Source organism: Stomoxys calcitrans, chromosome 1 (genome assembly GCF_963082655.1).
Source record: "Stomoxys calcitrans chromosome 1, idStoCalc2.1, whole genome shotgun sequence".
NCBI lineage: Eukaryota > Metazoa > Arthropoda > Insecta > Diptera > Muscidae > Stomoxys > Stomoxys calcitrans.
Genome location: NC_081552.1, coordinates 256,909,121 through 257,053,299, shown reverse-complemented (window position 1 = coordinate 257,053,299; position 144,179 = coordinate 256,909,121). Strand labels below are relative to the sequence as shown.

The following is a 144,179-nucleotide window of genomic DNA, read 5'->3' as shown; positions in this document are numbered from 1 at the left end:
ACCCCAAAAACGCCAATCATATTCGAAAGTGGACCGATAGGCACAATATGGATATGAAATGAAAGGTAGTGGAGACTATAAAACCAATATCGTATTAAAATTTGGTCCAAGTACCCAGCGGGCCCCCTCCAACCACAAAACTCCTCTAAACAGATATATTCGAAGTTCATGTCAATATGGGACTCAAATGAAAAGTATTAACCAGTAGATTGCAAATATGGCATACAAAATTAAGTCCAAGTAATGGGAGGTCGCTCACCCCCAAATACCCCCAAATGGGGATATTAGCCGACCATGGTTATATGGGACTCAAATGAAAGGTATTAGGGAGTAGATTTTGAATATGACATACAAATGTGCGTTCAAATCTAGGTGGCGCTTTTCCTCCTAAAGTTACGTCAAATGGGTTATTTTAGCCATTATGGGACTCAAATGAAAGGTATTTGAGAGTAGAAAACGAATTTGATATCCAATTTTGGAGCCAAGTGTTTTGGGGTACGCCCTAAAGCACCCCCTAAACTGAACTTCATTACCGTTGGGAATAAAAAACGAATTTCATATCTATTTTCAGTGCAAAGTGCCGGTGGCCGCCCCAGCCCCAAAACACCCTCCAAATGGTTCATATTTTCCGGTCATGGCAATATGGGGCTCAAATTAAAGGGATTTGGAAGTACAGCACGAATTTGATATCAATATTTGAGTCGAAATTTCTGAGGTGCCATCCCTTCCCTAAAGTCTTCATCGAATTCACTGCTATTTCCATGAAATTTCACAATAGCGGCGTTAAATTATAAAATTTTACAATGCAAATTCGTTTCGGGAAAAATCCAGCCTAACATAGACTAAGAGTATGGTTGAGATTGCTCATAGGAGAGATTCATTTCGTTCGTATACGGGCACTGGTGGTGCTGCACGTAGCCGGTCATTAATCACGTAGTCACAATCACACACGACATGTGGCCGTTGCATTCGCGGACATGCGATATAATTTTAAATTATTAATTTAAAAATACCAAACTGCCAACTAATCGACCAACAGATAAACAATGGAAGAACATGTGTAGACATAAGCGCTGCTGTCCATCCGTCCCGTCCACTATTCCAAAACATACCATAGAATTCTAGTGTGTTTGTCCATATGCAAATATTAATTAAATATATTTACACAACAACAACAAAAACAAGAACAAATCAAAATTTTAGTGATTACTTTGTTGAACTTTGGAATATTCATGCATTTTTCACACCACAACGATCAGGCGGGCTCATATCATGGACTGAGTGATGATGGTGATGACCAAACCCCAACTACACTCATTCACGCTCACTATCGCTGGTGAAGAAACGCCACCACAAGTGGAACAACAATAATCGCACGCCATGTATAATGAATGATAAGAATAGCCTATAGCTAATGGGTACAAGTGAACTCTATAATGTCATTGATGGGCCCCAGAGCACAGTGAACTTTGGCAGAATGGTATTTAAAATTAAAGAAAATATTGTGAAATAAAAAAAAGTTCAGAGAAAATTGTTAGTCTTCATAACACATCCGGGATTTATTCTTTAAAGTCGTTTGCCAAAATAGACAGTTAAACAAATCTGGAGTTTCGAGGTGTCTAGGACCCACCCCGGATCCAATAGTTCAGATATCAAATAGTTAAACCTACATTCTAATAAATTTTTATACCCTCCACCATAGGATGGGGGTATACAAATTTCGTCATTCTGTTTGTAACACCTCGAAATATGCGTCTGAGACCCCATAAAGTATTCTTGATCGTTATGTCATTTTAAATCGATCTAGCCAGGTCCGTCCGTCTGTCCGTCCGTCCTTCCGCCGTCCATCCGTCTGTCTGTCGAAAGCATGATAACTTTCGAAGAAGTAAAGCTAGCCGCTTGAAATTTTGCACAAATACTTTTTATTTGTGTAGGTCGGTTGGTATTGTAAATAGGCTAAATCGGTCCATGTTTTGATGTAGCTGCCATATAAACCGATCTTGGGTCTTGACTTCTTGAGCCTCTAGAGGGAGCAATTCTCGTCCGATTTTATTGAAATTTCGCACGCAGTGTTTTGGTAGCACTTCCAACAACTACACTAAGTATGGTTTAAATCGGAACATGTTTTGATAAAGCTGCCATATAAACCGATCTTGGGTCTTGACTTCTTGAGCCTTTAGAGGGCGCATTTCTTATCCGATTTGACTGAAATTTTGCATGAGGTGTTTTGTTATGACTTACAATAACTGTGCTAAGTATGGCGGAAATCGGAATATAAACTGATATAGCTGCCATATAAACCGATCGTGGGTCTTGACTTCTTGAGCCTCTAGAGGGCGCAATTCTCGTCCGATTTAACTGAAATTTTGTACGTAGTGTTTTAGTATCACTTCCAACCACTACGCTAAGTATGGTTTACGTCGGTCCATGTTTTAGTATAGCTGCCATATAAACCGATCTTGGGTCTTGATTTCTTGGGCCTCTAGAGGGCACAATTCTCGTCCGATTTGACTGAAATTTTGCATGTTGTAATTTGGCATCACTTCCAACAACTGTGCCAAGTATGGTTCAAATCGGTTCACAATCTGGTATAGCTGCCATATAAACCGATCTTGGGTCTTGACTTCTTGAGCCTCTAGAGGGCGCAATTCTCGTCCGATGTAACTGAAATTTTTTACGTAGTGATTTTGTGGCACTTCCAACAACTACGCCAAGTATGGTTTAAAGCAGTCCATGTTTTGAAATAGCTGCCATATAAACCGATCGTGGGTCTTGACTTCTTGAGCCTCTAGAGGGCGCAATTCTCGTCCGATTTAACTAAAATTTTGCACGTAGTGTTTTAGTATCACTTCCAACCACTACGCTAAGTATGGTTTAAGTCGGTCCATGTTTTGATATAGCTGCCATATAAACCGATCTTGGGTCTTGTCTTCTTGAGCCTCTAGAGGGCGCAATTCTCGTCCGATTTGACTGAAATTTTGCACGTGGTAATTTGGCATCACTTCCAACAACTGTGCCAAGTATGATTTAAATCGGTTCACAATCTGGTATAGCTGCCATATAAACCGATCTTGGGTCTTGACTTCTTGAGCCTCTAGAGGGCGCAATTCTCGTCCGATGTAACTGAAATTTTTTACGTAGTGATTTTGTGGCACTTCCAACAACTACGCCAAGTATGGTTTAAAGCAGTCCATGTTTTGAAATAGCTGCCATATAAACCGATCGTGGGTCTTGACTTCTTGAGCCTCTAGAGGGCGCAATTCTCGTCCGATTTAACTAAAATTTTGCACGTAGTGTTTTAGTATCACTTCCAACCACTACGCTAAGTATGGTTTAAGTCGGTCCATGTTTTGATATAGCTGCCATATAAACCGATCTTGGGTCTTGTCTTCTTGAGCCTCTAGAGGGCGCAATTCTCGTCCGATTTGACTGAAATTTTGCACGTGGTAATTTGGCATCACTTCCAACAACTGTGCCAAGTATGATTTAAATCGGTTCACAATCTGGTATAGCTGCCATATAAACCGATCTTGGGTCTTGACTTCTTGAGCCTCTAGAGGGCGCAATTCTCGTCCGATGTAACTGAAATTTTTTACGTAGTGATTTTGTGGCACTTCCAACAACTGCGCTAAGTATGGTTTACGTCGGTACATGTTTTGATATAGCTGCCATATAAACCGATCTTGGGTCTTGACTTCTTGAGCCTTTAGAGGGCGCAATTCTCGTCCGATTTGACTGAAATTTTGCACATAGTGTTTTGGTAGCACTTTCAACATCTTTGGTAAGTATGATCCAAATCGGTTCATAAACTGGTATAGCTGTCATATTAACCGATCTTGGAACTTGACTTCTTGAGAACGGCTTCTCTCATGACCTTCAATATACGTTCCTAATATGGTCTGAGTCGATCAATATCTTGATACAGCTCCTATATAAACCGATCTCCCAATTTAGCTTCTTGAGCCCCTACAGGGTGAATTTCCTATCCGAATGAACTGAAATATTACACAATGACTTGTACAATGTTCAGCATTCATTTATGGTCCGAATCGGACTATAACTTGATATAGCTTCAATAGGATTAGGGTTCTTATTCTATATTCTTTATTTGCTTAAAAAGAGATACCGCACATAGAACTCGACAAATGCGATCCATGGTGGAGGGTATATAAGATTCGGCCTGGCCAAACTTAGCACGTTCTTACTGGTAATGCTCTGGGGTTTTGCGGTAAAAGGTGCAAATGTGCAACCCATAGGTTCTGACCAGTTTCATACATTGATATATTTGATCTAGTCGTAAATCCGACCTTGTCCATACAAAACAGAATCCTCCATTTTAATACCCCTCACCATAGGAAGGGGGTACACAACTTTCGTCATTCCGTTTGTAACACATCGAAATATTGATCTTAGACCCAGCAAAGTAATTATATTCTTGATCGTCTTGATTTTCTTAGACGATTTAGCCATGTCCGTCTGTCTGTTGAAAGCACGCTAACTTTCGCATATGTAAAGCTTCCCCCACTCAGGACATTTTGTTGTACCCCAGACACCACTGTTAATTGAACACCGAACAATGGCATTCAGCTATAAGTTCGTTGGAACGTGTTCGTTCGCCGCCACGGTCCCTTATTTGGCGGCGACGGAGTGTATGAGCAATTCATGCCATCAATTAAAGCAAAGAGAACGTTTTTTTCTTTATCATATCTGACCCTCTTCAGTAATGCATTTGCGATTGCAGTCCCCCACACTCGTACACACTCACAATCAGCAATGGTAATGCTACAAGCGACACTTGTAATCACAGTGTAGCGGCGACAATTGCTCCACGGGACCACTGGGGCACCATTTAGATAAGAACGTCGAACGACTTAAGTGCCCCGTTGATGTTGGGCCGGTTATCGCTACGCAATGGAGCGTACGTTATGTATGGCACGCCACCACCTCAGAGTCACACGGCCGGACAAACAACAAAGAGGAGCGCGTGCAGTCAATTCCCAATTGACAACGCATAAACCGGGAGCCATATTTGTGTGGGGGCCGTAAAGCTCACGAGATACGGCGCACAGTGTTGTCCCGGTGGACAAAAATGCAAAAATCAAAAATTGTAATAAAATTTTTTACTAGTCTTTTTAAAAACCATTTAAATATGAAGATTAAAACAAGTAAAAGCGTGCTAAGTTCGGCCGGGCCGAAACTTATATACTCTCCACCATGGATCGTATTTGTCGAGTTCTTTTCCCGGTGTCTCTTTTTAGGCAAACACAGTAAAGGAAAGGATAAAAGAAAATAATTGCTATGCTATTGGAGCTATATCAAGTTATGATCTGATTCGGACCATATATCGTTTTATAGGGGAGCTGTGTATTAGGCTATAAACCGATTCAGACCATATTTGACAGGTATGTTGAAGGACATATTGTACAAAATTTCACCCAAATCAGAAAATAATTGCGCCCTAGGCTCAAGAAATCAAGATCCCAGATCGGTTAATATGGCAGCTATATCAGGTCATGAACCGATTTGGACCATTTTTTGCATAGTTGTTGAAAGTCATAATAAAACACGTCCTGCAAAATTTCAGCGAAATCGGATAGGATTTACACCCTCCAAAGGCTTAAGAAGTCAAGACCGCAGATTATACTCCGATTTTAACTATACTTGGCACAGTTGTTGAAATGCAAAATTTCAGCCAAATCGGATTGGAATTGGCTCCTCTAGTTGCTCAAGAAATCAAGATTCAAGATCGGTTTATATGGCAGCTATATCAGGTTATGGACCGATTAACACCATACTTGGCACACTTGTTGGAACTTGTGACGAAACACGTCATGCAAATTTTCCGATCTCTCGATTTAAGATTTTGGGGCCATAAAAGGCGCATTTATTGTCCGATATTGCCGAAATTTGAGAGAGTGAGTTGCGTTAGACTCTTCGAAAACTCTTTGCAATTTGGCCCGGATCGGTCCAGATTTGGATATAGCTGCCATATAGACCGATCTCTCGATTTAAAGTCTTGGGCACATAAAAAGCGCATTTATTGACCGATTTTGCCAAAATTTGGGACAGTGAGTTGTGTTAGGCCAGTCGACGTCCTTCCTTCACATAGCCCAGATCGATCCAGGTTTGGATATGGCTGCCATATAGACCGAATTTTCGATTTAGGGTCTTAGGCCCACAAAAGGCGCATTTATTGTCTGAATTCGGTTTATATGGGAGTTCTTTCAGCTTATGGACCGATTCGGACCATACTCCACCTTTTTCTATATTACACTCAAATTCGCTGTTCCTCAATGTTGCATGCGCATTCGTCGCTCACTCCCTTAACTCGGACTGCGTCGACCCGAAAGGCTTCGGGTTAACCAAGTTTATTGACGGCAGTCCTCTGGCCTTCACCGCCAAACCGTCTGCCCTTTTTATGGCCCGGCACCCAAACGATGCGGATTTTGCCATCCTTACAATGAAGGACGATTCGTGACCTTACCGTTCTCATTGTTATTGCCCTTATGGCAATTTTACTGTCCGTAAAGATCTTCACACTCAACGTCCTCGCGTTAGCACCACACCACTTCACGCATTTCGTGATCGCCCGGATCTCCGCCTGTAGGACCGTATTATGGTCAGGCAGTCTAAAACAGATCTCAGTCCCTGGGTTCTCAATGTAGACCCCAGGCCAACTCTGTCCTCTAGCTTTGATCCATTCGTGCAACATGATCTTCCAGATGGCAATACTAGGGTTCCGTCAATCCAAGACTATGCCGCTGGTAGCAATGCCGCTGGCAGCAACGCTGCTGGCAGCAATGCCGCTGGCAGCAATGCCGCTGGCAGCAATGCCGCTGGCAGCAATGCCGCTGGCAGCAGTGCCTGATGAACTTCAGGGTTCATCTCAGGTATCCGAGCGGAAACCTCTACCCTTCCTTCCAGGTTTCCTATCGCCGCCTCGATTATACCGCGATGGTATGAGCTGCTACCATTCTCAATCCATTCTCCCATCGCCTTTAGTCTCATAGCCACAGTGGCTGCCTCACACTTAATCTGCATGTCAAAGGGTGGGATATCTATAATAGTCTCCAGTTTCCTAGTGGGAGGGAGGCCACCGTAGCGCAGAAGTTAGGATGTCCGCCTATGGTCCTGGCGGGACCATCAGAAAAAATTTTCAGCGGTGGTTTTCCCCTCAAAATGTTGGCAATATTTGTGAGGTACTATGCCATGTAAAACTTCTCTCAAAAGAGGTACCCACTACGGCACGCCGTTCGGACTCGGCCATAAAAAGGAGGCCCCTTATCATTGAGCTTAAACTTGAATCGGACTGCACTCATTGATATGTGAGAAGTTTGCCCCTGTTCCTTAGTGAATGTACATGGGCAAAACTTGCATTTACCCTAGTGGGCGTGGTCCTCATCACTCCGCCTATGTCTGAACCATTTGTATGGTCTTTATGTAGAACTTTTTCTCCATAGCAGTCCACCAAACTACTGAGGCGTAAGTAAATATTGGTCTTATCACGCTCCTGTATAGCCAGTGGACTATCCTCGGATTCAGGTCCCATGTCTAGCCTACGGCCCGTCTATATAGCGCCCAACATCTGTAAGACTTCTCAGTACGCTCCTGAATTCAGTTCCCTGTCCAAGATCACTCTTAAGTATTTTGAGCGAAATCGTCTTATTGAGGAAACGTGGTGCGTTAAATTGGCCCACCCTCATCTTTCTCGTGAAGAGGCAGAATTCTGTCTTCTCAAGTTTAGCATTGAGACACCTAGGTCTAGCCCAGTCATAAGCCATATGCAAGATTCTACGACCCTTCTGCATAGCTCGTTCGGATGCTTAACCCTTAGAAGTACTATAACATCGTCTGCGTAGCAGACGGGTTCAAATCCCTTCTCAGTCAGCATCCGTTATAGGTCATTTATGGTGGTCACCCATAGGAGTGGCGATAAAATGCCCCCCTGTGGCGTGCCTTGTGCCACTTTCTCCTCATATTTATGTCATGGGACACATAATTTATCAACCTGTTCCTTAGCATGTGATTTACCCAGTCTCTAAGGACCGGGTACACCCGATACTGGTCTAAGGATTGGATCAGTGTGTCGGTCCGCACATTGTTAAAAGCCCCCTCGATGTCAATGCATACCGCCAGGGTGTACGTTTTGGCATCGAAGGATTCTTCTATTTTATGCGCAACCTCGTGCAGGACAGTCTCCACCGACCTATGTCAATTGAAGGTCGGTGCAGACTGCCCTTTAGAGCTCTATGCTCAACACTAACTTCTATCGGTTGGTCAGGCACACACACAAGAAAGGGCGGTGTGCAGTCAGCACATAACCGCCATGTTTGAGATGATATCATTCGTCATAGGGGCAGCAAACAAATGTGGAAAAATAGGTTGGAAGCACTTCGATTGGCTGGCATGCTAGTTCAACGAGCTGATAAGTTTGTAGCGTGATCATACTCGGGTAGAGTAGGACTAACTACCCTCCAGCCAACTCTTCGCTCTTGTTTTGTCGGAGTGTGCTGCATTTCCCATTAAACTCAAGCACTCGAATTTCAAAAGTGGGCCTTGGCAATTTAGCAGCATTTGAAGCTGATAAGGAAGGCGTCAATGTCTTCGTCGAAAACATTGAATAGGCCGTTGATTACTACCAGCCATCACAATATCCACAACGGCGCAAATTGTTGTCGTTTTTTTTTTTTTTTGTTTTTTTGTAATCTGCTCGAGTGGTTAATTGGCGTGTATTAACGTATCGTCTGTTGTGTTAGGCCCATAAAAAAGTTATTTTTCGATTAATCGGCTTTAGGTTAAAACTAAGCAGTAAAACCTCCACTTCCTTGTATCATTTAATGCCTTGGTAAGCAAAATTTTTGAAAATGCGGAATTTAGAAATTTTAAAATTTTCCATGAAATCAAACATAAGATTACTATTTATGGACAAGTAGCTGGACAGGGCCCGCTCCGCTGCACCTTCTTTAACTCTCTAATATCTTTTTAGGGTGGGGACACTTCGCCCTGAATGTGGATATCGTGCTACTGTAGCCTATGTCCGCCTATGATTTCAACTTGAATCGAAAAGCACTCATTGATGTATGAAAAGTTTGCCCCTGCTCGGTTCCTGGGCAAATTTTTACTCTACTCCCAAATGCCTTTCCTTTGAGCCTCATATTGGTAAATATTTCGGGTTTAGGGGGTATTTCGGGGGTGGTCACTGGGCCATCAAAGTAAATATAATATTCGTGCTCTACTTTCAGAAACATTTCGTAAGAGTCCCATAATGGCACGATCGGTAAATAATTTGTGTTTGAAGGTGGGATGGACCCCAGGGTATTTGTCCCGAAAATGAATATAAATTTCCCGAAAATCAATAAATATCCACCCCAAATAGCTTTTATATGTTAGGGACGTATTTTGGGGTGGGGCAGCTCCCCAAACACAAGGCTCTATATTGCCGTAATTGGTCTATATATCCATTTGGCGGGTTTTGGGCTGTCCCCGCGGCACCCGTCCCCAATAATAGAAACCATGTTTTTTTTTGGTGATTGTTAGAGGGCAAAAAATTTCGAACTAATCGCATTAGCAATCTCCGAGATCTGGTATTTTTCAAATTAGGGTAATAAGAAGTGCTTTTTAGGGGAGACATTTCGATCCAAATATGGATATCAAATTCGGTCCACTACCAAATCCCTTTACTTTGAACCCCATTTTGTCATGGTCGGTAAGTATGAACCGTTTGGAGGGTGTTTTGAGGGGCTAGGGAGGCCACCGGCACTATGCCCTAAAAATAGATTTCATTTTCGTTCTATACTCCCTAATACCGTTTGTTTAAGCTCCATATAATGATTTAGGCCGTACCCCCAAAATTGGATATCAAATTCGTTTTCTATTCTCAAATACCTTTCATTTGAGCCCCATATTGTCATAATGGGTCAATTAATCAATTCGACGTATTTTTAGGAGGAAAAGCGCCACCTGGACTTGAACGCAAATTTTAATGTCATATCGAAATCTACTCCCAAATACCTTTCATTTGAGTCTCATATAGCCATGGTCGGCTAATATGCCCATTTTGGGGTATTTGGGAGTGGGGCGTCCTCCCATTACTTGGACCTAATTTTGTATGCCATATTTGTAATCTACTGCCGGATACTTTTCATTTGAGTCCCATATTGATAGGAACATCGAATATTTCTGTTTAGAGGAGTTTTTGGGTTGGGACCCACGGCCCGCTAGGTACTGGGACCCAAAATTTAATATGATTTTCTTTTTCCAGTCTCCAATACCTTTCATTGGATACCCCATGTGCCCATCAGTCCTCTTTTGGATTTCGGTGGCGTTTTTGGTGTAAGGGGGAGCACCATCCGATATCTAACAAGTAAGAGCGTGCTAAGTTCGGCCGGGCCGAATCGTATATACCCTCCACCATGGATCGCATTTGTCGAGTTCTTTTCCCGGCATCTCTTCTTAGGCAAAAAAGGATATAAGAAAAGTCTTGCTCTGCTGTTAGAGCGATATCAATATATGGTCCGGTTTGGACCACAATTAAATTATATGTTGGAGGCCTGTGTAAAATGTCAGCCAATTCGAATAAGAATTACGCCCTTTGGGGGCTCAAGAAGTAAAATAGAGAGATCGATTTATATGGGAGCTGAATCGGGCTATAGACCGATTCAGACCATAATAAATACGTTTGTTGATGGTCATGAGAGGATCCGTCGTACAAAACTTCAGGCAAATCGGATAATAATTGTGAGCTCTAGAGGCTCAAGAAGTCAAGACCCAAGATCGGTTTATATGACAGCTATATCAGGTTATGAACCGATATGAACCATACTTGGCACTGTTGTTGGATGTCATAACAAAACACGACGTGCAAAATTTCATTCCAATCGGATAAGAATTGCGCACTCTAGAGGCTCAAGAAGTCAAGACCCAAGATCGGTTTATATGACAGCTATATCAGGTTATGAACCGATATGAACCTTACATGGCACAGTTGTTGCATATCATAGGAAAACACGTCGTGCGAAACTTCATTCCAATCGGATAAGAATTTCGCACTCTAGAGGCTCAAGAAGTCAAGACCCAAGATCGGTTTATATGGCAGCTATATCAAAACGTGGACCGATGTGGCCCATTTACTATCCCAACTGACCTACACTAATAAGAAGTATTTGTGCAAAATTTCAAGCGGCTAGCTTTACTCCTTCGGAAGTTAGCGTGCTTTCAACAGACAGACAGACGGACGGACGGACAGAAGGACGGACGGACATGGCTAGATCGACATAAAATGTCGCGACGATCAAGAATATATATACTTTATGGGGTCTCAGACGAATATTTCGAGTAGTTACAAACAGAATAACGAAATTATTATACCCCCCATACTATGGTGGAGGGTATAAAAATTATATAACCTATGTTTCCTTTTTATACCCACCACCGAAGGATGGGGGTATAATCATTTTGTCATTCCGTTTGCAACACATCGAAATATCCATTTCCGACCCTATAAAGCATATATATTCTTGATCAGCGTAAAAATCTAAGACGATCTAGACATGTCCGTCCGTCTGTCTGTTGAAATCACGCTACAGTCTTTAAAAATAGAGATATTGAGCTGAAATTTTGCACAGATTCTTTTTTTGTCCATAAGCAGGTTAAATTCGAAGATGGGCTATATCGGACTATATCTTGATATAGCCCCCATATAGACCGATCCGCCGATTTAGGGTCTTAGGCCCATAAAAGCCACATTTATTATCCGATTTTATTGAAACTTGGGGCAGTGAGTTGTGTAAGGCCCTTCGATATCGATCGTCAATTTGGCTCGATCGGTCCAGATTTGGATATAGCTGCCATATAGACCGATCCTCCGATTTAGGGTCTAAGGCCCATAAAAGCTACATTTATTATCCGATTTTGTTGAAATTTAGGACAGTGAGTTGTCTTAGGCCCTTCGATATCCTTCGTTAAATTGGCCCAGATCGGTTCGGATTTGGATATAGCTGCCATATAGACCCATCCTCCGGTTAAGGGTCTTAGGCCCACAAAAGCCACATTTATTATCCGATTTTGATTAAATTCGGAACAGTGAATTGTGTAAGGCCCATCGACATCCTTCGTTAATTTGCTTCAGATCGGTCCAGATTTGGGTATAGCTGCCATATAGATCGATCCTCCGATTTATGGTGAAAGGCCCGTAAAAGGCACATTCATTATCCGACTTTGCTGAAATTTGGGACAGTAAGTTGTGTTAGGCCTTTCGACATATTTCTTCAATTTGGTCCAGATCGGTTCAGATTTGGATATAGCTGCCATATAGACCGATTTCTTGATTTATGGTTTTGGGCCCATAAAATGCTCATTTATTGTCCGATGTCGAAGAAATTTGGAACAGTGAGTTAAGTTAAGCCCCTTGACATACTTCTGCAATATCGCACAGATCGGTCCAGATTTGAATATAGCTGTCATATAGACCGATCTCTGGATTTAAGGTTTAGGGCCCATAAAAGAGGCATTTATTGTCCGATTTCGCCAAAATTTGGGACAGTGCTTTGTGTTAGGCTCTTCGACATGTTTATGCAGCTTGGCCCAAATCGGTCCAGATTTGGATATAGCTGCCATGTAGACCGATATTTGATTTAAAGTCTTGGCCCCATAAAAGGCGCATTTATAATCCGATTTCACTGAAATTTAACACAGTGACTTATGTTCGGCTTTTCGACATCCGTGTCGTATATAGTTCAGATCTGTTTGAGGTATAGCAGTATAAGGTATGAAATTTTCACCGAATTTTGATGAAAAGTGGTTTACATATATACCCGAGGTGGTGGGTATCCAAAGTTCGGCCCGGCCGATCTTAACGCCTTTTTACTTGTTTTGATTCGACGGAACAAACAAAAAAACATTTTGGGAGTTTTTGGGGGTGGGGTGACCCCCTACACTTCGATCTGATTTTGTATGCCAAATTGTAATCTACTCCCGAATACCATTCATACCCCATATTGATATGGAAGACCAATTTGTCTGTTTTTAGAAATTTTGGAGTTAGGGCGACTTTCTGGGTACTTGGACCCAATTTTTAATACCATATTCGTATTCTACTCTTCAATACCTTTCATTTGATATCCATATTGTCTTTATCGGTCCACTTGCGATTTTGGGTGGTATATTTTGGGGTAACGGGAAGGGTCCGCTCCCTTCCGATATCAACAAATTATAATGCATATTTCTTCTTCCTGACCATATTCGAAATCTATTCCCGAATACCTTTCATTTGGGTCCCATATTGTCATGATCGTCAAATAAACCTGTTTGAAGGGGTTTTTGGGGCTGGGGCGGCCCCCAGGTACTTTGACCCTACTTTTATTACGAAATTCGTACTCTACTCTTGAATACCTTTCATTTGAATCCCATATTGTCCCGATCAATCCACTTTTATTTTTGGGTAGTACTTGTGGGGTAAGGGGGAGGGTCCGCCCCCCTTGTGATATCAAAAAATTATATAGCCTATGTTTCCTTCCAGACCAACCTACACAATCTGTGAACATTTCAAGGTAATCGGTTCAGCCATTTTTGAGTCTATACGGAACAAACAAACAAACCGACAAACAAACACAAATTCATTTTTTATATGAGAGAAGATTGTGTAAAAATTTCTATTTATTGAAGATTTTGAAGAAAATTTTTTCTTTTAACATAAAATTTGTATAAAGAAGATGCAATACAGAGATGTTTTAATAACATCACCATACTCTGCCTCCTTTTGTTCACCATTTTATTCACTCATCCAATGCTATCGTATGTGATCACACGTCTTGGTGGGTAGAGGATGTGCGTTCAACTGTTTTAGCCACAACGAACAACTTTGTGATTGGTCAATTGAAAGTTGAATTGTGTCCATAACTTGGCATGGAAAAATGTAAATTTTGCACGGCAGACCAGCTGGCAATGTGTTGCCCAGCAGAAGGAAGGTTGCTTGTCAAAACTTTCGACATTTTACATAATAATCGAACATTTAGACGTTGATTGCACACCACCACCATCACCAGCCTCAGCCAGCAGAAGAATCGCGAATTATTGCGAAATGTTTGCTACGCCTCCTTGCCGTGATAGCATAATTGCAAACAGGTGATATTTTTTGGACATGGCATCTTGTGTCCAGCCATTTTGAAAATGAAGTTGTCTTCAACGATGCCATTGAAGATTGTTGCGACGATCAAGAGATATCTGGGCAAAATTTACATATGCAGCAAAGGGGATCAATTAAATATTTTAGTTCAAGGATATGAATAAATCAATTGTGCATCCTCTCATGAGTAATTATGCCATGGGATACATTTTTAATTAACAACAGTTATTAAATATGCAATAACTATTGAAAGTTTTTAATTTAAAATTAAACTTAAATTGAACAAAATAAAATTTTTTAATCGTCGAAGTTCTTTGATTTGATTTGATTATGACATTAATACTACGTTTACACTAGAGCCCAAATCCACTTGCGAAAAGAGTGCTGCCCAAAACTACCGATAATAACCGGTATTCAATACAAGCGCAGTGTTGTATTTGAATTTCGGAGGAGATTTGATGCAATTCTCCTCAAATAAGTAGATTTGCTCGCATTGAAAATGTATGGGAAACCTAGTTGAAAAACACGAAATTTCCGAAATCTCGTCACAAATCTAGATTTCCTCCAGGTGTAGACATGGTATAAAGGCCGAAACAGTATTAGCATGTTGAGCTTTGTTGTTGAGCGTCGTATTGAAAAAATGCAATTCTGCAAACAAATTCCACAAAAGCATCGCTACCTTAACAACTGAAATCGAGCCTGCTTATGCAAATCACGATTCAAGATATAATTGAAATCGGATTACAAATACACTCTCCGTGCCGCAAAAAGTAAAAGATATACAGTGAGAAGCAAAACCAAGTGTATGGTTGCCACTTTTTATAACCAACACCGAAGGATCCATTTCCGACCCTTACCTACCTTAATTGGCTATGACAGAACATTTGTCGAAATTCTTGAGAAAAGTCGTTTAGGATTTGATTATGACATTAATACCACGTTTACACTAGAGTCCAAATCCACTTGATTTGAGATCCGTTTACACTACGATTCAAGTGATTTGTATTTATTTGTCAACAGGGACGTGTTTGACATCGTTTTTATTGTGTTCAGCTCTCATGTGGTCACTAATATAAATGGAAAAGTAATTTTTTTAAATTGATTAACAAAGTTTTATAATTTCAATAAGTAATTGTCAGATGTTGAGAAAAAGTGCTGCCCAAAACTACCGATAATAACCGGTATTCAATACAAGCACAGCGTTGCATTTGAATTTCGGAGGAGATTTGCTGCAAGTCTCCTCAAATAAGTAGATTTGCTCGCATCGAAAATGTATGGAAAACCTCGCTGCAAAACACGAAATTTCCGAAATCTCGTCGCAAATCTAGATTTGCTCCAAGTGTAAACATGGTATAAAGGCCGAAACAGTATTAGCATGTTGAGCTTTGTTGTTGAGCGTCGTATTGAAAAAATGCAATTCTGCAAACAAATCCCACAAAAGCATCGCTACCTTAACAACTGAAATCGAGCCTGCTTATGCAAATCACGATTTAAAATATAATTGAAATCGGATTACAAATACACTCTCCGTGCCGCAAAAAGTAAAAGATATACAGTGAGAAGCAAAACCAAGTGTATGGTTGCCACTTTTTATATCCAACACCGTAGGATGGGATTACTTGCATTTTTGTCATTGCGTTTGCAACACATCGGAAAATCCATTTCCGACCCCTTACTTACTTTAATTGGCTATGACCGAATATTTGTTCCACTAGCTGAATGTAGAATAGCGTTCCAAGCGCCTCGATCTTCTGCGCTCATTCCCAAATCTCTGACACCAAGTTTTGAGGTGTCTCCCACAACTTGATCTTTCCATCGGGCTTTTTGTCTTCCCGGTTTGTGTGTACCACCATGTTTGCCTTCAAAAGACTTCTTTGCTTCTTCATCCATTCTGACAACATGACCTAGCCAACGCAGCCGTTGTATTTTGATGCGTGTAACTATGCTATAGTCGTCTTGCAGCTTATACAGCTCGTGGTTCATACTACGAATATATTCTCCATTAACGCAAAATGGTCCATATATTTTACGAAACACCTTCCTCTCAAATACTTCAAATACTCCAAGCACTGCCTCTCTGCTTTCACAAGTACCCATGGTTCAGAACCATATAACAACACGGTCCATATATTTTACGAAGAATCTTTCTCTCAAATACTTCAAATACTCCAAGCGCTGACTCATCTGCTTTCACAAGTACCCATGGTTCAGAACCATATAACAACACGGGTAGTATCAGTGACTTGTATAGTGTAATCTTCGTCTGTCGAGAGGTGGTCTTGTTTCTAAATTGCTTACCTACAAAGTAACATCTGTTTGCCAGTATTATTCTTCGCTTTATCTCAAAACTGGTGTCATTCGTTTCGGTTACGGCGGTGCCGAGGTAGATAAAGTTACTGACTGTCTCAAAGTTGTGGTTCCCAATTTTCTCCATTTGTTTTATCTGCTCGGTTGTGCAAGGCTTTTTGGGAGTTGAAACCATCCATTTCGTCTTATCTCCATTAAGTGCCAGACCCATTTTCACTGACTGTCTTTCGATTTTTTTAAAGGCTGCAGTTACTACTTCCGGTGACTGACCTATGATATCGATGTCGTCGGCATAGGCGAGAAGAATGTGTTCCCTTGTGAGTAGTGTACCACATCTATTCACATCTGCATCTCGTATAATCTGCTCCAGCAGGATATTAAAGAGATCATACGATAGGCTGTATCCTTGTCTGAAATCTCGTTTGGTATTAAATGGTTCGGAGAGATTCTTTCCCATTCTTGGAACTGAGGAACGCGTATCAGCAAGTGTCATCCTGCAGAGTCTTATTAATTTTGCAGGGATACCAAACTCAGACATGGCTTGGAATACCTTTGAACGTAAGGGAGTATCGAGGCGGCTTTGTAGTCAACAAAGAGATGGTAGGTGTTAATTTGTCCTTCTCGGGTCTTTTCCAGGGTTTGGCGTAGTGTGAATATCTGATCCAGGGTGGATTAACCAGGTCTACAGCCGCATTGATAGGGTCCAATTATCTCAATGACTGTAGGTTTTAATCTTTCACACAGCACGCTCGAGAGTATCTTGTATGCGATGGGGAGGAGACTTATTCCTCTGTGGTTGGCACATTCCGTCTTGTCTCCTTTCTTGTGTACGGGACATAGTATGCAGAGGTTCCAATCATCGGGTATGCGTTCTTCTAGTCAGATTACGCATATAAGCTGATGCATCAGCTTGTCGCCTCCGGTCTTAAATAGTTCAGCGGGTAACCGGTCGGCTCCTGCTGCCTTGTTGTTCTTTAGTCGGGTCACTGCTATTTGGACCTCATTCTGACTAGGAGGTAAACATTCTCATTGATTGGTTCTGCGGTATCCTCTTCGGCGCCAACATCGGACCCTAGCAGTTGTTCTTTCCATATCCTCAGCATGTTATTTGTGTCAGTTACCAGATTTCCTTCTTTGTCTCTGCAGAAGGATGTGCCTGCACCAAAGCCATCGGTTTGGTGTTTAATTCTTTGGTAGAGTTTTCGGACTTCTTTCTGACTCCTGTACATTTCAATTCGCTCACATTCACGTCTTTCCATTGCCTTTTTCTTTCTGCGGAATAGACGTTTCACCTCTCTCCTTTTCTCCCGATACCTCTCCTCCATCTGGCCCGTTGCTACTAATTGCAGGGTAACTCTATATGCCACATTCTTGGCTTCGATGGCATCTCGACACTCTTGGTCGTACCATGGGTTTCTTGGAGGAGGCTTCCGGTACCCAAGTACGGATTTCGCGACATTTTCCATGGAGTGGGCAATAGTTTGCCACTGCGCCATTATATCATCGTAACAAGGAGTGCTTTCATCAAGCAGTTGGGTCAATCGATGCCGCTACCATCTGTTGTGTTTGCAGCTTTTCAATGTTGAGTGTCAGATCGTACTTTCCTCGCCATGTTCAAACGGGTGCGAACCCTTGCTGCAACAAGGTAATGATCCGAATCTATATTCGCTCCACGGATCGATCGTACATCTAACAAGCTGGATGAATGCCTTCCATCTATCACAACGTGATCAATTTGGTTTCTCGTGTTTTGTTCGGGTGACAGCCATATTTTTATGTTGAAATCTAGTGCTACTAACTACCACGTTTTTTGCCGCGGCGAAATCTAGAAGCCTCAACCCATTACCGGACTTTATCTCGTGGAGGCTAAACTTTCCGACTGTATGGCCAAAACTGTCTTTCTTCCCTATTTTCGCATTAAAATCTCCCAGAACGATTTTAATATCATGGGCAGGGCAGCGGTCATATTCTCTCTCTAGGCGCTCGCAGAAGATATCCTTGGTCTGCTCGTCTTTGTCTCCTGTCGGGGCAGGGGCACAAATAAGGCTGATGTTGGAGAATTTGGCTGTTATGCGGATTGTGGCTATAGAGTATTGAGCCCATAAAAAGAGCATTTTTCATCCGATTTTGATGAAATTCGAAACCATGAGTTTTAATAGACCTCTACACTTTAGTTCGAGTATCGGTCTATACGGTAGCTATATCCAAATATGGTCCGATCTGGACGATACTCAACAAACAAGTGTGGAGGTCTATCAAATCAAACTGTTTCAAATTTCATCCAAATCGGATGAAAAATGCTCCTTTTATGGGCTCAATACTCTATATCGGAGGCCACCGTAGCGCAGAGGTTAGCATGTCCGCCTATGACGCTGAACGCCTGGGGAGACCATCAAAAAAAAGTTCTATGGTTTTCCCCTCCTAATTTTGGCAACATTGTGAGGTACTATGCCATGTAAAACTTCTCTCCAAAGAGGTGTCGCACTGCGGCACGCCGTCCGATTTACAGTAATACAGCAATAAAATGGTCATTTGTTAACCGATTCTCTCGAAATTCGACAGGATGGATTTTCTTATGTCTTTCGGTATTACTGGTGAATTTCATAGAAATCGGTTCAGATTTAGATGTAGCTCCCATATATATGTTCGTCCGATTTGCAGTAATACAGCAATAAAATGGTCATTTGTTAACTGATTCTCTTGAAATTTAGCACGAGGGATTTTCTTATGACTTTCGTTGTTGCTAGTCAATTTCATAGAAATCGGTTCAGATTTGGATATAGCTCCCATATATTTATTCGTCCGATTTGCAGCAATACAGCAATAAAATGCTCATTTGTTAACCGATTCTCTCGAAATTTGACAGGAGGAATTTTCTTATGACTTTCATTGTTACTAGTCAATTTCATAGAAATCGGTTTAGATTTGGATATAGCTCCCATATATATATTCGCCCGATTTGCAGTAATACAGCAATAAAATGCTCATTTGTTAACCGATTCTCTTGAAATTTGACAGGAGGGATTTTCTTATGACTCTCGATATTAATGGTGAATTTCATAGAAATCGGTTCAGATTTAGATATAGCTCTCATATATATGTTCGTCCGATTTGCAGTAATACAGCAATAAAATGGTCATTTGTCAACCGATTCTCTTGAAATTTGACAGGAGGGATTTTCTTATGACTTTCGTTATTACTGGTGAATTTCATAGAAATCGGTTCAGATTTAGATATAGCTCTCATATATATGTTCGTCCGATTTTAAGTAATTTTGCAATGAAATGCTCATTTGTTAACCGATTCTCTCGAAATTCGACAGGAGGGATTTTCTTATGACTTTCGGTATTACTGGTGAATTTCATAGAAATCGGTTCAGATTTAGATGTAGCTCCCATATATATATTCGTCCGATTTGCAATAATACAGCAATAAAATGGTCATTTGTTAACTGATGCTCTTGAAATTTAGCACGAGGGATTTTCTTATGACTTTCGTTGTTGCTAGTCAATTTCATAGAAATCGGTTCAGATTTGGCTATAGCTCCCATATATATATTCGTCCGATTTGCAGCAATACAGCAATAAAATGCTCATTTGTTAACCGATTCTCTCGAAATTTGACAGGAGGAATTTTCTTATGACTTTCATTGTTACTAGTCAATTTCATAGAAATCGGTTCAGATTTGGATATAGCTCCCATATATATATTCGTCCGATTTGCAGCAATACAGCAATAAAATGCTCATTTGTTAACCGATTCTCTTGAAATTTGACAGGAGGGATTTTCTTATGACTCTCGATATTAATGGTGAATTTCATAGAAATCGGTTCAGATTTAGATATAGCTCTCATATATATGTTCGTCCGATTTGCAGTAATACAGCAATAAAATGGTCATTTGTCAACCGATTCTCTTGAAATTTGACAGGAGGGATTTTCTTATGACTTTCATTATTACTGGAGAATTTCATAGAAATCGGTTCAGATTTAGATATAGCTCTCATATATATGTTCGTCCGATTTTAAGTAATTTTGCAATGAAATGCTCATTTGTTAACCGATTCTCTCGAAATTTGGCACGAGGGATTTTCTTGTGACTTTCGTTGTTAGTAGTCAATTTCATAGAAATCGGTTCAGATTTGGGTATAGCTCTCATATATATGTTCGTCCGATTTTAAGTAATTTTGCAATGAAATGCTCATTTGTTAACCGATTCTCTCGAAATTTGGCACGAGGGATTTTCTTGTGACTTTCGTTGTTAGTAGTCAATTTCATAGAAATCGGTTCAGATTTGGGTATAGCTCCCATATATATATTCGTCCGATTTGCAGCAATACAGCAATAAAATGCTCATTTGTTAACCGATTCTCTCGAAATTTGGCACGAGGGATTTTCTTGTGACTTTTGTTGTTACTAGTCAATTTCATAGAAATAGGTTCAGATTTGGATATAGCTCCCATATATATATTCGTCCGATTTGCAGCAATACAGCAATAAAATGCTCATTTGTTAACCGATTCTCTCGAAATTTGACAGGAGGGATTTTCTTATGACTCTCGATATTAATGGTGAATTTCACAGAAATCGGTTCAGATTTGGATATAGCTCCCATATATATGTTCGTCCGATTTGCAGTAATACAGCAATAAAATGGTCATTTGTTAACCGATTCTCTCGAAATTTGGCAGGGGGGATTTTCTCATGACTTTCGGTATTATTGGTGAATTTCATAGAAATCGGTTCAGATTTAGATATAGCTCTCATATATATAAGTTGCCCGATTTTCACTCCTAGGCCCACAGCAAGCGCATTTCCTCGATGACTTCCAGAATATCCATAAAGTTTGGTCGAAATCGGTTCAAATTTGGATAAAAAAACCTAAAATTTTCGATTTTATTTCATAATCTCAGTAGTTTATTGTTTAAATTTAAAAATATAAAAAATACAAAAATTATAAATAGGCATTAAAATATCAAATTCATATGCTCACGCACATATTATATGGCTACTTTTTTATGTGCGGTACCCACATTAATTATGATGGAAATCTTTCGAGGAATCGTCGACTATAATAACATCATAAAGCGATTTCTTAAATACACATCACAAAATATAAAACACACACATTAAGATTTAGTAGCTCAAGATTTTGATATGCTCAAATGAAAATACGTCAAACGAGACGCCGGTTATTTTCCATTCTGAAAGGGAGTCTTTTTTTTTAAAGAGAATTCGGCTTATCAGCTCCAAAGAAGAGGGACAAGCGGAGAGGTAACGCTTAACAATAGCAGCAGTCGACAACAAAACTGAGCCAATTTCAAAGACCCTGCCTCCACCGCCAGCTTCACCCTTGCCCAGTGGATCCACGAGGCAGACAGGCGTACGTATGCATGTACATGGGCAAAACAGAGAGAGGAGATGGAAACAATAGATTTGCGTTAGATATTTTCCTAGCACACACATTCTAGTAGCTTTCCATGCTATGCCTCGTCGAGGGACTAACGAAGAGGGGGAATGTGTATGAGTATCACTTAAATACCAACAAAACAAACAAACAAACACCACAAACACATGATTTTCAAATTCTGGTAATGCTCCAGATTCAGTCAAAGCACGCGACCTTCAGTGGAGGCAAGAATTGTTTGCGTTCACGTGCGCCTTCACAAACGCGACACATGCCGCGATAACAACATTCGAGACAAAACAAAACATAATTAATTTGGTGGAGCCATCGCCGATCTAACCCAGAGAGGGAGACAGAGAGTATCAGTGAGAGCAGCAACATTAGATTTAGGGGGCCTTAAATTACTCAAACAGTATTAGCAGCGGGAGGTTTGCAGTGTGATGGCAATTCTAAGCGATAATGAGCAAGTCTACTTACCTCATAGTTGCCAAGCAAACACTGTCTGCTGAGGCCAAAGCGTGCAATCTTTGCTGGGCTGTGCTGTACGGTATGCTGTCGTCAATGTGGAAATATGAACGAACGCATATTATGATCTCTCTTCAACTCTTTTTCTTGTTTTTTTTTTTTTGCTTGAGGAGCTATTGTTTGCTTGGCGTTACTTCCAAGTGTGCCATTTGTTGTTTTTTTAGCTCGTAATATTTGTTTCGCACATGAACATGACTTATTATTTTGAAGCCGTTTGTTGTTTGATTTTTGCTGGATGACAAATCGTTCAAAGACTCATGTGAGACTAATTAGATTAACGTAACGTACTAACGTAATGCGATTCGATAGAGCAATACCGATGATTCATAAATGGATGTTGTTACAAAAGCATTTCCGGAATGTCATGTTAGACATATATGAATAGTAACTGTACAAACGAATAGTAACTCGACAAACTTCAAGTCGCCATCTGAGAAAGATCAATTTGGCAATACCAATGCCATATAGTCGCCCACGAAGCCATCGGCCTACCGCAAGACAAATGAATGCCCGAAATCCGAAGAGCGCGAGTTCCTCACTCTCTCGGTCAGAAGACTGTATTCAACGCTACGCCCTCCACATACAAGTGCAAAGGTCTCAGATGAAGTATCGCATTCAGTGCTGCTCTTGCTGCACTCCTCGTCGCCGCCTATGGTACTCAACGCAACGCCCTCCACGCACATATGCAAAGGTCTCAGATCAAGTATCGCATTCAGTGCTGCTCTTGGTGCCCCCTATATCAGCACCTCCACAACACCCTGTACTTTTTCATCATAAACGCTATCGTAAGAAAGTTTATTAATAATATATATACTCCAAAATCCTGGCAGGAGGCAAGGGTGGTATTTATACCCAAGCCCGGCAAGGCAAGATATGCGACCCCAAGGGAAGGTCGGTGGAGACTGCCCTGCACGAGATTGTGCATAAAATAGAAGAATCCTTCGATGCCAAAACGGATAATAAATGTGGCTTTTATGGGCCTAAGACCCTAAATCGGAGGATCGGTCTATAAGACAGCTATATCCAAATCTGAACCGATCTGGGCCAAACTGAAGAAGGATGTCGACTGGCCTAACACAAATCACTGTCCCAAATTTCAGCAAATTCGGACACTAAATGTGGCTTTTATGGGCCTAAGACCCTAAATTGGCGGATCGGTCTATAAGACAGCTACATCCAAATCTGGACCGATCTGGGCCAAACTGAAGAAGGATGTCGAAGGGTCTAACACAACTCATTGTCCCAAATTTCGGCAAAATCGGATTGGTCTAAATCGTTGGATTGGTCTATATGATAGCTATATCCAAATCTGAACCGATCTGGGCCAAACTGAAGAAGAATATCGAAGGGTCTAACACAACTCATTGTCCCAAATTTCAGCAAAATCGGATAATAAATGTAGATTTTATGGGCCTAAGACCCTAAATCGGTGGATTGGTCTATATGACTGCTATATCCAAATCTGAACCGATCTGGGCCAAATTGAAGAAGGATGTCGACTGGCCTAACACAAATCACTCTCCCAAATTTCAGCAAATTCGGACAATACATGTAACTTTTATGGGCCTAAGACCCTTATTCGGAGGATCCGTCTATATGGCAGCTATATTCAAATTTGAACCGATCTGAGCCAAATTGACGATGGATATCGAAGCGTCTAACACAACTCATTGTCCCAAATTTCAGCAAAATCGGATAATAAATGTGGCTTTTATGGGCCTAAGACCCTAAATCGGTGGATTGGTCTATATGATAGCTATATCCAAATCTGAACCGATCTGGGCCAAACTGAAGAAGGATGTCGAAGGGTCTAACACAACTCACTGTCCCAAATTTCAGCAAATTCGGACAATAAATGTGACTTTTATGGGTCTGAGACCCTAAATCGGTGGATTGGTCTATATGGGGGCTATATCAAGATATAGTCCGATATAGCCCATTTTCGAATTGAACCTGTTTATGGACAAGAAAAGAATCTCTGCAAAATTTCAGTTCAATATCTCTATTTTTAAAGACTGTAGCGTGATTTCAACAGACAGACGGACATGTCTAGATCGTCTTAGATTTTTACGCTGATCAAGGATATATATGCTTTATAGGGTCGCAAATGGATATTTCGATTTGTTGCAAACGGAATGACAAAATGAATATACCCCCATACTTCAGTGGTGGGTATAAAAAACAATGAGTTACAAACGGAATGGCCCTCCGTCTTTTGGTGGAGGGTACAAAAAACAAGTAAAAACGTGCTATGTTCGGCCAGGCCGAATCTTGGGACCCTCATCATGGATTTTTCTATAAATTTTCAAAAATGTACTTGGTGGAAAGGCACCAATGTGATCACATACAAAATATCTGTCAAATCTGCCAAAAAGTTAAGTTTGTTGGGGCCGCAGAAGACTAATCAGGAGATCGTGTTATATGGAAGCTATATCACGTTATACACCTTTTAGGACCATACCACGCTTGTTGCAAGTCGTCGCAAAAAACTTCGTGCAAAATTTCAGCCAAATCGGATTACAATTGCAGCTTCCAGGGGCTCAAGATAAAAATCGGGAGATCGGTATATTTGAGATACTGCCAATTTGCAATACCCAATGACCTACATCAATTAGAAGTATATATGCAAAATTTCAAAAGGATATGTTCGACCTTTATCGTTATTTCGATAGACCCAGTGACGGACATGGCTAGATCGGCTTAGAATGTCAAGACAATCAAGAAAATGTTTACTTTATAGAGGAGTAGATCAATATATCGAGGAAATGACTAGATTGGTACACCCCCATCCTAAGATGGCGGATAAAAAAAAAACTTCCCATACTACAGAAACAAACACCAGTTACAGTAACAGTTTTTAGATACTAGACGTCAAAGACTAATTTGCCTCAATATATTTTAAGTGACGTCAGTTGTACGTAACGTCATGTCCATTTCTAGCGTCATTTCGGTTAAATTTGACAAAATACTGCTGAATCAACATCTTTTGACAGCATATTGCGTCATAAATGTTAATTGCGTCATTTGCTTTGGCTATGACAAAGAATCGTACCTCATTCATTATCCTAAACTAGAGAACATGGACGTACTCATATTCTTATTGAGTTTATATTCTCAATAAAAGAAAATTCGACGACAAAGAAATGTCATTGTTGACTAGGTCTGCGTCGGTTTTAATAATGTTGTTTGAACAAGTTCTTTTCATATGAAGGTTTAATTTTTTCCCAACGCATAAACGGTTCATTTCTCAACATTGTTCGTTTGTGTTCTATGGCATGAACTACGCACATCGGATGTTTTAGGTTGTCACAAAATTTTAATTTATAATTTTGTATGCGTCCCCCGTACTTAGATTTTTTCCAAATATTAAAAAAAAATATTGGGTTGCCCAAAAAGTTCTTGCGGATTTTTCATATAGTCGGCGTTGACAAATTTTTTCACAGCTTGTGACTCTGTAATTGCATTCTTTCTTCTGTCAGTTATCAGCTGTTACTTTTAGTTTGCTTTAGAAAAAAGTGTAAAAAAAGTATATTTGATTAAAGTTCATTCTAAGTTTTATTAAAAATGCATCTACTTTCTTTTAAAAAATCCGCAATTACTTTTTGGGCAACCCAATACTATAACCACTACCCTAGGATGGGGCGTTCCATTTGTTATATCTCGAAATATTGATCTGCGACCCAAAAGAGTATTTACGTACATTCTGGACCGTCTTGACATTCTTAGTCGATCTATCCATGTCCGTCCATCCGTTTGTGGAAATCAGGACAGCGGTCGAACGCGTAAAGCTAGCCGCTTGAAATTTTGCACAGATACCTTTTATTGGTATAGGTCTTTGCAAATGAGCCATATGAACCTATCTCCTGATGTTACATCTGAACCTATCTCCTAATGTTACACCTTGAACCGCTGAAGGCCTAAGTTTTTATACGATTTGGCTGAAATTTTGCATGGAATGTTTTGCTAAGACCTCCAACAACCGCGCCGAATACGGTCTAAATCAGGCTATAACTTCAGATAGGTCCCATTGAACAGATTTTTCGATTTGACTTCTTGAGACCCTAAAAGTCGCAATTATTGCACGATTGAGCTGAAATTTTGCACATTACGTTCTGTTACGAATTCCAACAACCGTTTCAAGTGTGGTGCGTATCGGTCCATAACCTGACGTATCTCCCGTTTACCCGTCTATGGCCCCTAGAAACTTAAATTTTTACCCGTACATACGCACTTACGATCTGGGCCATATTGAACTGGAATGTCAAGCAGCCTTACACGACCAGCTATCCCGAATTTCCGCGAAATCGGACATTAAATATACCTGCTATGGGTTCAAGATCCTAAATTGAGAGATGGGTATATATGACAGTTATGTCGAAATAAAGACCGTTCTTAACCATACTCGGTACGAATGTCGAGGGGCTTAACGCAACTCATTTCACTCATTCCTCTACTTTCAACAAAATCAGTTTATAAATTCACCTTTTATAGAACCTAGAACTCTAAATCAGGAGATCTATATATATGGCAGCTATATCCAAATCTGGACCGATCTGGGCCGTATTGAAGAGGGATGTCGAGAAGCCTAACATAACTCTAGCTATACCAAATTAAATCGAGAGATCGATCTATATGACAGATATATCCAAATCTGAACCGATCTGGGCCAAATTTTACAAGGATGTTGAGAGGCCTAACATAACTTTCTGTCCCAATAAATGCGCCTTTTATGGTCCCTAAATCGGAAGATCAGTCTATATGGCAGCTATATCTAAAGCTGGACCGATCTGGGCCTTATTGAACAAACATGTCGTTAGGCGTAACACAATTCACTGTCCCAAATTTAGCGAAATCGGAAAATAAATATAGCTGTAGTGGGCTATATCTGGACATTGTCCGATATAGCCCATTTTCAAACTTAAACTGCCTATGGACAAAAAAACGAATCCTTGAAAAGTTTCGGCTCAATATCTCTACTTTTAAGGACGGTAGCGTGATTTTAACAGACAGATGGTCGAGCGGACCAACCGACTGACATGGCTAGATCGTCTTAGATTTTTACGCTGATCAAGAATATATAAACTTTACTAGCGAAGCCCGGCCCGCTCCGCTGTGCCCGATAATGCTATGCTGGAGAGGAGTACTGTAGGTTGGGGCCCCATATTTCGATGGTCAGTAAATAATTGCTGTTCGTGGGGTGTTTTGGGCAAGGGGTAGAACCCCTGAGAATTTGTTCCAAAAGTAGGTATCATTTGGTATGGGTATCCCCTCCCCAATACCTTTCATTTGAGCGCCACATTGACATGGGAGGTAAATAGGTCCGATTAAGGGGTATTTTAGGGGACCGCCTCCAAACACTTAGTCCTAAAAATATATCAGCATCATTTATGTGAGCTCTATATTGCCAGTGGCCTCATAATTGGATATCAAATTCGTTTCATAATCTCAAATACCTTTCATTATATGTATGAGTGGGCCCTAAAAACAATCAATATTAAGCTCCACTCTCTTTAAGACTCAAATTGTCTTGGTGAGCAAATACTTCCTATATGGGGGTTGTTATGGAGGTGGAACGTCCCCTAGACAGTTGGTGCCGAATGTTAATATCAGACTCCCAAATACCTTTCATTTGAGCCCCATATTTCCGGCATACATGTTCGCTTTGGAGGGACGTTTTGGGGGATGTGGCGGCCACTCAGTGGCTTCGCCTTGAAAATATATTGCGTTGCCCAAAAAGTAATTGCGGATTTTTTAAAAGAAAGTAAATGCATTTGTAATATAAGTTAGAATGAACTTTACTTTTTTTACACTTTTTTCTAAAGCAAGCTAAAGTAACAGCTGATAACTGACAGAAGAAAGAATGCAATTACAGAGTCACAAGCTGTGAAAAAATTTGTCAACGCCGACTATATGAAAAATCCGCAATTACTTTTTGAGCAACCCAATATATCAGATTCGTGTTGTACTATAAAATACCTCTTATTTAAGCCCCATAATGCAATGGTCAGCAAATACGTCCTATATGGGTAGTAGTGGGGTGGCGCCTTGGACACTTTTTCCCGAATATTGATATCAGATTCGTGATTTACTACCAAAGACCTTTCATTTGAGACCTATATTAGTATGGTAGTAAATTTCTCCTCTTTGGGGGGGTTTTAGGAGGGGAGGACCCCCAAACACTTGGTCCCACATTTGGATATCAGATTCGTATTCTGCAACCCAAATACCTTTTATTTAAGCCCCATATAGCCAATGGTCATAAATAAGCCCTATTTGGGGGTGCTTTGGGGAAGGGATGGACCCCCAAAAACTTGGTCCCACATTTGGATATCAGATTCGTATTCTACTCGAAAATCCCTTTCATTTGAGTCCCATATTGCCGTGGTCGGTAAATATGTCCGATTTAGGGGTGTTTTGGGGCTTGGGGTGGTCCCCCTAGTACTTGGTCCGACAATTGGATATCAGATACGTTTTCTAATCCTAAACACCTTTTATTTGAGTCCCATATTGTCGTGATTTGTCTATATATAGATTTGGTAAGTTTTGGGGGTGGGGCGGCCCCCCTAGGTACCCCATCCGAAATTTGGATACCAATTTTTTTGTTTTTGGGTTACTATGAGAGAGCACACACAATTTGGCTTAAATTGCACCACCCATCTCCGAGATCTGGCGTTTCTGAAAATTAGGGTAAGGGGGAGGGTCCGCCCCCACTTCAGATATCAAAAAAGGCTTTAAGGCTTCTAGAAGTCAAATCCGGAGATCCATTTATTTGGGGTCCATATATATTTATAAACCATTCTGGTTGAGATTTGGCGTAAGCTTTGTAGAGCATTAGTGTACTTCATGTACCAAAATTCAGCGAAATCGCATAAAAACCGAGGCTTCTATAGCTTCAAGAAGCCAATTTCGGGGATCGGTACATATGGAGGCTACACCCGTTTATATACCGATTCGAATCACACTTGGCACGGATGTTGGAACTCGAAACAGAAGCCATTGTGCCCAATTTGAGCCAAATCACTTGACAATTTTAGTTTCTAGGGGCTCAAGAAGTCAAATTCGCGGATCGGTTTATATGGGGGCTATATCAGTCCATAGACCGATTCGAATCATACTTGGTACAGATATTTAAAGTCAAAACAGATGTTCTGGTGCCAAATTTCAGCCAACTTAGATGAAAATTGTTGTTGTTGTAGCAGTGTGTTATACACTGAGGCTGCAGCCCTTGCCGATGAAGAACTCCATCGGGTCAAACCGGTATATACAACCGGCTGCCATGGGATTTTAGATGAAAATTGTGACTCCTAGTTGCTCAAGAAGTCAAACCGGGGATCGGTTTATATAGGGGGGTAATACCAGTTTACAGACAGTTTCCAATTATACTTGGCACAGATGTTGAAAATATAATTCCTTGTGCCAAATTTTAGCCAACTCGAATGGAAATTGTGGCTGCTAGTTGTTCAAGAAGTCAAACCGGGTATCGGTTTATATGGGGGCTATACCAGTTTTCAGACTGATTTCAATTAAATTTGGTTTAAATGTTGAAAATCAAATCGGATGAAAACTAAAGCTTCTAGAGGCTCAAGAAGTCAAATCCGGGGATCGGTTTATATGGGGGCTTTATGCAATTTTGAACCGATATGGCCTATTTGCAATCCCCAACGACCTACATCAATGAGAAGTATCTGTGCAAAGTTTCAAGCGGCTAGCTTTACGCATTCGATCTCTATTGTGAGTTCGACAGACGGACATGGCTAGATCGACTCCGAATGTCGAGACGATCAAGAGTATATATGGGGACGAAAATTTTGAGCCCTTCATTTGTAATTCCCAACGACCTACATCAATGAGAAGTATCTGTGCAAAGTTTCAAGCGGATAGCTTTGTCGAGACGATCAGGAATATATATGGGGTCTTAGACGAAAATTTCGAGCCCTTCATTTCTAATCCCCAACGAACTACATCAATGAGAAGTATCTGTGCCAAATGTTAAGCCTCTACCCATACGCATTCGACCGCTAACGTGAATTCGATAGTCTGAGGGACGGACGGACATGGCTAGATCGATGCATATGGTGTCGCAGACGAATATCGAGTTGTTACAAACAGAATGATTCGGTTTGTATACCTCCCCTCCGATGGTGGTTGGTATAAAAACATTTATAGTAACAGCCTTTAGACGTCACTAGACTAATTTGCCTCAATCTCTTATAACTGACGTCAGATGTGCAAAACGTCATGGCCATTTCTACCGTCATTGTAGTTAAATTTGACAAAATGCAGCTAAATCAACAGCTTCCCGCAGCAAATTGCGTCATAACTGTGAAAGGTGTCAGAGTCTCTGACTTAGACCAAGAATCAAAACTCATGTTATACGCTAAAATAGAGCAAGAGAATATGAATTTTAATGCCGTTGAAATGTTAAAGAAAAGAAAATTCGATGACAAACATCTTTATTTGATTGTTGCCTAGATCTGCGTCTGTTTTAATAATGACGTATTTTTTATATGCAAGGCCCCCCCCCCCCCACTTCTTAGAAGACAAATTCATCAACATTTACTCCTTTGGGTTTTATGATTGAACTACGCACATCGAATGCGGCATGTTGTCAAAAATTTCTATTATACCCACCATCATAGGATGAGGGTATACTAACCTAGTCATTCCGTTTGTAACACCTCGAAATATTGATCTAGGACCCCATAAAGTATATGTATTCTTGATCGTCTCGACATTCTGAGTCGATGTCCGTCCGTCCGTCTGTCGAACTCACGATAGCGGTCGAACGTGTAGAGCTAGCCGCTTGAAACTTTGCACAGATACTTAATATTGATGTAGATCTTCAGGGGATTGGAAATGGGCCATATTGGTTCAGATTTGGATATAGCTTCCATATAAACCGATATCTCGATTTGACTTTTTGAGCCTTTGGAAGCCGCAATTTTGGCCCGATTTGGCTGAAATTTTCCACATAGGGTTCTGTTATGACTTTCAACCATTGCACTGAATACGGTTCAAATCGGTGTATTACCTGATATAGGTCTCATATAAACCGATCTCCCGATTTGATTTCTTGAGCCCCTGGAAGACGCAAATTTCATCCGATTTGGCACATGTTGTTTTGGTATGACTTCCAACTACTGTGCTAAGTATGATCTAAATCAGTCTATAACCTGATATAGCCGCCATGTAACCCGATCTCCCGATTTTCTGAGCCTCTGGAGGGCGCAGTGAATACTGGATTTCTCTGAAATTTTGGAGGTGGTATTTTTCTATGACTTCTAGCAGCCATGATAAGTTCGGTTCATATCGGTCACATGATATGGCTCATATATTTTTGGAAAAGTCATTCAAAGAACATGACAAATGCGATCCATGGTGGAGGGTATATAAGATTCGAACTTATCACGCTTTTATCTGTTAGGATAGGGGATATATTCATTTAATCATTCCGTTTGCAATACATCGAAATATCAATTTCCGACCCAACAAAGTATATATATTTCGGATCGTCGTAAAATTCTAAGACGATTTAACGATGTCCGTGTGTCTGTCCGTCCGCCTGTTGTAATCACTCTAGAGCCTTCAAAAATTGAGATATCAGGCTGAAATTTGGCATAGATACCTCTTTTTGATGCGGGCTGGTCACGTTCGGACCATATTTGGATATAGCTGCTATATAGACCGATTCTTCGATAAAGGGTCAAATGCCCATAAAAACTTTATTCTTCATACGATTTTGCTGAAATTTGGCTTCCCGACAACTGACCTAAATATGGATCAAATCGGATCAGATATTTAGGTATAGCTACCATATAGACCGATCTCCTGATAAAGGGTCTGAAGCCCATAAAAGATTTATTTGTTACGATTAATGGATTTCGCTGAAATTTAAAACAGTTGGTTATTTTAAGCCTCCCGACATCTGACGTAAATATGGTTCATATCGAACTATACTTAGATATAGCTGTCATATATACCGATCACCCGATAAAGGGTCTAAAGGCCATAAATGCTTTATTTATTATCCGATTTCGCTGAAATTCAAAACAGTGGGTTATTTTAAGCCTCCCAATATCCGACCAAAATATGGTACAGATCGGACTATATTTAGATATGGCTGTCATATAGACCGATCTGCCGATAAAGGGTCTAAAGCCCATAGAAGCTTCATTTTTTAACCGATTTCGCTAAAATTTAGAATAGAGCGCAGTTTTAAGCCTCCCAATAACCGACCCAAATATGGTAAAGATCGGACTAAATTTAGATATGGCTGTCATATAGACCGATCTGCCGATAAAGGGTCTGAAGCCCATAGAAGCTTTATTTGTTAACCGATTTCGCTAAAATTTGAAACAGTGAATTATTTTTAGCCTCCTGACACCCGACCTAAATATAGTTCAGATCGGACTACATTGAGATATAGCTGTCATTTAGGCCGATCTGCTGATATGGGGGACTGAAGCCCGTAAAAGCTTTATTTATTACCCGATTTCGCTGAAATTTGAATCAATGAGTTTTTCTGAGCCTTACGATATCCGACCTTAATATGGTTCAAATCGGTTTATAATTGGATATATCTGCCAAAAAGACCAATATTTTGTTCTACAAAATTGAATAGAGACATATATTGGCTTGCCCAAAAAGTAATTGCGGATTTTTCATATAGTCGGCGTTGACAAATTTTTTCACAGCTTGTGACTCTGTAATTGCATTCTTTCTTCTGTCAGTTATCAGCTGTTACTTTTAGCTTGCTTTAGAAAAAAAGTGTAAAAAAAGTATATTCGATTAAAGTTCATTCTAAGCATTATTAAAAATGCATTTACTTTCTTTTAAAAAATCCGCAATTACTTTTTGGGCAACTCATACATTAGATCACTCTATGTCCGTGCAGAATTTGGGTGCCTAAGTTATCCAATTTTCACCGGATTGTGACGAAATGGGGTTTACATATATAGGTGGTGGAGGTGGATATCCAAGGTGGTGGATATCCAAAGTTCGGTCCGGCCGAACTTAATGCCGTTTTACTTGTATTTAGTTAAAATATGAGAGTTCAGGCTGAAAGACATTTATTGGCTATATAGCGACAGACCGAAACCCCTGGTGGGAATCGCATCCCCGTACAAGTAAGTCGCCAATTCGCTACTAGCCGTATTTGCTACCAGCCCAGCTATCGGAGTGCATAAAAAATGGAATAAAAATGATGTCTAGTAAAACTGGACATAATTAATATGGCCAATATGTGCATAAAAAATGGAATAAAAATCGTGTCCAGTAAAACATCATGGCTGGATGTAAAACTGGATATAATTTAGCGTCAGTAACTACTTTCTATGCTTTAGTTAATACAAGTCATATTTTGAGTACACGTTCATATATGAGAATGAACTAAAATCTAGTTCAGACAATAAATAGGCTAAATTATGTGAACTCAAAGGAAGTAAAAAGTACATTCAATTCCAACGTGAAGTTAAACAAGTAAGAGCGTGCTAAGTTCAGCCGGGCCGAATCTCATATACCCTCCACCATGGATCGCATTTGTCGAGTTCTACGCGCGGTATCTCTCTTTTTAGGCAAACAAAGAATATTGAATAAGAACTGTTATGCCATTGGAGCTATATCAAGTTATAGTCCGATTCGGGTCATAAATGAATGCAGAACATTGTAAAAGTCATTGTGTAATATTTCAGTTCATTCGGATAAGAATTGCGCCTTGTAGGGGCTCAAGAATCAAAATCGGGATATAGGTATATATGGGAGCTGTATCAAGCTATTGATCGATTTGGACCATATTAGACACATATGTTGAAGGTCATGAGAGAAGGTGTTGTACAAAATTTCTGCCAAATCGGAAGAGAATTGCGCCCTCTAGAGGCCCAAGAAGTCAAGATCCCAGATCGGTTTATATGGCAGCTATATCAGGTTATGAACCGATTTGAATCATACTTAGCACAGATGTTGACCAAAACACTACGTGCAAGATTTCAGTTAAATCGGACGAGAATTGCGCCCTCTAGAGGCTCAAGAAATCAAGACCCAAGATCGGTTTATATGGCGGCTATATCAAAACACTAGCACAGATGTTGGAAGTGATACCAAAACACTCCGATTCAAACAGCATTAAAAATCCATTAAAACACTATGGTATGTCGGCTGACCCTACTCAAAAAAAGAACTTCTCCTTAGGCCAATAAGCCTATAATCGTTGACTAGTTTCCGATTATTAAAACATCATCTCCCTTGTTGGATGATGATGATGGCCTAGTAATTAAATAACCATAACATGTGCTCATTTGACTTGTTTGGAATACTTTGGCTATATCCTTAAAATCTACTTCATTTAATTACTGTTTTGCTTTTCTTCAAGCAGAAGATTAACGCAAACAATGCGCTTAGTACTTGCAGATGATAGGGATAAGGATAACATGATCCAGCTCATCGGAAATGTGCACTTGCCATTGGAAATGTGCACACTAATGATGCTGTAGTGATTTGCAGCAATACCATGGCATGTCCCATTGTGGCTGAGAAACAAAAGATCAACTGACTGACTGACTCAACACCATTATGTCGTAAATATCCGCACTAATTTCACATAATTGTGATAATTTATTGTAAATTTCTTGTAAGTCCTTCATGAAATCGTATGATTATGACTTAATCACAGACATTTAACTTTCTCAGATCCGTTGTGGTCTGCAGGACGAGTGCTTGCACGGACTGAGCTAGCAGCATTTATTTGTTCTTCACATTGTCACTGGTAAATGATCTCCAGCTGCTTGTGTTGGAGCCAATGTGGCCGTCGCCGCCGCCGCCGTCGCCGCCGCCGCCGTCGTCGTCGTCGCCACCATCAGATTTACTCTGAGGAAATTAGTTGTTGGCACAGCACAATAATGGACTGACTATGTGTGGTCGCCAAATCGCCACACAGTGGTTATAAATGTCTAGAGAAGGGAAAAAGCCGACCAGTGCCAGCTTTATCCTACACCTAACCTATAAATGTGAATTGAGCGACCAACTTATATTCAGGCTATTTCTAATTTTCAACCGATTTTGATGGTATGTTCACCTGGGTAATAAACTATTCGGACCGAATTTCGGGCAAATCTGGACAAAATCTATATCTGCAAGGATTTCTATAAAAGTAATATGAAAAGTCAGAAGAGAAGCCTCCGTCCCAAACTTTGATTGAATAACGTAACAAGTAAAAGCGTGCTAAATTCGGCCGGGTCGAATCTTCTATACCCTCCACCATGGATCGCATTTCTCGAGTTCTTTCCCGGTATCTCTTTTTAGACAAACAAAGGACAAAAGAAAAGGTTTGCTATGCTCATTGAATATTGGAGACCACTGTAGGAGTGTATGAGTAAAATTTCAGCCAAATCAAGGAATTGAGCCTTTTGGGGGCTCAAGAAGTAAAATAGGGAGATCGGTTTATAGGGGAGCTGTTTCAGGCTACAGACCGATTCAGACCATAATTGACACGTAAGTTGAAGGTCATGAGGGAAGTATTTGTACAAAATTTCAGCCAAATCGGATAATAATTACACCCTCTAGAGGCTCAAGAAGTCAAGACCCCAGATCGGTTTATATGGCAGCTATATCAGGTTAGAGAGCGATTTAAACCATACTTGGCACAGTTATTGGAAGTCATATCAAAACACCTCATGCAAAATTTCAGCCAAATCGGATAGAAATTGCGCCCTCTAGAGGATCAAGAAGTCAAGACCCCAGATCGTATTATATGGCAGCTACATCAGGTTACGGAACGATTAAAAACATACTTGGAACAGTTGTTGGAAGTCATGGTGAAACACGTCGTGCAGAATTTCAGCCAAAACGGATGGAAATTGCGCCCTCTAGAGGCTCAAGAAGTCAAGACCTCAGATCGGTTTATATGGCAGCTATATCAGGTTATAGACGGATTTAACCCTACTTGGCACAGTTGTTGGAAGTCGTATCAAAACACCTGATGCAAAAATTTCAGCCAAATCGCATAATAATTGCGGCCTTTAGAGGCTCAAGAAGTCAAGATCCCAGATCGGTTTATATGGCAGCTATATCATACTATGGACCAATATAAACCATACTTAATACAGTTGTTGGAAGTCATATCGAAACACGTCGTGCAGCATAGCATTGATATAGCCCCTATATAGACCGATCCGCCGATTTAGGGACTTAGGCCCATAGAAGCCACATTTATTATCCGATTTTGCTGAAATTTGGGACAGTGAGTTGTGTTAGGGCTTCGACATCCTTCTTCAATTTGGCCCAGATCGGACCAGATTTCAATATAGCTGCCGTATAGACCGATCCGCCGATTTAGGGTCTTAGGCCCATAGAAGCCTCATTTATTATCCGATTTTGCTGAAATTTGGGACAGTAGGTTGTGTTAGGCCTTCGACATCCTTCTTCAATTTGGCCCAGATCGGTCCAGATTTGAATATAGCTGCCATATAGACCGATATCTCGATTTAGCGTTTGGCCCCATGAAGGCGCATTTATTGTATGATGTCGCCGAAATTTGGGACAGAGAGTTAAGTTAAGCCCCCCGACATACTTCTTCAATATGGCTCAGATCGGTTCAGATTTGGATATAGCTGCCATATAGACCGATCTCTCGATTTAAGGTCTTGGGCCCATAAAAGGCGCACTTATTGTCCGATGTAGCCGAAATTTGTGACAGTGAGTTGTGTTGGGCTCTTCGACGTTCGTATTGTATATGGTTCAGATCGGACTATATTTGGATATGGCTACCAAAAAACCAATATTTGTTCTACAAAAATGAACAATGACTTGTACTTATTAGACCACTCAATAAGCGTGCCGAATTTGGTCCAAATCGGACCCTATTTCGATATAGCTGCTATGGGGGCATAAATTATGCATTTTTCACCGGTTTATGGCGAAAGGTGGTTTACATACCCGAGGTGGTGGGTATCCAAAGTTCGGCCCGGCTGAACTTAACGCCTTTTTACTTTTATCATTCTGCACCAAATAAATTGCCCATCTTCCAGGACCACTGTGCCACAATTTAGTTGTTAGTCTGTGAGATTTCTTGGTCATTTTAATAAACAAACAATTGGAGCCGTGATTCTTAGCGTTACCCTCTGCTTGAAGCTTGCATGTGTGTTTGTGTGAGAAAGACTACGCCAACAGACTGCAGTCGTTTGGTCGAACGCCATGCCACCATGTTATAAAATTGATGACTTAGTGCGGTGCGCATGTGTAAAATCCCAGCCGGCATAACTCCAATAGCCCAGCCAGTGGGCACCACCACCAGCCGCCGCAACAAAAACAACAATAAAGTAAACCACACACTCAATTACTATAATTTGCTTGATTCCATCCAGGGCTACTGATTGAATTTCAAATTGCTCAATTTTGCCCCCCAAAACAAACATAGGCACACAGCACTCGGAAAACGGTCCAAAAACTGAGAAGTCCCGCATAATGTATTCATCCGCTGGCATGGGTAAACACACGCATGCGTGTGTTCGGGTAGGCTATGATAAATATAAAACGGATCCTCCAGATATTCCTGCCATAAACCCACATGACAATGGCAACACACATACTAACTACGCAGCATCTACTGCCTGGGAAGAAGATATGCGCTGTCCCAGGCGCAGCATTCGCTCATCCTGATGATGTATTGATTTGGTGGTGCACCACAATATCAGCCGTATGTCCGCTTTTCGATTCGGGTGGCATTTTTGGCTGTAGACCACCAATCACGATCTGAACCTTTAGAAATCATGGTAGCCCGCCCATAAGGCCACTTCTTGGTAGGATGTCTGTCTGTCCGTCTCAATGTTGTTGAGTAATTAAGACACACAGAAATAACCCAAAAATTTTGGCCGAAAAAAGCACTGAAAGCGACAACACAAACAACAAATTTTCCAACTATCGCCCCAAAAATGGAAGGATGCAAGGAAGCTCACTCTGATATTACCGCACAATTCGTCTTTGGTGTTCTCCCCTACCTGCCCTCATGTTGCAATATCAGATTTGTGGCGCCTTTTCCCAAACCCCCCACCAACTTTGCCTGCCATTTTTGGAAGTTTATCTACATCTTCGCAGCTAAACGCGAATTCGAATGCAAATGAAAGTTTTGTCATGAGAATGAGTGTTGTATAATGTATCTCCTTTGTGTGGTCGGCCGTTTGATCGCCCTCTTGTCCCCATCCCATGTCGGCTGTGAGCCTAACATTCCAGCTGTCACTTTTCTCTTTGTGTGTCTTGTGCTGCGCTTACTTATGTTTGACGGCAAACGTCCTTCACGCATCGCCACATAGGCACGCGAGCGTGATGCCAAACGTAACTGAATAGTCTCGGCTGTGTTGCATGCTTTAACCGCTCGTGTGTGACCAACAACCACATATCAGTAAGTGATGCCTGATGTTATAGTCCAGATCTCACTCTTTAACCATCTAATTTTCTTTCAATGAGTGGAACATGGCCCATTATATCAGATCAGTGGCGACGACGCTTGAATAATTGGCGAGAGGAGATTACAAATCAACAGTCCATAAGCCGTAGGAGTCGTGGAAGATTTTTATACCCTTCATACCATAGGTTGGGGGTATACTAATTTCGTCATTCTAATTGTAACTCCTCGAAATATTCGTCTAAGACCCCGTAAAGTCGATCTAGTCCGTCCGTCCATCCGTTTGTCTGTCAAAAGCACGCTTGAAATTTGGCACAAATAGTGTAGGTCGGTTGGGATTGTAAATGGGCCATGTCGGATCATGTTTCGATATAGCTGTCATTTAAACCGATCTTTAATCTTGACTTCTTGAGCCACTAGAGGACGCCATTCTTATCTGGTATGGCTGAAATTTTGCATGAGGTGTTTGGTTATGATTTCCAGCTACTGTGCTAAGTATGGTTGAAATCGGTCCGTTGTAGACACATTTTCATGTGGAAGTGGGGATCCTCATCAAGCTCCTGTAAGTGAGCAAGCTCGTTCAGGTCCAAAGGACCGATCGCTGCGGGAACAAGATGACCATTGGTTAATAAAATGCGCCAATAACTTGCCTTGCAATATCGAGCATCATAAGCACTCAGTGTTTATGCAAGAGCCGTTGCCAACCGGCCTCTCACTGAGACTCTCCCCTCGATACCGCTAATTGTCCGCATCTGCCGTTGCAGCTACTCCGTATGAAGCATTCCAATATCCGCAATATGTGGACGTACCCGGTAGATCGCAGCTAAGCTTCTCGTGACAGCAATGATCACCACACAGATCGGACCTCAATGTTCTAGCCGGTATGGTACTCACATCTATACCATGTCGAGTAATCGGTCCATAACCTGATATAGCTGGCATATAAACCCATCTTGAATCTTGACTTCTTGAGCCACTAGAGGGCGCAATTCATATCCGAGTTGGATGAAATTTTGCATGAGGTGTTTTGTTATCATTTCCAACAACTGTGCTAAGTATGGTCCAAATCGGTCCATAACCTGATATAGCTGCCATATAAACCGATCTTGAATCTTGACTTCTTGAGCCACTAGAGGGCGCAATTCCTATCCGATTTGGCTGAAATTTTGTACAGCGTTTTCTCATTCGAATCGGACTCTAACTTGATATAGCTCCGATAGCATAGCAATTGTTTCCATTAGGGATGGGTAGTTTCATTACGCTTTCCCTTGGGAAAGTGTAGTTTAAGTACTATTTCCCTTAGGGAAGGGTAGTTTTATTACCCTTTCCCTTAGGGAAGGGTAGTTTTATTACCCTTTCCCTTGGGAAAGAATAGTTTTATTTTCCCTTAGAGAGAGGTACTTTTATTACTCTTCAAAATGGGGAAGGAGAGTTTTATTACCCCTTCCGCTGGGGAAGGGTTGTTTCATTATCCTTTACCCTTGGGATGGGTAGTTTTATTACTCTTTCCCTTGGAGGAAGGTAGTCCCCTTGTGAAAGGTAGTTTTAAAACCCTTTCCCCTTGGGAAGCGTAGTTTTATTACCCATTTCCCTTGGGAAGGGTAGTTTTATTACCCTTATTGCATTTATTACCCTTCCCTAGGGGAAGGTTAGTTTTATTACCCTTTCCCTTGGGGAAGGGTAGTTTTATTACCTTTTCCCCTTGGAAAGAGTAGTTTCATTACCCATTCCCTAGGGAAGGGTAGATTTAGTACTCCTCCCCATGGGAAGGGTAGTTTTATTACCATTTCCCTTTGGAAGGGTTTTTTATTAGCCTTTTCCTTGGGGAAGTGTAGTTTAATTAATCTTTCCCTTAGGGAAGGGTAGTTCTAATACCCATTTCCCTTGGGAAGGGCAGATGTATTACCCTTTCCCCTTGGTAAGGATAGTTTTAGTACCCTTTTCCTTTGGAAGGGTAGTTTTATTACCCTTTCCCCTTGGGAAGGGTAGTTTTATTACCCTTTTCCCTTTGGAAGGGTAGTTTTATTACCCTTTCCCTTGGGAAGGGTAGTTTCAATACCCTTTTTTCTTGTGGAAGGGCAGTTTTATTTTCCGTTCCCTTAGAGAGGGATAGTTTTATTACCCTATCCCTTGGGGAAGAGTAGTTTTGTTAGCCTTTCCCTTGGGGAAGGATAGGTTTATTACCCTTTCCCTTAGGGATGGATAGTTTTATTACCCTTTTCCTTGGGGAAGGATAGTTTTATTTCCCTTTCACTTGGGGAGGGGTACTTTTATTACCCTTTTAATTGGCGAAGGATAATTTTATTGCCCTTCCCTTTCATTACCAATGGGCCCTGGGACTTCTAGGGCTCTAAAATTTTGCATATAAACTGGACAACACCTCAGCTAAAACCATGAACATTTTCATGAAGATTTTCATTCCAAAATGCAGACTTATTTCTACTTATTTTTTATACCCACCACCGAAGTTTGGGGGTATATTGATTTTGTCATTTCGTTTGCAACACATCGAAATATCCATTTCTAACCCTATAAGGTATATATATTCTTGACCAGCGTAAAAATCTAAGACGAGCTAGCCATGTCCGTCTGTCTGTCTTTCGAAATCAGGCTACAGTCTTTAAAAATAGAGATATTGAGCTGAAACTTTGCAAAGATCCATTTTTGTCATAAGCAGGTTAATATATTGGAAGATGTCTCGATATTGCTCCATATAGACCGATCCGCCGATTATCCGATTTTGTTGAAATTTGAGACAGTGAGTTAGTTAGTGAGTTAGGCCCTTCGACATTTTTCTTCAATTTGGCCTAGATCGGTCCAGATTTGGATATAGCTGCCTTATAGACCGATTTCTCGATTTAAGGCCTTGCGCCCATAAAAGGCGCATTCATTTTCCGATTTTGCTGAAATTTGAGACAGTGGGTTGTGTTAGGCCCTTCGACAAACTTCTTCAGTTTGTCCCAGATCGGTCCAGAGTTGGATATAGCTGCCATATAGACCGATCTCTCGATTTAAGGTCTTGCGCCAAGAAAAGGCGCATTTATTGTCCGATTTTAATGAAATTTCGGACAGTGAGTTGTGTTAGAAATCTATTGGTTGCCCAAAAAGTAATTGCGGATTTTTTAAAAGAAAGTAAACGCATTTTTAATAAAACTTAGAATGAACTTTAATCAAATATACATTTTTTACACTTTTTTTCTAAAGCAAGCTAAAAGTAACAGCTGATAAGTGACATAAGAAAGAATGCAATTACAGAGTCACAAGCTTTGAAAAAATTTGTCAACGCCGACTATATGAAAAATCCGCAATTACTTTTTGGGCAACCCAATATTTACCTTCTTTTACCGATCGATATAGCTTCTTCAAACAGAACCCAAGACGATATGTAAACCACCGCATCCGCATCAGCATTGCATAAAGATTTTGGAGTTGTTGACAATCTCAACAATCCCTCCTACGCCTCTGCTGATAATGATGTGATCACATGTCTATCGAGAATGCGAGAATGTTCAAAATTCTAAACCATAGCCTAGATATGAAAAGACAGCTGAGTAAATGGGTTGGAAATGGATGAATGCATACAGCGATTCATTCATTCATCTATTCCACCATCCATTGGGCTCGCTACTCTCCTCGCATGGCTCCGAAGTTATATGGTGTCGGCTCGATGCTCTTCCAAGTAATAGACGACTATTAAAATCATTTAGCATAGCGGCGGAACAGTGCGCCGGCGTGTTGGCAGAGCACATAATGCAATTTTGGCCGACTGTTGCTAAAATGTTACGCTTGCGAGTATTCAAATGACCATACCAAGGAATTAAGGTCCAAAGACTTTTCCAACAGACATCAAAATCATGCATGCATGCATGCGAATGCAATAACATCATGAATCCATGGAAAAATTGAACAATGAAGGGTTTCCCAAACACCCACCCCCCACCCCTCGAAACATCGGACCCACCATTAAGTCAGCGGCAACGTGCAATGGACATCAATACCATTCATTTATTCATTCGTTCGTTCATCCATCTCCCCTTCCCCATTTGGTATTTCTTTCGTCCACGATGGGCGCTGCGTTGTTTGTTTGCAAAATTATCTGCAGTGTGTGAATGCGGCAGACCGAACGACTTCAATGGATGCCGAATTGCCATGAAGTACGTATGTGCGATACGTACAAACACCATCACTGGATTCCGCGATCTCGATTGCGCCAAGCAAGCTACCCAGCCACTCAGTCAGCACACGTTGTAATCACTCGAGTGTGATGTTCTTCAATCATTCAACTATTTTTGAAGATTACCTGCCTACCATCCAAGCAGCCAGCCTACCTACCTAATCTTAGCGCTGTTTGATCCAATGTTTGGTGTTTGTCTCAGATCTCTGACGGATTACTCACACAACAGAAGTGCGAAAAGTTGATGTCGCACATTACATTTTTGGACATTACACGGCGAATAATAAAGAAAAACAAGTAAAATCGTGCTAAGTTCGGCCGGGCCGAATCTTATATACCCTCCACCATAGATCGCATCTGTTGAGTTCTTTTCCCGGCATCTCTTCTTAGGCAAAAAAAGGACAAAAAAAGATTTGCTCTGCTATTAGAGCGATATCAAGATATGGTCCGGTTCAGACTACAATTAAACTATATGTTGAAGACCTGTGTAAAATCTCAACCAATTCGAATAAGAATTGCGCCCTTTGGGGGCTCAATAAGTAAAATAGGGAGATCGCTTTATATGGGAACTGTATCAGGCTATAAACTGATTCAGACCTTAATAAAAACGTATGTTAATGGTCATTAGAGGATCCGTCGTACAAAATTTTATTCCAATCGGATAAGAATTGCGCCCTCTAGAGACTCAAGAAGTCAAGACCCAAGATCGGTTTATAAGGCAGCTATATCAGGTTATGGACCGATTTGAACCATAGTTAGCACAGTTGTTGGATAGCATAACAAAACACGTCGTGCAAAATTTCATTCCAATCCGATCAGAATTGCGCCCTCTTGAGGCGCAAAAAGTCAAGATCCCAGTTCGATTTATATGGCAGCTATATCAGGTTATGTACCGATTTGATCCTAATTAAGCACAGTTGTTGAAAGTCATAGCAAAACATGTCGTGCAAAATTTCATTCCAATGGGATAAGAATTGCGCCCTCTAGAGGCTCAAGAAGTCAAGACCCAAGATCTGTTTATATGGCAGCTATATCTGGTTATATACCGATTTGAACCATACATGGCACAGTTGTTGGATATCATAACAAAACACATCGTGCAAAATTTCATTCCAATCCGATAAGAATTGCGCCCTCTAGAGGCTCAAAAAGTCAAGATCCCAGATCGGTTTATATGGCATCTATATCAGGTTTTAGTCCGATTTGATCCTAAATAAGCACAGTTATTGGAAGTCATAGCAAGACACGTCGTGCAAAATTGCGCCCTCTGGTGGCTCAAGAAGTCAAGGCCCAAGGTCGGTTTATATGGTTATTGACCAATTTGAACCTTATTTGGGACAGTTGTTGAAAGTCATAGCAAAACACGTCGTGCAAAATTTCATTTCAATCGGAAAAGAATTGCGCCCTCTAGAGGCTCAAAAAGTCAAGACCCAAAATCGGTTTATATGACAGCTATATCAGGTTATGGACCGATTTGAACCATACTTGGCACAGTTGTTGGACATCATAACGAAACACGTCGTGCGAAATTTCATTCCAATCGGACAAGAATTAAGCCCTCTAGATGCTCAAGAAGTCAAGACCCAAGATCGGTTTATATGGCAGCTATATCGAAACATGGACCGATTTGGCCCATTTACAATCCCAACCGACCTACACTAATAAAAAATATTTGGGCAAAATTTCAAGCGCCTAGCTTTTCTCCTTCGAAAGTTAGCGTGCTTTCGACAGGCAGACGGACGGACAGACACGGCAAGATCGACATAAAATGTCACGACTATCAAGAATATATCTACTTTATGGTGTCTCAGACGAATATTTCGAGTAGTTACAAACAGAATGGCGAAATTAGTATACCCCCATCCTATGGTGGAGGGTATAAAAAGGCGTTAAGTTCGGCCGGGCCGAACTTTGGACCGATCTAAGCCAAATTGAAGAAGAATGTCGAAGGGCTCAACACAACTCACTGCCCCAAATTTCGGTGACATCGGACTATAAATGTGCATTTTATGGGCCAAAAACCTTATATCGAGAGATCGGTCTATATGGCAACTATATTCAAATGTTGACCGATCTGGGCCAAATGACGAAAGAAGGATGTCGAGGAGCCTAACACAACTCACTGCACCAAATTTCGGCGAAATCGGATAATAAATGCGTCGTTTATGGGCCCATGACCTTAAATTGTGAGATCGGTCTATATGGCAGCTATATCCAAATCTGGCCCGATCTGGGCCAAATTAAAGAAGGATGTCGAGGGCCGTAACTTAACTCTCTGTCTTAAATTTCGTCGACATCGGACAATAAATGCTCCTTTTATGGGCCCAAAACCTTAAATCGAGAGATCGGTCTATATGGCATCTATATCCAAATCTGGACCGATCTGGACCAAATTGAAGAAGGATTTCGAAGGGTCTAACACAACTCACTGTCCCAAATTTCAGCAAAATCGGATAATAAATGTGGCATTTATGGGCCTAAGACCCTATATCGGCGGATCGGTCTATATGGCGGCTATTCCAAGATATCGTCCGATATAGCCCATCTTCGAAGTTAACCTGCTTATGAACAAAAAAAGAATCTGAGCAAAGTTTCAGCTCAATATCTCTATTTTCAAAGACTGCAGCGTGATTTCAACTGCCAGACGGACGGACATGGCTAGATCGTCTTAGATAACGCTGATCAAGAATATATATACTTTATAGAGTCGGAAATGGATATTTCGATGTGTGCAAATGGAATGATAAAATAAATATAACCCCGTCCTTCGGTGGTGGGTATAATAGGGATCAATAAACGTGGGAAAACCCTATCCCAAAACCACCTGAAAGGAAATTTCTACCGACTGGGTATCAAATGAATATAATTTTTTGGCCCCATGAGTCTTGGGACAAACATACACTCAAAACAACCCCCAAATAGACATTTAGACCTATCCGGACAATATGGGACTCAAATGGAAGGTTTTTGGCAGTAAACTATTATCAGGCAACAAGTATCTTGAGGGCGCCCACAATTAAATTGACACTCCAACAGGACATACAGAGCGGTCAGGACAATATGGGACTAAAATAAAGGACATTTGAGGCCAAAAGTCTTTGAACCCCTATAGGGTGCGCCCTCAACATATAAAATCGAGAGATCAGTTTAAATGGGAGCTATAACAAGTTATGGATAGATTCAAGCCATAGGTTTATGTACACCCCGAAAGGTGCGTTAACTCAGAGGCCAGCCCGTTGTGACGTCCCGAATGGTAGACAGGGAGATGACAAGATATGAAAAATCGAAAATAGATCCCGCCACGGAATAGCTGTGAGCACCACACAGGCTGGATCATTGAGGTCCGATCTGTGTGATGTTCATTCCTGGCACGAGAAACTTAACTATGATCTACCGGGCGATTGGTTCTTTGGACCAGAACGAGCTTGCTGACCCACAGGAGCTTGACGAGGATCGCCACCTCCACATGAAAATGTGGCTACAACAACAAACTAGATAGGATTAGAATAGAGAGCAAGCGCCTATCTAGCCACCGCTCGCATTCTTCCCCAGGGCGTAAGCCCACGCCCACTCAAGTATTCACTAGCCAAGTGCCAGGCATTGGTGCTCCGCATCTGCTCATGTATGACAGCGTGTTGAAGATTTCATGGCGTCCCACTTCACATCAAACCCCTCTTATCCACGTATCTGAGGAGACTCCCCAGAAACACACATATCTGCAAGTTCACTGGCATCGGAGAAGAACTTCTGCCCTTGGATGGAAAGCATATGCCGCTGTGGATCCGGGCACGAGCAGAGCAGATGTTCAATAGTCTCATCCTTATCAAGATATCGTCCACAGCGGGACTCCTATGCATGCGGCCATATAGCTTATTGCACAGTGTCCGGTTATGACCCCTGTAATCGTACTCACACAGAAAAAAAGGTGGCCGAACATTTAAGAAATTTTTTACTTGCTGGAAAGATTTTAGCAATGATTACGAACCGAAAAACCAACACTTCAAAACAAGGATGTTATCCTAGCTGGCTTTCGCGACTAACAGTCACAGGTACTTAGGTGGGGACACAATACCAGACATGAGCCAACTTAGAGCCGAGATTAAAAAATTTCAACACTTAAAAACGGCCCTATTTGTTAGACTAGCAAGACCGAGAAAGCAATCCGCAGCATGACGAAGGAGACTGAGGAGTATGTACCGGCAGCGCAATCGGGAGAAAATGCAGGATGCTGTTAGAGATAGATATGACATTTCGAGCATTCTACGGAAGCTGGAAAAAAGTCAGATTTTCGGAAGAATATAACATCGCCAAAAACGCTGAAAAATAAAAAGAGAACCCTACTTTCAAGTACATTTGGAAGACCAACACAGCCCTCCCTCAATGGACACCCCAGACAGTGACCTACAGTGGGAGACAGAGTTGAAATAGGAAGACTTAGGGCGGTACAAGCTTCCTTCGTTCAAGGGCCAGCAACTTCCTCTTTCGGTCGACAGCTGTGCAGAGTGTTCTGGCAAGTCGACATTCATCCTCTCACCTCCGCACTGGTCACCTTCTCCACTATGTTTAGTAGTTCAATAAAGGCATGATTGCAAGACGGGCCATAGGTGTGCCTACCGTGGAGGATCCCCTCCTGGCATACTCATCCGCTTTTTCATTCCCCAGAACACCGATGTGTCCCAGAACTCAGGCTTAACCATCGTCATAAGCCAGGACAACTGTCCAGAGTGTTCTGCCAATCCGACATTCATCCTCTCGCCTCCGCACTGGCCACCTTCTCCACTATGTTTAGTAGTTCGATAAAGGCATGATTGCAAGACGGGCCATAGATGTGCCTACCGTGGAAGATCCCATCCTGGCATACTCATCCGCCTTTTCATTCCCCAGAACACCGATGTGTCCCAAAACCCAGGCTTAACCATCGTCATAAGCCAGGACAACTGTCCAGAGTGTTCTGCCAATCCGACATTCATCCTCTCGCCTCCGCACTGGCCACCTTCTCCACTATGTTTAGTAGTTCGATAAAGGCATGATTGCAAGACGGGCCATAGGTGTGCCTACCGTGGAAGATCCCCTCCTGGCATACTCATCCCCCCTTTCATTCCCCAGAACACCGATGTGTCCCAAAACCCAAGCTAAACCAACATCATGAGCCAGTAATCCATTCAGAACCCCCAAACCCTCCCCCACGCACTTCTACCTCATCGTCTTTGAATCCACGGCCTTGAGGGATGCCATACTCTCCACATATATCCGAAGTTTCTAAGATGGGGGGTCCATCCTCCTGATCTCCTATGCAGCCAATGTAATGGCAGAGACCTCTGCCCGAAAGACCGTGCACACGTCCGGCAGTCAAACTGACATACCTATGTCAGTTAGTCTCCAAGTAAACCCCCTAGCCCCATCCTGGAGCCGGCAGTGGCTCATCCAACTCAAACACAGCATTCGATTTTCACTCCCCCCTTACGGGAAAGTGAATTCTGAACCACGAGTTCCGCATCGGTCTTGGCGATAGGTATTCAAAAATCTGCCACCTCCGTGTCCGCCTACTCTCAGCATTCTAAGCTCTCTCAGCCTAAGCGCTATCTTAGCGGCACCACCGCGAGTATACACCAGCAGGTTATAAATACAGCATCGTCAACCAAACTTGTTTGCGGGGTGGATCTTAACGCAACCGTGATCCGAACGCAGGTCAGTCTTTGTACATTTCCTAGTTCCGTTTACTCTTTTTACATAGCCTTCCAGCACACCATAGCTCCTTATGTCAGAACTGGTGTCACAATGCCCATGTACATACGGTATATCATCTTTGGGCAAACTCCCCACTCCCTACCGAAAATCCTTCTGTACGAGTAGAAGGCGCACATCGCCTTTCGATCAGGTCTGCGGAGTCTGACCCTCGACTTTGACCCCTAAATCGGAGTCGGGGTATATAGCTTAAATCGGAAAGCGGTTCGAGGTAGGGGCAAGCGCTCTCAACTCCGACTCTGGTCCAATAGTCCGACTTCAACTTTGGCTTCGACTCCGGCCTCAAAACCTCGACTCCGCAGCCCTGCTTTCGACACCTTCCCTCCGTATTCAGTCGAATCGAGGACTAAGCCTTCACATTTCGCCTTCCTTGACGACAAAAGAGTGGTCCCTTCCAAAAAGTCTGAAATCCGGCATCTTATATCTCCAAGTGAAGAGCACTGAATCCGTCTTCCTTGGGTTGGTGGTCAACCCATTTCTCTTAGCCCATATTGATGGCCTTCACAGTGCAAATGCAAATTTGCCCATTAACATTTCACTAAGGAACTTGGTCAAACTTTTGTCACATATGACTGAGTGCTATCCGATTCAAATTTTAAGCTCAATGATAGGAGGCCTCCTTTTCATAGCCGAGTCCGAACGGCGTGCCGCAGTGGGACACCTCTTTGGGGAAAAGTTTTAACATGGCATAGTACCTCACAAACGTCGCCAGCATTAGGAGGGGATAACCACGGCTAAACATTTTTCTAATGTTCTCGCCAGGATTCGAACCCAGGCGTTCAGCGTCATAGCTTTGGAACCGCAGGTAGTTTATTTTTTTTATAAAAAAAAAAAACATTTTTATTAAAAATTTCCTTTAATACTCAAATAAAACACCTATTTTTTAGACCTTTCTCTAAGTGCATCCTTACATATATCACTAAACGACGTGTCCCACTAAAGCACATCACATATGGGAAGACAAGATGCATGTGGGTCCCTTGCAACAAACACATCTCCATATAAACGCCACGCCATAATATGCCCAAGAAAGAAGATGAATGGCTTGTTTCCGCCAGTCACAATCCCAAACCTGGGTGGTCGTCGATTTTATTTCTTACTCACGCTCCATAATGTAACTGCTCCAAACTTCGGTGAGCCAGCAAGGTATCGTAAGCAGGCAGACTCCGGTTGCTGTTGGTAGTGAGTGACTAACGATGAATTGGGCTCGGTTAGAGGAAAGGCGGTGTGGTGTGGTGACGACGTTAAATGATCGGACGTTCAAATAAACACGCAGTGGTCGTCATCACCGGAGATTGAGATAGAAAGAAGGTAGGCATCCCTCCCAGTAGGCAGAACGGTCATTGGGTCGTTCAAAATGAATTCGTTTTATTGTTGTTGTTTGTTTAGGGCATGGAGTGGTGTCATTGTTGGTGTAGTCCAAGAGTACCTCACACGTTGACACACACACACACACACACACACAGACGCAAAAGGTTATCAATCATTAAAAGTGGCAATGATGTCGGTGGCGGTGATATCGGTGGCTTCCCCCGTTCTCTCGCACAAAACACACGAATTGTGATCTTAAAATGCCATTTAAGAGTGGCATGCGGCGCATCATTTGTATATGGAAAGGAGCGTCTAACACGTAATTATTTACGGATTTGTTGTTGCTGTATTACAAAAAGGTGAAGATGAACCTACCGACCAATTACCCACAGTGTGACTAATTTTTGTTTGCCCTGTGGAAGCCGACAAACCCCACATGCTGTGCCCAAGCCTCAATGCAGCACCATGGCTCAAATAAAGTGTGTAAGTGATTTAAGAGCAGTAAATGCTTTGTGTAATAAAGAAAAAAAATTAAATCATTGTCAGTAGCTTATAAAAAAATGGTTCCAAATATATTTTCGAAACTAATACTAAAGGAGTTTTTTAAAAATTTCTGTAAAAAAAAGTCTAAAAATGCCCATGAACATTCCACCAAGGAACAGGTGCAAAATTCTCACATATCAATGAGTGCAGTCCTATTCAAGTTTAAGCTCAATGATATGGGGCCTCCTTTTTATAGCCGAGTCTGAACGGCGAGCCGCAGTGCGACACCTCTTTGAAGAGAAGTTTTATATGGCATAGTACCTCACAAATGTTGCCAGCATTAGGAGGGGAAAACCACAGCTGAAAATTTTTCTGATGGTCTCGCCAGGATTCGAACCCCGGCGTTTAGCGTCATAAGCGGACATTCTGACCTCTGCGCTATGGTGGCCTCCAAAAACAAAAAGCATAACTTAAAAAGAAAAGAAACATAAAATTTTTTAAATCCTCTCATTTCAAACTTTCCTCTTAGACCGATAAACAAGTAAAATGGCTTCAAGTTCGGCTGGGCCGAACTTTGGATACCCACCACCTCGGGTATGTAGTGCAAACCACTTTTCGTCATAATCCGATGTAAAATGCATAATTTATGTCCCATAGCAGCTCTATCGTAATATGGTCCTATTTGGACCAAATTCGGCACGGACATTGAGTGGTCAAATAAGTACAAATCATTGTTCAACTTTGTAGAACAAAATATTGGTTTTTCTGGTAGCTATATCCAAATATAGACCGATCTAAACCATAAACGACACGGATATCGAAAAGCCTAACATAAGTCACTGTGACAATTTTCAGCGAAATCGAATTATAACTGCGCCTTTTAGGGGCCAAGACATTAAATCGACAGATCGGTCTATATGGCAGCTATATCCAAATCTGGACCGATTTGGGCTAAATTAAAGACGGATGTTGAAGGCCCTAACACCACTCACTCTCCCAAATTCCGGTGACATCGGACAATAAAAGCGCTTTTTATGGGCCCAAAACCATAAATCGAGAGATCGGTCTATATGGCAGCTATATCCAAATCTGAACTGATCGGTGCCATATTGCAGAAAGATATCAAAGGGCCTAACATAACTCACTGTCACAAATTTCGGCGACATCGGACAACAAAAGCCTCTTTTATGGGTCCAAAACCATAAGTCGAGAGATCGGTCTATATGGCAGCTATATCCAAATCGGAACTGATCTAGGTAAAATTGCAGAAATATGTCGAAGAGCCTAACACAACTCACTGTCCTAAATGGGCCCAAAATCATAAATCGAAAAATCGATCTATATGGCAGCTATATCCAAATCTGGACCGATCTGTGCCATATTGCAGAAAGATGTCGAAGAGCATAACACAACTCACTGTCCCAAATTTCGAAGACCTCGGACAATAAATGCGCGTTTTATGGGCCCAAGACCTTAAATCGAGAGATCGGTCTATATGGCAGCTATATCCAAATCTGAACTGATTTGGGCCAAATTGCAGAAGGACATCGAGAAGACTAACTTAACTCACTGTCCCAAATTTCGGCGACATCGGGCTATACATTTATGGGCCTAAAATCTTTAATCGGGAGATCGATCTATATGGCAGCTATATCCAAATCTCGACCGATCTGGGCAGAAAGATGTCGAGGGGTCTAACACAACTCACTGTCCCAATTTTTGTCACAATCGGACAATACATGCGCCATTATGGGCCCAAAATCTTAAATCGAGAGATCGGTCTATATGGCGGCTATATCCAAATCTGAACGGATCTGGGTCAAATTGCAGAAATATGTCGAAGAGCCATAACTCACTGCCCAAATTTCGGCGACATCGGACAACAAATGCGCCTTTTATGGGCCCAAAATCTTAAATCGAGAGATCGGTCTATATGGCAGCTATATCCAAATCTGAACTGATATGGGTCTAATTGCAGAAATATGTCGAAGAGCCTAACATAACTCACTGCCCAAATTTCGGCGACATCGGACAACAAATGCGCCTTTTATGGGCTCAAGACCTTAAATCGAGAGATCGGTCTATATGGCTGCTATATCCAAATCTCGACCGATCTGGGCAGAAAGATGTCGAGGGGCCTAACACAACTCACTGTCCCAAATTTTGTCACAATCGGACAATACATGCGCCTCTTATGGGGCCAAAAATTTAAATCGAGAGATCGGTCTATATGGGGGCTATATCAAGATATAGCCCATCTTCGAACTCAGTCTGCTTATGGACAAAAAAAGAATCTGTGAAAAGTTTCAGCTTAATACCTCTTTTTTTAAAGACTGATATTGGGTCACCTAAATATAGTTCAGATCGGACTATATTTAGATATAGCTGCTATATAGACTGATCTGCCGATAAAGGGTCTGAAGCCCATAAAAGCTTTATTTTTATCTGATTTCGCTGAAATTTAAAACTGTGGGTTATTTTAAGCCTCCCGACATTCGACCTTGGTATGGTTCAGATCGGACTATATATAGATATAGCTGCCATATTGACCGATCTCCCGACAAAAGGTCTGAAGCCCATAAAAGCTTTAGTTTTTCACTGATTTCGCTGAAATTTAAAACTGTGAGTAGTTTTAGGCCTACCAACATCAGAAATAGTTTAAATATAGTTTAGATTGGACTATATTTAGATATAGCTCCCATATAGACCGAACTGCCGATAAGGGGTTTGAAGCCCATAAAAGTTTTATTTATTGCCCAATTTAGCTGAAATTTGAAACAGTTGGTTATTTTAAGCCCCCCGACATCTGACCGGAGTGAGGTTCAGAGCGGACTATATTTAGACATAGCTGCCATATAGACTGATCTGCCGTTAAGGGGACTGAAGCCCATAAAAGCTTTATTTATTACCCGATTTCACTGAAGTTTTAAACAGTGAGTTTTTCTGAGCCTCCCGATTACCGACCTTAATATGGTTCTGATCAGTTTATATTTGGATAAAGCTGGCAAAAAGACCAATATTTTGTTCTACAAAACTGAACACTGACATATATTCATTAGACCACTCAATATCCGTGCCGAATTTGGGTGCTTAAGTTATCCAGTTTTAACCGGATTGTAACGAAAGGGAGTTTACATATATACCCGAGGTGGAGGGTATCCAAAGTACGGCCCGGCCGAACTTAATGCCGTTTTACTTGTTTGTATTTCTGGATACGAAGAATTTATGTTCTGAATAACCTACCAAGAATCGACGAGTAGCCGGCGGAGCCACCGTGTCACCCTACACCTTTTTGAAATGTGCACCCTACAACAAGCAAACGCAACATATTTTGCGAGTATTTATAGGGGAGAAAACATAAGTTAGCACATACATTTAACGGATTAGCGATCTTTATACCCTCCACCATAGGATGGGGGTATACTAATGACGTCATTCTGTTTGTAACACCTTGAAATATGCGTCTAAGACCCCATAAAGTATAAGAATTCTTGATCGTCATGTCGTTTTAAGTCTATCTAGCCATGTCCGTCCGTCTGGCTGTCGAAAGGACGCTAACTTTCGAAGAAGTAAAACTCGGCCCTTGAAATTTAATACAAATACTTTTTATTAGTGTAGGTCGGTTGAGATTGTAAATGGGCCAAAGTGGTCCATGTTTTTATATAGCTGTCGTATAAACCGATCTGGGGTCTTGACTTCTTCAGCTTTTAGAGGACGCAATTCTTATCCGATTCGGCTGTAATTTTGCCCCTAGGGTTTTGATATCACTTCCAAGAACTGTGCTAAGTGTGGTCAAAATCGGTTCGTAGCCTGATATAGCTGCCATATAAACCGATCTGGGGTCTTGACTTCTTCAGCTTTTAGAGGACGCAGTTCTTATCTGATTTAGCTGAAATTTTGCATGAGGTGTTTTGTTATGACTTACAATAACTATGCTAAGTATGGTGCAAATCGGTTCATAACCTGATATAGCTGCCATATAAACGGATTTGGGATCTTGACTTCTTGAGCCTCTAGAGGGCGCAATTCTCGTCCGATTTGGCAGAAATTTTGTACAACGGCTTCTCTCATGACCTTCAACATACGTGTCTAATATGGTCTGAATCGATCTATAACTTGATACAGCTCCCATATAAACCGATCTCCCGATTTTGCTTCTCGAGCCCCTACATGGGGCAATTCTTATCCGAATGAACTTAAATATTACACAATGACTTTTACAATGCTCAGCATTCCATTCCAATTGACACTTTCCATTCCCTGTAGGATATGTCCTGTGACAGGTAACTAATTCTTCAGTTAAGGACCGGTATATTTAGGGCAATTGACTACACATTTCCCATAGGACTTATTGGGGATATATCTACTAGTATGTGGTTACAGAATCTTGTTTCGGGTTACCCACTGACTTACCCGGTAATATGACTTTTTAGTGGGTGGTTTTCCCTTTGAAAATAAAGACAGACATTAGTCGATAATCGTCAGCGACATTATTTGCCTATAATAAATTTGCTACATCTTGCCCTCAATTGCAACAAAATCTTACAGTGTAGTTCTTTTTCTGCGTTAAAATTATTAAAAATTTTTAAATTATCATAACTTAACGGTAAATCGTCACTTTAAATGTTTTCCGACTAAAAATGTTCAGTTTTTGACCTTTTGTGTCTTGTTTCAGGATAATTTGATACTTTCCATTTCAGCCGTTAAGACCCATGCTAAATTCCGCAAAGCAACTGTTGTTTTTTGGTAAAACTTTTTTCATATACCAGATACCGTATGTTTTAGAAAACATTGGCATGACATCCTTTTTTTATCGATGTCAAGATACCCTACAATATGCCAAGAAGGCATTAGTTGAAATTTTGACAAAACCAAGAAGAAGACGTTAAGTTGAACGACAAATTGCATGAAAATGATCTAAGACGATCTGGACATGACCGTCCATCTGTCCGTCTGTCTGCTGAAATCACGCTACAGTCTTTAAAAATAGAGATATTGAGCTGACACTTTGCACAGATTCTTTTTTTGTCCATAACCAGGTTAAGTTCGAAGATGGGCTATATCGGACTATATCTTGATATAGCCCCCATATAGACCGATCCGTCGATTTAGGGTCTTAGGCCCATAAAAGCCACACTTATTATCCGATTTCGCTGAAATTTGGGACAGTGAGTTGTGTTAGGCCCCTCAAAATCCTTCATCAATTTGGCTCAGGTGAGTCCAGATTTGGATATAGCTGCTATATAGACCAATCCTCCGATTTAGGGTCTTAGGCCCATAAAAGCCACATTTATTGTCCGATTTTGCTGAAATTTCGGACAGTGAGTTGTGTTAAGCCCTTCGGCATCCTTCGTCAATTTGGCTCAGGTGAGTCCAGATTTGGATATAGCTGCTATATAGACCAATCCTCCGATTTAGGGTCTTAGGCCCATAAAAGCCACATTTATTATCCGATTTTGCTGAAATTTGGGAGCGTGAGTTATGTTAGGCCCTTCTGCAATTTGGCCCAGATCGGTCTACATTTGGATATAGCTGCCATATAGGCCGATCCTCCGATTTAGGGTCTTAGCCCCATAAAAGCCACATTTATTTTCCGATTTTGCTAAAATTAAGGACAGTGACTTGTCCTAGGCACTTCGACATCCTTCATAAATTTGGCCCAGATCGGTCCAGATTTGGATATGGCTGCCATATAGACCGATCCTCCGATTTAGGGCCTTAGGCCCATAAAAGAAGCATTTATTATCCAATTTTGCTGAAATTTAGGACAGTGAGTTAAGTTAAGCCCCTTGATATACTTCTGCAATATGGCACAGATCGGTCCAAATTTGGATATAGCTGCCATATAGACCGATCCCCCTATTTAGGGTCTTAGGCCCATAAAAGCCACATTTTTTATCCGATTTTGCTGATATTTGGAACAGTGAGTTGTCTTAGGCCCTTCAACATCCTTCGTTAATTTGGCCCAGATCGGTCCAGATTTGGATATAGCTGCCATATAGACCGATCCTCCAATTTAGGGTCTCAGGCCCATAAAAGCCTTATTTATTACACGATTTTGCTGAAATTTGGGACAGTGAGTTGTAATAGACCCTTCGACATCCTTCGTTAATTTGGCCCAGATCGGTCTAGATTTGGATATAGCTATTATATAGACCGATCCGCCGATTTAGGGTCCTAGATCCATAAAAACCACATTTATAATCCAATTTTGTTGAAATTTGGGACTGTGAGTCATGTTAGGCCCTTCGGCATCCTCCGTCAATTTGGCCCAGATCGGTCGAAATTTGGATATAGCTGCCATATAGACCGATCCGCCGATTTAGGGTCTTAGACCCATAAAAGCCACATTTATTATCCCATTGTGCTAAAATTTGAGACAGTAAGTTGTGTTAGGCTCTTCGACATCCTTCCTTTATTTGGCCCAGATCGGTCCAGATTTGGTTATAGGTGCCATATAGACCGATCCTCCAATTCAGGGTCTTAGGCCCATAAAAGCCACATTTATTATCCGATTTTAATGAAATTTGGGACAGTGAGTTATGTTAGGCCCTTCGACATCCTTCGTTAATTTGGCCCGATCGGTCCTGATTTGGATATAGCTGCCATATAGACCGATCCCCCGATTTAGTGTCCTAGACCCATAAAAACCACATTTATTATCCAATTTTGCTGAAATTTAGGACAGTGAGTTGTCTTAGGCCCTTCGACATCCTTCTTCAATTTGGCCCAGATCGGTCCAGATTTGGATATATCTGCCATATAGACCGATCCTCTAATTCAGGGTCTTAGGCCCATAAAGACCACATTTATTATCCGATTTTGATGAAATTTGGGACAGTGAGTTATGTTAGGCCCTTCGGCATCCTCCGTCAATTTGGCCCAGATCGGTCGAAATTTGGATATAGCTGCCATATAAACCGATCCCCCGATTTAGGGTCTTAGGCCCATAAAAGCCACATTTTTTATCCGATTTTGCTGATATTTGGGACAGTGAGTTGTCTTAGGCCCTCCGACATCTTTCTTTAATTTGGTCATGATCAGTTCAGATTTTTATATAGCTGCCATATACACCGATCCTCCGATTTAGGGTCCTAGACCCATAAAAACAATATTTATTACACGATTTTGCTGAAATTTGGGACAGTGAGTTGCAATAGGCCCTTCGGCATTCTTCGTCAATTTGGCTCATGTCGGTCCTGATTTGGATATAACTGCTATATAGACCGATCCGCCGATTTTGGGTCTTAGGCCCATAAAAGCCTCATTTATTACCCGATTTTGCTGAAATTTGGGACAGTCAGTTAAGTTAAGCCCCTTGACATACTTCTGCAATATGGCTCACATCGGTCCAGATTTGGATATAGCTGTCATATAGACCGATCTCTCGATTTAAGGTTTTGGGCCCATAAAAGGCGCATTTATTGTGCGATTTCACTGAAATTTGACACAATGACTTATATTAGGCTTTTCGACATCCATGTTGTATATGGTTCAGATCGGTTTATTTTTAGATATCGCTACTGTACTTATCTGTATTTGATCCAAATTGGAACATATTTCCATATAATTGCTATGGGGCTTAAGGTATGCTTTTTCCACCGGATTTTGATGAAAGGTGGTTTACATATATACTCAAGGTGGTGGGTATCCAAAGTTCAGCCTGGCCGAATTTATTTATCGGTTCGGTTTATTTTTAGATATCGCTACTGTACTTATCTGTATTTGATCCAAATTGGAACATATTTCCATATAATTGCTATGGGGCTTAAGGTATGCTTTTTCCACCGGATTTTGATGAAAGGTGGTTTACATATATACTCAAGGTGGTGGGTATCCAAAGTTCAGCCTGGCCGAATTTAACGCCTTTTTACTTATTTAACTGTGTAAAGATTAAAGTAAAGATTAGGATATGATGCAAAATTACCAATGAAAAATTTCATTTATGAAGAGAAGAGTAAGTTCTGAAATAACAACTCTAACACTTTGTCTCATTACTCCATTAGCGTTCTTTTAAGTCGCGGTTGTTCATATTTTCCCTTCTCAGTTTCACATTATCTGCCTTTGATTGAATTTAAATGAAGTAGAACCAAAAATTTTTTTCATAAGGGAAATTTGATATGCCCCTCACTTTATGTGTGTCCTCTGGTGAGGTTGTTGTCTTGTGTGTTGGCTCTTTTTTTTCAACATTTTCTTACTTCCTTTTGTATGAACAAAGTGTGCTTTCGATTATTTTGGAAATTGTCCGGATTTTGTGTCTGAAATTAATCGTTGCGAAAAGAGAATCATTCAGGCGTGTTACAATTAAAAGTGCTACTGTCTTGAAAATTCCCCAAAAAGAAAACCTATGGATGGCAGCAGGGTGCTCCTTCAAAACGGTTGACATGCTTTGGACGAATACAGTTCGTCTACGGTACAAAGAGGATCGATCATCCAGCCAACATATGGTACAACATATGATATGACACAAAAAACGGTTACTGAGTTTTTTAGTTGGACTCAAGCACAGCACGTGCTGTTGCAATTTGACCCTGGGGTCATGGAGTTCTTAACCTCTCGATTTCAAAAATGTCTGATTTTAAAATTCAATCTGTTAAAGGTTTTTTATTAACCCAAAAAAAAAAAGAAGGATATTATATTCGTAAAAAAACTAAGTTTTTAAATGACGAAACGGCGAAAGGTTTAGACGGTTTAAAGTAGTTTTAAGCTAATTGAAAATTCTTAAAACAACTTTTCTTTTATTTTAATAAAGAGTCTAAAAGCAAGTCAAACTGTATATCGAAGACATTTTACTTGAATTGTAGCTGGTTTAGGTCCATCTGGTGGAATGGTCTTTCACATATATGCACTTTCGAGGCAATTAATTTGACGAAATTCCCACCTTGGATATGGCAACTGGCAAAGAATATCACGAACAATTCATTTGTGTACAGGTTATGCATAATAACCCCCCATGGAATAACTTCCAGTGAAATTAGTCCTAATGAACTAGATCCTAAATAAAAATGAAATAAGTTCAAGCTTAAACAAGTAAAAAGGCGTTAAGTTCGGCCGGGCCGAACTTTGGATACCCACCACCTCGGGTATATATGTAAACCACCTTTTGTGATAATCCGCTGAAAAATGCATACCTTATGCCCCATAGCAGCTATGTGGAAATAGGGTCGACACTGGTCTAATAAGTACAAGTCACATTGTTCAATTTTGTAGAGTAAAATATTGGTCTTTTTGGTAGCCATATCCAAATAAAGACCGATCTGAACCATATACGACACGAATGTCGAAAATCCTAACAGTAGTCACTGTATCAAATTTGAGCGAAATCAGATTATAAATGTGACTTTTATGGGGCCAAGATCTAAAATCGAGAGATCGGTATATATGGCAGCTATATCTAAATCTAAACCGATTTGGGCCAAATTCAAGAAGGATGTGGAAAGGCCTACCACAACTCTCTGTCCCAAATTTCAGTGAAATCGGACAATAAATGCGCCTTTTTTGGTCCAAGACTAAAAATCGAGAGAACGGTCCATATGGCAGCTATATCAAAATATGGACCGATCTAGGCCAAATTGAAGAGAGATGTCAACTGGCCTAACACAACTCACCGTTCCAAATTTTGGCAAAATCGGACTATAAATGCGCCTTTTATGGTCCAAGATCTTAAATCGGGAGATCGGTCTATATGACAGCTATATCTAACTCTGGGCCGATCTGTGCCATATTGCAGAAAGATATCGAGGGGCCTTACCCTACTCACTGTCCCAAATTTTGGCTACATCGGAAAATAAATGAGCCACTTGAAGGCGCATTTCTTATCCAATATGGCTGAAATTTTGCATGACGTGTTTTGTTATGACTTCCAACAACTTTGCAAAGTATGGTGAACGTCGGTTCATAACCTGATATAGCTGCCATATAAATCGATCTGGGGTCTTGACTTCTTGAGCTACTAAAGGGCGCAATTATTATCCGATTTAGCTGGAATTTTGCATGAGGTGTTTTGTTATGACTTTCAGCTGCTGTGCTAAGTATGGTTCGTCATAACCTGGTATAGCTGCCATATAAACCGATCTGGGGCTTGACTTCTTAAGCCTCAACAAATAGCAATTCCAATCCGATTTGACTGAAAGTTTGCACATAGTATTTCGTTATGACTTCCAATAACTGTGTTACGAATCGGTCCATAACCTCATATAGCTGCCATATAAACCGATCTTGGGTCTTGACTTCTTAAGCCACTGAGATCGTTACATATCGCAGCTATGGGCTAAGTTAGGTAAGAGTGGCAGTCCTTTACAGACTCAATTAGACAATTTAAAGGCCATTGTGATACCACAGTAGCGACAGACCAAGGGTTCAGGCGGAAATCGAACGCACGACCCCTGAACTGGTAATCCAAGCACGCTACCAACTCGACTACCGGAACGCCCAAAATAGTTTTGACCATACTCGGTACGAGTGTCGAGGGGCCTAACACAACTCAGCAAATGCCTGCTTTCAGCAAAATGGGTTCATAAATTCACCTTTTATGGGTCTAAAACCTTAAATCAGGAGATCGGTATATATGCCAGCTCCATTCAAATCTGGACTGTATTGAGCAGGAACGTCGAGAAGTCTAACAGGAAACTGAATTGGAGGTGTCACATTCAGGAGCGTACTGAGAAGGCTCACAGATGTTGGGCACGATGTAGACGGGCCGTAGGCTCGAAATGGGCCTGAGGATAGTTCACTGGCTCTATAGGAGCGTGATTAGACCAATACTTACTTACGCCTCAGTTTTTTGGTGGACTGTTATGAAGAAAAAGTGCAACATAAGGACCACACAATAGGTTCAGAGAACATGTGGTCTTGGCATAGTCGGAGCGATGAGGATCACGCCCACTAGGTCACTGGAGACTATTATAGACATGCGACCCCTTGACATACAGATGAAGTGTGAGACAGCCACTGCGGTTATGAGATTTAAGGCGATTGCGGTATAATCGAGGTGACGATAGGAATCCTGGAAGGGAAGGGAAGAGGTTCCTGATGGGATACCTGAGATGAACCTTGAAGTCGAGTGCGAGAGACTGCTGCCATCGGCACAGCCTTGGATTGACGGAACCCTAGTATTGCCATCTGGAAGATCATGTTACATGGATGGATCAAAGCTAGATTACAGAGTGGTCCTGGGGGTCTACATTGAGAACGAGGGACTGAGAACTGTTTTAGACTGCCTGACCGTAATACGATCCTGCAGGCGGAAATCCGGGCGATCACGTTGTGCATGAATTGGTGTGGCGCTAACGCTAAATCGTTCAGTGTGAACATCTTTACCGACAGTAAACTGGCCATAAGAGCAACAACAACCAGTACGGTAAGGTCACGAACAGTCTTGCAGTGTAAGGAGGAGATTTACGTCTTCTCTAGAATATCAAAATCCACATCTTTTGGGTGTCGAACCATAACGGAGTAAGGGGGAATGAAAGGACAGACGATTTGGAAGGCCAGTGGACTGCCGTCAATAAACTTGGTTAACCCGAAGCTTTTCGGGTCGATGCAGTCCGAGTTAAGGACGTGGGCGATAAATGCGCATGCAACATTGTGGAACAGCTAAATGGTCGGTAGGACGGCGAAAATCCTAAGGGGGGATTCATATCGTAAAAAACACGAGGGTTTTAGTGAAAGCAAGTAAGAAGGAGGTCAGTATAGCTATTGGTATCATAACGGAACACATAGGACTACGAGCTTACTTATGTAAAATCGTTGTAGCAAGTGATGGCATGTGTAGGGCATGCGGGGAAGATGATGGGACGTTGGAGCGTTTCCTTTGTTATTGCCCGGTTTTCGGGTCTAACAGGTACCAGCACTTAGGTGGGGACACAATACCAGACATAGGAGCGTGGCATGGAAAACAATTAAGGATTTTGTAAGTAGCATGAAATTCCTAACTTGGATTTTCTTTTTCGAGGTTACTTTTTAGTTTTTAGAGCGCACAAGAAGTCGATTATTGGCTTAGATGTATGTCTATAGTGGCATGGGCCAGATTAATATCTGCACCCTCTTTTCAACCCGAAATTTTCATTTTGAAATTTTGCCCATGAACATTCCACTAAGGAACAGGGACAAACTTCTTACATATCAATGAGTGCAGTGCGATTCAAGTTTTAAGCTCAATAATAAGGGGCCTCCTTTTTATAGCCGAGTCCAAACGGCGTGCCGCAGTGCGACACCTCTTTGGAGAGAAGTTTTACATGGCATTGTACCTCACAAATGTTGCCAGCATTAGGAGGGGAAAACCACCGATGAAAATTCTTTCTGAAGGTCTCGCCAAGCGGACATGCTAACCTCTGCGCTATGGTGGACTTCTCTTTTCAACCTAACCTAGCCTAATCTGGTCTTGCTAGTTTTTATCTATGGTATCTTCAACCATAGGCACTTTCCTACTTACAAGAAAAAATAAACCACCTGCCCATTGATTGAAATCCAAACAAAGCTTTTCAATCCTTCCCAACCACTCCAATGACTGTATATTCACTTTCCCCTTAAGGTATTTTTTTTCCTTGCCAAGCTTGACATATGCTGATGCAAGAAATTGACAGTGTTTGCTTTTGAAAAATGGCGGTTATTACCAAAACCCACACTGCCAACGAGGAATTTATGGGCAAACTATAATTGATCGCCCTAGATTCGGTCGCAAAAGTGGTTATTGGGCTCCTTGGAAGTGTAACCCATAATCATAATTTATATTAGCCCCATTTCCTGAGCAAACATAATCAGGGCCAGCATCCAATTCAGGAGATGGGATATGTCATCTCACACCAGAAGGAGGTGATATTTTGGCTGTTTGTAGATTTTTGCGTCCTCCGCATCACATCAGACACCAGTCCATGATCTGCAGACGAAATAAATTAAAATTTATTTCAACACATCGTTATGGCCAAGTGTGAGCGGGCCACTGGACATAAATCTTGACGCGCTTGCACTATAATTATCACGTCGTGAACGAGGCGACGAAAGCATTTCATCATTGCCCTAGGTTATCAAGTGTAATTGGCCGCCATTTAGCACCTTGTCGCTGCGGCACCTTGTTAAGACTCTGTTCCATAGCCTTGCATCACCATTGCCTCTTTTTTCTTTTGGTTTTTTTGGGACAATCACTGAGGATGATGAGAGCTGTTTCACTAGAATTGCAGACTGCAATCATCACCAGCCAGACAGCAATCAAGCCCAACCAAAACACTTTATTGACGCCCAATTTCGGCAGCAGCTGGACAAGAGGCGCTATTGTTGTAGAAATCACTTTTTTTTGCCAGATTTGGGTTCGATTTTCGCTTTCGCCAGAAAGACAACATCCTATTAACACAAAACAAAAAACGGTACTAAGTGTTGCCACAAAGCCAAATTTTCCCTTAAACAAAACCAACAAGTAAACAGGCGTTAAGTTCGGCAGGGCCGAACTTTGGATGACCACCACCTCGGGTATATAGATGAAACACCTTTCATCAAAATCCGGTGAAAATTACATACCTTATGTCCCATAGCAGTTATATCGAAATATATTCCGATTTGGACCAAATGCTTATAAGTACAGTAGCTATATCTAAAATTAAACCGATCTGAACCATATACGACATGGATGTCGAAAAGCCTAACATAAGTCATTGTGTAAAATTTCAGCGAATTCGAATTATAAATGCACCTTTTATGGGGCCAAGACTATAGATCGAGATATCAGTCTATATGGCAGCTACATTCAAATCTGGACCTATTTGGGCCAAGTTACAGAAAAATGTCGAAGAGCCTAATAAAGGGTGATTTTTTTGAGGTTAGGATTTTCATGCATTAGTATTTGACAGATCACGTGGGATTTCAGACATGGTGTCAAAGAGAAAGATGCTCAGTATGCTTTGACATTTCATCATGAATAGACTTACTAACGAGCAACGCTTGCAAATCATTGAATTTTATTACCAAAATCAGTGTTCGGTTCGAAATGTGTTCAAATTTTGACAAATTTTGTTCAGCGATGAGGCTCATTTCTGATTGAATGGCTACGTAAATAAGCAAAATTGCCGCATTTGGAGTGAAGAGCAACCAGAAGCCGTTCAAGAACTGCCCATGCATCCCGAAAAATGCACTGTTTGGTGTGGTTTGTACGCTGGTGGAATCATTGGACCGTATTTTTTCAAAGATGCTGTTGGACGCAACGTTACGGTGAATGAACACATTTCGAACCGAACACTGATTTTGGTAATAAAATTCAATGATTTGCAAGCGTTGCTCGTTAGTAAGTCTATTCATGATGAAATGTCAAAGCATACTGAGCATCTTTCTCTTTGACACCATGTCTGAAATCCCACGTGATCTGTCAAATACTAATGCATGAAAATCCTAACCTCAAAAAAATCACCCTTTACAAAGCACTGTCCCAAATTTCGGCGAAATCGCACAACAAATGCGCATTTTATGGACCCAAAACCTTAAATCGAGAGATCGGTCTATATGGCAGCTATATCCAAATCTGGACCGATCTGTGCCATATTGCAGAAGTATGTCAAGGGGCTTAACTTAACTCACTGTCCCAAATTTCGGCGACATCGGATAATAAATGCGAGTTTTATGAGTCCAAAACCTTAAATCGAGAAATTGGTCTATATGGCAGCTATATTGAAATCTGGACCGATCTGGGCCAAATTGGAAAAGGATGTCGAAGGGCCTAACATAACTCACTGTCCCAAATTTTAACAAAATCGGATACTAAATGTGTCTTTTATGGGTCTAAGACCCAAAATCCGGGGATCGGACTATATGGCAGCTATATCCAAATCTGCACCGATCTGCGCCAAACGAAAGAAGTATGTCGCGGGGCTTAACTTAACACGCTGTCCCAAATTTCGGCGACATCGGACAATAAATGCGCCTTTTATGGGCCCAAAACCTTAAATCGAGCGATCGGTCTATAAGGCAGCTATATTGAAATCTGGACCGATCAGGACCAAATTGAAGAAGGATGTCGAAGGGCCTAAGACAACCCACTGTCCCAAATTTCAGCAAAGTCGGATAATAAATGAGGCTTTTATGGGCCTAAGGCCTTAAATCGGAAAATCGGCCTATATGGCAGCTATATCCAAATCTGGACCGATCTGTGCCAAATGGGAAAAGGATGTCGAAGGGCCTAACATAACTCACTGTCCCAAATTTTAACAAAATCGGATACTAAAAGTGTCTTTTATGGGCCTAAGACCTTAAATCAGAGGATCGGACTATATGGCAGCTATATCCAAATCTGCACCTATCTGTGCCAAATGAAAGAAGTATGTCAAGGGGCTTAACTTAACTAACTGTCCCAAATTTCGGCGAAATCCGACAATAAATGTGTCTTTTATGGGCCCAAAACCTAAAACCGAGAGATCGTTCCATATGACAGCTATATCCAAATCTGAACCGATCAGTGCCATATTGCAGAAAGATATCGAGGGGCCTTACCTAACTCACTGTTTTAAATTTCCGGCGACATCGGAAAATAAACGCGCCTTCTATGGGCCCAAAACCTTTAATCGGCGGATCGGTCTATATGGCAGCTATATCCAGATCTGAACCGATCAGGGCCAAATTGAAGAAAGATGTAGAAGGGCCTAAGACAAGTCACTGTCCCCAATTTTAGCAAAATCGGATAATAAATGTTGCTTATATGGGCCTAAGACCCTAAATCGTAGGATCGGCCTATATGGCAGCTATATCCAAATCTAGACCGATCTGGTCCAAATTGCAGAAATATGTCGAAGAGTCTAACATAACCCACTGTCCCAAATTTCAGCAAAATCGAATAATAAATTTTGCTTTTATGGGCCTAAGACCCTAAATCGGCGGATCGGTCTATATGGCAGCTATATTGAAATCTGGACCGATCTGGGCCAAATTGAAAAGGGATGTCGAAGGGCCTAAGACAAGTCACCGTTCCCAATTTTAGCAAAATTGGATAATAAATGTGGCTTTTATGGGCCTAAGACTCTAAATCGGAGGATCGGCCTATATGGCAGCTATATCAAAATCTGGACCGATCTGGGCCAAATTGAAGAGGAATGTCGAAGGGCCTAACACAAATCACCGTCCCAAATTACGGCGACATCGGACAATAAATGCGCCTTTTATGGGCCTATGACCATAAATTGGAGGATCAGTCTATATGGGGGCTATACCAAGATATAGTCCGATATAGCCCATCTTCGAACTTAACCTGCTTATGGACAAAAAAAATAATTTGTGCAAAATTTCAGCTCACTATCTCTATTTTTAAAGACTGTAGCGTAATTTCAACAGACAGACTGACAGACGGACGGACATGGCTAAATCGTCTTAGATTTTTACTCTGATCAAGAATATATATACTTTAAAGGGTCGGAAATGGATATTTCGATGTGCTGCAAACGGAATGACAAAATGAATATACTCCCATCTTTCGATGGTGGGTGTGCTGAGGTTCCAATCATCGGGTATGCGCTCTTCAAGCCAGATTGCGCAGACAAACTGATACATCAGCGTGTGGCCTCCGGTCTTAAATAGTTCAGCGGGTAATCCGTCGGCTCTTACTGTCTTGTTGTTCTCCAGTCGGGTCACTGCTACTTGGACCTCATTCCGACGAAGAGGTTAACAATCTATGCCATCATCAAAACCAGTATGGAAATGCAAAAGTCGGGCGGAGACGACTATATAATACCCTAAACCACCGAGACTACCTACTACTTTTAATACCTAGACTCTGCTTCGAAATCAAGTCAGACTTAAATTTTGCATACATAGTGAAATATGGAACCTATGTCGAAATCCAATTAGACTTTAAGTTTGCATACCCATTAAAATATCGATTTGAATCTTCTAAGCTTTTCTTACGATAGGATCCAAATTGTGGCTACTACAGCCTTAAAGGCCATATCGAATGAAAGAACTCGTTCTTGAGAATCTAGACGTAAATAAATCCCCGGGCCCGGATGGCATATCAACACTTGTCTTACGCAAGTGTTCTTCGACGCTCGCTCGTGCATTACGCAACCTTTTCGACCTTGCCTACCGTGCGGGAGTCTTCCCGGCGCGTTGGAAGGTTGCGAACGTTCAGCCATGCCCAAGAAGGGTGAGGCAAACAACCCTGCGAATTATCGGCCAATTGCGATGTGCTGCGCTCTCTCCAAGGTCATGGAGAGCATGGTTAATCACCATCTTGTGAGGTATTTAGAGTCTAATGGCCTTCTTAGCGACCAACAGTATGAATTCCGCAGAAAACGCTCTACGGACGACCTCATGGCACATCTGTCGGAACGTTGGAGTCGCTCAATCCACCAGTTTGGTGAGAGTAAGGTTGTGATTCTGGACATCTCCAAGGCATATGAAAGGATCTGGCACGGTGTACTACTATCAAAGCTTGTCGCATTTGGTGTCGGTAATGGCTTCGTTCGATTTATTTCAAGCTTTCTCAGAGATCGCATTATTCGAGTCGTTATAGATGGGTTCTCATCCAATGAGCATAATGTGACCGCAGGTGTTCCCCAGGGCTCTGTACTTTCTCCTTCTCTTTTTCTAATTTTCATCAACGATCTGTTGGGTCAGACATCGAATCCGGTCAACTCATTTACGGATGGCAGTAATATCTGTCATTCGTACTCATTCGACCATAGGCCGAGTGTTCAAGAGATTGGGACAAGAGGCGGGTTATGGACGTTTGGCCAGGATTTGCTGGCCATTTCTGAGTGGGTTCGAATGAATCGAGTAGATTTGAATGCACCGAAGACTCAGTGCTGCTTGTTGTCACACAAACGATTCGCTGACCCATTACGATCATCTTTGTCTATCAACGGTGTAGATGTTGAGCAATCAGAAGCTCTTGATGTTCTGGGCATGAAAATACAAAGTAATGTCCGTTGGGCTAAACATGTATTCGAAGTGTCGAAAGAAGCATTCAAGTGTTTAGGCTTCCTTAGACGGTGTAAGAATTACTTCACTCCGTCTGATCTTCTTAACATCTACACCACTCTCATAAGGCCGAAAATGGATTACAACTCACATGTATGGGCTGGAGCTTCAAAGTCATCCCTGAAGCTACTGGACCGTGTACAGAGGAGAGAGATGGCGTTGATTGGGGACAGTGGGGTATCCAACTCTATTGCCTCCTTTCATCATCGTCGCAATGTGGGTTGTTTGGTGCTGTTCTATCGGTACTTTCATGGTGTGTGTTCGTCTGATATTCGTCTTCTTATTTCGGATGTAATGATGTTTGTCAAGGATACTACACATAGAGAGAATTCTTATTTCGCCCGAACCGTTCGTATGTGGAATCGACTTCCGGCTAATGTTTTTCCCACCATCCTTTGGCATCCAAAGATTTAAGACAAATGTCAATAAGCACTACATCTTTCCCCCCCCCTCCAATCCCTAATTTGCTCTCGCCATTCACTCACCATGCACAGTTACGTAACGATTCGAATCATGTTTGATGAAGTACGGTCCAATGATGCCACCAGCCCATAAACCACACCAAACTATGACTTTTTGTGGATGCATTGGTAGCTCTTGCAAAGCTTCTGGCTGATTTTCACTCCAAAAACCAACAATTCAGCTTATTTACATACCCATTGTGCCAAAAATGAGCAAAAATCAGCGCGCGATGAACTTTCTTAAGAGAGCGCGCATTTTGGTAAAAAAATTCAATAATATGTAAAATTTCAAGCGCTTAGCTTAATTCCTTCGAAAGTTTGCTTGCTTTCGACAGACGGACGGATATGGTAAGATCGACTTATATACTTTATTGGGTCTCAGATCAATATTTCGTATGACGAAATTATTGGGTTGTCCAAAAAGTAATTGCGGATTTTTCATATAGTCGGCGTTGACAAATTTTTTCACAGCTTGTGACTCTGTAATTGCATTCTTTCTTCTGTCTGTTATCAGCTGTTACTTTTAGCTTGCTTTAGAAAAAAAGTGTAAAAAAAGTATATTTGATAAAAGTTCATTCTAAGTTTTATTAAAAATGCATTTACTTTCTTTTAAAAAATCCGCAATTACTTTTTGGGCAACCCAATAGTATGGCCCCCATCCGTTGGTGGACGGTATAAAAAGAAGATTCATGGTGATGGGTATTCAAAACTTAGATTTGGTCAAACACAATGTCCGCTTTTTTTTGTTAACGGCAACCCTGGTGTTGGTGTCGTTGTGTTCTACAATTCCGAGGTGATGGTTCAAAGCCAACCAAAATCTCCATAACGAGAAATAAAGGACACAAGAAGAAGAGTTAAGTGTTAAAAATCCCACTTGTGGCGATCGATGTATACAAAAACTATCATTATAGGCGGCATACTCACACACAAAGTGAGGTAAGGTGTCGTGGTGGTAAATGTGGTACTACCCAGTTGCCCAGCCAGTAACCAGTTGGCACCATCATCTACTTCGGTGGCAAACATTTAAAGCCAATTTTGTCCATACAGCTCCATTTTACCCTAAATTCTAAGAAACGTAGATATTTTTGCATTTGGCTCTCAAATACTATTTACCGAACTAGTAACAGGTACTGCTGTTAAGGCTTGAGAAAGAATTTGCACCACCAAAAATTCACATGCCACTGCCGGATTTGAAAACCCAGCTTCGAATCCCCCTGCCGGCAATTTTAGAAAATTTTACATAATTTTTATACTCACCACCGAAAGATGGGGGTAAATTCATTTTGTCATTCCGTTTGCAACACATCGTAATATCCATTCCCGACCCTATAAAGTCCATATATTCTTGACCAGCGTAAAAATCTAAGACGATCTAGCCATGTCCGTCCGCCTGTCCGTCTGTCTGTTGAAATCACGCTACTGTCTTTAAAAATAGAGATATTGAGTTGAAATTTTGCACAGATTCTTTTTTTTTAGCTATAAGCAGGTTAAATTCGAATATGGGCTATATCGGACTATATCTTGGTATAACCCCCATATAGACCCGACCGCCGATTTGGGGTCTTAGGCCCATAAAAGCCACATTTATTTTCCGATTTTGCTGAAATTTAGGACGGTGAGTTGTGTTAGGCCTTTTGATATCCTTAATCAATTTGGCCCAGATCAGTGCAGATTTGGATATAGCAGCCATATAGAGCGATCCTCCGATTTAGGGTCTTCGGCCCATAAAAGCCACATTTATTATCCGATTTTGCTGAAATTTGGGAAAGTGAGTCGTGCTAAGCCCCTCAACTTACTTCTGTAATATGGAACATATCGGTCCAGATTTGGATATAGCTGCCATATAGACCGATTTCTCGATTTAAGGTCTTGGGCCCATAAAAGGCGCATTTGTTGTCCGATGTCGCCGAAATTTGGGGACAGTGAGTTAAGCTCAGCCCCTTGACATACTTCTGCAATCGGTTCAGATTTGGATATAGCTGCCATATAGACCGATCTCTCGATATAAGGTTTTGGGCCCATAAAATGCTCATTTACCTTCCGATGTCGCCGAAATTTGGGACAGTGAGTTGTCTTAGGCCCTTCGGCAATTTAGCTGAGATCGGTCCAGAATTGTATATAGCTACCATATAGTCCGATCTGCCGATTTAGGGTTTTAGGCCCATAAAAGCCACATTTATTATCCGATTTCGCTGAAATTTGGCCCAGATCGGTCCAGATTTGGATATAGCTGCCTTAGAGACCGATCTCTCGATTTATGGTTTTGGAAATTTGGGACAGTGAGTCGTGCTTAGCCCCTCAACTTACTTCTGCAATATGGTACAGATCGGTCCAGATTTGGATATAGCTGCCATATAGACCGATCTTACGATTTAAAGTTTTTAACCCATAAAAGGCGCATATATTGTCCAATGTCGCCGGAAATTGGGACAGTGAATTGTTTTAAGACTTTCGACATCATTGCTGAATTTTGCCCAAATCGGTCCAGATTTGGATATAGCTCCCATATAGACCGATCTCTCGATTTAAGGTTTTGGGGCCATAAAAGGCGCATTTATTGTCCGATTTCGCCGAAATTTGGGACAGTGAGTTGTGTTAGGCTCTTCAACATTTATCTGCTACTCGGTCCAATTCAGTCCAGATTTAGATATAGCTGCCATATAGACCGATATCTCGTTTTCAAGTCTTGGCCCTATAGAAAGGGGCATTTATAATCCGTTCTCACTTAAACTTGACTTGCGTTAAGCTTTCGACATCCTTGTCGTATATGGTTCAGATCGGTTTATTTTTACATATAGCTTCTTTTTAGTAGTACAATTGAACAATGACTTGTACTGATTAGTATTTGGTCCAAATTGGATCATACTTCGATGTAGCTTATATGGGCCATAAGGTATGCATTTTCACCGAATTTTGATGAAAGGAGGTCTACATATATACCCGAGGTGGTGGGTATCCGATTTTTGATTGTTAATATTTGTTTTTGTGTTCTCTAACCCCAAAATATAAAAGGCAACCCTCGTACACCAATGACAAGCCCATGTTAAATTCACCAGTTGTTAACACTGAAAGTAACCAAAGTGAAACTAGTCCTGATTACTTTGGACCTAGTGAATAAACCGGTTTTGAACTAGTGGCCTGGACTACTGGTTACTTTAAACCTGCTATCGCAAGCTGAAGGCAAGCGGCTGTGGCACTATAACCACTCCAAGTATCATTCCCAAAGTACAGCTTCATCATAATTAGGCATCTTGTAATGCGAATTACCCTTAAAGGAGGCTCTGCTCCATTATTTGATGTATCTTGCGGAATCTTTTGTGTCCGTTCGATGTTGTTCACAGCAATCATCTTCAATTTGTTCTCACTTTTTTTTTGGGGGGAAAAAAAAAGTCATGTGTTTTTTTTGCAATAGGAATTCAATGTTTTTTAAGCGTGCCCTGCTCCGACTATGGATATATTTTAACACGTCCAATATTATGGTTGTTAGCACAAAAATTTATAATGAACCATTTACAAAGAAATGAGGTCACTGAAGGGATATGCAAAAATTCGTATATGTTTTTGGGATGTAGCTCACACAAATGAAGTAGCCAAATGTATATATACAGAAAATTTCACATTACTATGGTGTTTTCTTGGTTCGAGAAGCACAATTTGAACAACAGCATACAAGGATAACACTGGTCAATATGACTTTTGTTTCCTGTGATTTTTTCTGGTGGCATATTATTTACAAATCCAGTAATAGTTTTTTCTTCTTCAAGTTCTTGCTTTTGAGATAACTTACGACCATAACTTAAAAATTTTACCCCGATTTTCGTTATTATAGGCACTAAAAGATATTGAGAGGTCTAATAATTATAAGTCACCGTTCACAGCCTAACATAAGCCCTTGTGTCAAGTTTGAGCAAAATCGGATAATAAATGTGCCTTTTATAAGACCAAGACTTTAAATCGAGAGATCGGTCTATATGACAGATATATCCAAATCTGTACCGATCTGGGCCAAATTGAAGAGGGATGTCGAAGGACCTAACACAATTCACGGTCCCAAATTTCGCGACATCGGACAATAAATGCGCCTTTTATGGCCCCAAAACCTTAAATCAAGAGATCGGTCTATATAGCAGCTATATCCAAATTTGGACCGATCTGGGCAAAATTGAAGAAGGCTGTCGAAGGGCCTAACACAACTAACCGTCTCAAATTTCGGCGACATCGGGCAATAAATGCGCCTTTTATGGGATCAAAACCTTAAATCGAGAGATCGGTCTATATCGCAGCTATATCCAAATTTGGACCGATCTGGGACAAATTGAAGAAGAATGTCAAAGAGCCTAACACAACTTACCATCCCAAATTTCGGCGACATCGGACAATAAATGCGCCTTTTATGGCCCCAAAACCTTAAATCGAGCGATCGATCTATATGGCAGCTATATCCAAATCTGAACCGATTTGGGCCAAGTTGCAGAAAAAAGTCGAAAAGCCTAGCACAACTCACTGTCCCACATTTCGGCGAAATCGGAAAATAAATGAGCCTTTTTATGGGCCCAAGACCTTAAATCGAGAGATCGCTCTATATGACAGATGTATCCAAATCTGGACCGATCTGTGCCATATTGCAGAAAGATATCGAGGGGCCTAACTTAACTCACTGTCCCAAATTTCGGCGACATTGGACAATAAATGAGCCTTTTTATGAGCCCAGGACCTTAAATCGAGAGACCGGTCTATATGACAGCTATATCCAAATCTGGACCGATCTGGGCCAGATTGAAAAAGGTTGTCAAAGGCCCTAACACAACTCACTGTCCTAAATTTCGGGTGGTGCCGACTCATCCATGACTTCTTGAGTCTTTACAAGCCGCAATTTTTGTCCGATTAGGCTGACATTTTGTTTTGTTACGACTTCCAACAACTGTGCTTAATACGGCCAAAATCAGTCTATAACATGATATAGCTCCCACGTAAGCCGATTTCTCTATGAACCTTTTCGATTCCTAGAAGCTAATTTATTAGTAATTTCTAAAGTAAATAACACAGATCTTCCAATCTCTGGATGAAATTAGATCTATCTCAACATTAAGCATTCTTTTGCAAACAGTTTTGAATTCTTCATGGTATCCAATATTATCTGTTCACTCTAAACCGTCAACTACAACGTTTGCTGTTCTATTTCGACGATCAACTTGTTCCAACTTTATCCTTTAGTTTTATATTCTGATCTCCCAACTCTTGCAGTTCTTTATTTACAGCATTCAGATGAATATTTCTTGTAACATCTTTCAATTTATCGTCAAGCACAATGCACATAATTTGCCCCAAGAAAACTCATCATATTGTTGTGACGACATCTCAAAGGTGGACTTTTTGGCGATGTTGCTAATCCCGGCCTGGTCAGGAGATGTTAACTAGTGGGAACTCTTGAGCACTCGATAAATCCTCTTAGATAAAAAACTGAAGTATACTTTTAGGCTCAACTGTTTAATCCATATATTTAACTAAGCATGTAAATAACAAAGAGGGTTTCTGCTTTGTCTTCCCCATACCGTTAAATAACTCGCATTAAAGACATACCATTTTCCATTTATTATAATTGGAATCACGTTGAGGGTTGCAACATTTTCGGGTTATTCTGTTTTGTTTAGGGCATTCGTTCGAACATTTTTTCGTATTCTACTTTGTTTCCTTGCAACCAGGATTCACTGAATAAGGTTAAGCCAAGCGATCAGCCGATATACTTTTTTTTAATATTTGGCAGTACTTGGCATTGAGGATGTCAACTTGTTCTCTTTTTACATTCATTCTTTGTTTACGTTTTCGCCTATATGATGACATTTTCAATCGTCAGATTTGACATCCTTAATGATGTTTATGGGGCCTATCCACTTTGTGTTTTGCATGTGACCTAACCTTCTATTAGTGAATCCTGCCTTGCAACCGAAAGTTGGAATAAAAGGAAAAACGAAATATCATAAGCAATTCAAACTTGTTGTGTCTTCAAACTTTGTCACTCGCCATTCCGAATTGGGCTCTAATGCCAGCTCTTCTCCTTTCTTATGCTCTTTAGTAAATAATATGTAAGGGTTGGCACTCTAATCGGCTTTTCACGTAAACAACTGTCAAACTCCAGCAACAAATTGGAAATGAAAAATGTGTAAAAAATCAAAAGGCTTTTTTTAGCCATATGACTCCAAGGAGCAACGAGGCACAATTAATCCTAATGTACTATGATGGCAGTTTGATTTGGTATAGAAAATTAGCTGTAAATACGTTTAAGTAAATTGAAATACTAGCACTTTTTCACAGCTTTGGATACCCACCACCTCAGGTACATAATGTAAACCCCCTTTCGTCACAATCCGGTGAATATTGGATAACTTATGCATCCAAATTCGTCACGAACATTGAGTGGTCTAATAAATATAAGTCACCGTTCAATTTTGTAGAACAAAATTTTGGTCTTTTTCGCAGCTATATTCAAATATAAACCGATCTGAACCATATAGGATACGAATGTCGAAAAGCCTAACATGAGTCAAAGCGTCAAATTTCTACGAAATCGGATAATAAATAATAAATGCACCCGAGAGTTTTGGACCGATGTGGACAAAATTATACAAGGATATAATAATCATCCTACGTTATTACTTTTAAGCCTCCCAATATCCGACCCAAACATGGTACAGATGATATCGGACTATATTTAGATATAGCTGCCATATAGGCCGATCTCCCGATAAAGGTTCTGAAGCCCATAAAAGCTTTATTTTTCATTCGATTTCGCTGAAATTTATGAAACAGTGAGTAATTTAAGGCCTTCTAACACCGGACCCAAATATGGTTCTGATCGGACTATATTTAGATATAGCTGTCATATAAACCGATCTGCCGATAAAGGGTCTGAAGCCCATAAAATCTTTAATTATTACCCGATTTCGCTGAAATTTGAAACAGTGAGTTTTTCTGAGCCTTCCGATATCGGACCTTAATATGGTTCAGATCAGTTTATATATGGCCGAATTGGTTTGTATATGGCCAATATTTTGTTCTACAAAATTGAATAGTGACTTATATACATTAGACCACTCAATGTCCGTGCCGAATTTGGGTGCTTAAGTTATTCAATTTGCACCGGATTGTAACGAAATTTGCACCGGATTGTATATACCCGAGGTGGTGGGTATCCAAAGTTCGGCCCGGCCGAACTTTTTTATACCCACCACCGACGGATGGGGGTATATTCATTTTGTCATTCCGTTTGCAACACATCGAAATATCCATTTCCGACCCTATAAAGTATATATATTCTTGATCAGCGTAAAAATCTAAGACGATCTAGACATGTCCGTCCGTCTGTCCGTCTGTCTGTTGAAATCACGCTACAGTCTTCAAAAATAGAGATATTGAGCAGAAACTTTGCACAGACTCCTTTTTTGTCCATAAGCAGGTTAAGTTCGAAGAGGGGCTATATCTGACTATATCTTGATATAGCCCCCATATAGACCGATCCGCCGATTTAGGGTCTTAGGCCCGTAAAATCCACATTTATTATCCGATTTTGCTGAAATTTCGGAAAGTGATTTGTGTTAGGCCCTTCGACAGCCCTCTTCAATTTGGTCCAAATCGGTTCAGATTTTGATATAGCTGCCATATAAAGCGATCTTGGGTCTTGACTTTTTGAGCCTCTAGAGGGCGTAATTCTCGTCCGATTTGACTGAAATTTTGAACGTAGTGTTTTGGTATTACTTCCAACAACTGTACTAAGTATGGTTCAAAACCGTCCATGTTTTGATATTGCTGCCATATAAACCGATCTTGGGTCTTGACTTCTTGAGCCTCTAGAGGGCGCAATTCTCGTCCGATATGACTCAAATTTTGCACGTAGTATTTTGGTATCTTTTCTAACAACTGTGCTAAGTATGGCTCAAAACGGTCCATGTTTTGATATAGCTGCCATATAAAGCGATCTTGGGTCTTGACTTCTTGAGCCTCTAAAGGGCGTAATTCTCGTCCGATTTGACTGAAATTTTGCACGTAGTATTTTGGTATCTTTTCTAACAATTGTGCTAAGTATTGTTCAAATCGGTTCGTAATCTGGTATAGCTGTCATATAAACCGATCTTGGATCTTGACTTCTTGAGCCTCTAGAGGGCGCAATTCTCGTCTGATTTGACTGAAATTTTGCACATAGTATTTTGGTATCACTTCCAACAACTGTGTTTAGTATGGTTCAAAACGGTCCATGTTTTGATATAGCTGCCATATAAAGCGATCTTGGGTCTTGACTTCTTGAGCCTCTAAAGGGCGTAATTCTCGTCCGATTTGACTGAAATTTTGCACGTAGCATTTTGGTGTCTTTTCTAACAATTGTGCTTAGTATGATTCAAATCGGTTCATAACCTGTTAAGCTGTCATATAAACCGATCTTGGATCTTGACTTCTTGAGCCTCTAGAGGGCGCAATTCTCGTCTGATTTGACTGAAATTTTGCACATAGTATTTTGGTATCACTTCCAACAACTGTGTTTAGTATGGTTCACAACGGTCCATGTTTTGATATAGCTGCCATATAAAGCGATCTTGGGTCTTGACTTCTTGAGCCTCTAAAGGGCGTAATTCTCGTCCGATTGGACTGAAATTTTGCACGTAGCATTTTGGTATCTTTTCTAACAACTGTGCTAAGTATGGTTCAAAACGGTCCATGTTTTTATATAGCTGCCATATAAACCGATCTGGGATCTTGACTTCTTGAGCCTCTAGATGGCGCAATTCTCGTCCGATTTGACTGAAATTTTGCACGTAGTATTTTGGTATCTTTTCTAACAATTGTGCTAAGTATTGTTCAAATCGGTCCATGTTTTGAAAAAGCTGCCATATAAACCGATCTTGGATCTTGATTTCTTGAGCCTCTAGAGGGCGTAATTCTCGTCCGATTTGACTCAAATTTTGCACGTACTATTTTGGTATCTTTTCTAACAACTGTGCTAAGTATGGTTCAAAACGGTCCATGTTTTGATATAGCTGCCATATAAAGCGATCTTGGGTCTTGACTTTTTGAGCCTCTAGAGGGCGTAATTCTCGTCCGATTTGACTCAAATTTTGCACGTAGCATTTTGGTGTCTTTTCTAACAACTGTGCTAAGTATGGCTCAAAACGGTCCATGTTTTGATATAGCTGCCATATAAAGCGATCTTGGGTCTAGACTTCTTAAGCCTCTAAAGGGCATAATTTTCGTCCGATTTGACTCAAATTTTGCACGTACTATTTTGGTATCTTTTCTAACAATTGTGCTAAGTATTGTTCAAATCGGTTCGTAATCTGGTATAGCTGTCATATAAACCGATCTTGGATCTTGACTTCTTGAGCCTCTAGAGGGCGCAATTCTCGTCCGATTTGACTGAAATTTTGCACGTAGTGTTTTGGTATCTTTTCTAACAATTGTGCTTAGTATGATCCAAATCGGTTTATAACCTGTTAAGCTGTCATATAAACCGATCTTGGATCTTGACTTCTTGAGCCTCTAGAGGGCGCAATTCTCGTCCGATTTGACTGAAATTTTGCACATAGTATTTTGGTATCACTTCCAACAACTGTGCTAAGTATTATTCAAATCGGTCCATGTTTTGATATAGCTGCCATATAAACCGATCTGGGATCTTGACTTCTTGAGCCTCTAGAGGGCGCAATTCTCGTCCGATTTGACTGAAATTCTGCACGTAGTGTTTTGGTATCACTTCCAACAACTGTGCTAAGTATGATTTAAATCGTTTCATAATCTGGTATAGCTGTCATATAAACCGATCTTGGATCTTGACTTCTTGAGCCTCTAGAGGGCTTAATTCTCATCCGATTTGGCTGATATTTTGCATGAGATGTTTTGTTATGACTTCCAATAACTGTGCCAAGTATGGCGCAAATCGGTACATAACCTGATATAGCTGCCATATAAACCGATCTTGGATCTTGACTTCTTGAGCCTCTAGAGGGCGCAATTCTCAACCGATTTGGCAGAAATTTTGTACAACAGCTTCTCTCGTGACTGTCAACTTAGCACGCTCTTACTTGTTAATTATTTTAGAACATTTAGCATACTCTTCACCACTTTTTTAGATATATAGTAAGAAAAAAATAGGACTACAAGAGTGATTTTTATAATAATTGAAATTGTTTTTATTATGAATCAATAACACATACATCCTTTTTAAAGACATATTGTCCGATAGCTATTTCATTAGGCAAATTGTGAATGTGTATTGTAATAGGGAGTTGCTAGGTATATTGAATTTTATAAATTTTTCACTGGAAAGACGATTAGTTTTAGTTATTTTCGTTTGTTTGTTTAGCTTTGTTATTAAGTGATTATAAGGAGATAAACATCAAATAGCCTCCATAGATAGTGAGTGATGGGTGGACCGTCACAAAATGACATGCTAGAGATATGAGTTTCAGTTTCCGTTTCAGCTTTAGCTTTCAAATTGAAACGATGATGAAGAACGATTTTTGTTTTTTTTTTTTTACTTTGCATACCTTTTATCAAAGTGCTTAATATAAATATTTTGTTTTTATTTTGTTTGCTCATATTTTGTATTGTTGTATGTATATAAAAAAAAAACAAGTAAGGAGCTTGAAATAAATAATTGGAATTGCATTGCTGCTGGCGTAGGGGCTTGTTATAACGCCATGTTTCTAATTATAATTATTGTTATATAAAAAAAAATTGTGTGGGTTTTGTTTGAAGAGCATAAATTAAATATAAGCCATATATATTTTTTGTTTATATTGATTTTTGTTGGTTTTTAAAAAGAAAATTATAAGATAAATATATATAGAAAAGAATATATAAAAGCAAATTTAATTTTGGAACAGAGTTCGGGTGAACTCAATGTAATCTAAAGCATCTTTGATGGGTTGACCAGAGCGGGGTTCGACATAAGGCTTCATCCTTAGTACACAATAATCCGCCATATCCTTGGTAAGATTCTATATAACAAAGGAGGCCAATGCCAAGAGGTTAGTTTTCTTATTTTTTTTAAATGAAACTCTTCTACTTACGCAATATAATTCTTCCTTGGTAACGAAGGGACGGTCGGAGGCAGTGATGGCGCGGAAAGCATTTTCGATTTCTTCGTAGGATTGCACATTCTCGGTTTCTTTCGAAATCATAAATGCTATATATTCCTGCAGCGAAACATAGCCATCACGATTGGGATCGACAACATCGAGTATGGCCTCAAATTCTGGGTCAGGTTGTCCCTCTTCAACCATGGGCAGATCGTAGCCGAGGGCGCGTAGGCAGGATTTGAATTCTTGTTGATTGAGTTTGCCGCTCTTGTCCTTGTCGAAATGTTTGAACATCATGGAGAATTCCTTGAGGGAATCTTCCGATACACCCGAATGATTGCGTGCCTGTATTTGTTGTTCCAAATTGTGTTGCATTCTCATGGACAGTTGGTCGAGTTGATCCCATTGCTGGGCCAAGCCCACCGTTGAATGTTCCGTATAACGATTGTCCAAAATCAAATGTTCTTCGAGTAGGGCGCCAAGTTCTTCGATTTTCTTTAGATCAACACGACGGGCACGTACTTCTGTGGCTTTGACGCGAAGTGCTTCCAGTTGTTGTTCCAAAGAACCGGAACCTTCCATCATAGATGTTCTACAGATTTAAAAAAAACGGTAACAAAATAAGAAAAACATTGCATGATTAATAAATGTGGCCAAGATTTTTTTATTGTTAGCAACGAAACGATTAATTTTGCTTCTGGTTAATAATTTTGCTTTAATAAACTTGGAAGGATTTTAATGGAATATTTCCCATGTAAGTATAATTTACAAACACTATCTATATAATGATATATAATTAAGAAACACAACAGCCTAAACCTACAACAAAAATTTACATTTTTACAATTTTTTTTTCAAAGACTCCTCTTTTCTCACCAAATAGCCAATCGAATAAATATTTGCAACTACAACAATATATTAAACTGGTAACAAGCTCAGATATTCTCATGGACTGGGAGCGTTTCTTTTGTCATCTGATATTTTTGCGGACATTTGGTCAAACTACATTTGCAGCCGATCAATTGATAGGCTGCAATCCTACGGGAGTTTCATATAATTTGTTTAGTCAAAAACAACAAAAAAAATCATAAATCCAATAAGGCAAAGGTTTTGGAATTCTACTCAAGCTAAAAATGTCAACATAAAATAATATATAAACATTTATAACCCACCAATATCAAAAATTCTAAAGTTTTGACTATATCCCCAACCAAAGAGCCAAAGTCGTAAAAAATCGCCAGCGGCGAAACCAAATAAGAGATGTAGAGTCTGAAGCAGGGCTGCCAGATTTGTTGATTTTCCGGCATTTTGGCGATTTTTAGCTTCAAAAACAGCAAAGTGCCGATTTTCCGATTTATTCCGGCTTATTAATGGGCCTTTTATGGGGCAAAAACTTTAAATTGAGAGATTGGTCTATATGGCAGCTAAAGGGTGATTTTTTTGAGGTTAGGATTTTCATACATTAGTATTTGACAGATCACGTGGGATTTCAGACATGGTGTCAAAGAGAAAGATGCTCAGTATGCTTTGACATTTCATCATGAATAGACTTACTAACGAGCAACGCTTGCAAATCATTGAATTTTATTACCAAAATCAGTGTTCGGTTCGAAATGTGTTCAAATTTTGACAAATTTTGTTCAGCGATGAGGCTCATTTCTGGTTGAATGGCTACGTAAATAAGCAAAATTGCCGCATTTGGAGTGAAGAGCAACCAGAAGCCGTTCAAGAACTGCCCATGCATCCCGAAAAATGCACTGTTTGGTGTGGTTTGTACGCTGGTGGAATCATTGGACCGTATTTTTTCAAAGATGCTGTTGGACGCAACGTTACGGTGAATGAACACATTTCGAACCGAACACTGATTTTGGTAATAAAATTCAATGATTTGCAAGCGTTGCTCGTTAGTAAGTCTATTCATGATGAAATGTCAAAGCATACTGAGCATCTTTCTCTTTGACACCATGTCTGAAATCCCACGTGATCTGTCAAATACTAATGCATGAAAATCCTAACCTCAAAAAAATCACCCTTTATATCCAAATCTGAACCGATCTGGGCCAAATTCAAAAAGGATGTCAAAGGCCCTAACACAACTCACTGTCCCTAATCGGACGGCGCAATCGGACAATAAATGCGCCTTTTATGGGCCCAAAACCTTAAATCAGGAGATGGGTCTATATGGCAGCTATATCCAAATCTGGACCGATATGGCCCAAATTGTATAAGGATGTCGAAGGGCCCAACACAACTCATTGTCCCAAATTTCGGCGCAACGGACAATAAATGCTCCTTTTATGGGCAAAAAACCTTAAATCAGGAGATGGGTCTATATGGCAGCTATATCCAAATATGGACCGATCTGGGCCCCAAACCTTATGGGCCCAAAACCTTAAATCAGAAGATGGGTCTATATTGCAGTTATATCCAAATCTGGACCGATCTGGGCCAAATTGAAGACGGATGTCGAAGTGCCTAACTTAACGCACTGTCCCAAATTTCAGCAAAATCGGACAATAAATGCGCCTTTTATGGGCCCAAAACCTTATATCGAGAGATCGGTCCATATGCCAGCTATATCTAAATCTGGACCTATCTGGGCCAAATTGAAGAATAATGGTCAAGGACCAAACACAACTTACTTTTCCAAATTTCAGCAAAATCGGACAATAAATTTGACTTTTATGGGCCCAAAACCTTATATCGAGAGATCGGTATATGGGGGCTAAATCCAAATCTGGACCGATCAGAGCCAAATTGCAGAAGTATGTCGAGGGGCTTAACTTAACGCACTGTCCCAAATTTCAGCAAAATCGGACAATAAATGCGCCTTTTATGGGCCCAAAACCTTATATCGAGAGATCGGTCCATATGCCTGCTATATCTAAATCTGGACCGATCTGGGCCAAATTGAAGAATAATGGTCAAGGGCCAAACACAACTCACTTTCCCAAATTTCGGCGTAATCGGACAATAAATGCGCCTTTCATGGACCCAAAACCTTATATCGAGAGATCGGTTTATATGACAGCTGTATCCAAATCTGGACCGATCATTGCCATATTGCAGAAGTATGTCGAGGGGCTTAACTTAACTCACTGTCCCAAATTTCGGCGAAATTGGACAATAAATGCGCCTTTCATGGACCCAAAACCTTATATCGAGAGATCGGTTTATACGACAGCTATATCTAAATCTGGACCGATCTGGGCCAAATTGAAGAATATTGTTCAAGGGCCAAACACCACTCACTGTCCCAAATTTCAGCAAAATCGGTCAGTAAATGCGCCTTTTATGGGCCCAAAACCTTAAATTGAGAGATCGTTCCAAATGGTAGCTATATCTAAATCTGGACCGATATGGGCCAAATTGAAGAATAATGTTCAAGGGCCAAACACAACTCACTGTCCCAAATTTCGGCAAAATCGGTCAATAAATGCGCCTTTTATGGGCCCAAAACCTTAAATCGATAGATCGTTCCATATGGTAGCAATATCTAAATCTGGACCGATATGGCCCAAATTGTATAAGGATGTCGAAGAACCCAACACAACTCACTATCCCAAATTTCAGCAAAATCGAGTAATAAATGTGGCCTCTATGAGCCTAAGATCCTAAATCGGCGGATCGGTCCATATGGGGGCTATATTCAAATCTGTACCGATCTAGACCAAATTGAAGAAGAATGTCGAAGGTGCTAACACAACTCAAATTTCGGCGAAATCGGACAATAAATGCTTCTTTCATGGACCCAAAACCTTATATCGAGAGATCGGTCTACATGGCAGCTATATCCAAATCTGGACCGATCTGTGCCAAATTGAATAAGGATGTCCAAGGGCCTAACACAACTCACTATCCCAAATTTCAGCAAAATCGGATAGAATCTGTACAAAACTTCAGTTCAATATCTCTATTTTTAAAGACTGCAGCGTGATTTCCGATAGACATTTCAGCGAAATCGGATAAACAATGAAGTTTTTATGGCCTTCAGACCCCTTATCGGGGGATCGGTATATTTGGCAGCTATGTCTAAATATAGTCCGATCTGTACCATATTTGGGTCGGATGTTTAGAGGCTTAAAACTGCGTACTATTCCAAATTTCAGCGAAATCGGTTAAAAAATAAAGCTTTTATGGCCTTCAGACCCCTTATCGGGGTATCGGTATATATGGCAACTATGTCTAAATATAGTCCTATTCAAACCATATTTGGGTCAGATCTCGGGAGACTTAAAATAACCCATTGTATAGAATTTCAGCGAAAACGGGTTAAAAAATAAAGATTTTATGGCCTTCAGACCCTTTATCGGCAGATCGGTCTATATGGCAGCTATATCGAAATATAGTCCGATCTGTACCATATTTGGGTCGGATGGTGAGAGGCTTAAAACTGCGCACTATTCCAAATTTCAGCGAAATCGGATAAAAATTAAAGCTTTTATGGGCTTCAGACCCTTTATCGGCAGATCGGCCTATATGGCAGCTATATCTAAATATAGTCCGATCCGAACCATATTTGGGTCAGATGTCGGTAGGCTTAAAATAACCTAGTGTTTTAAATTTCAGCGCAATCGATTAAAAAATAAAGCTTTTATGGGCTTCAGACCCTTTATCGGCAGATCGGTCTATATGGCAGCTATATCTAAATATAGTCCGATCTGTACCTTATTTGGGTCGGATGTTGAGAGGCTTAAAACTGCGCACTATTCCCAATTTCAGCGAAAATATAGTCCAATCCGAACCATATTTGGGTCAGATGTCGGGAGGCTTAAAATAACCTATTGTTTTAAATTTCAGCAAAATCGGTTAAAAATAAAGCTTTTATGGCCTTCAGACCCTTTTTCGGCAGATCGGTCTATATGGCAGCTATGTCTAAATATAGTCCGATCCGAACCACATTTGGGTCAGATGTCGGGAGGCTTAAAATAACCTATTGTTTTAAATTTCAGCAAAATCGGTTAAAAAATAAAGCTTTTACGGGCTTCAGACCCTTTATCGGCAGATCGGTATATATGGCAGCTATATCTAAATATAGTCCGATCCGAACCATATTTGGATCGGATGTTGAAAGGCTTAAAACTACGTACTATTCTAAATTTCAGCGAAATTGGTTAAAAAAAATTAAGCTTTTATGGCCTTCAGACCCCTTATCGGGGGACCGGTCTATATGGTAGCCTCGTGTTATGGCAGCTATAGTATAGTCCGTCACCGTTTGGTGTTGTTGTGACGCGAAATTGGATAAAAAAATTAAGCTTTTATGGCCTTCAGACCCCTTATCGGGGTCTGCCTCGTGCCTCGTGTTATGGCAGCTATAGTATAGTCCGTCACCGTTTGCTGTTGTTGTGACGCCATACCCGGTCCATCGCACTTCCTGAAAGGTGGCAATGTCTGCCTTCAACTTTTTCAATATACCCGCCAGTGCTTATGCTGCACCTTCTCTATAGTCAGTCCGGTCATTACAGGTGCAGATCCGAAAAACATATTGTTGTTGTTGTTGTAGCAGTGTCCAGCAGATTTGGGTCAGATGTCGGTAGGCTTAAAATAACCTATTGTTTTAAATTTCAGCAAAATCGGTTAAAAAATAAAGCTTTTATGGGCTTCAGACCCTTTATCGGCAGATCGGTCTATATGGCAGCTATATCTAAATATAGTCCGATCTGTACCATATTTGTGTCGGATGTTGAAAGGCTTAAAACTACGCACTATTCTAAATTTCAGCGAAATTGGTTAAAAAAAATTAAGCTTTTATGGCCTTCAGACCCCTTATCGGGGAACCGGTCTATATGCCTCATGCCTCGTGCCTCGTGTTATGGCAGCTATAGTATAGTCGGTCACCGTTTGGTGTTGTTGTGACGCCATACCCGGTCCATCGCACTTCCTGAAAGGCGGCTATGTCTGCCTTGTTCTTCTTCAATACCCGCCAGTGCGTATGCTGCACCTTCTCTATAGTCAGTCCGGTCATAACAGGTGCAGATCCGAAAAACATGTTGTTGTTGTTGTTGTTGTAGCCGTGTGCAGCAGATGATACAGATATAGCAGATGAAGGACTCCCATTGCTCGCCAATCATGGTCCTTTTTTTTTTGTTTGCGTGGGTCGTCAACGTTAGGGGTGTCCGTTTTAATTATTCTTTTGTTTCTCAAGGTAATCCTTATGGTTTTCCGGGTGTGAGGCCTCAGCGCCCCAACCGCTTGGGTTATAACCCTCGATGTCGCGAGCCGCTTGATCCAAGATCTGAAGCTTGCCTCCTCTAGTCGCCCTTAACTTGGGAACAGACGCTAATGTTGGCCATTGGTTATTTGAAGGCGCCAATAACTCACCTTGACATTTCGCATATCATTGGCACTCAGTATTTAAGTAAGAGTCAGTGCCATCTGAGACCCTACTCTCGAGGCAGATTTAACGTAGACATTTTCGAATAGTTAACAAAGTAAAAATTTGGTACCACGGCATTTTGTTGTTGTAATCACATTTTCATGTGGAGGTGGCGATCCTCATCAGGCTCCTGTAGCTGAGCAAGCTCGTTCCGGTTCAAAAAACAGGGTGGCCATTGGTTATTTAAAGGCGCCACTAACTCGCCTTGTCATAACGAGCATCATAGGCACTCAGAATTTTTGCAAGAGCCGATGCCGCCCGGTCTCTCACTGGGACTCTCCGCTCGCTACCGTTGATTATCCGCGATTACCGTTGCAACTACCACCCCGGACGAAGCATTTCACTAGCCGCAACCTGTGAACGCGCCCGCTAGCTCGCAGCTAAGCTTCTCGTGACAGCAATGAACACCACACAAATCGGAGCCTAATGTTCCAGCCTGTGCCGAGGCGGCATTGTGGAATACTAGACATTGTTCGAACACAAAGCAACTAACATTATGGAAGTCAGCCTAATTGTGTTTCATCATAAAAAAACAGAACTTTCGAAAACGAGTCCAAAGACAGCAGCACCTAGCCTAATCTATAGCTTTTGAGATTATTCTGCGTTAGAGAGCCAAAGCCTTTACATGCAACTAAAAATAGTTAAACCATAAACGATAAGAACATAGAAGCTTGTAATGTAATACAATATACGGCAGCTTGGAGTCTTGTATGCAATTCCATTTTATGTACAATCGGATATAGAAATTTTGGTTTTTTCATCGAATCTATATTTGGGGTTGCCCAAAAAGTAATTGCGGATTTTTTAAAAGAGAGTAAATGCATTTTTAATAAAGCTTAGAATGAACTTTACACTTTTTTTCTAAAGCAAGCTAAAAGTAACAGCTGATAACTGACAGAAAAAAGAATGCAATTACAGAGTCACAAGCTGTGAAAAAATTTGTCAACGCCGACTATGTGAAAAATCCGCAATTACTTTTTGGGCAACCCAATACAATGATTTTGTTAGCTTAGTTCGGCGGCGGCGGCGAAGCTTTTGCTTGGAACTCAATTCCAAGGAGCTGCAGTGATCATTAGAAAACGAAAGTTAGTTGGCATTTTGTATAGCTTATTGATGTTGGTGTTATTTAGAAATACAACACACACACACACAGAGTAAATCGTAATAGACGACGGACATAGAAACATTAGTCGAAACACACTAATGTTCGGAATAATTTGCATGAACGAAAAAAAAAAACATTCGTATTCGTACCCTTGTCGATTATAACCGAGCATATAATACCTAGAATAGAATACACAAGAGATAGATAGATGGTTCAGTGCCAGGTGCAAATACCAAAAGTACAGGGTGGTACAATGTGATGCCTGCCCATTATTGTCCCCATGGGTGTAGTAGTTGCTTTCATTTCTCTTATTGTGACAACTTACCTAGTCTCGGTTAGCCACTGATGGAATAGATTGGCATGCTTGGCGAATTCCTTGCGTAGTTTGTCGTTCTCTTCCTGACGTTTGGCCTCCTTGGCCAGCTCGCCATCTCGTTCCTCTATGATCTTTTGCAAGTTACGCCAGGTTTCTTCAAGAGCTTCCATGGTGAACCAAGTGTAGGGATTGGGTCCAACATTGAAGCTCTTTATCTTTTGGTCAAGAGCTGCCAGGGCCTTAAAATCAGCTTCGGCTGATGACAACGATGCTTGGAATTGGGCATGGGCATCGCGTAGGGCGCGAATTTCTTCGATCGAATTGCAGCGAACAGGATCGGTGAGATCCTCTTCGGCATTTTCGAACCAAGAATTAAAGGCCGAGGCCTTCTTGGCGAATGTCAAGTAGAGTTCTTCGATTTGACGGAATTGCTCCTGCATGGCCAAGAGTCGTTGTTTGCGTGTCTCCGAGGCGTCACGCAATTTCTGCCAACGCGAGATGACATCTTCGTGGCGTTTGAGAATAGCCGGTGACTGGGCATGGTTGGCATTGATAAGTTGATCCTTTAAGGCGGTAATGTTGTGGATACCTTCCTGTTCGAAAGCATTAAGACCTGTTAAAAAAAAAAAAGAAAACAAAAATTATAAACTCCTCCATTTCCAGATTATCCTAACTCTACACTTGCCTGCATCAAATGTCTCCTGCTTGGTCAACAAAGTTTGAACTGTGGAAAGATCACGTCCATATTCATCGGAACGCACATAGTTCTCCTTATCGGCAATCCATGACTCAACCACATCAGCCTTCCACATGAACTGCAAGTAGGCAGAGTTGTCCAACAACGAACCCTTGCGACGGGCAGCCAAAGCATTCAAATTATCCAACTTATTGCGCAACTGTTGACAACGTTGACTTATGGAATCGCCATGATGATTCTTGGCCTCCACCAAATCGGTGCCCTGTTCACAGATCAGAGCGCAGCGATCTTTGTGCGCAGCAAAATCGGTTTCGAAGGCGTCGTGTTTCTTCAATAGACCCTGAACAGCAGCCATGGAATCACCAAAGTCATCGACAGACAACAATTGTTGCTTCTCAGTAATCCAGGCCTCCTCCTCTTCGACTTGGGCCAAGAACTGTTGATAGGTCAGGGATTCATCCAATTTCTGGCCACGAGTGGCAGCCAAATTCTTCAACTCAGCCCAAGCTTGATTGAGGGCCTTGAGGCGTTGCTCAATTTCGGGCACTCCCAAATTGGAAACATCCATCAATTTCTCGCCCGCCTCTTGGACAGCCTGAATGGCTGGCTCATGTGAAGCCAACTCTGCCTCAAGGCGCTTATGCTTCTTCTTCAAGTTTTGCACCCCAGTCAAATCACGGCCATAGTCATCGGAGCCCACCAACAACTTCTTCTCCTTAATCCAGCTCTCTTCGTCGGCAATGTCGCGGAAGAATTGATGCAAGGTCAAGGCCTCATTGAGACGGGCCTGACGATGGGCAGCCAAATTGCAAATACGTTCGTAACGTTCATTAATGCTTTGACGTTTCTCTTGAATGCCGGCACTATCGAACTGGCCACTCTCAACCAAAGAGTCAGCCTGCTTGTTCATATCCTTGATGCGATCTTCATGGGCCAGAATGTCAGCTTCGACCAATTGGTGCTTCTTCATCAGATTCTGCACAGAGGCCAAGTCCTTGCCAGAATCCTCAGTGGTCAACAAAGATTCAACTTCGCCCAACCAAAAGTCCAAGTCCTTGACGGCAGCAATGTAGGTGCGCTGCTTGTTGGCCTCCTTCAGTTTCAACGATTTCTCAGTGGTCTTGTGGGTAAGATATTCCCATTGATCGGCGATTTGGGTGAGTCTCTTCTGGACGGCATCCTCAGAGCCCGAACATTGCTTCTTATCAATCAAATTCTCACCCATGGCCAAAACGCTTTGGATACGATCAGCGTTGGCGGCCAATTCAGCCTCGAAGGCTTGATGTTTTTGATGTTTGGATTGGATGTTGGCCGGATCCTTGTAACTCTCCTCGGTGGCCAATTGCAATTTCTCCGCAATCCAGTTTTCGATCTCATCAGCATCACGAGAGAACTGCTGCAAGGTCTGCTCATCACCCAAACGAGAACGTTTGGTGATAAGGCCATCCTTTAAGTGGCGCCAGCGTTCCAAAACCTGCTTGCGCTTGTCATCGATAAGATCCGAGGCATAGTGATTCTGATTGATCAACGTATCGGCCAGCACTTGCAAGGCAGCAATCTTCTCCTCGTGCCCATTAATGGCCTTGTCGAAATCTTCGTGTTTCTTGATGAGGGCCTCTACGTTGTCGCCGGTATCATCCACGTTCTCGGCATTAAGGAAGGCCTCGCGGGCAGACATCCAGGCTTCGGCCAACTCACAGTCACGCATGTACAATTGCAAATCGAGATTTTGCTCCAATTGCAAACGGCGCTCGGTCCAGGCCTTCTCCAAATCTTCCCGGGTCTTGGCCAAGTCTTCGATTTTCTCCTTGATCTCGGGAGAGGCATAGTGATTTGCCTGCAACAACTCATTGCCGAATTGCTCGAAGGCTCCAAAGGTGCCAGCTCGGGCATCGATCTCAGTGCGGTGCTCCTAAAGGGAGGGAGGGCGAATTGGGAAAAATGGCTCATTAGTCGGGGACCAATCAAAACAAAAATTTGTTACAAAGACAATAAAAACCCCATCATGGTTAGACAACAACATTGAGTACGAGGTATACAAACAGCTTTGGTTGGTTATTAGAAAACATCAACACGAAGGTGACAACACCACATTGGGTTATTATTGTTGTTGGTGGTGGTGAGGATGTTGGTGGTTCAGACCACCGGCCTTTGGCCTGCTATGTTATGGATTATTACAACACTCAAACCCTTGGCCATTGCTGGTACCAACGGGCCGATTATCCAAAATATGTAGTAAAACAACATTTATGGCATTGCGTACAGATTAAAGGTTAAAAGTGTTGCGGCATGTTTGTTTTCAGTGTGCTGCTGCTGCTGCTGCTGCTGTTGTGTTTTGTGTGTTGATGATGATATGGGCAATTTTGCTTTAGTTTACACAATGCGTGACATGAACGAAATGGAGAGGAGAATGTGCCATTGGCATTGGATGACCATAGTTTACACATTGATTGCACTTGCTTATCTACACAGAAACATATGAGGATAGAGGAGAGGCCTTAATGGATTTGATGGACAATGAAAAGTGATGGAAAGTGACTTTGAGCGAAACATGTTTGTTTTTACTGATGGTTTTACTGTTGTCTAGTATGTGGATTGTGCAATAATTTATACAAAATGTCCCAGCTATATATGGAGCTATAAACATTTTCTATTCATATGGATGAGATGGACACGTCGATAAACATCTACTTGTCTAATTTGTCTAGAAATTATGAAGGGATAACAAGTAAAAAGGCATTAAGTTCGGCCGGGCCGAACTTTGGATACCCACCACCTTGGGTATATATGAAACCCCTCTTTCGGCACAATCCGGTGAAAATTGGATGACTAAAGCACCCAAATTCGACACGGATATTGAGTGGGCTAATAAATATATATCACTGTCGAGTTTTGTATTTCAATTTTCAACAAGATCGGGTAATATATAAAGTTTTTATGAGCTTCAGACCCTTAATCGGCATATCGGTCTATATGACAGCTATATCTAAATACAAACTGATCTTTACCATATTTGGGTCGGATAGCGGGTGGCCCAAACCTATTCACTCTTTCAAATTTCAGCGAAATCGGATAAAAAATAAAGCTTTTATTCGCTTCAGACCCTTTCTCGGGATATCGGTCAGTATGGCACCTATATCTCAATATAGTCCTATCCGAATCATATTTGGGACGGATGTCGGGTGAACTAAGACTACTCACTGTTTTAAATTTCAGCGAAATCAGGTAATAAATAGACTGTTTCAAATTTCAGCGAAATCGGTTAAAAAATAAAGCTTTTATGGGCTTTAGACCATTTATCGGCAGATCGGTCTATAGGGCAACTATATCTAAATATAGTCCGATTTGATCCATATTTAGGTCAGACATCAGGAGGTTAAAGATAACCCTCTATTTCAAATTTCAGCTTTTATGGGCTTCAGACCCTTTATCGGCAGATCGGTCTATATGGCAGCTATACCTAAATATAGTCCGATTTGATCCATATTTAGGTCAGACATCAGGAGGTTAAAAATAACCCCCTATTTCAAATTTCAGCGAAATCGGTTAAAAAATAAAGCTTGTATGGGCTTCAGACCCTTAATCGGGAGATGGGTCTATATGGCAGCTATATCTAAATATAGTCCGAACTGAACCATATTTGGGTCCTATGTTAGGAGGCGAAAAATTACTTACTGTTTCAAATTTCAGCGAAATCGGTTAAAAAATCAAGCCGTTATGGGTTTCAGACCCTTAATTGGGAGATTGTTCCATATGGCAGCTATATCTAAATATAGTCCGATCTGGGCCAAATTGAATAAGGATGTCGAAGGTCCTAACTTAACTCACTGTCCCAAATTTCGGCGACATCGGACAATAAATGCGACTTTTATCGGCCTAAGACCTTAAATCGAGAGATCGGCTTATATGGCAGATATATCCAAATCTGGACCGATCTGGTCCAAATTAAAGAAGGATGTCGACGGGCCTAACACAACTGACTGGCCCAAATTTCAGCAAAATCGGATATTAAATGTGGCTTTTATGGTTCTAAGACCCCAAATCGGCGGATCGGTCTATATAGCGGCTATATCAAGATATAGTCCGATATAGGCCATATTCGAACCTAACCTGCTTATATACAAAACAAGTAAAAAGGCGTTAAGTTCGGCCGGGCCGAACTTTGGATACCCACCACCTCGGGTATATATGTAAACCACCTTTCATAAATATTCAGTGAAAATTTCATACCTTATACTCATATAAATTTCATACCTCATACCGATATGAACTATATACGACACGGATGTCGAAAAGCCGAACATAAGTCACTGTGTCAAATTTCAGTGAAATCGGATTATAAATGCGCCTTTTATGGGGCCAAGACTTTAAATCGAGATATCGGTCTACATGGCAGCTATATCCAATATCTGGACCGATTTGGGCCAAGTTGCATTAACATGTCGAAGAGCCTAACATTAAGCACTGTCCCAAATTTCGGCGAAATCGGACAAAAAATGCCTCTTTTATGGGCCCTAAACCTTAAATCCAGAGATCGGTCTATATGGCAGCTATATTCAAATCTGGACTGATCTGGCCAAAATTGAAGAAGGACGTCGAAGAGCCTAACCAAACTCACTGTCTCAGATTTCAGCGACATCGGACAATAAATGCGTCTTTTATGGCCCCAAAACCTAAAACCTAGATATCGGTCTATATGGCAGCTATATCCAAATCTGGACCGATCTCTGCGATATTGCAGAAGTACGTCAAGGGGCTTAACTTAACTCACTGTTCCAAATTTCGGGGACATCGGGCAATAAATGAGCATTTTATGGGCCCAAAACCATAAATCAAGAAATCGGTCTATATGGCAGCTATATCCAAATTTGAACCGATCTGGACCAAATTGAAGAAATATGTCAAAGTGCCTAACACATCTCACTGTCCCAAATTTCAGCAAAATCGGATAATGAATGTGGCTATTATGGGCCTTACACCATAAATCGGAGGATCGATCTATATGGCAGCTATATCCAAATCTGCACCGATCTGAGCCAAATTAACGAAGGATGTCGATGGGCCTTACACAATTCACTGCCCCGAATTTCATCAAAATCGGATAATAAATGTGGCTTTTGTGGGCCTAAGACCCTAAACCGGAGGATCGGTCTATATGGCAGCTATATCCAAATCTGAACCGATCTGGACCAAATTAAAGAAACATGTCAAGGGCCTAAGGCAACTCACTGTCCCAAATTTCAGCGAAATCGGACCATAAATGTGGCTTTTATGGGCCTTAGACCCTAAATCGGAGGATCGGTCTATATGGCAGCTATATCCAAATCTGGACCGATCTGAGCCAAATTGACAAAGGATGTCGAAGGGCCTAACACAACTCACTGTCCCAAATTTCAGCGAAATCGGACCATAAATGTGGCTTTTATGGGCCTTAGACCCTAAATCAGAGGATCGGTCTATATGGCAGCTATATCCAAATCTGGACCGATCTGAGCCAAATTGACAAAGGATGTCGAAGGGCCTAACACAACTCACTGTCCCAAATTTCAACAAAATCGGATAATAAATGTGGCTTTTATGAGCCTAAGACCCTAAATCGGCGGATCGGTCTATATGGGGGCTATATCAAGATATAGTCCGATATAGCCCATCTTCGAACTTAACCTGCTTATGGACAAAAAAAGAATCTGTGCAAAATTTCAGCTCAATATCTCTATTTTTAAAGACTGTAGCGTGATTTCAACAGACAGACGGACAGACGGACGGACATGGCTAGATCGTCTTAGATTTTTACGCTGATCAAGAATATATATACTTTATAGGGTCGGAAATGGATATTTCGATGTGTTGCAAACGGAATGACAAAATGAATATACCCCCATCCTTCGGTGGTGGATATAAAAAAAGGCATGGACTTGGCTAGATCGTCTTAGATTTTTACTCTGATCAAGAATTTATATACTTTATAGGGTCGGAAATGGATATTTTGATGTGTTGCAAACGGAATGACATAATGAATATTCCCCCCATCCTTCGGTGGTGGATATAATAAGCAATCCGACACTGAATTACGATACATTGCGCCTTTAGAGGGCGCAACTTTCATCCGATTAGGCTAACATTTTGTACCATGATTTTTCTCATGACTTCCAACCGACTTTATTAACCTTGGTTTTATTTGGTCAATGCATTGATATTGCTTCTATAGAAATCGATCTACTGATTTTTCTTCTCATCTTCGTTTGAAATATAGGTGATGGGAAATTAACGATAGTATCGATACTATCGATATTTATTATTAAAACTATCGAAAATATCGAATGTTGCGATTATCGACAGTTTGCCAACTCTACGTCATAGGCGGATATGCTAAACTCTGCGCTACGGTGGCCTCCAGATATAACCAGATGTTTTAAAAACTATCCCCTTGAGCATACATTACTAAATAGAGTACTTTGGTTGTGTTATTTCTGAAGAACTGTCAATTATGGAAAGACTTTTGATTTTCAGTTTATTTGTGAATTCAAATGAATGTGAATTACATGCGCTTTTTGATGTTGCAGCAATATGAAAATATGGAATATGTAGCCTCGAATTCACAACAATGGATGCATGACAATGGTATACACAAAATGAATGGGATAATATGGATGGCAAACTTTGCTAAGCGCTAACAAAAATTAGCCAATTATTAGAGAACAAGAACCAAAAATGACTTATTACAATATTGAACAAATGTTTGTTCCTCTTAATATCGATTAGAACAAAAACAAACCATTTCAAGTTATATCCAAAATAGAACCAATACTTTGTTTGCTAAAGGTGCCTTAACACTACATGTTCATGTCATATGACATGGCAATAACATGTCATGTCAATTACGTGTCATGTCAATAACATGTCATGTTAATAACATGTCATGTCAATAACATGTCATATCAATAACATACAATGTCAATAACATGTCATGTCAATAACATGTCATGTCAATAACATGTCATGTCAATAACGTAACATGGCAATAACTTATGAAAATTACTTTTCAAAATAGAACATGTAGTGTGATAGAGCCTTTAATTAAAAAAGGGACAACTATAGCTACATTATTAGAAAATTAATAGCACCCCTACAAAATAAGCTCGCTCAATAAAATCATGATAAGCATTTTGCCAAGGAAACTATTTGTTCTCGAGTTTAATTCAATGTTGTTCGAATTTCAATGCTAATTGTTTTTGAAGATAAACACAACACACACCCATTTAATAATTGAATGTTGAAGAAAAAATGATGAAAAACACAGCTCTGCCTCAACTAAAAACCAGAATTCAAGCTCAAATTTGATAAGCTGTTGAATTAAAGCCTAAAATCAAATCAATCTATGACAATATTTGTTCCACTAGCCGAACGTAGAATAGCGTTCCAAACGCCTCGATCTTCTGCGCTCATTCTAAAATCTCTGACACCAAGTTTCGAGGCGTCTCCCACCACTTGATCCATCCATCGAGCTTTTGGTCTTCCCGGTTCGCGTGTACCACCGTGTTTGCCTTCAAATGACTTCTTTGCTGGAGCTTCTTCACCCATTCTGACAACATGACCTAGCCAACGCAGACGTTGTATTTTGATGCGTGTAACTATGCTATCGTCGTCATACAGCTCGTGGTTTATACGTCGCCTATATTCTCCATTATCGCAAACTGGTCCATATATTTTACGAAGAATTTTCCTCTCAAATACTTCAAATACTCCAAACCCTGACTCATCTGCTTTCACAAGTACCCATGGTTCAGAACCATATAACAACACGGTCCATATATTTTACGAAGAATCTTCCTCTCAAATACTTCAAATACTCCAAACGCTGACTCATCTGCTTTCACAAGTACGCATGGTTCAGAACCATATAACAACACGGTCCATATATTTTACGACGAATCTTTCTCTCAAATACTTCAACGCTCCCCATCTTCGCATCAAAATCTTCCAGAACGATTTTAATATTATGGGCGGGGCAGCGGTCATATTTTCTCTCTCTAGGCGCTCGTAGAAAATATCCTTGGTCTGCTCGTCATTGTCTTTAGGTGTGGGATTGGAAGCAGCAAAGGCTGATTTTGAAGAATTTGTCTTTTTGGCGGATTGTGGCTAGCCTCTCATTCACCGGTGTAAGGCTGGAGACAAGGTGTTTCAGTCTCCGACTAACCACAAATCCACAGCCAAATTCATGGCTCGTGTTATGGCAGCTAGAGTTCGTCACCGTTTGGTGTTGTAGTGACGCCCTTCCCAGTCCATCGCACTCCCTGTATGGCGGTAATATCGGCCTTGTACTTCTCTAATACATCCGCCAGCGTGTATTCTGCACCTTCTCTATAAAGAGTCCGGACATTCTAGGTTCAGATCCGCAAATCATGGTTCTTTTTTCGTTTACGTGGGTCCTCACCGTGGGGGGTCGTTTTTACTATTCCTTTGTTTCTCAAAGTTTTCCGGGGGCGGGTTAATGGCCCAGCGCCCCACCGCACGGGTTTTGTGGGATTGCACATGTATTCCTTATTGTGGCGAGCCGCTTGCTCCAAGATCCGACGCTCGTCTCCAGCCGCCCCTAACCTGAAAACAGACGCTGATGTTGGCCATTGGTTATTTGAAGGCACCAATAACTCGCCTTGTCATCTCAAGTATCATTAGCACTCAGTATTTAATTAAGAACCAGTGCCACCTGACTCCCCACTGAGACTCTCCTCTCGAAAATCGCTGACTGCCCGCGGCCGCATTTGCAGCTATTCCGCATAAAAACGAAGCTTTCCGCCATGCGCAATCTGTGGACGCGCCCGGTAGCTTTCAGCTAAGCTTGCCATCGTAACGATGGACACCACACAAGTCGGAGCTCAAAGTTCCAGCCTGTGTGGTGCTCATAGTTATTCCGTGTCGGCCGGGATTCCAATTGGTTTCAACTTTCTTCAAAACTTGAGGTCATCACATTACCTTGGAAAAAATGTCGATTCGTTATGGCCGTATTCACAAAACTTAATAAAGCCTTAAAATAGGTTTATTTGACACTTCCATAGGAAATCTGTTAAATAAACCTATTTAAGTTTTCTGAATACTGGTGTAAGAAAGTGCTGAATTCCATTCATAACTCGACAACTTATCAGCTGAAGTTACATAACATGATAACAATATGAGAAAATTGTGAACAAGTAGTGAGAATGCTACTGAGAGTAAATAATTCACTCATGAATTAAGAATTTGATATGACATTTAAATTGAGAGAGAGGGAGAGAGAGAGAGAGAAAGAGAGAGAGTTGAGTGTGTGTTTAACTGAAATTGTTATGAAATAACCTTGAGTTTTTTTTCCATTACGAAGCAACATTAAATTTGTCTCTTTTATGGGAACAACGCTTATCCTTACATTTATTGATAGCTAAAGAATATGTGTTGGTTTGATTTTTTTTTTTTAAATAAAACTTGATTTGGTTTGTAACGGTAACGAATATGGTATTTATGCATGATTCGGGGTAGTAGTGTGCATTTCGGAAGCTTATGCATGAATAAAACTTATTACGCTGGAAAAAAAGAGTAGCCACACACGAAAAGACACGAAAAAAATGTTACAAGAGCCAGCCACAAAAAAAGAGGAGAAAATTAGAAGTAGAAAAAAATTCAAAACAAATAACACAAGAAAAAGAAACTTCAAAATGATGATGTTTGTGAATGGGGAAAAAAACTACCTCTTCTTTTGGTGTTGGATGGAAGAAGCTTTTGGCGCTACTATTTCCAAACATGTATTCGATTTCGGAACGATGAGCCTACGAAAAGAACACACACGCACACACAGGTATGCACAATAATAATAATAATAGTAAAAATAACAATAATAAGAGAATGTAATGCAAAATGTAATCATAATATCGTATAATAAAATAATATGAAAATTCCACAAATTTGAAATAAAAAAATATAACAGTACAGATTTCAATGTCAATGAGGCACACAATGGTCGCGAAGGCGATAAAGATATATTGAGAGAGAGAGAGAGATATTTGATTTTGTTGACTGTGTGTTTATAGTGGTGGTGGTGGTTGCAGTTGTTGTGTTTGTGGTTTGTTTTTTCTCTTTGTGTCGTACTAAATAGAATTTAATGAAGTCGATGACAACAATATAACCAAAATATTTCCCACGATAATTGCATATATGGCATACAAGTATTATCACCCACCATGCCGAAAAGCCACAAAAACAAGACAGAAACATGTGTGGAGAGAAACTGCCCAGAAGAAATTGTCGAAAAAAAAGTATTATTTGCAAAATACCCAACTTTTTTAAATCAGTAGGTAAAACAAAAATAATTTTTTTAGCAAAAAAATAATTAAAAATATAGAAAAGTCAAAGTTTGATAGTTATTTATGTTTGTATGTTATTTATAGACTCAAAAACGACTAACTAACGGCAACGATTTTCCTGAACATTTCGCGGAATGTAGAGTTTGACCCGTGACATAATTACCAGGTAGTGTAACGTGTAAACAGCTGTGTAAAATTTCGCGAAGTGCACTATCTGTCAACGAGTTTTGGTTGTGTGTGTGCATTATATTTGGCGCTAACACTCAAAATCAGAGTTGCACTTATCACTGATTTTGACAGATAATGCACTCAATATTTTGTTGTTGGGCAACTGCCACTACCTGTAAATGAATATATCTTGGTATGACTACAGGTGAAAATAGGGACGATCCCCCTCCATTGCCACAAATGTCAAAAACGATATATGTATCTCGTCAATGGTTTAAAAAATACATTTTAAGATGAAACTAAAGCAGTCATTACACGATCAGACATGTCATGTGTAATTTTAAAACCGGTAAGGAAAGGCAAAAGTCGGGCCGAGCTGACTATATTATACCCCACACTACACTACCGAGTATACATAATACTTTTAATAGATAGCACTTATATCAAAATTTAGTCAGACTTTAATTTTGTATACCTATTGAAATATCGAATAGAACCCTATACGATTTTCTTACGATGGTACGAAAATTGTGGCTTTTACAGCCTTAAAAGTCGAAACGCATACAAAATATATATGGGAGTTTTATCTAAATCGATTTTGATTAACTTTTGCACACGTATTGGGATGTCAATTAAACCATCTCATGAAATTTTGTAGAGATCGGACCAAAATTGTGGCTTATACAGCTTTAAAAGGCCAAATATATCGGATGAAAAATATATATGAGAGCTATATCTAAATCTGGACCGATTTTTATGGAACTTTGCACGCATATGAGAACGTTGAATAAAACGCTCCATGCCAAATTTTGTGATGGGACCAAAATTGTGGCAACTACAGCGTTAAAAGGGCATATCGGATGAAAGATATACATGAGAGCTATATATAAATCTGATCCGATTATGATGAAATTTTGCACACATATTGGGACGTCACAAAAAGCACTTCGAGTCAAATTTTGTAAAGATCGGACCAAAATTGTGCCTTCTACAACCTTAATAGGTCAAATCGGACGAAATTTTTATATGGGAGCTATATCTAAATCCGAACCGATTTAGATTAAATTTTGCACACATATTGGGACGTCACACGAAACATTTCATGCCAAATTTGATAGAGAGCTCGCACTAAAACTGCGGCTCCTACAGCTATAAAAGGGCATATCGGATAAAAGATATACATGGGAGCTATATATAAATCTGATCCGATTATGATGAAATTTTGCACACATATTGAGTCAAATTTTGTAAAGATCGGACCAAAATTGTGCCTTCTACAGCCTTAATAGGTCAAATCGGACGAAATTTATATATGGGACCTATATCAAACCGATTTAGATTAAATTTTGCACACATATTGGGACGTCACACGAAACATTTCATGCCAAATTTGATAGAGCTCGCACCAAAATTGCGGCTTCTACAGCTATAAAAGGGCATATCGGATGAAAGATATATATGGGAGCTATATCTAAATCTGGACTGATTTCTATAAAATTTTGCAAGCATTTTGGGTCGTTAAAAAAAAAACACTTCGTGGCAAGTTTTGCAAGGATTGGACCAAAATGGTGGCTTCCACAGCTCTAAAAGGGCACATCGGATGAAAGATATATATGGAAGCTATATCTAAATCTGGGCCGATTTTTTTTTCAAAATCAATGGCGTTCGTTCTTGGACCAAAAAAGACACTTATGCACAATTTTGTGAAAATCGGACAACAAAAGCGACCTGTACCTTGATTGAGAATACATAGACAGACAGACAGACGGACGGACGGACAGACGGACGTAGCTAAATCGAATCTGGAATTGATTCTAAGTCGATCCGTATACTTATCGATGGGTCTAGCTCTTCTCCTTCTGAGCGTTGCAAACAAATGCTCAAATCTATAATACCCTGTACCAAAGTGGTACAGGTAGACAAATGTCTACAAAATAAAAGTACAATACATGCCCGCTAGAGCGCGCTCTATTCGTATAAGACGTACATCAGACAAGTCTTAAGGCTATATTACACGGTATGTAGGTGCCTTATGACATGTAAAATTAAGCACATGTAGTGTGATACAAATCTACATGTCGTATGATACAAATGAAACTAACATACGAAAATCACTTTTCAAAATAGCACATGTAATTTTTTTGTTTAGACCTAAAGAATACAACTTTTTTGTTGTCAGTCGAATGAAAGCATCCCCAAATTTAATTGTTTTCCCAAATTTATGTTTTAACTACCATTCTCACAACTTTAACAATTTTTAAGCATACAAAATCAGATTTGATGACATGTCCAATCGTGTAATAGGAGCTTAAGCGCACCGGGCAAATTCGTTTTATTTTTCCAACCACAATATAATGAAAAAAAATATTTAAATTTAATGAATAAACCGCAATTGAAATTTATTTTCTTCTGTGCAGTGATCAAGTTCATTGATTTGGAGACAATTGTGTTTTCAAGCAAGACGTCCGTCCAGGCAAGACGTGATTTTGTAAATCAACATCATTTAGGCAAAGCTTTTTTAATTGTCCATAATAGTCCTTTGTTTCTCTCGTCATTATTGTTTTTTTTTCAATAAGTCAATAGCAAAAGCATAGATTTTTTGCAAGGTAAAAAATAAATCAAATGGCACACCTTAATTTACAACTTACCTGGTGTCTTTCAATGAGGGCTTCAGCTCCGGTAACATCGTTGGCCAATTCATCGGAGGTGACCAAACTCATCATGGAATTGATCCAGGCCAAGAGGTCACGGTAATCGCTCAAGAACCTCTGCAAATCATACGAATCCAAAAGTTTCTCTTTGCGTGCGGTGGCCTTGGTGGTGATTTGATCCCACATTTCATTGATTTCCTTTTGTTTGGCATAGGTCTGCTCGGCCGTATCGGGATGGGATACCATCAAACGGTTGGCGGTCTCATCCAACTGGCGGATCTTGTCGCGCAAAGCAGCCAAATCACGTTCCACACCTTCGTGTTTGCGTTGCAATGTCTGTACACTGCGCAAGTCCTTGCCCAAGTCATCATTGTTGAGGGCATTCTCCTTTTCGGCAATCCAATCTTTGGTTTCATCGATGTCACGATGGAAGCGTTGCACCTCGTGAGCCGAACCCAATTGGCTCGCCTTTTCGGCAGTCAACGTTTGCAAATTGTTCCATTTCTCATTCAAGTCCTGCATTTGGGTTTGAATTTTCATGGCCGCTTCGGTCTGGCCCAGCGAAGTCAATTGAATGGCTATCTCATTCATATTGGCCAAACGCACCTCATTGGCCTTCAGATCGTCATTGAAGTCATCGAATTTCTTTTGCAATACCTCGACCTCTTCCAAATCTTCGCCAACCACATCGGCAATTTGGGCATGATTTTCCTTGTCCTTAATCCAGTTGGCAAGGTCGGCGGCTTCACGCACCAGAACATAGGCCTTGACGGTTTCGTTAAGCTTGTTTTGGCGCTCACGGGCCAACGTCAATAGGTTGTCGTATTGAGAGTTAATTTGCGCTTGTCTCTTGGCAATGGAATGATTGTCTACCAAATTCTGTTGACTGGCACTGAGGCCAGCTTCAATTTTCTTAATGTAAGCAGCGGGAACAAAGCCTTGGCGATCGTTCACCTCAACCTTCCACCAATCCTTGTTGTTCGAATTCAAAAGGGTCAAGACATCGCCCTTCTTCATGGACACTTCACGGGGACTCTTCTCGGTGTAGTCATACAAGGCGACAACACATTCCTTGCCGGTAATGTCGACCACTGGCGTCTCCTGCTGGCGACAATTCTTGGCTTGTTCTTGCAAACCTTGGATGGTATTGCCGAAGGCCTCCAAATCAGAGACCAAGGCCTCATGTTTCTTCAACAACGCCTCAGAGGAGTCCTCATCCTTGCCATAATCGTTGCCGGTGGCAATGGGCTCCTTTTCGCGCATCCATGATTCTGCCTCATTGGCATCGGCAAAGTACTGATGGGCCTGCAAAGAGTCATCCAGGTCTTGCTTGCGTTGGTTGGCCTTATCCTTCAAGTTGGTCCATTGCTCTTGCAAGGCATCTACGCGTTGTCTGATGTCATCACTGGCAAAGGGTTGATCCTTCAGCATGTTTTCGCCAGAGCTAATGACATTCAAGAGACGAGCATCGTGGTTATTGATTTCAGCCATAACAGCTTGGTGCTTTTTAATCAGGTTTTGAACACCGATTAGGTCACGGCCGCGATTGGTGGAGGCTGCAATGGGCTCCTTTTCTCTGATCCAAGCAGCCTCATCTTCCAAATCACGGAACAATTGTTGAACTTGCAAGGAGTCGGTCAAATGTTGCTTGCGCTCGGCCATGGGAGCTGCCAAGGCGGCATAACGTGTGGACAAATTGCCCTCCTTCTGGCGGATATTGTCGGCATCAAAATGACCGGATTCAATGAATTTGTTGGCCGCGACCTTAATGCTTTCAATGCGGTCTTGATGGGCCATAACATCGGCTTCCAAGAGGGCATGCTTCTTCTGCAGATTCTGCACGGAAGTCAAGTCTTTGCCATGGTCTTCCGACAAAAGTTGACCCTCGATTTCGCTCAACCACAATTCAATGTCTTCAATGGTGCGGTTGAACTGTTGCTGTTGGCAAGCTTCGTGTAACTTACAGCCCTTCTTATCGGATGCTTGCACCAAGGTCTCCCACAACACAACAATTTCCTGCATGCGTGTGTTGATTTGGTCAGCCGCGTAGTGCTGCTTCTCAATCAGCTCAGTGCCCACAGTGGTGATGTCCTCAATACGTGACTTGTTGGCGTTGAGTTCGTGCTCGAAGTTCTGATGCTTTTGCATCTTGCCATTCAAGTTGGTTGGGTCCAAATAGCTGTCATCGGTAGCGAACTTCAATTTCTCGCTGATCCAGCCCTTGGTCTCGTCACAATCACGTTCAAATTGTTGATAACGGTTGGAGTCCTCCAACAACTGACGACGTCTATTGGATTTCTCCAAGAGCGCGGCACGTCTGGCCAAAAGCATTTGACGCCTTTGAGCCACATCATCGGCGGCATAATGTTGGCCATCGATAAGTTTTGTGGCGAAGATATCGAGGGCCTTGATTTTCTCCTCTTGAGCGGCCAAACTCTTTTCGAAATCTTCGTGTTTCTTAATCAGGGCTTCAACAGAATCCAAAGAGTCACCCAGATCTTCGTTGGCCAAGAAAGCCTCTTGTTTGGCCATCCAAGTGTCGGCCTGTTCAGTGTCACGGTAGAACAATTGCAAATCCATGCATTGCTCATACAGGATGCGTCTTTCTTCCCACAACGAGAGCAGGGAACTCTTGTCATTCTCCAAACAACCCAATTTCTCTTGAATCTCGGCGGCGGCATAATGCTCACGCTCCAAAAGCTTTTGGCCAGACTCGGTTGTTAAGCGGAAACTGTCCTCGCGGGCATCGATCTCTCCCTTATGTTCCTGGTGGCGTTCCAAAAGCGCTTCGGCGCCGGCAACATCCTTGGCCAATTCATCGGCTGAGATAATGGCCTTCATGCCATTTATCCATGAAACCAAATCGCGGAAGTCGGCCAAGAAACGGTGTAGGAAATATGACTCGTCCAATTTTTGTTTACGCTCGCCAGCCTTAGCCTTCAGACTCTGCCAGTAGTTGGCAATTTCGGCTTGCTTGTCACGAATCTGATCGCTGTGGTCAGCGTGAATGGAGCACAAGCGTTGGGCCTCAGCTCCCAAAGTAGATACCTTATCTTCTAAAGCGGCCAAGTCACGTTCAACACCTTCGTGCTTGCGCTGCAAAGCTTGCACACTGGCCAAGTCACGGCCATAGTCATCCGAAGACAACACAACATCCTTTTCAGCGATCCAAGCCACGGTCTCGTCGGCATCACGATTGAAACGTTGAATTTCATGAGCCCCAAATAGCTTCTCTTGGCGTACAATGGCAAGCTGCTTCAAGCGCTGCCAAGCCTCATTCAAATCATCTTTGCGCTTGGTTATCGTATCACGATCGGGATGGGCATCCTGAATCAATTTATCGGCCAATTGGTTAACCTCCGTCACACGGTATTCCTGCGAAGCCATATCCTTTTGGAACTCGTCGAATTTGCGTTGCAACACCTCGACATGTTCCAAATCTTGACCGAACTCATCGGCTGTAACAAATGCCTCTTTGTCCTTAATCCAGAACATCACCTCTTCACATTGACGCAAGAATTGTACAAGAACCAAAGCCTGTTGCAACTTCTGACCCTTTTCGGCCAGGCGACTGAGCAACAACTCCCACAGGCGATGCAATTCATCGAGTCGCCGGCGAATAGTCTCAGAAGCGAAATGGCTTTGATTAATCATTTCCTGACCGGTATTGTCCAAAGACACAATGGCATTGCTATGAGCCGATACTTCAGCCTCAAAGGCTTGATGTTTTTGAATTTTCGCCTGGAGGTTGGTGGGGTCACGATAACTCTCCTCGCTAGCTGCCTGTAGTTTTTCATTAATCCACGATTCCAATTCGTCAGCATCTCGCTTGAAGTATTGGAAGCGACGTGAGTCTTCGAGCTTCTCACGCTTCTGGCGTGTCTCAATTTTGAATTCATTGTAACGCGAAAGCACCTGTTCACGCCGCTCCTGGATATCTTCGACGGTTTCGAGGATTTTAACCTCTTTAGGAGTAAAATTCTCCATGGTCGTTCGTAGTTTGAAGTTTAGTTTCAGATGTAAGTATTTATGTTGGTATTAGTCGTTCTGGAAAAAAAATGGAGATTTAAAGAGAAATAGGTTAGAAATGTAGAGTGGAAGGGTCCAAAAATATTTTAAACAAAATAGTCTTGAAAATGGGTTTGGCGAAGTCAACCAAAATATTGTAAAATCAAAACTTTGATTTTCATAGAACATTTTAATGAGAAGTGCTTTTTCGGGGAGGAATGGCACCTCAGACATTTCGACTCAAATATGGATATCAAATTCGTACTACACTTCCAAATCCCTTTAATTTGAACCCCATATTGACATGGCTGGTAAATATGAACCGTTTGGAGGGTATTTTGGGCCTGGGGCGGCCACCAGCACTTTGCACTGAAAATAGATATCAAATTTGTTCTTTATTCCCAACGCAAATTAAGTTCAGTTTAGGAGCGTACGCCAAAACACTTGACTCCAAGATTGGATATCAAATTCGTTTTCTACTCTCAAATACCTTACATTTGAGTCCCATATTATCATAAGGGGCAAATAACCCATTTGACGTACCTTTAGGAGGAAAAGCGCCACCCAGACTTGAACGCAAATTTTAATTTAATATTCGTAATCTACTCTCAAATACCTTTCATTTGAGTCCCATATAACCATGGTCGGCTAATATGCCCATTTGTGGGTATTTGGGGGTGGGTGACCTCCCATTACTTGGACCTAATGTTTTATGCCATATTTGTAATCTACTGCCTAATACTTTTCATTTGAGTCCCATATTGACATGCACTTCGAATAAATCTGTTTAGAGGAGTTTTGGGGTTAAGGGGCCCGCTAGGTACTTGGACCCAAATTTTAATACCATGTTCGATTTCTGGTCTCCAATACCTTTCATTTGATACCCTTGTTGTGTCCATCGAACCACTTTCGGATATGGATAGTGTTTTTGGGGTAAGGGGAGGGTCCGTCTCCACCCGATATATAAAAATAATTGTTTCTTTCCAGATAAACGAACACAATCTATGAAAATTTTAAGAAAATCGGTTCAACCAAGTATCATATAGTCATAATGGGTCTAATGGCGGTTTTGAGGGGTGGCATGACCCCCTATACTTCGATCCGATTTTGTATGCCAGATTCGAAATCTACTCCCGAATACCTTTCATTTGAGCCCCATATTGAAACGAACATCCAATATGTCTGTTTGGGGGAGTTTTGTGGTTGGGGCGGCCCGGTGGGTACTTAGACTCAAATTTTAATACCAATTTCGTATTCTACTCTCCAATACCTTTTATTTGATACCTATATTGTCTCGATCGGTCCTCTTTTGATTTTGGGTTGGGTTTTTGGCATAGGGGAGAGGGTCCGTCCCCCTTCCGATACCGAAAAATTATATAGCCTATGTTTTCTTCCAGACCAACCTACACAATATGCGAAAATTTCGAGAAAATCGATTCTGCCATTTTTCAGTCTATACGGAACAAACAAACCTGGTCCCATATATCCTTGATTGGCTATGTGCTCATTTTGGGCGTTTTCGTGGGGATGGGGTGACCTCCTATATTTTGACATGAATTTGTATGCCGCACTCCCGCATACTTTTCATTTGATACTCATATTGTCCTTATCGGTCACTTTTAATTTTGAGTGGTGTTTTTGGGGTTACGGTGGAGGGCCCGCTCCCTTCCGTTATCAATAAATTATAAAGCCTATTCCTACTTCTTGACCATATTCGTACTCTACTCCCGAATACCTTTCATTTGAGTCCCATATTGTCATGATCGTCCAAAAAACCTATTTTAAGGGGTTTTGAGGCTGGGGCGGCCCCCCAGGTACTTGGATCCAACTTTTATTATGAAATTCGTACTCTACTCTTGAAAAACTTTCATTTGAATCCCATATTGTTCCGATCGGTCCACTTTTATTTTTGGGTAGTACTTTTGGGGTAAGGGGGAGGGTCCGCTCCCTTCCGTTATCAATAAATTATATAGACTATTCCTATTTCCTGACCATTTTCGTATTCTACTCCCGAATACCTTTCATTTGAGTCCCATATTGTCATGATCGTCAAAAAAAAACCTATTTTAAGGGGTTTTGAGGCTGGGGCGGCCCCCCAGGTACTTGGATCCAACTTTTATTATGAAATTCGTACTCTACTCTTGAAAAACTTTCATTTGAATCCCATATTTTCCCGATCGGTCCACTTTTATTTTTGGGTAGTACTTTTGGGGTAAGGGGGAGGGTCCGCCCCCATCCCGATATCAAAACATGATGTAGCCTAAGTTTCCTTCCAGACCAACCTACACAATCTGTGACAATTTCAAGGTAATCGGTTCAGCCGTTTTTGAGTCTATACGGAACAAAGAAACAAACACAAATTGAATTTTATGTATAAGATTAGAGGCCACTGAAGGCCTCACCGCCTATAACGGTGAACGCCTGGCGAGAAAATATCTCGGATCCTTGAGCTCGCCACAAAAGAGAAACAAACGAAAATTGTGAAATTTCATGACCTTCGCCCAAAATGAGAAAAAATGTCAGCGGCGATTGTCCCCTCCTAATGCTGGCGACATTTGTGAGTTACTATGCCATGTCCCCAAAGATTTGTTGCACTCCGGCACGCCCTTCGGACTGGGCTATAAAAAGGAGGCCCCTTCTCATTGAGCTTAAACTAGAAGCGGATAGCACTCATTGATATGTGAGAAGTTTGCCCCTCTTCCTTAATGGAATGTTTATGGGCAAATTAGCATTGCAAAAAAAATATTTTTACTACAGTCAGTCACTAGTTCACTAACAGTCACTAGTTCGACCAATGATAACTGCATCGATATTTTCGATTTTTACACAAATAGACTATGTATGCTCAATGATCACATCATTCGCTTGGAATGTGGAAATTCATTGTTAAAGTGTTATCTTCCTTTTGGCACTGCTATCATTCTAGCATTCCCAGTACTTAAACAAACTTTGTACTTGAGATATGAGCTATACCTTCACAACAGCTGAGTTGTTACTTACCAAATTTTGCTCTCGCCTTTTAATACTGTTGTTGGGTGTGTGTGTGTGTGTTAAGGTCTCTTCGCCTCTTTTTCTATATTTCTCTTTCCTTGTTGTGGTATTATTTCGATATTATATCGAATCAAGTTCGTTTAGCTGCACCTAGAATGAAAAGAAAACAAAAACACAAATGATTTTTTTTTTCATTTAGAAGAAATGACATCGACAATAAAGTCCAATTAGCATTCCATCAACGCTTAAAAAGTAATAATGAACAAATTGCAGAGATATGACATAAATTGAAAACGCTCTCAAGCCAGTGATTACATAATTTCCTCCAATGTTATGACGAATCCAATAAAAAAAACAACAACCATAAAAAATACAAAAATCCAGAGAATTCACTAAAATGTAGTCATACGCTCGCTCGCACTCTATCGGTGGCTGGCTGACTGAAGACTGCCTGAACGAACAGAGCTGGCTGACTTAATTGAGTGAGTCGCGTTGCATTGCACAATTCCAGCATGGGTGTGAGAACAAAATAGAGAGAGAGAGAGAGAGAGGGAGTAGGTCGAACGTAACAACCCCCCAAGCACACACTTTTTGCACCGAAGCATATGGAGAAAGAGAAGGCGGATGAATGGACGCTCCACAACACAAAACACATAAACCCCAGCAACTACAGCTTTGGCTTTATTATTGTTTATTTTACGAAATTAAATTGGATGGCATAATTTCGCCTAAACTATGAGAAGAGTTGAGTTCTTACCATTACCGCACCCTAAACAAGAATGAACCACAGAAATGACAGAAATGAAAAATTGGCGTGGACTCTGTGAGTTTTATGACATTCTACGAAACTACATAGACGCCATGAATGGCGTTCAGCGGTAGTTAGCTATCATATGTTGTGTCAGAGCTAAGGGCGGCTGATAAGTTTTAAAAATTTACTTTAGAACCACACATATGACATATTCCAACCTTTTTTTTTAATAGGTATCAGTTATAAACATCAGTTAAGGGGTCTTATCAATTTACACACCAAAAATTGAACGAAACTCAAACAAGAACAACAACAACACAGATAAACTATTGAGAACAGAAACACAGCTAAAACTTGTTAAAGCTGAATATGTGAAAAAAGTAAAGAAATTAGCGATTTCTTTCAAAGCTTTTTGTCCCCAAACCCTAATCAGTTGTTGTTTCATTCAGCATGTTTGTCTTCTATCTCAGAATTATTAATGAGCGATTAATTTGGTTAAAACTTTTTTTTTTAATGTGAAATCATTAGAGCAACATTAACACAGAATGATGAACCATATCAAAGATTGATAAAATTTCCATAAAAACTATTAAAAAGAAGTTGGGAGCATATTATCTTTTTTGGGGCTTAGCGTACTGATGTTGAAGCTTTGGTCATCTTCGAAATCGCGATCTCCGTAGCCTGCCAAATGCTGTTTTAAATGGAAGCAAAATCAAAGCCTTTTGGTTTCAGCAGACTAAAGAAATCCATTACCCGGCCGACACGGGATAACTATGAGCACCACACAGGCTGGAAATTTGAGCTCCGACTTGTGCGGTGTCCATCGTGACGACGGGAAGCTTAGCTGAAAGCTACCGGGCGCGCCCACAGGTTGGGCATGGTGAAAAGCTACGTTTTTATGCGGAGTAGCTGCAAAAGCGACCGCGGACAGTCAGCGATTTTCGAGAGGAAAGTCTCAGTGAGGAGTCAGGTGGCACTGGCTCTTAAATAAATACTGAGTGCCAATGATACTCGATATGACAATGCGAGTTATTGGCGCCTTCAAATAACCAATGGCCAACATCAGCGTCTGTTCCCAGGTTAGGGGCGGCGAGAGTCGGATCTTGGAGCAAGCGGCTCGCCATAACGAGGGATACATGTGCAATCCTACAAAACTCATGCGTTTGGGGCGCTGGGCCAGTAACCCACCCCCGAAAAACTATGAGAAGCAAAGGAATAGTAAATACGGACCCCCCACTCCCAATGTTGACGACCCACGCAAACGAGAAAAGAACCATAATTTGCGCATCTGCACCTGGAATGTCCGCACTCTTTATAGAGAAGGTGCAGTATACACGCTGGCGGATGTATTAGAGAAGTACAAGGCAGATAATACCGCCTTACAGGAAGTGCGATGGAGTGTGGGAATGGCGTCACTACAACACCAAACGGTGACGACCTATACTATAGCTGCCATAACACGAGGCATGAATTTGGCTGGGGACTTGTGGTTAATCGGAGACTGAAACACCTGGTCTCCAGCTTTACTCCGGTAGATAAGAGGCTAGCCACAATCCGCATAGTAGCCAAATTCTTCAACATTTGCCTTATTTGTGCCCATGCCCCGACGGAAGACAATGACGAGCAGATCAGGGATATTTTCTACGAGCGCCTAGAGAGAGAATATGACCGCTGCCCCGCCCATGATATTAAAATCGTTCTGGAAGATTTTAATACGAAGATAGGGAAGGAAGATATTTTTGGTCCAACAGTCGGAAAGTTAAGCCTCCACGAGATAACGTTCAGTAATGGATTGAGGCTGATTCGCCGCGGCAAAAAACATGGTAGTTAGTAGCACCAGATTTCAACATAAAAATATTCACAAAGCCACATGGCTGTCACCCGATCAAATCAAGGGCAACCAAATTGGACACTTTATGATGGATGGAAGGCATTCATCCAGCGTGTTAGATGAACGATCGATCCGTGGAGCGAATATAGATTCGGATCATTACCTTGTTGCAGCAAAGGTTCGCACCCATTTGAACATGGCGAGAGGAGAACGATTTAACACTGCACGGAATCTCAACATTGAAAAGCTGCAAACACAACAGATGACAGCGGCATACTCCACTCGACTGACCCAACTGCTTGATGAAAGCACTCCTTGTTCCGATGATATAATGGCGTAGTGGCAAACTATAGCCCTATAAACTATAGCGAATTGGGATGTACAGGAGTCAGAATGAAGTCCGGAAATTCAACCAAAGAATTAAACATCAAACCGATGGCTTTGGTGCATTCACATCCTCCTGCAGAAAGAAAGAATCAAATCTGGTAACTGACACAGATGACATGTTGAGGATAGGGAAGGAACATTTAACCCAACTGCTAGTTTCCGACTTTGGCGGCGAAAAGGATACCGCAGAACCAATCAATGAGAATGAGGTCCAAGTAGCAGTGACCCAACTGAAGAACAACAAGGCAGCAGGACCCGACGGGTTAGCCGCTGAACTATTTAAGACTGGATATTTCACACCATCAAATCAGACAATCTAGCACAGATTGACAATGCAAAAGGCCAATCAGTGCAAAGAGACAACCAAGGCGACAATCTGTTTGGAGAAACCCTCCGCGATTTATATTGAATTCTTAGCGTAAGTGTTTACACATATCAAATAACTGTTTGCACTCATTAATGTAGTTTCCTGAATGATGTCCTTCAATGAAAGGACGAAATATTGAAAGCAATGAATATAGTTTGGAGAAACATATGCCAAATTTAAGACCTCGAGCTTGAGTTTTAATCAATACAATAAATTAAACCTTCTTGACGACAATCCCGGCACGGGATAGCTATGAGCATAGCATGGACTGAACTTTGAGCTCTACCTGTATGGTGTTCATCATCAATACAAGAAGCTCAGCTGAGAGCTATCGGGCGCGTCCACCATAGAATGCGGGTACTGGAATGTTCCATGCAGTGTAGCTGAAACTGCAGTCGCGGACAATCAACGGGATCAAGTGGAGAGTCTCAGTGTGAGGCCGAGAGACACTGGCACTTGCTTAAATACGGAGTGCCTATGAAGCTCGATAGGACAAGGCGAGTTATTGAGTCACTTTTGGCGAAATAACCGTGAAAGATCTCAAGAGATGCGCCAGGTTGTTCAACCGTCAATATATTGTGCATCCCGAGAGTGACAGGGCAATGAGCAGAGCCATTCGCCGTATTCGTGGTCTCCGAGCCGATGAACAGTCATCACAATTTACCGTGGGCGAAGTTACGAATGTCATCCGTGGCGCCAAATCATCTAAGGCGTTGGGCCCCGACGGAATCTCTACATTGATGTTGAAGAATCTGGATTTACCTGGAGTTGAGTACCTTACTACTGTCCTCAGCCTGTCTTTGAACACTCTTATAGTTCCCGTTGTCTGGAAAATAGGAAGAGTGATCGCGCTACTGAAGCCTGAAAAGGTCCCGAGTTTGGGGGATTCGTACAGACCGATCTCCCTTCCCTCACCAGCAGCAAAGACGCTTGAGGCATTACTCGTCCCGAGCCTCGTAGGAGAATTTCCATTTCATTTCTTTGTGGAATTTAGGGATAAGAAGTCGAAGCACCGTATAGTGAAACAGGGAGTTCCCCAAGGTGGGGTGATATCTCCGGCACTGTTTAACCTCTACCTATCCTCCATTCCACCCCCTCCAGACGGCAGATCGTATCATATGCGGGCGATTGTACGATCATGGCATTAGGCCCCCACCCATTGTTGACATCTGCGATAGGTTGAACGTCTACTTTAACGAACCTGCCTCATATTTCGCTGCAAGAAATCTGAAGATAGCTGCCACCAAATCTTCAGCCACATTGTTCACTCCAAATACGCTTGAGGCGAATACTGAGCTGACTGTGATGGTCGATGGAGAAATGATTCCGACCATCAAGTGTCCCAAAATAAATATTTGGCGTCACATTAGACAGCTCTTACACATTCTCCCCACATGCCACAGCCATTTGTGATAAAGTCAAAAGTATTGGGTTGCCCAAAAAGTAATTGCGGATTTTTCATATAGTCGGCGTTGACAAATTTTTTCACAGCTTGTGACTCTGTAATTGCATTCTTTCTTCTGTCAGTTATCAGCTATTACTTTTAGCTTGCTTCAGAAAAAAAGTGTAAAAAAAATACATTTGATTAAAGTTCATTCTAAGTTTTATTAAAAATGCATTTACTTTCTTTTAAAAAATCCGCAATTACTTTTTGGGCAACCCAATAGAAACAAGGTTCTAAAGTCCCTTGCTGGCAGCAGTTGGGGTGCAGACAAAGAAACCTTGTTGACCGCGTACAAAGCAATTGGCCGGTCTGTGATTAGTTATGCAGCGCCAGTGAGGTTTCGTCAACTTTGGGACACGCAGTGGATTAATATTCAGATCTGTCAGAATGCCGCCCTCCGAACTGCGACGGGCTGTCTTCTCAGTTCTCATGGGGACCACCTCCAACAGGAGACAAAGATCCTACCAGGGCGAAGACATAACTACATGCTGTCTAAGCAATACCTTTTGGCTTGTTATGGCAGAGACCATCCAAATCATCATCTTGTGTATAGATATCCACCGCCCAAAAGCCTTAAGGTAGATCTACACGATCTAAAGGTTCAGCGCTACAAGAGAGAACCTCTAGATCAAGCGGCATATCAAGCAGGTCTAGACAACATTCGTCCAGACACTTAGTCCTTGGAGAACGACCGCCTCCCATTGCACCTGAAGAAATTGACCTTCCACGGCAAACCAGAGTGGTTCTGGCTCAATTACGTTCCGGCAGATGCAGCCGCCTCAACTCCTACGGAGCAAGGATAGATGCCGTCGTGCAAGATGCATGTCCCGATTGTAACCAGGGACCGCACGATACACGTCACTTGTTAAACTGCCCGGTCAGACCCACTCGACTCAGACCCAGATCCCTGTGGACGCACCCCATCATAGTCGCAGAGTTCCTGGTTCTTGACACTCAACAGAATCAAGCAGACGATAGATAGAACACAACAAACTGTTACACCAACAACAACCATCGAAGTAATAAAATCACATCTGATTTGGCTACTCACAAATACACACCAAATTTTAGACACCCCCCAAAAAATTCCACAACCCATTGAGCCAGCTTTTTTCTTAACAAATAAAATGTTTATTTCATAATTGAATTGTTTAAACAGTTTTTGTTTTTTACTTCTTGCAAACAAAATACCTAATTTACCTATAGACTATGGAGCTATGAGAGCTATGAATAAAAAGCAAGGGCCAAACTAAAGGAGGGTGGTGCCTTCCGCTCGCCACAGATTCTTTAGTAAAAATCAACATCTCTTGATAAATCAGCCAGCATGTCCATGAACAAATTTGATTTTTCATCATCATCGTCGTCTTCGCCTTCATTCTCTTTCTCTGCAGCATCCCCTACGCCAGCATAGGCACTTCGAGTTTTGGTGAGGCTCAAAGTGCGTTGGGCTACATTTTTCAGCATATTCGAAATTTCATTCAATTGTGCCGGATGCCAATCATGTTTGAAAATGCCAATAAACAAATTATTGGTGTAATTCAGAGAAATGATTTGCTTCTCAATCATGGTACTTAGGAGCAGACCAAATTTCGCATAACACTCTGTGCGGCAGGCCAATGATAGTAGAAATGGTATGGTAATCAGACTGTCGTAAATGCTATGAGTTGGGGAATTGTTTTCCTCTGCCGTGTTATGGGAAACATCCAAAGCCCGCCTCACATTGTTGTGCATGAGCACTTGACAAGCGGCCTCCATTAGCTCCGTGGTGAGGTGATCACTATTTGCTGTGACTATGTGTTGCAATAGCTGAATGATATTCGAAGCCATCAGGCGATACAAGATTGTGGGAAAATCATTGTCAAATGAATCGATCATTGTCTGCATCAGATCCACAAGGGGCTTGGAATCTTTGAATAGTTCCGTCCTCACAGAGGTACAGTGTAGCCAATATTGCAGGGTGTCTATTAACTCCGACACACTGGGTGTCTCCTTAAGTATGCGCAGCTCGGAGGGCTGTTTGGTTTTATCGGCCGAACACAATTTGTTGGCGACATTGTCGAGATCGACGCAGAAATAATTGTCCTTTATCAAATTGGCATAAAACCATTGGGAGACCTTATGCTGGGCATCCTTTTTGATCATCATCAGATAGGTTCTCTTTAGTATGTCCGGTGTCTCTTCGGGCAAAAGGCTGTCCAGGCAATTGCTTATGCGTTTTTCCAACATTTTTGGTATCTCCTCATTCCATTGGCTTATGGCCGTTTGTCGCGCTGAACCGTAGATAGCTTCGATTTCCCTATAGACAGTATGGTAACAACTGGAGGTGATTTTATTGACTTGGCTGTCGGCATGGCTCTTGGCGGGCAGCAGAATTTTGAGCTGCCCATCTTTCACTACACATTTGTAGACCCTTTCGGAGCAAAAAATTATTATTTGTCTGGTGGAGGAGTTTTGTGACTTCCTAAATGCTTGTATGAGGTTATTTTGTATGGCTTTTGAGTTGGCAGCAGGCGAATCAACCGACAGCTCCCCCTCTCTGGGTGTCGGCGTTGGTGTGGTGGGAGATAATTCGGCAACGCGGGTAGTAATATGGCGATAGCGTCCTGATCTGGAGGCATATTTGGTTTGGGCATATTTTGCAGGCATAATTGAGACACGAAACTCAGCCAAGAAAGGACAGGCGACTGGCAGCAACGATTCTAAAAGGGGATTAAGCATAAATTCCTTAGATGAATTTTTCTCTCCTCTTCCATCATCATCATTATTGTCTTGGGCTTTGGTCAGCTTACTTTTCACATAGTCCAGTTCATTGCCATGGCCCTCCAGCGAGGCCACGGAGCGATATTGATAATATTGTTCTATCAAAAACTGTTGCGAATCAAATAACCAACCCAGGCAGGAGGTGATTATGAACTTCGAGGTAGAAGGCAAAATTGTATTGCTTGCACCCCCGTCACTGCCCAGAAACCAATACAAGGCAAACAGTAAATCCAACACCTTTGTATATATCTCCAGCTGCAAACTTATGCTGTCCAGCATGCAGATATACTGCGCCATCCATGGTATGGTGATCAGCAGTTTTCCCTGCTCAATGCCTTCTTGGAGCACAAGGTGCAAATCAAAATTGGGCTGGGTGAGTGCTCTGAGGCGCAATTGTTTCTTTTCCACTCCGGAGGGCATAACATGGCCCGGGCCCGCATTGCAAACGAAAGGTAGACTAATGGTAAAGCCCAAAAACTTTGCCAATATTAGCATGGAATTCAAAATCTCCGGTCTGACAGCTACCTGCTCATTACCCATCTCTGCTAGCAGAGAATCGTCATGGTTGTCTGCTTCAGTCTCAGCCATAGTGATATTTATGTGGTCGAATGAGGAATTATTCAACAAGATTAGTTGGCTGTACAGCTCCATTTTCAATTGTTCAGCAAATGCCAGAGAGCGGGCCTTCAAAATGAAATCGCGGAAGAATGCCTGCGCCCTTGGAAACTGATAGTCCACACTAAATTGGCTGGGCGCTATCAAACGCTGTGTGAGTTTGGACAATTTTTGCATATCCATATCAAGGCCAATTTCTTCGGGCGATGTGGCACTAGAAGCGGACAGCAGCAGTTGGGAGACAAACAATTTGGCAAAATGGGCCATGTTTACACAGTGCTCCGATTGATGGAAGATCTCACGAATTTTAGGGGTTACTTCCACACTGAACTTCCAGTTGGGATTCAAATGGTTTGTTTCCCACATTTGCAGGCATTTGCAGAATAAATCCCTCTGAGCTCTAAATTTGGCAAACTCCTGATGGGAAGTGAAATTTTGTCTTGAATCCTGATCCTGTTGGAAGTACACATTGTTGCAGGGTTTGGACTCAAAACAAATGGACGTTTCATGCATGGGATTTTCCGATAACATTTGTTGTTTCTTCTGATAGGTTTCCAGGAGGTAGCAACGCACCCCCTCTTCCAAATAGGCGAAATTCTCATTACTAAATATCACTTTCAATGTTTTGGCATCCAAAGAACCTAAACGAAGTTTCTGTTCATTGAGGCACTGCAGGGCAAAGTAGACGGCATGCCTTGCATCCTCCAAATATTTCAGGGACGCGTTTTCTGTTTCATGTAGTTCTAGTGTTTTAAAAGCCTCTGCTAAGGAAGTCTGGGCAGAGGTAGGACTAGCATTTAAGAGATTCAGTAGGAATGATAGCTCATTTAAAAAATTCGTTGTTAAGTGGGTATCGATAAGGACCACATAAATGTCCGCCAATCTTTGGATTATGTTCTTTCCAGCCAAATGTTCAAAATCCAGGACCACTTCGTCCATGGTAAGTGATTCCCTTCGCTTGGAAGGGGTGCTCGTAGCCACCACAGCAGCGGGCACAGATGCTAGCGAGGGTGATACCACCAGCTCTCTTGCTATCTCACTAGCCTTTGATTTGAGTATTTTTCGGGCAGCCCATATGGAACATTGTTCCTCATCTTCAATTTCGGTGTGGGAGATTTTCAGTATATTATTCTCGTGGCTAAAAGAAGATTCACCCGCAAAGACGGAATTCTGACCAACTGCCTTCTCAACCTTTTTGCTTATGCTTATGGGTTGAACACGTTTCTTGGGCTTTTCATTGGTCGTTTGGGGAGTGGTCGCCGTAGTGCCTGAGGTATTTTTCTTCTTGTTGTGTGAACGATTGTGGGAGCCAGAGGTGGTATTCATTACCAAAAAGTCACCCAAGCACAGACTAGTTCCACTTTTATTGGCAGATCCTGGTGTGGTAGACAAACGTTTCGAGTTCCCCGATACATTACGTCTCACGGGGGTTGATGTTAGATTCCTTTGCGATGTTCCCGAACGATCAACAGAAGTGCTTAATCGAGCCTGCGAATTAGATGTCCAATCTCCCATTGAAGCCTGCGAAACATCATTTCTTAGGCTTTGATTTGGAGTGGACAATATCTGTAGGTGTTGCGGTACCACATGTTTCGTGGCACCGGCATCCTCGTCATTCACATTTGACCTTTGAGTTTTTACTGGAGTTTGACATTTGGGTGTATCATTGCCACTGCTAACCTTCAAATGACTTTCCGTGTGTTGCCTTAGTGCATTAAGAAAATATAATGCAAACTCTTCCAGGCTGTCATAGCCATCATTGGCTTTGACCTTTTCAAATTGCTTTAGAAACCAAGCACGAAATTTCGGCCTCTCCTTATGGTCTTTGTCATACTCTAGTATGACCTTTAGTTTTTCTTCAGCTTTAAGGGCCATTGTTGTTACTGCTTTTCGCTTGGATGTGGCCTTACAGTGTGTTCATAATTTTAGGTCATTTTCAAATTTGCATTTATGACCCGATTTCTTCTTCTCTCATGCATGCATCCACCAACAAAACATTACTCCTTTTTCAACTACCGTTCGAAATATGGTATCTGAAACGGAAGATGAATAGAGAGAATGGTTGGTTGGCAAGAAAAGAAATATGAACACATTCAATATTCGTCTGGTTTTGCTGATTTGCCCTGATGGCGATGGTGGACATTCACGTTTGAGTTTTTGCGTTAGGTTTCACCACCAATGACATCATTTGCTTTAATTTCCCCAATTATTAGATTAACTCTACTTAAGTGCGAGTTAGAGAGAGCTAGCAATTCTACGGCCAAATGGTAACTTTTTGTTCTTATATTTAGTATGAAAGGAAAAATGTTAATTAGTTTTATACATTAATTAAGATAATTGCACATAGAAATTGCATTTAAATGTACGAAATATCTACCAAAAGAGGCAAGCGTACAAATCTCCTAGTTTCTCGCTGTTTTATGACATGATTCACAGGCATATTTTGGGTTAAAATCAATATCAATCAGCACCAACTTCCTGAGAGAGGGTGTTGCGAACCAAAGAATTTAAGTTGCTTGATTTATTAGAAACACCTGATTTCATACCGGAGCCAGCTAACTAACTAACAACTAAACACACTACAGCTGTCATTTGTATTGGTTCATTGTTGCTGTTGTCTTGTTCTGTTGTCAAAAACCACAATATGTTGTAGACTCCGTCAGATGGCAGGTCTCTACATCACAAACACAGTAATACGAGCTACTACTAAAACTTGAGATCGGTTTGTTGGTTAGCTACAGAGACTCATAAAAGTATTTGTTTTTATGTTCTTTTGTTTATACCCACCACCGGAGGATGGGGGTATATTAATTTTGTCACTCCGTTTGCAACACATCGAAATATCCATTTCCGTCCCTATAAAGTATATATATTCTTGATCAGCGTAAAAATCTAAGACGAGCCATATCCGTCCGTCTGTCTGTTAAAATCACGCTACAGTCTTTAAAAATAGAGTTATTGAGCTGAAAAAGAATCTGTACAAAGTTACAGATTCTTTTTTTGTCCATAAGCAGGTTAAGTTCGAAGATGGGCTATATCAGACTTTATCTCGATATAACCCCCATATAGACCGATCCGACGATTAGGCCCATAAAAGCCACATTTATTATCCGATTTTGTTGAAATTTGGGACAGTGAGTTGTGTTAGTCTGTTCGATCCAGATTTCGATATAGCTGTCATATAGATCGATCCGCCGATTTAGGGTCTTAGGCCCATAATAGCCACATTTATTGTCCGATTTTGCTTAAATTTGGGACAGTGGGTAAAGTAAGGCCCTTCAACATCCTTCTTCAATTTGGCCCAGATCGGTCCAGATTTGGATATAGCTGCCATATAGACCAATCACTCAATCTAAGGTCTTGGGCCCATAATAGCCACATTTATTGTCCGATTTTCCTCAAATTTGGGACAGTGAGTTAAGTTAATCCCCTCTACATACTTCTTCAAAATGGCACAGATCGGTCTAGATTTGGATATAGCTGTCATATAGACCAATCACTCAATCTAAGGTCTTGGGCCCATAATAGCCACATTTATTGCCCGATTTTGCTCAAATTTGGGACAGTGAGTTAAGTTAAGCCCCTCTATATATTTCTGCAAAATGGCACAGATCGATTTAGATTGGCATATATTGGGTTGCCCAAAAAGTAATTGCGGATTTTTCATATAGTCGGCGTTGACAAATTTTTTCATAGCTTGTGACTCTGTAATTGCATTCTTTCTTCTGTCAGTTATCAGCTGTTACTTTTAGCTTGCTTTAGAAAAAAAGTGTAAAAAAAGTATATTTGATTAAAGTTCACTCTAAGTTTTATTAAAAATGCATTTACTTTCTTTTAAAAAATCCGCAATTACTTTTTGGGCAACCCAATAGCTGCCATATAGACCGATCTCTCGTTTTAAGGTTTTGGACCCATAAAAGACGTATTTACTGTCCGATGTCGCGGAAATTTGGGAGAGTGAGTTAAGCTAAGCTCCTCGACATACTTCGGCAATATGGCACAGATCGGTCCAGATTTGGATATAGCTGCCATATAGACCGATCTCTTGATTTAAGGTTTTGGGGCCATAAAAGGCGCATTTATTGTCCGATTTTGCTATAATTTGGGACAGTGAGTTGTGTTAGGCCCTTCGACATCCTTCTGCAAATTGGCCCAAATCGATCTAGATTTGGATATAGCTGCCATATAGACCGATCTCTCGTTTTAAGGTTTTGGACCCATAGAAGACGTATTTATTGTCCGAAGTCGCCGGAATTTGGGAGAGTGAGTTAAGCTAAGCTCCTCGACATACTTCGGCAATATGGCACAGATCGGTCCAGATTTGGATATAGCTGCCATATAGACCGATCTCCTGATTTAAGGTTTTGGGGCCATAAAAGTCGTATTTATTGTCCGATTTCACCGAAATTTGGGACATTGAGTTGTGTTAGGTTCTTCGACATCCTTCTGCTACTTGCCCCAAATCGGTCCAGATTTGGATATCGCTGCCATATAGACCGATCGCTTGATTTAAAATCTTAGCCCCACAAAAAAGCGCATTTATAATCAGATTTCACTAAAATTTAACACAATGACTTATGTTAGTCTTTTCGACATACGTGTCCTATATGGTTCAGATAGCTTTATTTTTAGATTTGGCTACTAAATACACAATTGAACAATGACTTGTATTTACTGGTATTTGGTCTAAATCGGAACATATTTCGATATAGCTGCTTTGGGGCATAAGGTATACAGTTTTCACCGGATTTCGACGAAAGGTGGTTAACAATTAATACCCGAGTTGGTGGGTATCCATAGTTCGGCCCGGCGCCTTTTTAACGCCTTTTTACTTGTTTTTCAAAACAAAACGACGTGTAACGCGGTTAACAAGGGAGGACTCGCGCCGCATATAGCATGCCGCCACATCGTATCTCCATCCCCCGACAGAAGAGAGGAATGGTCAATCATCAACCATATGGATATTCTGTCTAGACCACTTCATCTACTGCAAATATTGAAAGATTTAGCTGTGTATCTCTGCCTAAACTACAACCCTCATATGGCAGGAAGCTTATAGCCGATTATTTCGTTACATTCCTCACTCCTATTTTCTAGAATGGAAAATGTTGGGAATCTATTCGGCACTCGCTATTGCAGAATAGCTTTGCCATAATTTTCATTTATCACATGTGGTGACCCATTTTTAATTAATGTTCATAAAGTGTGATATATTGGGTTGCCCAAAAAGTAATTGCGGATTTTTCAAAAGAAAGTACATGCAGTTTTAATAAAACTTAGAATGAACTTTAATCAAATATACTTTTTTACACTTTTTTTCTAAAGCAAGCTAAAAGTAACAGCTGATAACTGACAGAAGAAAGAATGCAATTACAGAGTCACAAGCTGTGAAAAAATTTGTCAACGCCGACTATATGAAAAATCCGCAATTACTTTTTGGGCAACCCAAAGTATCACAATTTAAGTGAAGTATGCTAACGCCCTCTTTTGTCACATTCTGGCATATTTACTATCAGTAAAATTGTCGTGAATATGTTACCTTAGATTATAGGTGGTATTTAAGAAAGACACATGCGTTAGCATTCTTTGCACAAAAATCAGGTTACTACATCAACGCTCGAAGAATTTCCCTATCTACAGCTTTGAGCTATACGTAGCTGCATGTATGCCAATAGACCAGATAACCCCATAGTGTCCTCAAAATCTAGGCTAAGTGAATTATCAATACAACAATGGTAGTGTGTAACACAAAACTTTGAAATTACAATGGCAAATGAGATTATTCCAATATTCTATTTTGGAATAATCGAATAACATCTTCACCGACAGTATTCAATGAAAAAACTATTAAAGTACACATGATGAAAAATCAATTAATTTGCACTTTGCGAGGTTGGGGCGACGCCATTATCGGTGTCGACAGAAAAAACAACAAACCACATCATATAGATATGTATATTAGAGATGAACATAAGAAGTGTATATGGGAATAGCAAAAAACAAGAGAGAGTACCTGGAAATTTTCTCAAGCAAAAAAAAAAAAACAACTGACAACTGCGGGAGAAATAGAGACAACTCGTAATACTATTGAATCATCAAGTAAATATACAAACATACATAAAAACAAAAAAAAAAAAGGAAAAACATGACGAGACGGCTTAATTAATTCCAATTGGCAAAGTTAAAAAGGAAACTACATGCAAAAACATAACACACAACAATACTACAAATGTAGCTCAAATCAACCCTTCGTGTTATAATTACAAAAACAAACAACAAAAACGACAAACGAGAGACGGCATAAAATAAAACACAAAAATGACGTAATTTTCTAAACATGGAATGGGGAATGAATCTAAACGGTAAAGCAACAGCAAAACTCTCAAAGAACCAGGGGAAAAGAAGCAATAAAGAATTTCAATAACTACGAGAAAGGTCTGAATGCATGCAATATTAAAGAGATGAGTGATTCTTCGTCGTGTGGGATGAATAGATTGGTTGTTGATATATTGCCGGTTGTTGTTCTGTTGCCTTCTGTTCTCTCAAAGAATTTAATCTATAAATAGCTTCTGATATAGTAAACAAATGTGAAAAAAAGTACAAATGAGCAAAGTAAAATGCCAATAACCAGAAAATACCATTTTCAAAGGAGGACACAGATACATTTTTATCTTACAACTCCAACAACTTTAATAAATCAAACACACAAGAGTAGAACCAACAACAAAAACACAAGTGCGAAGAAGGAGAGAGAGAGAATTATGTTGGTGGAGAGAAAACCAAGTGAAGTATTATCTATCCATTATCCACGAAATGAGAACACCTTACCCAATCATACGAACCAACTACCGATGACGTCGTCTTGCTCACTCACACAAATGCAAAATGTGAAGAAAAAACTTTCTTCTGGATTTAATCAATACAGAAAATTTTTAAATACTATTTTTTTTTTAATTTTTCACAAAATATACAGTAGTTTTTCACTAATTTGGGTGTTTTGTGAGATAAATACGAAAATACACTCAGAGCACATTAATTTTTTCTCCTTTACTTTCATTAATTAGGTAGGGTGTGGCGTGAATTTTCTTGCCCAATTTCACTTCCAAATACTTTGGGTTTTTCTTTCGATAGCATTAATAAAATGTAAATGTTTAAAAATTTGCCAGAAGTTTTACAAAACACTTACACTTTCGTTTTTGTTTAATTTTTATGTTATGATTAATAATAGCTAGAAGCTTAAATACACGGCGAAACTCGACGTCAAGTAAAAAGATCCGATTTCTTCGAGAGCAAATTGTAAAATAATGAAGAGATAGATAGATATGGTGGTTAGTGATGGGATTCTACCGGGTATATACACGATGGACTTGTGGATACCAAATATCTATTGTGGGTATTACTATTCGGATAATCATATAAGAATTAGGATTAGGAGGTAGTGGTACAATTAGGAGGTAGTGGCATTAGTAACAAAACAAAAAAATACAATGTTTACCCAAGAACATTCCACTAAGGAACAGGGGCAAACTTCTCACATATCAATGCGTGCAGTCCGATTCAAGTTTAAGCTCAATGGTAAGGGGCCTCCTTATTATAGCCGAGTCCGAACGGCGTGCCGCAGTGCAACAGCTCTTTGGAGAAAAGTTTTACATGGCATAGTACCTCACAAATATTGCCAGCATTGGGAGGGGAAAACCACCGGACCCAGGCGTTCAGCGTCATAGGCGGACATTCTAACCTCTGCGCTACGGTGGCCTCCGTGTCATTAGCACAACAACAAAAAGTTACCCCCAAAAGCTGAGTATTCTGTTAAGTATTACGAGCGGAATGCTGTCAAACTCCATATTAAAAAAAATGTCGGCGAAACGTTGGCTGAAAATCGGCGGAAAAGTAGTACTCTGTTTATAGTGAGGAAAATAGCAAAAAAAAAAATTAAAGTGGCTACACTTGAAACCATTTCCGGCATCATGTTTTATTGGTATCAATGGTTCGGTTTTATTTATTAGTTTGCGAAAAAATAAATTAAACAGAGAAAACAATAAGTGCAGATTAAAAAAACGTGTTTTCGTATGGAAACAAAAACTTTTGATTGCTGTCAAATTCCGAAGGAGATTTGCTGCGCCATGCGCCATGTTGTCATCAAGGTGATTAACGTTTTGCCAACACACACAAAGAAATTTTTGTGCGTGTGCCTATACGAAAGAGTCCATGAACTGAGAATTTGCGAGAAAGAAGATAACAAACAAGTAAAAAGGCGTTAAGTTCGGCCGGGCCGAACTTTGGATACCCATCACCTCGGGTATATTTGTAAACTACCTTTCGTCAAAATCCGGTAAAAATTGCATACTTTATGTCCCATAGCAGTTATATCGAAATATGTTTCGATTTGGACCAAATACTAATTGGTACATGTCATTGTTCAATTGTGTATAACAAAATATTGGTCTTTTTAGTAGCTATATCTAAAAATAAACCGATCTGAACCATATACGATACGGATGTCGAAAAGCCTAACATACAGGGTGGCTGATGAAAGCCGCTACCAAAAAAAAATGTAATAACTTTTTTTCTATTTAATAATAATAATTTAATAATTAATTTAATTAATTAATTAATTAATTTAATTAATAATAATTTAATAATTAATTTAATAATTTAATTTAACATGAATAAAAGAAAAATGTATTCCATACACCGAAAAAAAAATGTAGCAATATTCATCATTGTAGCAATATTCATCAGCCACCCTGTATGTCACTGTGTCAAAACTTAAATCGAGAGATCGGTCAATATCCAAATCTGACCCGATCAGAAATTGAAGAAAGATGTCGATGGGCCTAAGACAACTCACTGTCCCAATTTTTGGCAAAATCGGATCCGCCGATTTAGGGTCTTAGGCCCACAAAAAGCCACATTTATTATCCGATTTTAGTGAAATAGGGGACAGTGAGTTATGTTAGGCCCCTCGACATGCTTCTGCAACATGGCACAGATCGGTCCAGATATGGATCTAGCTGCCATATAGACCAATCTCTCGATACAAGGTTTTGGGCCCATAAAAGGCGCATTTATTGTCCGATTTCGATGAAATTTGGAACACTGAGTTGCGTTAGGTTCTTTGACATTATTCTGCAATTTGGCCCAGATCGGTCTAGATTTGGATATAGCTGCCATATAGACCGATCTCTCGATTTAAGGTTTTGGGCCCATAAACGGCACATTTATTGTCCGATTTCGCCGACATTTAGGATAGTGAATTGTGTTAGTTTTCGACATCAGTGTTCTATATGGTTCAGATCGGTCTATATTTGGATATGGCTACCAAAAAGACCAATATTTGATTCTACAAAATTGAACAATAACTTGTATTTAATAGACCACTCAATATCCGTGTCGAATTTGGTCCAAATCGAACCATATTTCGGTTAAGCTGCTATGGGGGGCATAAATTATGCATTTTTCACCGGATTTTGACCAAAGATGGTTTACATATATACCCGAGGTGGTGGGTATACCGGCCGAACTTAACGCCTATTTACTTGCTATGTTTAACGCATGAATATTTCTCAGTGCTCTAAACTTCACTGAAGGTTTTTTTTTTAAATCTTTCAGATTAAACCGCAATCGCCACATCAAATAATAAAACAAAAATGATTACATCGCTTTTAAGTAGAGCTTATTTACTTATTCTAGTCAATTTTACACTATTTTTTACACACCAGAAGTTGCCAATAACTTTTTAAATCTTGTTTTGTCTACGCACAAATATTAATATTTTGGTGAAGAACTTTCGTTCATCAAAACTAATGTTGAAATACATACATTGTGTGATATACATGTTATAGTATTTTATAATTCACACTCAGCACCTGTTATATATATATATATATACATACAAAAGTTCTTTTTGTGTATCCAATAACCTACCATTCATATCAATTGTCGTTTTTTGTTATGTAGTCTTTATTTTGTTTTGTTATGTTTGTTTATCTTTATTGACAGCCCATGCCTGTCGTGTTACAGTTAGCCAAGAGCATTCTCTTTTATACATGTTATTCATGACATAATGCAATTTTTAATATTTTGCAATGTAGCGTTACCAACAAATTCAATGGATTAGAATAAGACAACCACAGTTTTAAATTTACTTATAACCATTCGTTGCAGGATTCACTGAATAAGGTTAAGCCAAGCGATCAGCCGATATACTTTTTTTTTAATATTTGACAGTACTTGGCATTGAGGATGTCAACTTGTTCTCTTTTTACATTCATTCTTTGTTTACGTTTTCTCCTATATAATGACATTTTCAATCGTCAGATTTGACATCCTTAATGATGTTTATGGGGCCTATCCACTTTATGTTTTTACATGTGACCTAACCTTCTATTAGTGAATCCTGCATTCGTTGTATACATTGTCATTTGTCATAGAAAAGAAGAAAATAAAAAAAACTTCTTGCCATTGAGGTTGTCAACTTGTTCTCTTTTTACATTCATTCTTTGTTTACGTTTTCTCCTTTTTGATGGCACTTTAAATCGACAGATTTGACATCCTTAATGATGTTCATGGGGCCTTTCCACTCTATGTTTTCGCACCTTGCTTCTATTAGTAAATCCTGGCTAAAAAATAGTATTGGGTTGCCCAAAAAGTAATTGCAGATTTTTTAAAAGAAAGTAAATGCATTTTTAATAAAGCTTAGAATGAACTTTAATCAAATATACTTTTTTTACACGTTTTTTTTTCTAAAGCGAGCTAAAAGTAACAGCTGATAACTGACAGAAGAAAGAATGCAATTACAGAGTCACAAGCTGTGAAAAAATTTGTCAACGCCGACTTTATGAAAAATCCGCAATTACTTTTTGGGCAACCCAATATTTTTTGTCATTGAGTTTTTTTTGTGGTGTTTCAAAAAGTAATCGCGAAAAAATATTGCTTTTCAATGCGATAACCGAACACAGTACCAGCCTTTAGCGTTGCCAGATGGCCACCGTCGCGTAAATTACCTCTATAAATTGCCATTCATTTCTTTGCCAAATCAGGCAACTCCTTTGTTTAGATTTTATAATATTCTTTCTTATTCTCCATTCGTATCTTTGTTCCGTTTGGAGACAGTAAAATGGATAAGTTCAATAATCAAATTGGATTTCTGGTCTTAAAAGAGGATGGGGCTGTTCTGGAATCTGGTGGAGAGCTGGAGAATGATGAAAGAAGTGCCAACATATTCCTGGATCTGGTTAATTTGACAGAAAGGTTCTCTTCTATTATGTTACATACTCACGCCCCATTTCGTTAACTCAAAATTCTGTTTTCTGTTTTAGTGTGGACGAGAGTTTTATGCCAAATAATAGTTGCGAAAGGATTTCAATTGTCTACGAAGACCATTCGTATAACATTTGCTTGTCTAACAGACGCATTTACATTGTCAAGTTGCGCAACGGTGGTGCTGCTGCAGCCACAAATCGTTCAGGTGGTCTGGGAATGTCTTCAAACAATGGCGTCGGTGTGTATGTCGATGGAACAGACGGAAACATGAGTTCAACGGCGGTGCTAACTTGAGAATCCTCAAGCACTGTCTGTTGCGTTTTCTGCGCCCATAGCTTTCGCCAGCGCAGTCCCAGGGACAGTGCTTGCCTCCCCACAGATACTACAAAGGACCGTTCCCGTAGATTTAATTGGAAAACGCCCTTCATTTATTTAATTATATTGTTTATTTGTCAGAGAATACACCATCTTTAATGTCTTGATCAAATATGCGTTCGGCTTCTTTAGTCATGTCTAGAAGTGTGGGCTTTGTACTGAAGACAATCACAAAACGCTGGCGCCAATTACCTCGCCTCTTCACCACCCAAAAGTCATCGGTTGACTTCACCATCACCTCCTCCTGGTTGGGAATGCCAGATGTAGGATCTTGATCCTCTGGCAGAGTGAATAAATCGGCTATAACATTGAGAATATTTTGAGCCAAGTTTGCATTGCGCTGCATATCGTTATCGAAATTTGTTATCATTTTGAGACTTTGATCATTTACAAAGAGGTATTTTATTGCTCCATATTCGCTGTCGGTATTGGCTAAGAGTTGATTTTTAACACTTCCATTTCCTGGCTTGGCTAGGAAATCTTCGATGTCACGTGCCAGAACATAGATTTGTGTGCTGAGTGCACTGCCAATATCTTCTAGATATTGTTGGCTTATATCGTTGCATTGGTGTTTAAAGAACAGACACAAAGTCACCTGGGTTGAGGGGTAGGCAACCATGCGATAGGGTTCCACTGTGCCATTACTATTGATATATAACTTGTGCACGCTGTGCATTGTTTCTCGATTTGAGCATTCTCCATTTTGTATTTTCAAACGTTCGAGCACGTATTGATGCAACGTGTATAGTTGGGAGGAATGAAAACGACCACACCTGAAATGAAAGCAACGATTTTTGTTGTTTAAGAAGCAGAACATTGTCTACAGGTCAATGTGAGTCATAAACTTTTGTTCTTGGGATTATAGCTTAGTTACACATTTGAAATGTTTGGCCTATGGCATTTTATTTTTTCAACTTACGTTACTACAGTGTCCTTGTAAAGGAATAGTGAGTCCATAATGGTTGGATATGTTGACTTTAAAGATTCGATAAAGTTATGAACTCGTAAAAATAAAAATTTATCCAAAGGTAAATACTGCAATGTTCGTGTAAACCCAAAGATGTCATCAACAGGCAATTTGAGGGACGATATATACTAGAAGATGGAATAAATAAATAAAAATAATTAAATATGGTATTAATTTTCGGCAGCACGTTGTAACACCTCGAAATATGGAACGGCGACCCCATAAAGTATATATATTAGGGCGGGTTGGTTTTCTTCTTAAATCGTATAGCAAAAACGTTAACAAATTTCCAAGAAAATTCTTCGAAAAAACCATGTATCTAAAATAAAATCCTAGTTCGTGCCTCTCGACTTTAAAATGTACATGCCTGCCTTTGCCAAAACAACTAAAAGCGTGCAAAGTTCGACCGGGGCGAATCTTGGGAACCCCCCATTTTTACAAACTAAATCTAGTTGGAGGGCTTTATTTTATTCTACATACCAAACTACTGTCAAACCAGTAAAAATGAAAGCTTCCAGCCATATAAGGATGATCCGGAGACCAGTTTATATGGCAGCCATATCAGGTTCTTGACCGACTTGGACCGTACTTGGCACAGTTTTTGGAAGTCGCAACAGAACACCACATGTAAAATTTCAGCCAAATCGGACAAAAATTGCGGCTTGTAAGGGCTCAAGAAGTCAAATCGGGAGATCGGTTCATATGGGACCTATATCAGGTTATAGGCCGATTTGAACCGTACTTGACACATTTGTTGCAAGTCATAAAAACCACTACATGCTCAATTTCAGCCAAATCGGACAAAAATTTCGGCTTGTAAGAGCTCAAGAAGTCAAATCGGGAGATCGGTTTATATGGGAGCTATATCAGGTAATCGACCGATTTGAACCGTACTCGACACAGTTGTTGGAAGTCATAACAGAACATCGCGTGTAAAATTTCAGCCAAATCGGACAAAAATTGCGACTTCCAGGGGCTAAAGAACTTAAATCGGGAGATCGGTTTATATGGGAGCTATATCAGGTTATAGACCGATTTAGGCAGAACTTGGCACAGTTGTTGGAAGTCATAACATAACACCTTATGTAAAATTTTAACCAAATGTGACAAAAATTGCGGCTTGTAAGGGTTCAAGAAGTCAAATCGGGAGATCGGTTTATATGGGAGCTATATCAGGTTCTTGACCGATTTGAACCGTACTTCACACAGTTGTTGGAAGTCATAACAGAAGACTACATGCGAAATTTTACCCAAATCGGACAAAAATTGCGGCTTGTAAGGGGCTAAAGAAGTTAAATCGGGAGATCGGTTTATATGGGAGCTATATCAGGTTATAGACCGATTTAGGCAGAACTTGGCACAGTTGTTGGAAGTCATAACAGAAGACTACATGCAAAATTTTAGTCAAATCAGACAAAAATTCTAGGGCTTCTAGGGGCTCAGGAAGTCAAATAGGGAGATCGGGAGCTATATCTAAATCTAAACCGATATGGCCCATTTGCAATGCCCAACGACCTACATCGATACTAAGTACCTGTGGAAAATCTCAAGCGGCTAGCTTTACACGTTCGACCTCTATCGTGATTTCGACAGACGGACGGACGGACATGGCTAGACGGACTCAAAACGTCGAGACGATCAAGAATATATATACTTTATGGGGTCTTAGCCGAATATTTCGAGGTGCTGCAAACGGAATGGCTAAATGAATATACCCCCTATCCTACGGTGGTGGGTATAATAAGTATACATGGTATTAGTTTTCGGCAGCACGATAGGTACCGCGAAACGTAACTCAAAGAAGCTGTGAAAGAAAGGACTAAGGACTAACTATCTGATGACACCTTGAGTCCCATCCCAATAAGAAAGCAATGCAAAATGCATTAAAGTACAGGGAAGACACGTATGGAAAAAGAAAATTTGTGGGGTGTATCAGCGTTCATGAACATGTACAGATGAACTTGTCATAGAAGCACTCTGCAGCAGATGTTAGATTGCAAATTTTGCCCATGAACATTCCACTAAGGAACAGGGGCAAACTTCTCACATATCAATGGGTGCAGTCCGATTCAAGTTTAGGCTCAATGATAAGGGGCCTCCATTTTATAGCCGAGTCCGAACGGCCTGCCGCAGTGCGACACCTCTTTGGAGAGAAGTTTTACATGGCATAGTACCTCACAAATGTTGCCAGCATTAGGAGGGGAAAACCACTGCTGAAAATGTTTTCTGATGGTCTCGCCAGGATTCGAACCCAGGCGTTCAGCGTCATAGGCGGACATGCTAACAACCTCTGTTACGATGGCCTCCTCCTCCTCTTGCAGCAGACATGTGCGTACAGAAATCGGAACTTTATAAAAAAAACTGCAAAACAAGTTGCCGGGAAAACCGCTTAGAACTTGAGAGGAAGAGCTAAAAACTATCCAAAACTAATCAACTCGTTGGAGAACTAAACCGACGAGATCACCCATTTTACCAACCCACCGAGCTGAAAGCCAACCGAAAGTTTTATGATGCGGTCTTATACACACCGGCTTGTATAATATTCACCAAGATGCTGTGATGGGCTGCGTGTACTCCGGCAGTTGCTTAATGCAATTTTGTGAGAAAATGTCACTTTGTATGCTTTACCACCCCCAGTCCAAAATTGAAAAATGCCGAGTTTCAGAAATCGACTTTAGCCTTGAAGCTTTTCCTTATCGCTACATGTGAAGCCATTAACAGATTCAGGACTTAATTGGTCCTTGTTATTGTAACCACATTTTCATGTAGAGGTGGCGATCCTCGTCAAGCTCCTATATGTGAGCAAGCTCGTTCCGGTCCAAAGGACCGATCGCCGCGGTAACAGGGTGGCTATTGGTTAAAAGTGCCAATAACTCACCTTGTCATATCGGGCATCATAGGCACTCAGTATTTGTGCAAGAGACGGTGCCACCCGACCTCTCACTGAGACTCTTCGCTCGATACCGTTGATTGTTCGCGACTGCCGTTGCAGCTACTCGGTATGGAGCATTCCACTATCCTCAACCTGTGGACGTGCCCTGTAGCTCCCAGCTAAGCTTCTCGTGACAGCAATTAATACCACACAAATCAGACCTCAATGTTCCAGCTTATGTGGCCCTTGTATGAGCATTGTTTTATAACTTCTCATTGGCAACATGGGATCTTTCCCTGCAGCATAATATTGATTGATTGTACTGACCTTAAAGAAAAACTCCTCCAATTTCTCAATTAATATTTCACGGCCATTCTCTGGATTTTCTTGTAAAATCATCTGAAATGTACCCTCTTCCATGCGAAAACGCTCATAGGCCATAATCAATACTCTGCGATAGATGTCATCATGCAATTCATACGCATGGTATTCGGGATAATCAATGCCATCTTTGGCCAACATTTCTTTTGGCACATTTAGGACCAGAACAAGCCAAAAGTTTGGCTCAGCCTGATATAACAGCTGCACAGTTTTTTCGGTGTGTATTACTGAAATGTAAAAATAAATTTCCATTATTTATTATATACAAAAAATATTAAATAATTATATGTTACCCTCACATCCTCCGCTTTCGTCGGTAAAGGTACTGCAAATGAGAACGAAAAAAAATTCAAAAATATTTGTAACTGTTTTGGTGAATATTTTTTGGAAATCTTACTCAGTGAATGTAGTAAACGCTTGACTCAATCCAATATCTGATATTTTAGTATTCAGCTCAATATCTTTTGGATGATAAAAGAGAATTTTCTCCTTTTCCTGAAAACAAAGAAGAAAGAAAAAGTGAGCATTAGTAAGTGAAAGGGGGACACCGTAGATCAGTGGTCAGAATGTCCGCCTTTGATGCTGACAAAACTGGGCTCAAATCCCAACGAGAACATTAGAAAAAATGTTCACCGTTGGTTATTCCCTCCCGATGCCGTCGACACTTGTGAGATATTAACCTTAAGTAATCAGCCGGAGGCCACCGTAGCCCAGAGGTTAGCATGTGTGTCTATGACGCTGAACGCCTGGCGAGAACGTCAGAGGTGGTTATCCCTTCCAAACGCTGACGATATTTGTGAGCTACTTAGCCATGTAAAAACTTCTCCCCAATAAGGTGTCGCTCTGCGGCAAGCCGTTGACACTCGGAGAAAAGAAAGCCCCTTATCATTGAGCTTAAACTTGAACGTCTGGGATCCTGGCGAGACCATTAGAAAAAATTTTCTGCGTTGGTTATCCCCTCCAAATGCTGGCGATATTTGTAAGGTACTTAGCCATGTAAAAAACTTCTCCCCAAAGAGGTGTCGCTCTGCATCACGCCGTTCAAAGAAGGTCCCTTATCATTGAACTTAAACTTGAATGGGACAGCACTCAGTGATATCCGAGTAGTTTGCCCCCGTTACTTAGTGAAATGTTAATGGGCAAATTTGCATTTGCAAAGTAGCGCAGAGGTTAGCATGTCCGCCTATGACGCTGAACGTCTGGGACCAAAAATCCTGGCGGGACCATCAGAATAAAATGTCAGCATTGGTTTTCCCCCCCAAATGCTGGCAACATTTGTGAGGTACTATGCCATGTAAAAAAATTCACCCCAAAGAGGTGTCGCTCTGCGGCACGCCGTTGAGACTCGGCCATAAAATAATCGCCCTTATCATTGAGCTTAAACTTGAATGGGACAGCACTCAGTGATATGCGAGTAGTTTGCCCCTGTTCCTTAATGGAATGTTCATGGGCAAATTTGCCTTAGCAGTCAGCCGTGTAAACTTCTCTTACAGGTGTTGTCACTTGCGGCAAGCCATTCGGACTCCGGAATAAAAAAGGAGGTCCCTCGCATTTATTTGGAACAAATAAAATTCTTACATGTGATTCATATCTAGCATGATTTTGTCCCAACTACTCCAAATGTAAAGATGTCTTAATTTCCCAGACGCTTTTCCGTGGGCGTTTTTTTTGTTCACTTTATAATTACCTCACCCTCCTTGAGACCATAGGTTGTATTGAATATGTATAAACTTCTTATGTTTACATCTACTTTTCTTCTTGGCAAATTATGCATATTTCTTCTTTAATAACTTAAATAAATTAACAAAAACAAAGAAAAACATTCGCGTCAATCAATCGCAAAAATCACTATCACTATCAAATCAAAACAAAAAACAGCTGTTGATGACGGCGTTGGACTGCCTTTTTTGGTGGGTTGTTTTGGTTTTTTGAAAAAGGAATGATAACATTAAAATGCCACTCTAGCGTTCGTTTTAAAAATAAAAATTATTATAAGAGCTACAAATTTTTTTAATTTTTTGGCATGCTGCCAATCTTTATTATAAAAATCTCTAAGGATTGCTATTGACAAAGCTTCTTAAAAGTAAATGTTAACATTATATGTGAATGTGTACAGTTGGTAACGGTTAACAATAATACGATACGTTATAAACGTCACGTAACGTCAAAGATAGTTATGTTGCTGAAAATCACCAAAAGATGGCTACACTAAAATGTACAGAAATTGGATACTGAAAGTGGGAATACAAACAAGTTTACACTTGGAGCAAATTTAGTGTGGCGAGATTTCGGAAATCTCTTGCAACTAAGTTTCTTATATATTTTCGGTGTAGTTTAGGAGAAAAAAATTCATAATTTCAATAGTAAGAGCGTGGTCGAATGATAGCAATATCCTATGGTGAGATTTAAAAATGACGTAGAGGGATGTTTTTTACACCGTTGAGAAAAAAAATCATTTTGCTGTGCCAATCGACCATTTTTTTCTAACACTGACACATTTTGACGTTTGTCAAAAATCAAAAGTACACAAGATGTGCGCGAGTCGATCTAGACCGATCCGCTGATTTAGGGTCTTAGGCCCATAAAAGCCACAATTATTATCCGATTTTGCTGAAGTTTGGGACAGTTCGACATCCTTCGTCGATTTGGCCCAGATCGGTCAAGATTTGGATATAGCTGCCATATAGACGGATCCGCCGATTTAGGGTCTTAGGCCCATAAAATCCACATTTATTGTCCGATTTTGCTGAAATTTGGGACAGTGAGTTGTGTTAGGCCCTTCGACATCTTTCTTCAATCTGAACCTGATCGGTTAAGATTTGGATATAGTTGCCATATAGACCGATCTCTCGATTTAAGGTTTTGGGCCCATAAAAACCGCTTTTATTGTCCAATGTCGCCGAAATTTGGGACAGTGAGTTCTGTTTGGCTTTTCGGCATTCTTCTTCAATTTAGCCCAAATCGGTCTGGATTTGGATATAGCTGCCATATAGACCGATCTCTCGATTTAAAGTCTTGGCCCCATAAAAGGCTCATTTATTGTACGATTTCACCGATATTTGGGACAGTGAGTTAAGTTAAGCCCCTCGACATACTTCTGCAATATGGCACAGATCGGTTCAGATTTTAATATAGCTGCCATATAAACCGATCTCTCGATTTAAGGTTTTGGGCCCATAAAAGGCGCATTTATTGTCCGCAGTCGTTGAAATTTGGGACAGTGAGTTGTGTTAGGCCCTACGACATCTTTCTTCAATTTGGCCCAGATCGGTCCATATTTGAATATATCTGCCATATAGACCGATCTCTCGATTTAAGGTTTTGGGCCCATAAAAGGCGCATTTGTTGTCCGATGTCGCCGAAATTTGGGACAGCGAGTTAGGTTAAACCCCTCGACATATTTCTGCAACTCTTCCAACATCTGACCTTAATATGGTTCAGATCGGACTATATTTAGATATAGCTGTCATATAGAACGATCTGCCGAAAAAGGGTTTGAAGCCCATAAAAGCTTTATTTTTTAACCGACTTCGCTGAAATTTGAGACAGAGAGTAGGTTAAGGCCTCCTAACATCCGACGTAAATATGGTTCAGATCGGACTATATTCAGATAAAGCTGTCATATAGACAGGGCTGAAGCCCTTGAAAGCTTTATTTATTACCCGATTTCGCTGAAATTTGAAACAGTGAGTTTTTCCGAACCTCTCGATATCTGATATATTTGCCAAAAAGACCAATATTTTGTTCTACAAAATTAAATAGTCACATATATATTAGACCACTCAATGTCTGTGCCGAATTTGAGTGCTTATGTTATCCAATTTTCACCGCTTATGACAAAAGGGGGTTTACATATATACCCGAGGTGGTGAGTATCCAAAGTTCAGCCTGGCCGAACTTAATGCCTTTTTACTTGCGTGTTTTGTTCGGCCGGGCTGAACCTTATATACTCTCCACCATGCGATCCATGTCAAGCTCTTTGAATGACTTTTTCAAATAAAAAAAACACCAGTCATAGAAAAACACCACCTCCAAAATTTCAGGCACATCGAGTAATAAATGCCTCATCCAGAGGCTCAAAAAGTCAAACAGGGAGATCGGTTTAAATGGCAGCTATATCAGGTTATATACCGATTTTGGCCATACTTGGAACAGTTGTTGGAATTCATACCAAAACGACATATGCAAAATTTCAACCATATTGGATAAGAATTGCGCCCTCTAGAGGCTCAAGAAGTCTAAACGAGAGACCGATTTGTATGAGGGCTATACCAGGTTATGAACCGACTCGAACCATACTTAGCACAGTTGTTAGAAGTCATAACTTAACACGCCATGCAAAATGTCAGCCATATCTGATAGGAATTGGGCCCTCTAGAGGCTCAAGAAGTCAAGATCCCAGATCGGTTTATATGGCGGCTATATCAGTTTATGGACCAACTAAAACCATATTTGACACAGTTGTTGGAAGTCATAACAAACCACTTCTTGCAAAGTTTCAGCCAAATCGGATAAGAATTACGCCCTCTAGAGGCTCAAGAAGTCAAGATCATAGATCGGTTTATATGGCAGCTATATCAGGTTATGGACCAACTAAAACCATATTTGACACAGTTGTTGGAAGCCATAACAAACCACTTCTTGCAAAGTTTCAGCCACATCGGATAAGAACTACGCCCTCTAGAGGCTTAAGAAGTCAAGATCCCAGATCCGTTTATATGGCAGCTATATCAGGTTATGGACCAACTAAAACCATATTTGACACAGTTGTTGGAAGTCATAACAAACCACTTCTTGCAAAGTTTCAGCCAAATCGGATAAGAATTACGCCCTCTAGAGGCTCAAGAAGTCAAGATCCCAGATCGGTTTATATGGCAGCTATATCAGGTTATGGACCAACTAAAACCATATTTGACACAGTTGTTGGAAGTCATAACAAACCACTTCTTGCAAAGTTTCAGCCACATCGGATAAGAATTACGCCCTCTAGAGGCTCAAGAAGTCAAGATCCCAGATCCGTTTATATGGCAGTTATATCAGATTATGCACCGATTTGCACCAGCACAGTTCTTGGAAGTGATACCAAAACACTACGTGAAAAATTTCTTAAATCGGACTCGAATTGCGCCCTCTAGAGGCTCAAGAAGTCAAGACCCAAGATCGGTTTATTTGGTAGCATTATCAAAACTTGGATCGATTTAAACCGAACTTAGCGCAGTTGTTGGAAGTGATACCAAAACACCACGTTCAAAATTTCAGTCAAATTGGACGACAATTGCGCCCTCTACAGGCTCAACCATACTTGGCACAGTTGTTGGATATCATAACAAAACACGTCGTGCAAAATTTCAGCCAAATCGGATAAGAATTGCTCCCTGTAGAAGCTCAAGAAGTCAAGACCAAAGATTGGTTTATATGGCAGCTAAATCAAAACATGGACCGATTTGGTCCATTTACAATCCCCACCGACCTACACTAATAAGAAGTATTTTTGCAAAATTTCATCCGCCTAGCTTTACTCCTTCGAAAGTTAGCGTTCTTTCAACAGACGGTCGGACAGACGGAGAGACGGACGGACATGGCTAGATCAACTTAAAATGTCATGACGATCAAGAATATATATACTTTATGGGGTCTTAGACGCATATTACAATCGGAATGACGAAATTAGTATACCCCCTTATCCTATGGTGGAGGGTATGAAAAACCAATCCATTTCCATTTATAAAATCATTGAAAAAGTTTTTCGTTCGTTACTTATTGGACATCGAAAGCAAGTTAAAGTACTTGCAATTCACACTTAGTATCCCTTCAAATTTCTTTTAGTTCCTCCGCGCTGGCGGAGAGAAGAGAAGTGCAGTTTGAAGACAACTTTAGCAATTATCAAATGCATTTGTGGTTAGTAAAATACAAGATAAGCGTCGAAAACTGTTGCTAAAAATTGAAACTTAAACCACTGAACTTTTGGAATGGAGCCGGTTAGTGGTCGTAAGATGAAGGACGTACTCAACTATCAATAAAACAAATAAGGAAAAGTAGATAGACAGTGCCGACTATATAACACCCTACACAGTTTGCGCACATTTAATACTGCCTTACAATTGTAAATCGAGCGATGTAAGCTTTGAGTCTAGTACTAACTTCATTCACAAGAAATTTGTCTATTATTTGATTGAGAAATATGCCACATTCTTTTGGACGATGCAACAAAAACAAAAGTCACACTACTAGGAAACAGAGTTGCAGAGTGCAGTTGCCCAACAACAAAAAACCGAGTACACAATTTGTCAAAATCAACGATTAACAAGTAAATATGCATTAAGTTTGGCCGGGCCCAACTTTGGATACCCACCACCTCGGGTATACATGTAAACCACCTTTCGTCAAAATCCGGTGAAAAATGCATTCCTTATGCCTCATAGCAGCTATATCGAAATATGTTCCGATTTGGACCAAATACTAATAACAATAGGTCATTGTTCAATTGTATATAACAAAATATTGGTCTTTTTAGTAGCCACATCTAAAAATAAACCGATCTGAACCATAACCGACACGGATGTCGAGAAGCCTAACATAAGTCACTGTGTCAAATTTCAGTGAAATCGGACAATAAATGCGCCTTTTATGGGGCAAAGACTTTAAATCGAGAGATCGGTCTATATGGCAGCTATATCCAAATCTGGACCGTTATGGGCCAAGTTGCAGAAAAATGTCGAAGAGCCTAACAAAACTCACTGTCCCAAATTTCGGCCAAATCGTACAATAAATGCGCCTTTTTTGGCCACAAAACCTTAAATCGAGACATCGGTCTATATGCCAGCTATATCCAAATCTTAATCGATTTTGGCCAAATTACAGAAACGTATCGAGGGGCTTTACGTTACTGACTATCCCAAATTTCGGCGACATCGGACAATAAATGCTCCTTTTATGGCCCCAAAACTTTAAATCGAGAAATCGGTCTATACGGCAGCTATATCCAAATCTGGACCGATCTAAGCCAAATTGAAGAAGAATGTCGGAGGGCCCAACACAACTTACTGTCCTAAATTTCGTCGATATCGGAGAGTAAATGCGCCTTTTACTGGCCCAAAAGCTTAAATCTAGAAATCGGTCTATATGGCAGCTATATTCAAATCTGGACCGATCTGGGCCAAATTAAAGAAGGATGTTGAAGGTCCTAACACAACTTACTGTCCCAAATTATAACAAAATCGGACAATAAATGCGCCTTTTAGGGGCTCAAAACCTTAAATCGTGAGATCGGTCAATATTGCAGCTATATCCAAATCTTGACCGATCGGAGTCAAATTGGCGAAGGATGTCGAAGGGCCCAACACAACTCACTGTCCCAAATATCAGCGATATCGGAAAATAAATGCGCCTTTTATTAGCCCAAAAGCTTAAATCGAGTGATCGGTCTATATGACAGCTATATTCAAATCTGGACCGATCTAGGCCAAATTAGAGAAGGATGTCGAAGGGCTTAGCACAACTCACTATCCCAAATTTTAACAAAATCGGACAATAAATGCGTCTTTTATGGGCCCAAAAACTTAAATCGAGAGATCGGTCTATATGGCAGCTATATCCAAATCTGGACCGATCTAAGCCAAATGGAAGAAGAATGTCGAAGGGCCCAACACAACTAACTGTCCCAAATTTCGGCGACATCGGGCAATAAATGCGCCTTTTATGGGCCCAAAGTCTTAAATCGAGAGATCGGTCTATATGGCAGCTATATCCAAATCTGGACCGATCTGGGCCGAATTAAAGAAGGATGTCGAAGGGCCTAGCACAACTCACTATCCCAAATTTTAACAAAATCGGACAATAAATGCGTCTTTTATGGGCCCAAAGACGTAAATCGAGAGATCGGTCTATATGACAGCTATAACCAAATCTGGACCGATCTGGGCCAAATTCACGAAGGATGTCGAAGGGCCTAACACAACGAAATATCCGAAATTTCAGCTAAATCGGATATAAATGCGCCTTTTATGGGCTTAAAACCTTAAATCGAGAGATCGGTCTATATGGCAGCTATATCCAAATCTGGACCGATCTGGAATAAATCCAAGGGCCCAACACAACTCACTGTCCCAAATTTCATCAAAATCGCATAATAAATGCGTCTTTTATGGGTCTAAGACCCTAAATCGGCGGATCCGTCTATATGACAGCTATATCCAAATCTGGCCCGATCTAGGACAAATTAAAGGGGGGTGTCGAAGGGCCTAACACAACTCACAGTCCCAAATTTCAGCAAAATCCAATAATAAATGTGGATTTTATGGGCCTAAGACCCTAAATCGCAGACGGAATGACAAAATGAATATACCCCCATCCTTCGGTGGTGGGTATAATTAGGGTAATGAGAATTGCGTTTTAGGGGAGGGATGGCATCTCAGACATTTCGACTCAAATATGGATTTCAAATTCGTGCTGCACTTCCAAATCCCTTTAATTTGAACCCCATATTGCCATGGCCGGTAAATATAAACTATTTGGAAGGTGTTTTGGGACTGGGCCACCGGCACTTTGCACTGACAATAGATATCGCTGGGTACTTGGACCAAAATTTTAATACCATATTCGCTTTCTGGTCGCCAATACCTTTCATTTGATACCCTTGTTCTGCCCATCGGACCACTTTCGGATATGGGTGGCATTTTTGGGGTAAGAGGGAGCGTCCGCCTCCACCCGATATCTAAAAATTATATAGCCTATGTTTCCCTCCAGACAAACGTACACAGTCTATCAAAATTTTAAGAAAATCGGTTCTGCCAAGTATCATATAGTCATAATGGGTCTAATGGCGTTTTTGAAGGGTGGCGATCTGATTTTGTAAGCCAGATTCGAAATCCACTCTCCAATACCTTTAATTTGAGCCCCATATTGAAACGAACGTCCAATATGTCTGTTTGGGGGAGTTTTGGGGTTGGAGCGACCCGATGGGTACTTAGACTCAAATTTTAATACCATATTCGTATTCTACTCTCCAATACCTTCCATTTGATACCTATATTGTCTCGATCGGTACACTTTAGATTTAGGGTTGTGTTTTTGGCATAAGGGAAAGGATCCGTCCCCCTTCCGATATTGAAAAATTATATAGCCTGTGTTTCCTTCCAGACCAACCTACATAATATACGAAAATTTCGAGATAATTGGTTCTGCCGTTTTTCAGTCTATACGAAACAAACAAACCGAGTCCCATATATCCGTGATTGCCTAATGTGCCCATTTGGTCCGTTTCTGTGGGGGTAGGCTAACCCCCTATACTTCGACAATGAATTTGTATGCCAGATTCGTCATCTACTCCTGCATACTTTTTATTTGATACCCATATTGTCCTTAACGGTTAACTTTTGATTTTGGGTGGTGTTTTTGTGGTAACGGTGGAGGGTCCGCCCCCCTTCCGTTATCAATAAATTAGAAAGCCTATTCCTTCTTGCTGACCATATTCGTAATCTACTCCCGAATACCTTTCATTTGAGTCCCATATTGTCATGATCGTCAAATAAAACTATTTGAAGGGGTTTTGGGGTTGGGGCGGTCCCCCAGATACTTGGACCCTACTTTTCTACTCTACTCTTGAATACCATTCATTTGAATCCCATATTGTCCCGATCAGTCCATTTTTATTTTTGGGTAGTATTTTTAGGGTAAGGGGGAGGGTCTGCCCCCGTCCCGATATCAAAAAATTGTATAGCCTATGTTTTCTGCCAGATCAACCTACAAAATCTGTGAAAATTTCGAGGTAATCGGTTCAGCCGCTTTTGAGTCTATACGAAACAAACAAACACAAATTCAATTTTATATATGAGATATAGTATATTTGTTATACCGAAGGATGGGGGTATATTCATTTTGTCATTTCGTTTGCAACACATCGAAATATCCATTTCCGACCCTATAAAGTATATATATTCTTGATCAGAGTAAAAATCTAAGACGATCTAGACATGTCCGTCCGTCTGTCCGTCTGTCTGTTGAAATCACGCTACAGTCTTCAAAAATAGAGATATTGAGCTGAAACTTTGCACAGATTCTTTTTTTTGTCCATAAGCAGGTTAAGTTCGAAGATGAGCTATATCGGTCTATATCTTGATATAGCCCCCATATAGACCGATCCTCCGATTTAGGGTCTTAGACCCATAAAAGCCACATTTATTATCCGATTTTGCTGAAATTTAGGACAGTTTGATGCGCTGGGCCTTTCGACATCCTTCGTCAATTTGGCCCTGATCGGTGAAAATTTGGATATAGCTGCCATATAGACCGATCCTCAGATTTAGGGTCTTAGGCCCATAAAAGTCACATTTATTATCCGATTTTGCTGAAATTTGGGACAGTGAGTTGTGTTAGGCCCTTCGACATTCTTCGTCAATTTGGCCCAGATCGATTTAGATTTGGATATAGCTGCCATATAGACCGATCTCTCGATTTAAGGTTTTGGGCCCATAAAAGGCGCATGTATTATCCGATTTTGCTGAAATTTGGGACAGTGAGTTGTGTTAGGCCCTTCGACATCCTTTGTCAATTTGGCTCAGATCTGTTTTGATTTGGGTATAGCTGCCATATAGACCGATCCTCCGATTTAGGGTCTTAGGCCCATAAAAGGTGCATTTATTGTCCGACGTCGCCGAAATTTGGGACAGTGAGTTAAGTTAAGCCCCTTGACATGCTTCTGCGTTATGGCACAGATCGGTCCAGATTTGGATATAGCTGCCATATAGACCCATCTCTCGGTTTTATGTTTTGGGGCCATAAAAGGCGCATTTATTGTCCGATGTTGCCGAAATATGGGACAGATAGTTAAGTTAAGCCCCTCCACATATTTCTGCAATTTGGTCTAGATTGATCAAGATTTGCATATAGCTGCCATATAGACCGATAGGCTTTATCCAAAACTGAATTTTCCGGAGATGTTTAGATTGATAATGCATTTATCGTTCAGATAGCCTTCTTAGAGGGCTTAAAAATGCTAATTGGCACATAGATATGCATAGAAAGAAGCTACATATATTCGATAGCTTTCTAGCCTATTTTCTGGGGGGCGGGTTGAGTAAAATATATAAACGCCTCCCATTAATCAGGGGTGTGCTGTTGACATCAGAAATCGAATTTCCGACTATTACAAGTTTTAAATTAACCATTCATTAGAAAAGCTTTATGGTTTGATTAACTAACGCAACTCATTAGTGAATAATTTTGTTCCGATTGCAAAGCTTCAATGGCGGTTCGCCTCGTCTTAAACTACTGGCTGCTGTGGCGTGTGCCGTTTTAGCCATAAAAGCCTTTGTAACATCATAAAATTACTTTGAAACTTAAATCCTTACTTGCCATTAACGGTGGATATGCGTGCAAGCACTTTGAAATTACTTTGTGAGCAAAGTTATCGGCTTTGAAATGAAGCCAGCAACTTCCAATTTCCAACTTCATCCTAATGATTTCCACAATTTTACAAAACTTTGTATGCGACGTGGTTGCATATGAATGCAATCACAATCGCGCAGCAGTCATCACACCGACCGCTAAAAATATCCGAACGTGAAGTGTATGGCAAATGC

The 144,179-nt window shown here is 40.8% G+C and overlaps 4 protein-coding genes across 8 annotated transcripts; 1 reads left to right on the top strand and 3 right to left on the bottom strand.

Moving 5' to 3' along the window:
• Nucleotides 1-79,024: 79,024 nt before the first annotated feature.
• On the bottom strand, nt 79,025-124,039 carry LOC106090948 (spectrin alpha chain). Of its 5 annotated transcripts, none has more exons than XM_059360835.1 (9): nt 123,927-124,039; nt 108,595-108,735; nt 101,584-105,633; nt 98,156-98,233; nt 88,425-90,348; nt 87,749-88,352; nt 87,573-87,602; nt 79,934-80,534; nt 79,025-79,861 (listed from the first exon to the last, which is right to left on the bottom strand). In XM_059360835.1, exons 3-9 carry the CDS (start codon nt 105,571-105,573, stop codon nt 79,733-79,735), a joined length of 7,356 nt encoding a protein of 2,451 aa, XP_059216818.1. In that variant the 5' UTR covers nt 105,574-105,633; nt 108,595-108,735; nt 123,927-124,039; the 3' UTR covers nt 79,025-79,732. The 5 variants fall into 5 exon arrangements, with proteins under 5 accessions (XP_059216818.1, XP_013112769.1, XP_059216819.1 ...); XM_013257315.2 differs by lacking the exon at nt 123,927-124,039 and adding an exon at nt 108,901-109,022; XM_059360836.1 differs by lacking the exon at nt 87,573-87,602.
• Nucleotides 114,474-123,916, bottom strand: LOC106090949 (protein disks lost). The gene is made up of 2 exons (XM_013257319.2): nt 123,569-123,916; nt 114,474-118,773 (listed from the first exon to the last, which is right to left on the bottom strand). The coding sequence occupies exon 2, from the start codon at nt 118,613-118,615 to the stop codon at nt 114,653-114,655; it is 3,963 nt and encodes a 1,320-aa protein (XP_013112773.2). The 5' UTR covers nt 118,616-118,773; nt 123,569-123,916; the 3' UTR covers nt 114,474-114,652.
• Nucleotides 124,040-127,807: 3,768 nt separating the features above from the next.
• LOC106090947 (ragulator complex protein LAMTOR4 homolog) lies at nt 127,808-128,492 on the top strand. The gene is made up of 2 exons (XM_013257314.2): nt 127,808-127,993; nt 128,062-128,492. The coding sequence occupies exons 1-2, from the start codon at nt 127,860-127,862 to the stop codon at nt 128,297-128,299; spliced, it is 372 nt and encodes a 123-aa protein (XP_013112768.2). The 5' UTR covers nt 127,808-127,859; the 3' UTR covers nt 128,300-128,492.
• On the bottom strand, nt 128,407-134,472 carry LOC106090946 (vacuolar fusion protein CCZ1 homolog). Its single transcript, XM_013257312.2, has 6 exons — nt 134,288-134,472; nt 132,998-133,095; nt 132,894-132,925; nt 132,547-132,827; nt 129,300-129,475; nt 128,407-129,153 (listed from the first exon to the last, which is right to left on the bottom strand). Exons 1-6 carry the CDS (start codon nt 134,372-134,374, stop codon nt 128,451-128,453), a joined length of 1,377 nt encoding a protein of 458 aa, XP_013112766.2. The 5' UTR covers nt 134,375-134,472; the 3' UTR covers nt 128,407-128,450.
• Nucleotides 134,473-144,179: the final 9,707 nt, after the last annotated feature.

Coding starts and splice junctions, on each gene's coding strand:
- LOC106090949 (XM_013257319.2), bottom strand. CDS start 118,615: ATGGCCCTTAAAGCTGAAGAAAAACTAAAGGTCATACTAGAGTATGAC.
- LOC106090946 (XM_013257312.2), bottom strand. CDS start 134,374: ATGCATAATTTGCCAAGAAGAAAAGTAGATGTAAACATAAGAAGTTTA. Junction 129,476..132,546: donor TGGAGGAGTTTTTCTTTAAG/GTCAGTACAATC, acceptor TCCATCTTCTAG/TATATATCGTCCCTCAAATT. Junction 129,154..129,299: donor TACAAGGACACTGTAGTAAC/GTAAGTTGAAAA, acceptor CTTTCATTTCAG/GTGTGGTCGTTTTCATTCCT.
- LOC106090947 (XM_013257314.2), top strand. CDS start 127,860: ATGGATAAGTTCAATAATCAAATTGGATTTCTGGTCTTAAAAGAGGAT. Junction 127,994..128,061: donor CTGGTTAATTTGACAGAAAG/GTTCTCTTCTAT, acceptor TTTCTGTTTTAG/TGTGGACGAGAGTTTTATGC.
- LOC106090948 (XM_059360835.1), bottom strand. CDS start 105,573: ATGGAGAATTTTACTCCTAAAGAGGTTAAAATCCTCGAAACCGTCGAA. Junction 88,353..88,424: donor GCAGGAGACATTTGATGCAG/GCAAGTGTAGAG, acceptor TTTTTTTAACAG/GTCTTAATGCTTTCGAACAG. Junction 80,535..87,572: donor CTCGGTTATAATCGACAAGG/GTACGAATACGA, acceptor TTAAATCTGTAG/AACATCTATGATGGAAGGTT.